We start from the raw sequence: 115,188 nt of genomic DNA on the forward strand, positions 1-115,188 counted from the left end.
TGGCCCCTCTCAGAAATGCAGGGGGGCTAAAGCCCACTTCAGCCCACCCTTAGCGCCGCTACTGATGTAGGGGGGCGCTTGGTTTGGAACTATGTTTTCTTCTACAAGTCGTAAGTTGGTTTTCCAAGGAGGACTTGATACAGCGCGAAAACTTATTCTCCTTGGTGAAGCCACGTGGCGCAATTTCGTTCTCATTCGCGAATTTTTCGACTTTCTTAGCTCACCACCAACGAACCCAGCATTTTAGGCTTAGCTTATTTTATTTATTATGTAGAAAAGAACTGAGTTAGTTTCCGAGAGTTTGACGTTGATATTTTTGATTTAACAATGTTTGGGAATAAAATTATTTAATAATTGAATTTTTTTAATTAAGGAGGTTGAAACATTAGGCCTTGGACGCGGTAAATCTCTGCCGCTAGCCTCACCTTAGATTAAGAAAATTCTTAATCCAAGGCCTCACACACTTGGTCCTATATCCCGTCTCCCTTAACAATTTCCCTATCATTATACCGCGACAGAATATGTATCTTTGTTTTATTGCACTTATTTTGCATGAAGGATCCGATTTGTCGGTAAGTTCGGAAACTTCACTTTCCTCGTCCATTTTCGCGACTAAAGAATGTATGGATTTTGCATAAAAACCGCGAGAGGCGCATTTATACAAAATAAATTCGGCAAATATGGTTCTGCTTTATTTACAGAGGGAAGGGCTATGGCGCCGGGAGTAGTGGCGTATCCCTGTAATCCCAAGCGTCTGGGAGGCAAAGTTTGTGGATGGCCGTGTGGTCGGAATACTTCCGCCACGGGTGTCCTCACCCCTGTTGCCACGTATCCCCCCGTTGGCGTGGCCGTTACCAGGGCCGTGCTTAGGGGGGGGGGGGGGCGAGCCGGGCTATCGCCCAGGGCCGCTAAAATTTAACCATAGGGATGTATATACCGAAGGGCCGCTACACTCACAATTGTCAGTTTCGCCCGGGGCCGCGAGACCTCTAAGCACGGCCCTGGCCGTTACACTTATCTCACCCTGATTAATCAGTTATTGTGTTCTGGTGTCTAAGGCCTTGGGTCGACACCGATGTGTGTATCTAAAAAAACAAGGGCTATGGCAGATAGCGCATGCGCAGTCGTTCTTTTTATCTATAAGATAATTTACCCCCTGCATGGTCACTTGCGTTGCCCTTTAACTATGGCATATGCAAGTGCTAACGTTTTTAGGCGCGTAACGAAAAATACATTATGACGACGTGTACTAGTGGAAACTATGCTTATTCCTTTTTTTGCATCGACGCTCGTCTTCACGATCTTCTTGCCCTTGCGAAAGCCCGACTTAACAATAAAATAGAAAGTTCTTAAACTCAAAACGCGATGCGATGCTCGGACGTGTATTAAATCTTTCGGATTATATTGAGCGCGTGTCAAAACATTGTAACGTTAATATATTTCAAATCTATTTATTTTAAGGTCTATCGCAGTACGCGACCTTTATGCCACAGTAAGTATGTCAAAACATTCGCTAATTATTTTAAAAATATAAAATAACATCTTACACAATTAGATAATAATAAGCTAAGCCAATTACCGGCGGCCGGGTTACAATGCGTAGGAGGTACTATACCGTTAACCTCAGCAAACTTTTATAGAAAGGGGAAACTGAAGAGCTCGAGGGAAAACCCCTTTAATCAGCAGTTAGAGAACCTACACTCAACGCGGAAGGAGTGGATACCGCGTTTTCATATATTTAGATATAAAGATATCATATAAACCAAACGACAAATATACCAAAAACTTGTAATGTAACATCTAGTATAAAAATTATAGTTTTACAAACGACAGCCTTTAAATTGGTTCCAAAAAGATGGAAGTTCAAAATTATTGAACTACTTTCACACCATAACCATTTGTACGAGGCAAGGGAAACTCACAACCATTCATAGAAATCCATTAGCGAGAAAAGTTGTTTAACTCGCAAGGAGAGTATACCGAGGTGTTTATTGTCGATTTTGTTCAAAGTCGGGCGTCAGGTAGACCTTTATAAGATATACAATATCCCAAAAGGAGACGTTGCACTATCCATTAGATTTGCCATGGCAACCGAAAATGTCTTTGATCACTTTAAACAAAAATAAGATTTTTTCCTTATTTTACCCAAACATTGTTACAAATTTACCCCAAAATTGTTCCAATTAACCCAAAAATGATGAAATTTCCCTAAATGTGGTACAAATTACCCATTTCGTGATTTTCAATTTTTAAAAATTTTTCGTAGCTAGGATATGTGAAACCGAGAAAATCCCATGCTTTTTAAATGGAGATTTTTTTGTTATAAGTGGTCAAAAACATTTTCGTTTGCCATGGCAAATCGAATGTTTAGTGCAACGTCTCCTTTGGGTCTACATCACGGCCAACTTTGAACAAAATCGGCAATAAACACCTCGGGTACTCTCCTTGTCAGAGATACCAACATTATCTTATTTGGAAAGAATTGGTTCAGATATGGTTGATTATCAATTATCCGTATTGTTTTTGGGGTGTGGGGGGTAAAGGTAAACTTGTTGTTTAAAACTTGTTTAAAAACTTGTTGAGGTTAACGGTATAATAGTTAGTGTAGGGAGCTGTTGGTTTTTTTCTAATTGATTTTCCAAGGATCCCAAAAGAATTTTAATATTCCAACCATATTCCATCATATTTCTACCAATTTACTTCTTTTATGGTTTATCCTAGTACTATTTCCTAATTACGAACTTTGTTTATATTTATAAAAATTAAAAAACACCGGTATCGCGATCTGGAATTGCTCCAATAATAATCTTTAATGTTCGATTTCTAAGCAATAAGTTTCATTAAAATGTATATAATTATCAAAAGACACTAGTTTGTACTGATAGAGAAAGCCCGACGTTACCCGGTTATTCGAAAGGTCACTTCAAATAAATTTAATGACTAATGATTTCATACCGAAGATATTTTGTGAAAATGTCATTAATATAAAGAGTTAAAATGCAGTCATAATGATTCTGGAAAATGGGGTCATACCTTTAAACTAATTGAATTAATTTGTGATAAAATATATTGCTGATAATTATGAATTAATGAGATACGCTGCTAAAATAAAAATCATTTACCTTATTCGTAATAGGTCGTTTTATAACATAATAAGACTTGTATTCGTGTATAAAAGTGTTACTTTTTAGTAGCGCCTAAAGGCATTTGGGCAGTTTTGCGTGGAATCGCCAAACACCTGTTATCCTATATTTTATTTCAATATTATTCCGTTTTCAAACACGCGTGCACACGGCAAATTGTAAAAACTAACTATTCCTACTGAAGAATCGAACTTGACCAGTATACGAATGACCTTCGTTCTTCTAAAGCGTTCAATCTCAATTTATAGTTATTTCTAAAATATTTTACTTTGTCACACGGGTAATTTAAGGCCTAACAATTTGTCACCGGCATGCTATCGCCAAAAATAAATGTCAGACACGAAATATTTGATTATCGCTTGGCTACTCAAGCAGATCATTGCGGGGCTTTTACCGGGTTTTTGAGTCGCGTTAAAATGGTTTGGAGTCAATTAGTTCTTCCGCTGATTTTCACACTTATAGAACTATCCGTTAAATTAGAGAAAACTTGTTCACATTTTCATAAGAAACATTCTAATTATGTGTGTGCAGTTTGTGTCTATTCAAAGGCAAAGGGGGTTTCCGTGTTCAAACAACCCCTTAAGGACTAGCTTTGATCCCTTCCTCGACCCCCTCTGAGCATTAATATAGTCTTGTTGACCTCGCAATTTTATGCCTAGGGACCATTATAAAATATCTCAGTAATGTAATTTTAGATTTGTTAAAGTTTTCGGAATTGCGAAATTTTTCAGATTCGATAGAATATTCAGAATTTCCAAAACAAAATTCAATATTATTAGACCTTTGAAATTTTAAGATTTCCGAATTGCTATTTTAAAAAAATAGACCTTTGAAAAAAATCAAATTAATTACGCTTTTGAAACATTACGAAGATTTCTGAATTTCTAAAAAATTTCTAAAAAATTTCTAAAAAATTTCTAAAAAATTTCTATAGTTTTAGTCCTTTGAAAGATTAATGTGAAAAATAGTAATTATTCATATACCTGTCAAAGAGCTTATCCGAACAGAAAATAAATGCACGAAATATGAAGTAATATTTCGTGTTTTCCAATACGGGTATTTAAAATTTATTTATAATTTAGTGACATATCGCTAATTGGGATACCGAGGCTGTGTTCTTAAGTATAGAAACTACACGCTTAAAATAAAATAAACTAACGCAGGTCGGTAAGCTTCTGAGGTGACCCTGGGTTAAGTCGAGCATTGGTATTACAGGTAGTGTATAATATTACTATAGTAATCTATACTTAAGGGAGAGGGCTACAGTGGCCATTGTCTATTTTCGCGCTATTTCAAGCTGAACTCTTAGAACTCTTATAATTTGGTATTTTAACTTATAAGATTAATATTTAAGTGTAGAACAGCCTCTTGTTTAATGATTAAAATAATTTTGAGAATTTTAAATTTAAAAGTAATTAAGTTATTACGTTTTAATTCGGACCCCCGAAGCTAAACAAGTTATGGGCAAGCGCCCAAACTACCCTTTAGTTAGGACCTTATATCTCGTTAACTATTAATATTAGAATTATCAAAATTATTTTAAGCGCTAGAGGAAAGTTCAGCCTAATAAGAAAAATATAATTCAATTATGTTATTGTTAAACAGCAAACGTTCAGCTTGAATCACTTGAAACAGCACTTCCTCAGGCAACCCCTGATTTTCCTAACTGCTTTTTGGAAGAAAACAGTGAAATTCATCATAGCGAGTTTTTAAAACTATTACAGAGGGACCATTATTAATTAAATAGTACCAATTAATATGCAGTTTAATATTAACATTTTACATGGTTACGGAAAGTAATATTATCTGTAAATTTTTATGGCCTAGATGGTAAGATATATATTATTAGGGCTTCTAACGATTATCTGAATAAGGCAAACTGATGACTATATCTCATATCAGATATATTCCGATAAACAACCTGATTTATCTGGCTACTTTCACCCTTTTTTATCTGACCCGCGGCTATCGGGTTTTTTTTATTTAATTCGGTATCCGACCAGACCACAGATATTGTAAGAAGTTTTTCTCTCAGATAAGCGCGTATAGATATCGGTCTTCATGTTGTCTACCTTTAGACATCTAGTTAAATGTTTTTTTATCCTTTAAAATTTTTGTATGGCAACAAAAAATTGGCTTAGTTCCACCAATTAAGCCAATGTAAAGATACACTAAAATATAGTATATCCGCAGTTATCGCGGATTAAAGATACAATTTAAGAAGCAGATCAACCCGTGAAAATCATTGTCAGACAATCGCAAATCGTATCCGTGTACTATCATTAGAGTAATAAAATATGTTATCCGCTAAAGGAATCGGATTAAAAGTAATGCGGTTAATCTTGGAAAGCAACAGATACCAGATCAGCGTTTGAAGCCCTATATATTATAAATTTCTGATATTACGAATACACTTAAGTTGGCCAAATATAATGAAATTATGAACTATGAACTAAGACAAATTTAAGCGTTATTTCTGATGAAGGGTATCTAACTACATCATATTATCAACTAATTGGCACAAGTTATTTAAGCGCTTTACTTGCACGCGAGTTTCAGATTCCAACGGCGACTGCAGCGCGTGCTCTCTACCTTCAAGAGCTACTGCTAAATGGCGTAGACAAAACATTGTCACATATTATATAGAAACACGTATTAAATCGCTTTTCTGAGATTTCTAATTTTTCATCTTATTTTCGATGTTAGGGTATAAAACCCTGTTATATATACTCACAATGTAAAGGTACTGTCACGCGCAAAAACGTCATTTTGAAATCGTTAAATTTTCTATTTCCGGTCCCACTACAGCCGCGTTCACACTAGAAACTTTGGAAACGTTTTAAAACGGTTTCGAAAGATAAAATTTAAAATTTTCGGTATCAACTGTATGAATAGGCATACGACAAATACATTTGACGGCAAAATTTTAGAATTTGATCTTTCGAAAATGTTTTAAAACGTTTCCAAAGTGTCTACTGTGAACGCGGCTATAGTGCCGCGTGAAACCAGGTTTCATTAAAATAGTTTCTATAGGAACGTTATACAGAGGAATACTATTCTGTGATTAATTTACGCATAGTAGCATCTAGGAGCAACAAACACAAGGAGAACGCAGCTAGCCTTTAAACAGGCTAACGCAGTGTTGTGTACAAATTTCAATTGACGAGCCTTTATGCTGAACGTTTTACGGAAAGGGGGAAGACATTTACTTTAACAAGCCTACGAGCACGTGTTAGAGTCGGCTGAATATTTTGTAGCGCGCGTGCCCATCGCTTGTGCGAAGACTAATAACCTTAGCAATAATTTTTCATTTCTACATCTCTCATTTTAGAATTATATTTTAAACGAATAACTAACATCCAAGGTGGCCATCTTTTCTAATAAAATCAATCGATTTTTTTAATCGAATAGAATTTTTAAAATTTAATTTATGGATTTTCAATTAATTGATCTGTTCCAATCAAACTAAAAGATACTTCGCTTCTATGAATAGTATACTCTAAAATTAAATAAAATCTTAATTACAATTTGATATTTAAGATAGTTAATATTTGCTTTGTATTGAAATTGTTTTAAAACATGTTTTTATTCCTTCATTGAACTACAGTATGTGATTTAGAACAATTATTTTTTCAAAATAAATTACTTGATTTAAATCTTGATTTAATTCAAATTGTTAGAAGCTTATACACGCCAACAAATCTCACTATAATGCAACGAGACTGACGAAAACGTTAAAACCGTCTGGACTAAACTAATCGAGAATTAAATAATTAACACTATTTTAAAATAAATATCAAAATGCACCAAGACCAACGAAGATATTAAAACCCTCTGGACTAAACCAATCGCGAATTAATTAATTAATACTATAATAAAAAAACATCAAAATGAAAACTTATCGTCATGATTTAAATCTGCATTTAATTCAAATTGTTAGCATCTTATACACGCCAACAAATCTCACTATAATATTTTATAATGCAACAAGACTGACGAAAACGTTAAAACCGTATGGACTAAACTAATCACGATTAAATAATTAAGACTATTTTAAAATAAATATCAAAATGCACTAAGAACGACGAAGATATTAAAACCCTCTGGACTAAACCAATCGCGAATTAATTAATTAATACTATAATAAAAAAACATCAAAATGAAAAGTTATCGGCAGGTGTAAGCCCTCGTTTGGAAACGTGTACGGGGAACGTGTAGGAATCCATACATCGGATTAACTTAAATTTGATTATTATCTTCAACGTACAGTGTCTACAGCACATTGTAACCCCGTTCATGGGAAAAACTACCACAGAATCAGGGCCGTAGCTAGCAAAAATTGCGCCCGGGGCGAGTGAAAATTTGGCGCCCCCAATATAATTGAAAAATATAAAATAAAATTGATGTTTTGTCGCCCCTAAACTCTAACGCTCCCGCCCCGCCTAGCGACGGCCCTGTGCAGCGTGACACTTTTTCAATGACAATTAATTTAAGAACATAAAACTAAATTGATTCGTAGAATCAGAAATTTATGATATATAACTTACTAGATAAATTTCCATCTAAGTATCACCATAAGTGTCTAATATTGTACATAAGTATGACACATGCGAAAGTTTTACTGAGAGCTATTTTCAAGACAGAATGCATTACGGGGTTCGGCGCCGTTTTGCGTCCGTTTGCTCCCGCGTCACACGTAGCCTTTGACAGCGCCACGCTAGGGGGATATTTTCTTCTTGTGATGACGTCACTCCTTTCTAGCTCTCAGTAAAATATTCCCCAAACTGACAAACTTATGGACAATATTATAGACTTATGGTGTCACACATACACGGCGCAAAATTTACCGCCTAACGATGTAAAATATAAAAATTGAATTTCGCTATATGATACATTTCCCACAATAATATTTTTTCTTCCAAAACGTTTGTTTTTAAATCAGTAGGAAGCCGGCGAATGTAGACGTTTTAACGTTATTAGTAGGGATATGGTTACTTCTCCCGTAAGAGGCGTACTATATACTTCTGATAGTGCCTAGTCATTACATTATTTTCCACCATTTAATTACTGATTTCTAAAGACTTAATATAGATTTTATAAGGCTGTTATAATATTTTAGTGTATCATATTGAATTTTCATATCTTGCAGCATTACATATTTTTACAAAAATTATTTTTTCCAATAAATGTACACGTATGTTAATTTACTGCAACAAGGATCATACGTCTGACCAGAAGTGTATAATATATATCATAAAATAGAAGTATCCATTTATAAAGGTCATTAAAATTAAACATGGTCCTTTTCACTACAATTCTTTTTATTCCGTAATTTTTTTTAAATATGAACGGGAGCCCGCGAAGAGACAAGTTTCTAGCGAATTTATGAGATTTTTAATATACTTCTGATATTACATATTGTGTAGCGGGTTAGAATGCGTAGGAGGGTACAACACTTACTATGGAACCTTAACCTAAGATCTCGGGGGAAACGCGAACCAACAGCTCCCTACACTTACTATTACCATAAGATTATGATATTGTTACATAAGTGTGACACTTCCTATTCTTCAAATGCAAAATTTTACTGATAGCTATTCGCAAGACAGATTGCATTACGGGCTTCGTCGCCGTTTCGCGTCACACGTAGCTTTTGACAGCGCCTCGCTAGGGGGATATTTTAAACTTAAGATGACGTCACTTCGTTACTAGCTCTCAGTAAAGTATTCCCCAAAGTGACAAACTTATGGAACAATATTATAGACTTATGCTATATATTACAGTTAACCTCGGCCTGTTTTTATGGAAAGGGGAAACCGAATATCTCGAGAGAAAACCCCTTTAAACAGTGGGGAGATAATTTGCACACTCAACGCGAAAGAAGTTTTCACCCAGTGCCACAAGCTGGGCTGCCCTACGTTTCAGAAACGCATTATCGACCATTTTTTACTTTTACTAATTTTAGGGCGCTGATTCTAAATTTCAAGTCCGTTTTTTGCTCTCTGGTCTAGTTTCCGAGATGTAAAAATGCAAAAACGCATTAAAATCGAAAGGTTTCGAAAATACTCCGCAGAAAATCATAAACGACATTCAGAAATTTGGAGAAACGCATTCTGTAGTTATTAACCAATAAGAGTCTTCATTTCGTATAATTTCGTCTGCTCTAATTTCTTCAGCCGCGTTCCCACGGTAACAGTCACAATGGCCATTACTCGGTGTTATTATACAGTAGTATCGCTCTGTAGCTTTGGGCTATGGCCGCCATTTTTAGGGCAGTTTTTTATCTATAGGAAAAAGCATAGGTGACGTCGACATCACGCCGATATTACTCTATACCACATAATGCGTTTCTGCAAAGAGTTTTAGCCAAATATAAACGTACAAAACGCGTTATGTCAAATTATTCTGAGATGTACTTAATTTTGGCGATAGTCGTTGTCATATTTAGATTGCGGACTAAAAGAAACCTCAAACAACTAGTTTTAAGTTACCTAAATACTGTAGTATTGTTATTTTTCATAGGAATTACAAAAACCGACAGGTTTGCCACAGTCTTTTCCGATTTTTCACATTAAAATTCCCTGACTTTTCCAGGTTTTCCGGAGATTTTCCCTGACTTATATTGTGCCAAGATTTTGAATTTTTTTACCTATATTTTAGTAAAAGTTTCCTATTGGCAACCGAAATTAAAATTCCCTGACATTTCCCTGATTTTTAGACTAATTTTTAAAATTCCCTGACTTTTCCCTGATTTTTAGACTAAATTTTAAAAATTCCCTGACTTTTCCCTAATTTTTAGACTAATTTTTAAAATTCCCTGACTTTTCCCTAATTTTTAAACCCATATTAAAATTCCCTGACTTTTCCCTAATTTTTATACCCATATTAAAATTCCCTGACTTTTCCCTGATTTTTATACCCATATTAAAATTCCCTGACTTTTCCCTGATTTTTAAACCCATATTAAAATTCCCTGACTTTTCCCTGATTTTTAAACCCATATTAAAATTCCCTGACTTTTCCCTAATTTTTATACCCATATTAAAATTCCCTGACTTTTCCCTGATTTTTATACCCATATTAAAATTCCCTGACTTTTCCCTAATTTTTAAACCCATATTAAAATTCCCTGACTTTTCCCTAATTTTTATACCCATATTAAAATTCCCTGACTTTTCCCTGATTTTTATACCCATATTAAAATTCCCTGACTTTTCCAGGAATTCCACGTTTTCCAGCTACCGTGGCAACCCTGATCGATTTATATCGAAATACCATTTTTGTAGATAACGCGTTTCTGAAACGTAGGGCAGTGGGATGCTGGGATCGAACCCGGCTTCTCTTGCTCCGATCTAAAACATCGAGATGCCATCATGTTAGATACTTATTTCGTGTCTTCTGTTCTAATAAATCGTCTCGAGAAAAAGGTAGGTCCGTAAATCGCGTGACAATATTATTTTGTTTCTGTTTGTATGAACTTTTTGTAAGTCGATTAAAAGACCTATCAAAAAGGCAAATAAAATGATAGGCTCGGTGGCCCGTTAATTAGAGCGAGGGGCCATAAATCAAGCGGGCGAACGGAGGTACAAAGGAGAGCCGAACACGAGAGGGAAAGTCTGGAGAGAAAAAGAGCTGACCTGTTGGACGATGAATCACTGTCTTCGTTATCGGCGTCATCTTCGCGCGGGGCGATTTCCGAGTCGGCAGCACCGCGGGTGGTGGCACCGCAGCGAAGCCTGGGGGACGGCGTCGGGGATGTCCTGGCTCTTTGGCCGCGGCTTGAGAGCAGCGAGTCCACCGAGAACGAAAAACAGCGCGAACCCGCGGCCGGCAAAGACGTTTTGCGTTCGGCGGCCGTCGCTCCGGAGATGGACGACGTTTTGAAACTCCTTCCGTCCGTCGCCGGACTTTCTCGCAGCAGACGACAAGGACCTTCGTCGTCCGCTTCTTGGAGGGAAGGGTACGGCGAACGGATTCCTCCGCTGTAGCAACTGGATCCGGCCGGCGAACAGCAAGGCTCCGTGCCGATTGAGGGCGAATCGGGTGACGTTGGGCGGCAGGAACCCGGTTTAATCGGAGACGCCGTCACCGAACGCGGAGCTAAATCCCGGGCCATATTATTATTGCTTTAATAAATTAACAAAGTCAGTTCCAATTAGCAGCATTAATGTCGGGGAATTGAGATATATTTCCCCGGCGTCGATATGGCAATCCCGCGGGAGATTCGGCGAAGGGTCGCGCTGGGAACGGTCGCTAATCGGTGTTGACGCGGCGAAGACACTCGTAAAGGCGCGCTGGACGGTGAAAATGTTGGAACGCTTTTCGCGTCGTCTAAGCCACTAATTCAACCATTACGGTCTTCTATTAGGGCCGGTTTTGTCAGTCAGGCGTCCCGCGCCGATGGAGGGCGGCGATTGCCGGGGGGCGGCGCAGGCGGCGGCAGAGGGAGACCGTTCATTGGCCCGCCCCGGCGCAAATCCGACCAAGGCCTCTCCTCCGTGTCTGCCAGAGGCGGGGATCCGTTGGCTGGCGGCGGCGGGGGCAGCTGATTTCCCCTTCCATTTATTTCGTTAGCCGTTTCGGAAATGATATGACACTAATCGAAACAAATGACGGCCTTGCAGACGCGAATATAGACTAGGTTTAATAAAACTAGCCTTGTTAATCACGTCTCTTTTTATTGTTTTCGCAGTGGCGTTGTACTTTTACGGAGGAATGGCTCAGTGGCGCTTCTGTTTTTGGTTTCAAATCAGGAAATTTATCTCCGACGTAATTAGTTATAACACACATCAGATAAATTCTCCTCGTAGAAACGGGAATAGGTTTTTTAAAAGTCGAGTGGTGCGACATCTGTTGTCAGTTTCTAGAAGCTTTGAAGGAGCTTCTTTAATTAGTATTTAAGTAAAATATTAAATATTTAATAAAGTTATCACGAATAAGAGTTTTTAAGGTTCTTATTAAATTATAATTTTGTTAAACTATTAAATATTTAAATAATAAGAGTTTTGAAGGTTATTATTAAATTATAATTTTGTTGAAATATTAAAAATGTAACGTATAAGCGTTGTGAAGTTTCTTTTTAACTAAAATTAGTTAAAATATTAAATATTTAAGAAATTGTTACGAAAAATGATATGTAAAAGGCCAAATTAATCCACTATCGTAAAATGACTAATATTTTCAAGGTTCTGTATTTACTAGGATTTAGTTGAATGTACTATGAAATTTTTGATGGTGATTGAATTTAAACAAACGGTTAAGAACCTTATTTATTGCTATTTTTTTACAAAAGATAATAAGAAATTATCTCTGAAAAAGCTTTATATTAAATTTGAAAAATAATTGTTTGTAAGAGATAATCTATTTTTTTTTATGCGACAAGATACTAAACTTTGATTTTACTCAAGTAATGAAGAAGTTTATTATTACATTTCAAAAACCTTGTTTTATACGAAGGCATCTATTCAATAGAAATTTAAAAACTTTAATATATTTTAGTTAAAGGGCCACACCGACGTTTGAAAAAATTTGGCCCGGATTATCGTGGATTTATATTCTGGAAAAAACGCGTGAAACTGGTTAAATTTTAACGCCGGTGTGTCATTCTAAGATTACCAAAAGGACGTGCCTTAACGAATTACACCTAAATCAACAAAGACCAGTATAAATCAATTGATCTCTACAATCTAAACTCTATCGTTAATAATTATTAATAAATTAATATTTATGAACATTAGGTTTTTTCCATGGTAATTATAGTTAAAACGATTATTTTAAAAATGGCGGCTACTTCAAGGCAATTGAACTTTTAATTAAAATTTTTTACTTAATATCCGTAATTGAAAGTTAAATTTCCATAGCTGTCGTTTTTAAATTAACCGAATTAAATTGATATATTTTCACGAGAGGGGGAGAAGAAACGTCGTTAGGGAACTAATGAGATACCGGGGTTTTTCAATGATTGACTGAGCTCGAAAATAATTACTCTCGAATCTGAATATCTTCGAAAGATTTGGGTTAAAAATGGAATAGTCTCGAACCTGAATAAGCTCGAAAATTATTTGTCTCGAATCTGAATTAGTTGCAAAATTATTTGTCTCGCATCTGAAAAAGGTCGAAAATTATTTGTCTCGAATCTGAATTAGTTGCAAAATTATTTGTCTCGCATCTGAAAAAGGTCGAAAATTATTTGTATCAAATCTGAATAAGCTTGAAAATTATTTGTCTCGAATCTTAATAAGCTCGGAAATTATTTGTCTCGAATCTTAATAAGCTCGGAAATTATTTGTCTCGAATCTGAATAAGCTGGAAATTATTTGTCTCGAATCTGAATAAGCTCGAAAATAATTACTCTCGAATCTGAATATCTTTGAAAGATTTGGGTTAAAAATGGAGTAGTCTGGAACCTGAATAAGATTGAAAGTAACAAAAATTGAATACGCTCGAAAATTATTCGTCTCGAATCTGAGTATCTTCGAAAGATTTGGGTCAATAATGGAATAGTCTCGAATCTGAATAAGCTCGAAAATTATTTGTCTCGAATCTGAATAAGCTCGAAAATTATTTGTCTCGAATCTGAATAAGCTCGAAAATTATTGGTCTCGAATCTGAATAAGCTCGGAAATTATTTGTCTCGAATCTGAATAAGCTCGAAAATTATTTGTCTCGAATCTGAATAAGCTCGAAAATTATTGGTCTCGAATGAGTCGAATCTGAATATCTGCGAAAGATTTTGGTCAATAATGGAATAGTCTCGAATCTGAATAAGCTCGAAAATTATTTGTCTCGAATATGAATATCTTAAAAAGATTTAGGCTAAAAATGGATTAGTCTCAAATCTGAATAAGATCGAAAGTAACCAAAATTGAATAAGTTCGAAAATAATTTGTCTCGAATCTGAATATCTTCGACAAATTTGGGTTAAAAAGGGAATAGTCTCGAGTCGTAGACCCCGACGCCGCGACTTTTATGTCGGCGGCGGCGTTGAACCAAAATTTAACGGCGGCGGCGGCGTGGCGCGGAGTTTATATGAAATTTCATGCGACAATTACGGCGTCAAACCTGAATAAAAGTGTAACCTGATCCAATCGGGCGACTACGAAACACGAAGCCCCAGACGGGATAAAGAAAGAACTACATTTTTGTTAAAGTTGGAAAGAGGCTGATATCAACGCGAAATCTGGTCGCCCTCTTAAAAAAAAAAATTATAAACCGTCGGCGGCGTGCCGTTCAAAATCGTTCGCCGACGGTGACTCTAACAAGACGGCCCAGGCCGTAATATTAGTTCCACATCGGTGTATTCCTATTGTTTTATATATAATTCACCATCCTATATTAAAGAGTGGGCACCGCCCACCCTCAGGATACGCGGGTTGTCAAACCAATTCAAAAGCTGTTGAGCCCATGTGATTTCCTATAGTAAGATGTACAATTTACCATCCTATGTTAAAAAGTGGCCACCGCCCACCCTCAGGATACCCGGGTGGGCAAACCAATGCAAAAGCTGTTGAGGCTATGTGATTTCCTATCGTTAGATAGACGGAAAGTATCAAGGTGAAATAGGTAAGCAAAACACGACAAACATAATTTTTTAAATTATTGAAATTAGTGGAAAAATGATTTAAAGAAATTCTTAAACTGGGATTTAAATGTGTTTATTTTAGGAAATTTATATCAAACATTTGGGTATGGTTCAAACACCAAAATTCCTATTATTGCACAAATTCAAAAAGATACCCTTGAATGTAATTAAGCTTAAGTCCGACTGCTTTGGATTTTTTGGTCTTCCATATTCTTAGTTCATAAATACATTCTTGATTAATGCATATCGGTTTTGACTTAACTTGCAAGGTAATTTGACAAAAAGCTATATTTTAAATTTCGATCTATTTGTGGTAGAGCTATAAACGGGTAGTCTTTACGTGAACTTGTAAGTTAATATACCTAAGTTTTGCGAATGGTATACAGCAAAGATTATCGTAATAAAAATTTACCTTCATAGATATAAAACTACATATGCCCGAATGCCCCTAGTTTTTGGATGAGTATGGGAGTCCAATAATTAATAATGGCGGTACGTAAGTGTGTGAAGGGAAATAGAGTCTTCAATGCTTTAACTTTTTAAGCGTACGCGTGTTCTTAATAGTTCTCCCGATAGTGACTTCAATTTATAATTGTTTCTTTATGGTTCTATTGCTTTTATTATCGAAAAGGAAGTTCGTCAGTGTGGATTGAACTCGTAGTTTGTCTTGAACCTTTTGTTTGGTGTAACGAGTGATGAAGTTTTTTAATGTCTCTTGTTGATTTATTTAAATAAGAAAATAAGTATCTGAGTGTGGGGCTTTTAGAGCATTTATAAGTACATATGGGGAAGAGGGCATTTAAAATTTTCGAGCTCGCTTATTCGAGTACTCACTTTCGAGCGAGGCCTCTTAAGCGAGTGTGCCCACCTACCACTGCTCACCACCCGAACATTTAAAATTTTCAAGCTCGTTTATTCGAGTACTCACTTTCGAGCGAGGCATCTTAAGCGAGTGTGCCCACCTACCACTGCTCACCACCCGAACATTTAAAATGTTCGAGCTCGTTTATTCGAGTACTTACTTTCGAGCGAGGCACCACCCACCACCCGACGCGAAGTTTGAGGTTCACTTGACCCGACGCGAAGTTTGAGGTTCACTTGACCTGACGCGAAGTTTGAGGTTCACTTGACATTAAACTCCGAAAATATACGTACAATAAGGCGAAAAAAGGGACGAGAATTTCGACAACTTAACTTGCCGTGTCGTCGCTTTTCCACAACAAACAAACAAACTACTACAACACTTAACGACAATCCATCCATAGCAATAGTCCCACTTCGATATATATATCTCTATGTGGAACTAAAAAACGATCGCCGCGGCGGCGCCTACATCGACGACGTCGGGGTCTAGTCTCGAGTCTGAATAAGATCGAAAGTGACCAAAATTGAATAAGTTCGAAAATTATTTGCATTGAATCTGAATGGCTTCGAAAGATTTCGAACCTGAATAAGATCGAAAATGTTCAATATTGAATAAGCTCGAAAATTATTTGCTTTGAATCTGAAAGGCTTCGAAAGATTTGGGTTAAAAATGGAATAGTCTCGAACCTGAATAAAATCGAAAATGACAAAAATTGAATAAGCTCGAAATGATTTGTCTCTAATCTGAATAAGATCATGGCCTTCTTGTTTCAATGTGGCTCTTAATACGTCACAGCTTGGATTAACAATATAGTAACTACCTGGATATATCACTTGGAAAAAACCTGACCAGCAAATGACTTTTGCAACAGCAGCGCCGCTTCGGCGAAGTTAACGGAGAATTTCCGAAACTCCCGTAAAACGTAGCCTTCTACAAGGCAAAATCCGTAACAAACGCTTAGAAAATGCACGCGGAAAGCTATTGTTAATCCAAGGTCACAGTCTCTCACTTTTACAAATCTAGGAGCGCGCGCTACACTCGCCAGAGGAATATAGGTTTTTCTAGCGCGCGTGCAAATCGTCCGTGCGAAGAATATAGTAATAAAGCCGGGGTTTGTGACGTAAGAGCAACGTTTTAACAAGTTGGGCAAGACCACTTTATATTTTATAAAATCAACTCTTTAAACATTTTATCAATTTCTTAATTATTTTTCTAGTTTTGTGTCTTGGCTGCCACCCAAATTTTTAAACCAATTTTTTTGGGATTCATTGTTTATTCAAAAAAAGGAATATCATATTTTGGATAATAATAAAACTTTGAGATGTCGTTATTTTACTGCACACAATGGTTTGAATTTTCCAATATCACCACCTGCTAACTAGATGGTGCAAAAGGCGGCACCCATGTTTTATATTATTTATATGAATCAAAGTGTTTTATATTATTTACATGAAACAAAGGCTTTTATATTATTTACATGAAACAATGTGTTTTATATTATTTATATGAAACAATGTGTTTTATATTATTTATATGAAACAATGTGTTTTATATTATTTATATGAAACAAAGTGTTTTATATTATGTACATTAACACTTTTATATTATTTACATAAATCACTATTTTATATTATTTACTAGAAACTATCTTTTATATTATTTACATTAAACTATGTGTTTTATATTATTTACATGAAACTCTGTGTTTTATATTATTTACAAGAAACAATGTGTTTTACATTATTTACATGAAACAATGTGTTTTACATTATTTACATGAAACAATGTGTTTTATATTATTTACATGAAACACTCTTTTATATTATTTACATAAAACACTATTTTATATTATTTACATGAAACTATGTGTTTTATATTATTTACATGAAACTATGTGTTTTATATTATTTACATGAAACTGTGTTTTATATTATTTACATGAAACTATGTGTTTTATATTATTTACATGAAACTATGTGTTTTATATTATTTACATGAAACTATGTGTTTTATATTATTTACATGAAACTATGTGTTTTATATTATTTACATGAAACTATGTGTTTTATATTATTTACATGAAACTATGTGTTTTATATTATTTACATGAAACTATGTGTTTTATATTATTTACATGAAACTATGTGTTTTATATTATTTGCTTAAGCGTACGTGCCAGTTCCCTATCTTCCACGTGTTAGATAATTCACTCAAAGCCGTTTCTAGAATGAACAGATATTTAAACATTAATTAGGTCATATAATTATTATAAAAATTTGTTTAAAATCAAATTGTTCTCGTTAAAGACTCTTATCTACCTTCAATTCTACTTCACACCACACATATAGCTGTCATTTAAAATTTCGACTAGCTGTCACACTTATTGAAGGTAATTATAGACTATGGTTGAGTTTAAAAAATCTTGTACCGTCCAGAAAAGTGCTTCCATGCAATGGCCAACTAAATAGGTTAATCAGGTATTAATTTTCAGATAGCTGAAAATAATCATAAAATCAGATATACTTATAATCTTGTGGAAAACAAATTAAAATAAACCGAAATTAAAATTTATTCGGGGGGTATGTAAAATTGATAACTGTAAGACATTTGAAATCTGCTAATATAGTATCTGCCGGCTTAAAATGATTTCAGATTAGTTATTCGGGTTTAAACTATCTGGTTTAAATTTTGACTCGTACAATTGATCTGATTAAATCTAATTTTCAATGCGGATAATCTGATATCGCATCTCTCGCGATTATTTCCTCGATTCGGATAACGCAAACATTCGGTTGAAAGCACTGGCCGAGAAGATCCAAGCTATATACATTAAAAGTACGTTTTTCCCAACCATTTTGTCATTTAGTTGTTAAACTATATTCAGGATTTAGTTGACGTATTCAATAAACTCCAAACATTTATGAATTTTGACAAATAGTTGGCTATTTTTATGGCGTTTTCTCCTCGTAAAATTGTATTCCGGGTCCCTCTCGATATTGTGCCATAGAATTCATTGTGCACGGTTTACACGAGTCATTGAACACGCCTAAGTGGGTCGGTCCGTAGCTTTGATAGTGGTTGTGTCCGCGGATAAAGTCGGGAAAGAAGCCACGCCAGAATGTGGCTTCCTTGAGCCCCGCACATGGATATTTATAATGCACCGGGGAAGAATTGTGTATCGGAATATAGCATATGCCATATCAATTCATTATTATCAATGACCGATGGCTACGCCGTTCCAAAATATAACTATCTTGTTATTTTTGAACTCTGTGACTCCGTCTATTCAAGGACCCCCCGTTGACTTATTTAATTTTTTATTTTCGGTTTTTAAACTTGGGCTTTCATGATACCATAAGTAACGTAATAAAATGTATGACCTTTCTTAGTCGGTTTTGCCAATGATAACATAAATCATTGCGGTAATAAAGATCGAGAACTCAAGCAGTTTCTAGTCTATGGAAGTGCCAGTTATCGGTGTTCTAAAAATCACCGAAAAGATTATTTTAATAGGATCAAACAAGGCTTATTGAAATTCAAGCGCCTTCAATCTTAAAATTAATGTTTACTTCGGCTAAATAGTGATATTTTATTTAATCGGATTAAGGGATTTTTTTCGGATTTATTTATTATCGCATTTATAACCTGGCACCAAAACGTCCCTATATCCATTGGTGCAAGATGGGACACTTGAATAACAATAGAAAATGTTTGCTGAAATTAGAAACATCGAAATCCCTTTCACGACCAGGTTAGTTTTTATCAATTCAATTGACAATTGGAAATTATAACTAATTTAGTTTATCACTCATCAAGCAATTGTTACGACAATTTGAGCTTGAAGCCAAGGATTATCCGACATATTGTTACGAAATTCAAGATAATGATTTCGCCAATACCGAAACAAACTTACAAACCAATGGTATCCATTTTGAGGTCAGTTTCTAAAACCAATTCCTCTTCCCCGCTTCTAAGAGCAGACATTGCACAGTGTTCCAAAAGCCCGATTTTTTGTCCAAAATTCCAGAGAGTGCGTATAATAATGGTTTTCAAAAACGATGAATGCTTAATCAATTTTTGCATTTATTTCGTCATTGTTATCTCTAGGAGGATTAACTCGTTAATTAATTAATCAACCAGCTTTATTTATTTTGGTCTTGACCAGCTTGTTTTTGAAATTTCGAAACATTAAATTTCAAATATCTTTCCTCTTGTTAGTTGGATTTTCTTCCACAATATCTCGAATGAAAGATATTTTTTATTTATATTTGTCAATGGACACAAATACTTTAATTTGTATGTGGGTTTTGAAAAATATTCAAAATTGTCAAAAGAAAAGTGGGTGGGTCAATTTAAAAAGCGTGGAATTTAAAAAATGGCTACAGATAGCTAATAGCATTATATCAAATGAAATATAGTGCATGGTTGTAGCTCTTAATTGATATATAATACGAATCCTTGTGACAATTAGAACCGACGTTATAGGCGATATAGTAAATCGCGCGTCGGCCATCTTGAATGGCCGCCATCTTGGAACGCAAGCGTCCTTCAGCTTGGGACTTTCAGTATATTTTTTTAATGGTAATTTCTATTTATATGCCAAAATCCAGCTTTTACCTAAAATTCCCCGTATAACACTTTAATTGCACTTACCTAATATCCGAAAGGAGTGTCAATTATCTAAACATAATTATAACACGTCTGTGGACAACACTGGGGGGGGGGGGGGGAGCCACTTTTTCGATTAAGCGTGATCTATCAAACTAGCTGGGAGACAAAGCCTCAATAAGTAGTGGACGTATTAGGGAAAAAACTAATCGAAGGTTCATATTCTTCGATTAAAAGTAAAGTCGAAAAATTTTGATCCCACCGCCGATTTTTTTAAAGATTTCTACGTAAACTTTATTTTTTTTCTTCAAGATAATTTTGGATTTTTTTTTAATAATTTTTCACAAGGGGAAGAAATTTCTGCCCCTTCGCGCCGCCGAAAAAATAAACGAGGATTTTTGAAAAATTGGCGCGCCACGCCGCTGCCGGGTGATTTTCGCGAAACGCCGCCCCCACCCCAAATCAAATCGGCGCTATGTTGTGCCTACTCGAGAAAAATCCTGGTGGCGATACTGGGAACGACTTAAAGGATCAGATTTCCCCCTTATTTTCTTAACATTACAGTTTACAGCTGTAAAACATTTTACTTTATCGTGATGCATTTTAGACGTTTCTCATTAGGTAAGGTTAGCCCCGATATTAATAAGCCCTTCGCTTGGTAAGATGTGGATAAGTGGCGTGCGATTCACTCGCATTCGTTCAAGGAAAGGCATTACTTTGATTTTCCAAATTGTTTGAAAATCACAGCATTGGTTTAATTAATTCAGTTTAATTTTAATTTTGCTTTACATAACCAACGAATACAAACACTTTTTAAGGCAAATTAAAAGTTAAAAATTAATTTAAATAAAAACCAATAAAATAAATTTAAGTAAAAAATCAATAAAATAAATTTTAATAAAAAAAATCGATAACAATTCATTACAATAATAAATCAGTAAAAATTTATAGAAATAAAAAAAAACTGAACGAAGAAGGAGTAGTTCCGAGTTGTTGTTTGAAATGTTCAAGAAAGACCAATAAAAATGAATATCGATTTCAATATTAACTAGAAAATAAAATCACGCTTTTTATATTTTCAACATACACAATAAACCTAATTTACCAAACCTCATTGACGTCATTTTTCAAAAATAATTAAAGACCAAATCTCGCTGTTGGCAGGAATCTAACCTGCGCGGGAAAAACCCATCAGATTTCGAGTCTGACGCCTAAACCACTCGGCCACGACTGCTCGAAAACTGATGGAAATCGCGAAAAATTTAATATAAATTAAATAATTTTGAATTTGGATACCATCACCAATGAAAGTAAAAAGTCGCAGTCGGCAGGATTCGAACCTGCGCGGGAAGATCCCATCAGATTTCGAGTCTGACGCCTTAACCACTCGCCCACGACTGCTTAAAAACTGAGGGAAATTGCGAATAATTGAATATAAATTAAATAATTTTGAATTTGGATACCATCACCAATGAAAGTAAAAAGTCGCAGTCGGCAGGATTCGAACCTGCGCGGGAAGATCCCATCAGATTTCGAGTCTGACGCCTTAACCACTCGGCATCGACTGCTTGAAAACTGGAGGAAATTGCGAATAATTGAATATAAAATAAATAATGTTGAATTTTGGTACCATCACCAATGAAAGTAAAAAGTCGCAGTCGGCAGGATTCGAACCTGCGCGGGAAGATCCCATCAGATTTCGAGTCTAACGCCTTAACCACTCGGCATCGACTGCTTGAAAACTGGAGGAAATTGCGAATAATTGAATATAAAATAAATAATGTTGAATTTTGGTACCATCACCAATGAAAGTAAAAAGTCGCAGTCGGCAGGATTCGAACCTGCGCGGGAAGATCCCATCAGATTTCGAGTCTGACGCCTTAACCACTCGGCATCGACTGCTTGAAAACTGGAGGAAATTGCGAATAATTGAATATAAAATAAATAATGTTGAATTTTGGTACCATCACCAATGAAAGTAAAAAGTCGCAGTCGGCAGGATTCGAACCTGCGCGGGAAGATCCCATCAGATTTCGAGTCTAACGCCTTAACCACTCGGCATCGACTGCTTGAAAACTGGAGGAAATTGCGAATAATTGAATATAAAATAAATAATGTTGAATTTTGGTACCATCACCAATGAAAGTAAAAAGTCGCAGTCGGCAGGATTCGAACCTGCGCGGGAAGATCCCATCAGATTTCGAGTCTAACGCCTTAACCACTCGGCATCGACTGCTTGAAAACTGGAGGAAATTGCGAATAATTGAATATAAAATAAATAATGTTGAATTTTGGTACCATCACCAATGAAAGTAAAAAGTCGCAGTCGGCAGGATTCGAACCTGCGCGGGAAGATCCCATCAGATTTCGAGTCTAACGCCTTAACCACTCGGCATCGACTGCTTGAAAACTGGAGGAAATTGCGAATAATTGAATATAAAATAAATAATGTTGAATTTTGGTACCATCACCAATGAAAGTAAAAAGTCGCAGTCGGCAGGATTCGAACCTGCGCGGGAAGATCCCATCAGATTTCGAGTCTAACGCCTTAACCACTCGGCATCGACTGCTTGAAAACTGGAGGAAATTGCGAATAATTGAATATAAAATAAATAATGTTGAATTTTGGTACCATCACCAATGAAAGTAAAAAGTCGCAGTCGGCAGGATTCGAACCTGCGCGGGAAGATCCCATCAGATTTCGAGTCTAACGCCTTAACCACTCGGCATCGACTGCTTGAAAACTGGAGGAAATTGCGAATAATTGAATATAAAATAAATAATGTTGAATTTTGGTACCATCACCAATGAAAGTAAAAAGTCGCAGTCGGCAGGATTCGAACCTGCGCGGGAAGATCCCATCAGATTTCGAGTCTAACGCCTTAACCACTCGGCATCGACTGCTTGAAAACTGGAGGAAATTGCGAATAATTGAATATAAAATAAATAATGTTGAATTTTGGTACCATCACCAATGAAAGTAAAAAGTCGCAGTCGGCAGGATTCGAACCTGCGCGGGAAGATCCCATCAGATTTCGAGTCTGACGCCTTAACCACTCGCCCACGACTGCTTAAAAACTGAGGGAAATTGCGAATAATTGAATATAAATTAAATAATTTTGAATTTGGATACCATCACCAATGAAAGTAAAAAGTCGCAGTCGGCAGGATTCGAACCTGCGCGGGAAGATCCCATCAGATTTCGAGTCTGACGCCTTAACCACTCGGCATCGACTGCTTGAAAACTGGAGGAAATTGCGAATAATTGAATATAAAATAAATAATGTTGAATTTTGGTACCATCACCAATGAAAGTAAAAAGTCGCAGTCGGCAGGATTCGAACCTGCGCGGGAAGATCCCATCAGATTTCGAGTCTAACGCCTTAACCACTCGGCATCGACTGCTTGAAAACTGGAGGAAATTGCGAATAATTGAATATAAAATAAATAATGTTGAATTTTGGTACCATCACCAATGAAAGTAAAAAGTCGCAGTCGGCAGGATTCGAACCTGCGCGGGAAGATCCCATCAGATTTCGAGTCTAACGCCTTAACCACTCGGCATCGACTGCTTGAAAACTGGAGGAAATTGCGAATAATTGAATATAAAATAAATAATGTTGAATTTTGGTACCATCACCAATGAAAGTAAAAAGTCGCAGTCGGCAGGATTCGAACCTGCGCGGGAAGATCCCATCAGATTTCGAGTCTAACGCCTTAACCACTCGGCATCGACTGCTTGAAAACTGGAGGAAATTGCGAATAATTGAATATAAAATAAATAATGTTGAATTTTGGTACCATCACCAATGAAAGTAAAAAGTCGCAGTCGGCAGGATTCGAACCTGCGCGGGAAGATCCCATCAGATTTCGAGTCTAACGCCTTAACCACTCGGCATCGACTGCTTGAAAACTGGAGGAAATTGCGAATAATTGAATATAAAATAAATAATGTTGAATTTTGGTACCATCACCAATGAAAGTAAAAAGTCGCAGTCGGCAGGATTCGAACCTGCGCGGGAAGATCCCATCAGATTTCGAGTCTGACGCCTTAACCACTCGCCCACGACTGCTTAAAAACTGGAGGAAATTGCGAATAATTGAATATAAAATAAATAATGTTGAATTTTGGTACCATCACCAATGAAAGTAAAAAGTCGCAGTCGGCAGGATTCGAACCTGCGCGGGAAGATCCCATCAGATTTCGAGTCTGACGCCTTAACCACTCGCCCACGACTGCTTAAAAACTGAGGGAAATTGCGAATAATTGAATATAAATTAAATAATTTTGAATTTGGATACCATCACCAATGAAAGTAAAAAGTCGCAGTCGGCAGGATTCGAACCTGCGCGGGAAGATCCCATCAGATTTCGAGTCTGACGCCTTAACCACTCGGCATCGACTGCTTGAAAACTGGAGGAAATTGCGAATAATTGAATATAAAATAAATAATGTTGAATTTTGGTACCATCACCAATGAAAGTAAAAAGTCGCAGTCGGCAGGATTCGAACCTGCGCGGGAAGATCCCATCAGATTTCGAGTCTGACGCCTTAACCACTCGGCATCGACTGCTTGAAAACTGGAGGAAATTGCGAATAATTGAATATAAATTAAATAATTTTGAATTTTGGTACCATCACCAATGAAAGTAAAAAGTCGCAGTCGGCAGGATTCGAACCTGCGCGGGAAGATCCCATCAGATTTCGAGTCTGACGCCTTAACCACTCGCCCACGACTGCTTAAAAACTGAGGGAAATTGCGAATAATTGAATATAAATTAAATAATTTTGAATTTGGATACCATCACCAATGAAAGTAAAAAGTCGCAGTCGGCAGGATTCGAACCTGCGCGGGAAGATCCCATCAGATTTCGAGTCTGACGCCTTAACCACTCGGCATCGACTGCTTGAAAACTGGAGGAAATTGCGAATAATTGAATATAAAATAAATAATGTTGAATTTTGGTACCATCACCAATGAAAGTAAAAAGTCGCAGTCGGCAGGATTCGAACCTGCGCGGGAAGATCCCATCAGATTTCGAGTCTAACGCCTTAACCACTCGGCATCGACTGCTTGAAAACTGGAGGAAATTGCGAATAATTGAATATAAAATAAATAATGTTGAATTTTGGTACCATCACCAATGAAAGTAAAAAGTCGCAGTCGGCAGGATTCGAACCTGCGCGGGAAGATCCCATCAGATTTCGAGTCTAACGCCTTAACCACTCGGCATCGACTGCTTGAAAACTGGAGGAAATTGCGAATAATTGAATATAAAATAAATAATGTTGAATTTTGGTACCATCACCAATGAAAGTAAAAAGTCGCAGTCGGCAGGATTCGAACCTGCGCGGGAAGATCCCATCAGATTTCGAGTCTAACGCCTTAACCACTCGGCATCGACTGCTTGAAAACTGGAGGAAATTGCGAATAATTGAATATAAAATAAATAATGTTGAATTTTGGTACCATCACCAATGAAAGTAAAAAGTCGCAGTCGGCAGGATTCGAACCTGCGCGGGAAGATCCCATCAGATTTCGAGTCTAACGCCTTAACCACTCGGCATCGACTGCTTGAAAACTGGAGGAAATTGCGAATAATTGAATATAAAATAAATAATGTTGAATTTTGGTACCATCACCAATGAAAGTAAAAAGTCGCAGTCGGCAGGATTCGAACCTGCGCGGGAAGATCCCATCAGATTTCGAGTCTAACGCCTTAACCACTCGGCATCGACTGCTTGAAAACTGGAGGAAATTGCGAATAATTGAATATAAAATAAATAATGTTGAATTTTGGTACCATCACCAATGAAAGTAAAAAGTCGCAGTCGGCAGGATTCGAACCTGCGCGGGAAGATCCCATCAGATTTCGAGTCTGACGCCTTAACCACTCGCCCACGACTGCTTAAAAACTGAGGGAAATTGCGAATAATTGAATATAAATTAAATAATTTTGAATTTGGATACCATCACCAATGAAAGTAAAAAGTCGCAGTCGGCAGGATTCGAACCTGCGCGGGAAGATCCCATCAGATTTCGAGTCTGACGCCTTAACCACTCGGCCACGACTGCTTAAAAACTGAGGGAAATTGCGAATAATTGAATATAAATTAAATAATTTTGAATTTGGATACCATCACCAATGAAAGTAAAAAGTCGCAGTCGGCAGGATTCGAACCTGCGCGGGAAGATCCCATCAGATTTCGAGTCTGACGCCTTAACCACTCGGCATCGACTGCTTGAAAACTGGAGGAAATTGCGAATAATTGAATATAAAATAAATAATGTTGAATTTTGGTACCATCACCAATGAAAGTAAAAAGTCGCAGTCGGCAGGATTCGAACCTGCGCGGGAAGATCCCATCAGATTTCGAGTCTAACGCCTTAACCACTCGGCATCGACTGCTTGAAAACTGGAGGAAATTGCGAATAATTGAATATAAAATAAATAATGTTGAATTTTGGTACCATCACCAATGAAAGTAAAAAGTCGCAGTCGGCAGGATTCGAACCTGCGCGGGAAGATCCCATCAGATTTCGAGTCTAACGCCTTAACCACTCGGCATCGACTGCTTGAAAACTGGAGGAAATTGCGAATAATTGAATATAAAATAAATAATGTTGAATTTTGGTACCATCACCAATGAAAGTAAAAAGTCGCAGTCGGCAGGATTCGAACCTGCGCGGGAAGATCCCATCAGATTTCGAGTCTAACGCCTTAACCACTCGGCATCGACTGCTTGAAAACTGGAGGAAATTGCGAATAATTGAATATAAAATAAATAATGTTGAATTTTGGTACCATCACCAATGAAAGTAAAAAGTCGCAGTCGGCAGGATTCGAACCTGCGCGGGAAGATCCCATCAGATTTCGAGTCTAACGCCTTAACCACTCGGCATCGACTGCTTGAAAACTGGAGGAAATTGCGAATAATTGAATATAAAATAAATAATGTTGAATTTTGGTACCATCACCAATGAAAGTAAAAAGTCGCAGTCGGCAGGATTCGAACCTGCGCGGGAAGATCCCATCAGATTTCGAGTCTGACGCCTTAACCACTCGCCCACGACTGCTTAAAAACTGAGGGAAATTGCGAATAATTGAATATAAATTAAATAATTTTGAATTTGGATACCATCACCAATGAAAGTAAAAAGTCGCAGTCGGCAGGATTCGAACCTGCGCGGGAAGATCCCATCAGATTTCGAGTCTGACGCCTTAACCACTCGGCCACGACTGCTTAAAAACTGAGGGAAATTGCGAATAATTGAATATAAATTAAATAATTTTGAATTTGGATACCATCACCAATGAAAGTAAAAAGTCGCAGTCGGCAGGATTCGAACCTGCGCGGGAAGATCCCATCAGATTTCGAGTCTGACGCCTTAACCACTCGGCATCGACTGCTTGAAAACTGGAGGAAATTGCGAATAATTGAATATAAAATAAATAATGTTGAATTTTGGTACCATCACCAATGAAAGTAAAAAGTCGCAGTCGGCAGGATTCGAACCTGCGCGGGAAGATCCCATCAGATTTCGAGTCTAACGCCTTAACCACTCGGCTGCGACTGCTTGAAAACTGGAGGAAATTGCGAATAATTGAATATAAAATAAATAATGTTGAATTTTGGTACCATCACCAATGAAAGTAAAAAGTCGCAGTCGGCAGGATTCGAACCTGCGCGGGAAGATCCCATCAGATTTCGAGTCTAACGCCTTAACCACTCGGCATCGACTGCTTGAAAACTGGAGGAAATTGCGAATAATTGAATATAAAATAAATAATGTTGAATTTTGGTACCATCACCAATGAAAGTAAAAAGTCGCAGTCGGCAGGATTCGAACCTGCGCGGGAAGATCCCATCAGATTTCGAGTCTAACGCCTTAACCACTCGGCATCGACTGCTTGAAAACTGGAGGAAATTGCGAATAATTGAATATAAAATAAATAATGTTGAATTTTGGTACCATCACCAATGAAAGTAAAAAGTCGCAGTCGGCAGGATTCGAACCTGCGCGGGAAGATCCCATCAGATTTCGAGTCTAACGCCTTAACCACTCGGCATCGACTGCTTGAAAACTGGAGGAAATTGCGAATAATTGAATATAAAATAAATAATGTTGAATTTTGGTACCATCACCAATGAAAGTAAAAAGTCGCAGTCGGCAGGATTCGAACCTGCGCGGGAAGATCCCATCAGATTTCGAGTCTAACGCCTTAACCACTCGGCATCGACTGCTTGAAAACTGGAGGAAATTGCGAATAATTGAATATAAAATAAATAATGTTGAATTTTGGTACCATCACCAATGAAAGTAAAAAGTCGCAGTCGGCAGGATTCGAACCTGCGCGGGAAGATCCCATCAGATTTCGAGTCTAACGCCTTAACCACTCGGCATCGACTGCTTGAAAACTGGAGGAAATTGCGAATAATTGAATATAAAATAAATAATGTTGAATTTTGGTACCATCACCAATGAAAGTAAAAAGTCGCAGTCGGCAGGATTCGAACCTGCGCGGGAAGATCCCATCAGATTTCGAGTCTAACGCCTTAACCACTCGGCATCGACTGCTTGAAAACTGGAGGAAATTGCGAATAATTGAATATAAAATAAATAATGTTGAATTTTGGTACCATCACCAATGAAAGTAAAAAGTCGCAGTCGGCAGGATTCGAACCTGCGCGGGAAGATCCCATCAGATTTCGAGTCTAACGCCTTAACCACTCGGCATCGACTGCTTGAAAACTGGAGGAAATTGCGAATAATTGAATATAAAATAAATAATGTTGAATTTTGGTACCATCACCAATGAAAGTAAAAAGTCGCAGTCGGCAGGATTCGAACCTGCGCGGGAAGATCCCATCAGATTTCGAGTCTGACGCCTAAACCACTCGGCCACGACTGCTCGAAAACTGATGGAAATCGCGAAAAATTTAATATAAATTAAATAATTTTGAATTTGGATACCATCACCAATGAAAGTAAAAAGTCGCAGTCGGCAGGATTCGAACCTGCGCGGGAAGATCCCAACAGATTTCGAGTCTAACGCCTTAACCACTCGGCATCGACTGCTTGAAAACTGGAGGAAATTGCGAATAATTGAATATAAAATAAATAATGTTGAATTTTGGTACCATCACCAATGAAAGTAAAAAGTCGCAGTCAGCAGGTTTCGAACCTGCGCGGGAAGATCCCATCAGATTTCGAGTCTGACGCCTAAACCACTCGGCCACGACTGCTCGAAAACTGATGGAAATCGCGAAAAATTTAATATAAATTAAATAATTTTGAATTTGGATACCATCACCAATGAAAGTAAAAAGTCGCAGTCGGCAGGATTCGAACCTGCGCGGGAAGATCCCATCAGATTTCGAGTCTGACGCCTTAACCACTCGGCCACGACTGCTTAAAAACTGAGGGAAATTGCGAATAATTGAATATAAATTAAATAATTTTGAATTTGGATACCATCACCAATGAAAGTAAAAAGTCGCAGTCGGCAGGATTCGAACCTGCGCGGGAAAATCCCATCAGATTTCGAGTCTGACGCCTTAACCACTCGGCCACGACTGCTTAAAAACTGAGGGAAATTGCGAATAATTGAATATAAATTAAATAATTTTGAATTTGGATACCATCACCAATGAAAGTAAAAAGTCGCAGTCGGCAGGATTCGAACCTGCTCGGGAAGATCCCATCAGATTTCGAGTCTGACGCCTTAACCACTCGGCCACGACTGCTTAAAAACTGAGGGAAATTGCGAATAATTGAATATAAATTAAATAATTTTGAATTTGGATACCATCACCAATGAAAGTAAAAAGTCGCAGTCGGCAGGATTCGAACCTGCGCGGGAAGATCCCATCAGATTTCGAGTCTGACGCCTTAACCACTCGGCCACGACTGCTTAAAAACTGAGGGAAATTGCGAATAATTGAATATAAATTAAATAATTTTGAATTTGGATACCATCACCAATGAAAGTAAAAAGTCGCAGTCGGCAGGATTCGAACCTGCGCGGGAAGATCCCATCAGATTTCGAGTCTGACGCCTTAACCACTCGGCCACGACTGCTCGAAAACTGATGGAAATCGCGAAAAATTTAATATAAATTAAATAATTTTGAATTTGGATACCATCACCAATGAAAGTAAAAAGTCGCAGTTGGCAGGATTCGAACCTGCGCGGGAAGATCCCATCAGATTTCGAGTCTGACGCCTTAACCACTCGGCCACGACTGCTTAAAAACTGAGGGAAATTGCGAATAATTGAATATAAATTAAATAATTTTGAATTTGGATACCATCACCAATGAAAGTAAAAAGTCGCAGTCGGCAGGATTCGAACCTGCGCGGGAAGATCCCAACAGATTTCGAGTCTGACGCCTTAACCACTCGGCCACGACTGCCTAGAAACTGAGGGAAATTGCGAATAATTGAATATAAAATAAATAATGTTGAATTTTGATACCATCACCAATGAAAGTAAAAAGGCGCAGTCGGCAGGATTCGAACCTGCGCGGGAACACCCCATCAGATTTCGAGTCTGACGCCTTAACCACTCGGCCACGACTGCCTGGTTATTGATGGAAATCGCGAATAATTGAATAGAAAATAAATCATGTTGAATTTTCCATTAACGTCAACAATGAAAATAAAAAGTTGCCGTCGGCATGATTCGAACCTGCGCGGGAAGATTCCATCAGATTTCGAGTCTGACGCCTTAACCACTCGGCCACGACTGCTCGAAAACCGATGGAAATCGCGAAAAATTTAATATAAATTAAATAATTTTGAATTTGGATACCATCACCAATGAAAGTAAAAAGTCGCAGTCGGCAGGATTCGAACCTGCGCGGGAAGATCCCATCAGATTTCGAGTCTGACGCCTTAACCACTCGGCCACGACTGCTTAAAAACTGAGGGAAATTGCGAATAATTGAATATAAATTAAATAATTTTGAATTTGGATACCATCAGCAATGAAAGTAAAAAGTCGCAGTCGGCAGGATTCGAACCTGCGCGGGAAGATCCAATCAGATTTCGAGTCTGACGCCTTAACCACTCGGCCACGACTGCCTAAAAATTGAGGGAAATTGCGAATAATTGAATATAAAATAAATAATGTTGAATTTTGATACCATCACCAATGAAAGTAAAAAGTCACAGCCGGCAGGATTCGAACCTGCGCGGGAAGATCCCAACAGATTTCGAGTCTGACGCCTTAACCACTCGGCATCGACTGCTTGAAAACTGGAGGAAATTGCGAATAATTGAATATAAAATAAATAATGTTGAATTTTGGTACCATCACCAATGAAAGTAAAAAGTCGCAGTCGGCAGGTTTCGAACCTTCGCGGGAACACCCCATCAGATTTCGAGTCTGACGCCTTAACCACTCGGCCACGACTGCCTGGTTATTGATGGAAATCGCGAATAATTGAATAGAAAATAAATCATGTTGAATTTTCCATTAACGTCAACAATGAAAATAAAAAGTTGCCGTCGGCATGATTCGAACCTGCGCGGGAAGATTCCATCAGATTCCGAGTCTGACGCCTTAACCACTCGGCCACGACTGCTTAAAAAAGTCGGAAATTGCGAATAATTGAATATAAATTAAATAATTTTGAATTTGGATACCATCACCAATGAAAGTAAAAAGTCGCAATCGGCAGGATTCGAACCTGCGCGGGGAGATCCCATCAGATTTCGAGTCTGACGCCTTAACCACTCGGCCACGACTGCCTAAAAACTGAGGGAAATTGCGAATAATTGAATATAAAATAAATAATGTTGAATTTTGATACTATCACCAATGAAAGTAAAAAGTCACAGCCGGCAGGATTCGAACCTGCGCGGGAAGACCCCAACAGATTTCGAATCTGATGCCTTAACCACTCGGCCACGACTTCTTGAATACTGAAGGAAATCGCGAATAATTGAATATAAAATAAATAATGTGGAATTTTGATACCATCACCAATGAAAGTGAAAAGTCGCAGTCGGCAGGATTCGAACCTAAGCGGAAACATCCCATCAGATTTCGAGTCTGACACCTTAACCACTCGGCCACGACTGTTTGAAAACTGAAGGAAATAGCGAATAATTGAATATAAAATAAATAATGTTGAATTTTGATACCATCTACAATGAAAGTAAAAAGTCGAAGTCGGCAGGATTCGAACCTGCGCGGGAAGATCCAATCAGATTTCGAGTCTGACGCCTTAACCACTCGGCCACGACTGCCTAAAAACTGAGGGAAATTGCGAATAATTGAATATAAAATAAATAATGTTGAATTTTGATACCATCACCAATTAAAGTAAAAAGTCGCAGTCGGCAGGTTTCGAACCTGCGCGGGAAGATCCCATCAGATTTTGAGTCTGACGCCTAAACCACTCGGCCACGACTGCTCGAAAACTGATGGAAATCGCGAAAAATTTAATATAAATTAAATAATTTTGAATTTGGATACCATCACCAATGAAAGTAAAAAGTCGCAGTCGGCAGGATTCGAACCTGCGCGGGAAGATCCCATCAGATTTCGAGTCTGACGCCTTAACCACTCGGCCACGACTGCTCGAAAACCGATGGAAATCGCGAAAAATTTAATATAAATTAAATAATTTTGAATTTGGATACCATCACCAATGAAAGTAAAAAGTCGCAGTTGGCAGGATTCGAACCTGCGCGGGAAGATCCCATCAGATTTCGAGTCTGACGCCTTAACCACTCGGCCACGACTGCTTAAAAACTGAGGGAAATTGCGAATAATTGAATATAAATTAAATAATTTTGAATTTGGATACCATCACCAATGAAAGTAAAAAGTCGCAGTCGGCAGGATTCGAACCTGCGCGGGAAGATCCCATCAGATTTCGAGTCTGACGCCTTAACCACTCGGCCACGACTGCTCGAAAACTGATGGAAATCGCGAAAAATTTAATATAAATTAAATAATTTTGAATTTGGATACCATCACCAATGAAAGTAAAAAGTCGCAGTCGGCAGGATTCGAACCTGCGCGGGAAGATCCCATCAGATTTCGAGTCTGACGCCTTAACCACTCGGCCACGACTGCTCGAAAACTGATGGAAATCGCGAAAAATTTAATATAAATTAAATAATTTTGAATTTGGATACCATCACCAATGAAAGTAAAAAGTCGCAGTCGGCAGGATTCGAACCTGCGCGGGAAGATCCCATCAGATTTCGAGTCTGACGCCTTAACCACTCGGCCACGACTGCTTAAAAACTGAGGGAAATTGCGAATAATTGAATATAAATTAAATAATTTTGAATTTGGATGCCATCACCAATGAAAGTAAAAAGTCGCAGTCGGCAGGATTCGAACCTGCGCGGGAAGATCCAATCAGATTTCGAGTCTGACGCCTTAACCACTCGGCCACGACTGCCTAAAAATTGAGGGAAATTGCGAATAATTGAATATAAAATAAATAATGTTGAATTTTGATACCATCACCAATGAAAGTAAAAAGTCACAGCCCGCAGGATTCGAACCTGCGCGGGAAGATCCCAACAGATTTCGAGTCTGACGCCTTAACCACTCGGCATCGACTGCTTGAAAACTGGAGGAAATTGCGAATAATTGAATATAAAATAAATAATGTTGAATTTTGGTACCATCACCAATGAAAGTAAAAAGTCGCAGTCGGCAGGTTTCGAACCTTCGCGGTAACACCCCATCAGATTTCGAGTCTGACGCCTTAACCACTCGGCCACGACTGCTCGAAAACTGACGGAAATCGCGAAAAATTTAATATAAAATAAATAATGTTGAATTTTGATACCATCACCAATGAAAGTAAAAAGTCGCAGTCGGCAGGATTCGAACCTGCGCGGGAAGATCCCAACAGATTTCGAGTCTGACGCCTTAACCACTCGGCCACGACTGCCTAAAAACTGAGGGAAATTGCGAATAATTGAATATAAAATAAATAATGTTGAATTTTGATACCATCACCAATGAAAGTAAAAAGGCGCAGTCGGCAGGATTCGAACCTGCGCGGGAACACCCCATCAGATTTCGAGTCTGACGCCTTAACCACTCGGCCACGACTGCCTGGTTATTGATGGAAATCGCGAATAATTGAATAGAAAATAAATCATGTTGAATTTTCCATTAACGTCAACAATGAAAATAAAAAGTTGCCGTCGGCATGATTCGAACCTGCGCGGGAAGATTCCATCAGATTCCGAGTCTGACGCCTTAACCACTCGGCCACGACTGCTTAAAAAAGTCGGAAATTGCGAATAATTGAATATAAATTAAATAATTTTGAATTTGGGTACCATCACCAATGAAAGTAAAAAGTCGCAATCGGCAGGATTCGAACCTGCGCGGGAAGATCCCATCAGATTTCGAGTCTGACGCCTTAACCACTCGGCCACGACTGCCTAAAAACTGATTGAAATTGCGAATAATTGAATATAAAATAAATAATGTTGAATTTTGATACCATCACCAATGAAAGTAAAAAGTCACAGCCGGCAGGATTCGAACCTGCGCGGGAAGACCCCAACAGATTTCGAATCTGATGCCTTAACCACTCGGCCACGACTTCTTGAATACTGAAGGAAATCGCGAATAATTGAATATAAAATAAATAATGTTGAATTTTGATACCATCACCAATGAAAGTGAAAAGTCGCAGTCGGCAGGATTCGAACCTAAGCGGGAACATCCCATCAGATTTCGAGTCTGACACCTTAACCACTCGGCCACGACTGTTTGAAAACTGAAGGAAATAGCGAATAATTGAATATAAAATAAATAATGTTGAATTTTGATACCATCTACAATGAAAGTAAAAAGTCGAAGTCGGCAGGATTCGAACCTGCGCGGGAAGATCCAATCAGATTTCGAGTCTGACGCCTTAACCACTCGGCCACGACTGCCTAAAAACTGAGGGAAATTGCGAATAATTGAATATAAAATAAATAATGTTGAATTTTGATACCATCACCAATGAAAGTAAAAAGTCGCAGTCGGCAGGATTCGAACCTGCGCGGGAAGATCCCATCAGATTTCGAGTCTGACGCCTTAACCACTCGGCCACGACTTCTTGAAAACTGAAGGAAATCGCGAATATTTGAATAGAAAAGAAATAATTTTGAATTTTGATAACATCACCAATGAAAGTACAAAGGCGCGGTCGGCAGGATTCGAACCTGCGCGGGAAGATCCCAACAGTTTTTGAATCTGACGCCTTAACCACTCGGCCACGACTTCTTGAAAACTGAAGGAAATCGCGAATATTTGAATAGAAAAGAAATAATTTTGAATTTTGATAACATCACCAATGAAAGTACAAAGGCGCGGTCGGCAGGATTCGAACCTGCGCGGGAAGATCCCAACAGATTTTGAATCTGACGCCTTAACCACTCGGCCACGACTTCTTGAAAACTGAAGGAAATCGCGAATATTTGAATATAAAAGAAATAATTTTGAATTTTGATAACATCACCAATGAAAGTACAAAGGCGCGGTCGGCAGGATTCGAACCTGCGCGGGAAGATCCTAACAGATTTCGAGTCTGACGCCTTAACCACTCGGCCACGACTTCTTGAATCTGAAGGAAATCGCGAATATTTGAATAGAAAAGAAGTAATTTTGAATTTTGATAACATCGCCAATGAAAGTACAAAGGCGCGGTCGGCAGGATTCGAACCTGCGCGGGAAGATCCCAACAGATTTCGAGTCTGACGCCTTAACCACTCGGCCACGACTTCTTGAAAACTGAAGGAAATCGCAAATATTTGAATAGAAAAGAAATAATTTTGAATTTTGATAACATCACCAATGAAATTACAAAGGCGCGGTCGGCAGGATTCGAACCTGCGCGGGAAGATCCCAACAGATTTTGAATCTGACGCCTTAACCACTCGGCCACGACTTCTTGAAGCCTGAAGGAAATCGCGAATATTTGAATAGAAAAGAAATAATTTTGAATTTTGATAACATCACCAATGAAAGTACAAAGGCGCGGTCGGCAGGATTCGAACCTGCGCGGGAAGATCCCAACAGATTTCGAGTCTGACGCCTTAACCACTGGGCCACGACTTCTTGAAAACTGAAGGAAATCGCGAATATTTGAATAGAAAAGAAATAATTTTGAATTTTGATAACATCACCAATGAAATTACAAAGGCGCGGTCGGCAGGATTCGAACCTGCGCGGGAAGATCCCAACAGATTTTGAATCTGACGCCTTAACCACTCGGCCACGACTTCTTGAAGCCTGAAGGAAATCGCGAATATTTGAATAGAAAAGAAATAATTTTGAATTTTGATAACATCACCAATGAAAGTACAAAGGCGCGGTCGGCAGGATTCGAACCTGCGCGGGAAGATCCCAACAGATTTTGAATCTGACGCCTTAACCACTCGGCCACGACTTCTTGAAGCCTGAAGGAAATCGCGAATATTTGAATAGAAAAGAAATAATTTTGAATTTTGATAACATCACCAATGAAAGTACAAAGGCGCGGTCGGCAGGATTCGAACCTGCGCGGGAAGATCCCAACAGATTTTGAATCTGACGCCTTAACCACTCGGCCACGACTTCTTGAAGCCTGAAGGAAATCGCGAATATTTGAATAGAAAAGAAATAATTTTGAATTTTGATAACATCACCAATGAAAGTACGAAGGTGCGGTCGGCAGGATTCGAACCTGCGCGGGAAGATCCCAACAGAATATGAATCTGACGCCTTAACCACTCGGCCACGACTTCTTGAAAACTGAAGGAAATCGCGAATATTTGAATAGAAAAGAAATAATTTTGAATTTTGATAACATCACCAATGAAATTACAAAGGCGCGGTCGGCAGGATTCGAACCTGCGCGGGAAGATCCCAACAGATTTTGAATCTGACGCCTTAACCACTCGGCCACGACTTCTTGAAGCCTGAAGGAAATCGCGAATATTTGAATAGAAAAGAAATAATTTTGAATTTTGATACCATCACCAATGAAAGTAAAAAGTCGCAGTCGGCAGGATTCGAACCTGCGCGGGAAGATCCCATCAGATTTCGAGTCTGACGCCTTAACCACTCGGCCACGACTGCTCGAAAACCGATGGAAATCGCGAAAAATTTAATATAAATTAAATAATTTTGAATTTGGATACCATCACCAATGAAAGTAAAAAGTCGCAGTTGGCAGGATTCGAACCTGCGCGGGAAGATCCCATCAGATTTCGAGTCTGACGCCTTAACCACTCGGCCACGACTGCTTAAAAACTGAGGGAAATTGCGAATAATTGAATATAAATTAAATAATTTTGAATTTGGATACCATCACCAATGAAAGTAAAAAGTCGCAGTCGGCAGGATTCGAACCTGCGCGGGAAGATCCCATCAGATTTCGAGTCTGACGCCTTAACCACTCGGCCACGACTGCTCGAAAACTGATGGAAATCGCGAAAAATTTAATATAAATTAAATAATTTTGAATTTGGATACCATCACCAATGAAAGTAAAAAGTCGCAGTCGGCAGGATTCGAACCTGCGCGGGAAGATCCCATCAGATTTCGAGTCTGACGCCTTAACCACTCGGCCACGACTGCTCGAAAACTGATGGAAATCGCGAAAAATTTAATATAAATTAAATAATTTTGAATTTGGATACCATCACCAATGAAAGTAAAAAGTCGCAGTCGGCAGGATTCGAACCTGCGCGGGAAGATCCCATCAGATTTCGAGTCTGACGCCTTAACCACTCGGCCACGACTGCTTAAAAACTGAGGGAAATTGCGAATAATTGAATATAAATTAAATAATTTTGAATTTGGATGCCATCACCAATGAAAGTAAAAAGTCGCAGTCGGCAGGATTCGAACCTGCGCGGGAAGATCCAATCAGATTTCGAGTCTGACGCCTTAAGCACTCGGCCACGACTGCTCTAAAACTGACGGAAATCGCGAAAAATTTAATATAAAATAAATAATGTTGAATTTTGATACCATCACCAATGAAAGTAAAAAGTCGCAGTCGGCAGGATTCGAACCTGCGCGGGAAGATCCCAACAGATTTCGAGTCTGACGCCTTAACCACTCGGCCACGACTGCCTAAAAACTGAGGGAAATTGCGAATAATTGAATATAAAATAAATAATGTTGAATTTTGATACCATCACCAATGAAAGTAAAAAGGCGCAGTCGGCAGGATTCGAACCTGCGCGGGAACACCCCATCAGATTTCGAGTCTGACGCCTTAACCACTCGGCCACGACTGCCTGGTTATTGATGGAAATCGCGAATAATTGAATAGAAAATAAATCATGTTGAATTTTCCATTAACGTCAACAATGAAAATAAAAAGTTGCCGTCGGCATGATTCGAACCTGCGCGGGAAGATTCCATCAGATTCCGAGTCTGACGCCTTAACCACTCGGCCACGACTGCTTAAAAAAGTCGGAAATTGCGAATAATTGAATATAAATTAAATAATTTTGAATTTGGGTACCATCACCAATGAAAGTAAAAAGTCGCAATCGGCAGGATTCGAACCTGCGCGGGAAGATCCCATCAGATTTCGAGTCTGACGCCTTAACCACTCGGCCACGACTGCCTAAAAACTGATTGAAATTGCGAATAATTGAATATAAAATAAATAATGTTGAATTTTGATACCATCACCAATGAAAGTAAAAAGTCACAGCCGGCAGGATTCGAACCTGCGCGGGAAGACCCCAACAGATTTCGAATCTGATGCCTTAACCACTCGGCCACGACTTCTTGAATACTGAAGGAAATCGCGAATAATTGAATATAAAATAAATAATGTTGAATTTTGATACCATCACCAATGAAAGTGAAAAGTCGCAGTCGGCAGGATTCGAACCTAAGCGGGAACATCCCATCAAATTTCGAGTCTGACACCTTAACCACTCGGCCACGACTGTTTGAAAACTGAAGGAAATAGCGAATAATTGAATATAAAATAAATAATGTTGAATTTTGATACCATCTACAATGAAAGTAAAAAGTCGAAGTCGGCAGGATTCGAACCTGCGCGGGAAGATCCAATCAGATTTCGAGTCTGACGCCTTAACCACTCGGCCACGACTGCCTAAAAACTGAGGGAAATTGCGAATAATTGAATATAAAATAAATAATGTTGAATTTTGATACCATCACCAATGAAAGTAAAAAGTCGCAGTCGGCAGGATTCGAACCTGCGCGGGAAGATCCCATCAGATTTCGAGTCTGACGCCTTAACCACTCGGCCACGACTTCTTGAAAACTGAAGGAAATCGCGAATATTTGAATAGAAAAGAAATAATTTTGAATTTTGATAACATCACCAATGAAAGTACAAAGGCGCGGTCGGCAGGATTCGAACCTGCGCGGGAAGATCCCAACAGTTTTTGAATCTGACGCCTTAACCACTCGGCCACGACTTCTTGAAAACTGAAGGAAATCGCGAATATTTGAATAGAAAAGAAATAATTTTGAATTTTGATAACATCACCAATGAAAGTACAAAGGCGCGGTCGGCAGGATTCGAACCTGCGCGGGAAGATCCCAACAGATTTTGAATCTGACGCCTTAACCACTCGGCCACGACTTCTTGAAAACTGAAGGAAATCGCGAATATTTGAATAGAAAAGAAATAATTTTGAATTTTGATAACATCACCAATGAAAGTACAAAGGCGCGGTCGGCAGGATTCGAACCTGCGCGGGAAGATCCTAACAGATTTCGAGTCTGACGCCTTAACCACTCGGCCACGACTTCTTGAATCTGAAGGAAATCGCGAATATTTGAATAGAAAAGAAGTAATTTTGAATTTTGATAACATCGCCAATGAAAGTACAAAGGCGCGGTCGGCAGGATTCGAACCTGCGCGGGAAGATCCCAACAGATTTCGAGTCTGACGCCTTAACCACTCGGCCACGACTTCTTGAAAACTGAAGGAAATCGCGAATATTTGAATAGAAAAGAAATAATTTTGAATTTTGATAACATCACCAATGAAATTACAAAGGCGCGGTCGGCAGGATTCGAACCTGCGCGGGAAGATCCCAACAGATTTTGAATCTGACGCCTTAACCACTCGGCCACGACTTCTTGAAGCCTGAAGGAAATCGCGAATATTTGAATAGAAAAGAAATAATTTTGAATTTTGATAACATCACCAATGAAAGTACAAAGGCGCGGTCGGCAGGATTCGAACCTGCGCGGGAAGATCCCAACAGATTTCGAGTCTGACGCCTTAACCACTGGGCCACGACTTCTTGAAAACTGAAGGAAATCGCGAATATTTGAATAGAAAAGAAATAATTTTGAATTTTGATAACATCACCAATGAAAGTACAAAGGCGCGGTCGGCAGGATTCGAACCTGCGCGGGAAGATCCCAACAGATTTTGAATCTGACGCCTTAACCACTCGGCCACGACTTCTTGAAGCCTGAAGGAAATCGCGAATATTTGAATAGAAAAGAAATAATTTTGAATTTTGATAACATCACCAATGAAAGTACGAAGGTGCGGTCGGCAGGATTCGAACCTGCGCGGGAAGATCCCAACAGAATATGAATCTGACGCCTTAACCACTCGGCCACGACTTCTTGAAGCCTGAAGGAAATCGCGAATATTTGAATAGAAAAGAAATAATTTTGAATTTTGATAACATCACCAATGAAAGTACAAAGGCGCGGTCGGCAGGATTCGAACCTGCGCGGGAAGATCCCAACAGATTTTGAATCTGACGCCTTAACCACTCGGCCACGACTTCTTGAAGCCTGAAGGAAATCGCGAATATTTGAATAGAAAAGAAATAATTTTGAATTTTGATAACATCACCAATGAAATTACAAAGGCGCGGTCGGCAGGATTCGAACCTGCGCGGGAAGATCCCAACAGATTTTGAATCTGACGCCTTAACCACTCGGCCACGACTTCTTGAAGCCTGAAGGAAATCGCGAATATTTGAATAGAAAAGAAATAATTTTGAATTTTGATAACATCACCAATGAAAGTACAAAGGCGCGGTCGGCAGGATTCGAACCTGCGCGGGAAGATCCCAACAGATTTCGAGTCTGACGCCTTAACCACTCGGCCACGACTTCTTGAAAACTGAAGGAAATCGCGAATATTTGAATAGAAAAGAAATAATTTTGAATTTTGATAACATCACCAATGAAAGTACAAAGGCGCGGTCGGCAGGATTCGAACCTGCGCGGGAAGATCCCAACAGATTTTGAATCTGACGCCTTAACCACTCGGCCACGACTTCTTGAAGCCTGAAGGAAATCGCGAATATTTGAATAGAAAAGAAATAATTTTGAATTTTGATAACATCACCAATGAAAGTACGAAGGTGCGGTCGGCAGGATTCGAACCTGCGCGGGAAGATCCCAACAGAATATGAATCTGACGCCTTAACCACTCGGCCACGACTTCTTGAAAACTGAAGGAAATCGCGAATATTTGAATAGAAAAGAAATAATTTTGAATTTTGATAACATCACCAATGAAATTACAAAGGCGCGGTCGGCAGGATTCGAACCTGCGCGGGAAGATCCCAACAGATTTTGAATCTGACGCCTTAACCACTCGGCCACGACTTCTTGAAGCCTGAAGGAAATCGCGAATATTTGAATAGAAAAGAAATAATTTTGAATTTTGATAACATCACCAATGAAAGTACAAAGGCGCGGTCGGCAGGATTCGAACCTGCGCGGGAAGATCCCAACAGATTTCGAGTCTGACGCCTTAACCACTCGGCCACTACTTCTTGAAAACTGAAGGAAATCGCGAATATTTGAATAGAAAAGAAATAATTTTGAATTTTGATAACATCACCAATGAAAGTACAAAGGCGCGGTCGGCAGGATTCGAACCTGCGCGGGAAGATCCCAACAGATTTTGAATCTGACGCCTTAACCACTCGGCCACGACTTCTTGAAGCCTGAAGGAAATCGCGAATATTTGAATAGAAAAGAAATAATTTTGAATTTTGATAACATCACCAATGAAAGTACGAAGGTGCGGTCGGCAGGATTCGAACCTGCGCGGGAAGATCCCAACAGAATATGAATCTGACGCCTTAACCACTCGGCCACGACTTCTTGAAAACTGAAGGAAATCGCGAATATTTGAATAGAAAAGAAATAATTTTGAATTTTGATAACATCACCAATGAAATTACAAAGGCGCGGTCGGCAGGATTCGAACCTGCGCGGGAAGATCCCAACAGATTTTGAATCTGACGCCTTAACCACTCGGCCACGACTTCTTGAAGCCTGAAGGAAATCGCGAATATTTGAGTAGAAAAGAAATAATTTTGAATTTTGATAACATCACCAATGAAAGTACAAAGGCGCGGTCGGCAGGATTCGAACCTGCGCGGGAAGATCCCAACAGATTTCGAGTCTGACGCCTTAACCACTCGGCCACGACTTCTTGAAAACTGAAGGAAATCGCGAATATTTGAATAGAAAAGAAATAATTTTGAATTTTGATAACATCACCAATGAAAGTACAAAGGCGCGGTCGGCAGGATTCGAACCTGCGCGGGAAGATCCCAACAGATTTTGAATCTGACGCCTTAACCACTCGGCCACGACTTCTTGAAGCCTGAAGGAAATCGCGAATATTTGAATAGAAAAGAAATAATTTTGAATTTTGATAACATCACCAATGAAAGTACGAAGGTGCGGTCGGCAGGATTCGAACCTGCGCGGGAAGATCCCAACAGAATATGAATCTGACGCCTTAACCACTCGGCCACGACTTCTTGAAAACTGTAGGAAATCGCGAATATTTGAATAGAAAAGAAATAATTTTGAATTTTGATAACATCACCAATGAAAGTACAAAGGCGCGGTCGGCAGGATTCGAACCTGCGCGGGAAGATCCCAACAGATTTTGAATCTGACGCCTTAACCACTCGGCCACGACTTCTTGAAAACTGAAGGAAATCGCGAATATTTGAATAGAAAATAAATAATTTTGAATTTTGATAACATCACCAATGAAAGTACAAAGTCGCGGTCGGCAGGATTCGAACCTGCGCGGGAAGATCCCAACAGATTTCGAGTCTGACGCCTTAACCACTCGGCCACGACTTCTTGAAAACTGAAGGAAATCGCGAATATTTGAATAGAAAAGAAATAATTTTGAATTTTGATAACATCACCAATGAAAGTACAAAGGCGCGGTCGGCAGGATTCGAACCTGCGCTGGAAGATCCCAACAGATTTTGAATCTGACGCCCTAACCACTCGGCCACGACTTCTTGAAAACTGAAGGAAATCGCGAATAATTGAATATAAAATAAATAATGTTGAATTTTGATACCATCACCAATGAAAGTAAAAAGTCGCAGTCGGCAGGATTCGAACCTGCGCGGGAAGATCCCATCAGATTTCGAGTCTGACGCCTTAACCACTCGGCCACGACTGCTTGGTGATTTGCGGAAATCGCGAATAATTAAATAGCAAATAAATCATGTTGAATTTCCCATAAACGTCAACAATGAAAGTAAAAAGTCGCAGTCGGCAGGATTCGAACCTGCGCGGGAAGACACCATCAGATTTCGAGTCTGATGCCTTAACAACTCGGCCACGACTGCTTCAACATTGATTGAAATCGCGAATAATTAAATAGCAAATAAATCATGTTGAATTTCCCATAAACGTCAACAATGAAAGTAAAAAGTCGCAGTCGGCAGGATTCGAACCTGCGCGGGAAGATCCCATCAGATTTCGAGTCTGACGCCTTAACCACTCGGCCACGACTGCTTGGTGATTTGCGGAAATCGCGAATAATTAAATAGCAAATAAATCATGTTGAATTTCCCATAAACGTCAACAATGAAAGTAAAAAGTCGCAGTTGGTAGGATTCGAACCTGCGCGGTATGATCCCATCAGATTTCAAGTCTGATGCCTTAACCACTCGGCCACGACTGCTTGGTGATTTGTGGAAATCGCGAATAATTAAATAGCAAATAAATCATGTTGAATTGCCCATTAACGTCAACAATGAATGTAAAAAGTCGCAGTCGGCAGGATTCGAACCTGCGCGGGAAGACACCATCAGATTTCGAGTCTGATGCCTTAACAACTCGGCCACGACTGCTTCAACATTGATTGAAATCGCGAATAATTAAATAGCAAATAAATCATGTTGAATTTCCCATAAACGTCAACAATGAAAGTAAAAAGTCGCAGTCGGCAGGATTCGAACCTGCGCGGGAAGATCCCATCAGATTTCGAGTCTGATGCCTTAACAACTCGGCCACGACTGCCTGGTTATTGATGGAAATCGCGAATAATTGAATAGAAAATAAATCATGTTGAATTTTCCATTAACGTCAACAATGAAAATAAAAAGTTGCCGTCGGCATGATTCGAACCTGCGCGGGAAGATCCCATCAGATTTCGAGTCTGACGCCTTAACCACTCGGCCACGACTGCTTGGTGATTTGCGGAAATCGCGAATAATTAAATAGCAAATAAATCATGTTGAATTTCCCATAAACGTCAACAATGAAAGTAAAAAGTCGCAGTTGGTAGGATTCGAACCTGCGCGGTATGATCCCATCAGATTTCAAGTCTGATGCCTTAACCACTCGGCCACGACTGCTTGGTGATCTGTGGAAATCGCGAATAATTAAATAGCAAATAAATCATGTTGAATTTCCCATAAACGTCAACAATGAAAGTAAAAAGTCGCAGTTGGTAGGATTCGAACCTGCGCGGTATGATCCCATCAGATTTCAAGTCTGATGCCTTAACCACTCGGCCACGACTGCTTGGTGATTTGTGGAAATCGCGAATAATTAAATAGCAAATAAATCATGTTGAATTGCCCATTAACGTCAACAATGAATGTAAAAAGTCGCAGTCGGCAGGATTCGAACCTGCGCGGGAAGACACCATCAGATTTCGAGTCTGATGCCTTAACAACTCGGCCACGACTGCTTCAACATTGATTGAAATCGCGAATAATTAAATAGCAAATAAATCATGTTGAATTTCCCATAAACGTCAACAATGAAAGTAAAAAGTCGCAGTCGGCAGGATTCGAACCTGCGCGGGAAGATCCCATCAGATTTCGAGTCTGACGCCTTAACCACTCGGCCACGACTGCTTGGTGATTCGCGGAAATCGCGAATAATTAAATAGCAAATAAATCATGTTGAATTTCCCATAAACCTCAACAATGAAAGTAAAAAGTCGCAGTTGGTAGGATTCGAACCTGCGCGGCATGATCCCATCAGATTTCAAGTCTGATGCCTTAACCACTCGGCCACGACTGCTTGGTGATTTGTGGAAATCGCGAATAATTAAATAGCAAATAAATCATGTTGAATTTCCCATAAACGTCAACAATGAAAGTAAAAAGTCGCAGTCGGCAGGATTCGAACCTGCGCGGGAAGATCCCATCAGATTTCGAGTCTGACGCCTTAACCACTCGGCCACGACTGCTTGGTGATTTGCGGAAATCGCGAATAATTAAATAGCAAATAAATCATGTTGAATTTCCCATAAACGTCAACAATGAAAGTAAAAAGTCGCAGTCGGCAGGATTCGAACCTGCGCGGGAAGATCCCATCAGATTTCGAGTCTGACGCCTTAACCACTCGGCCACGACTGCTTGGTGATTTGCGGAAATCGCGAATAATTAAATAGCAAATAAATCATGTTGAATTTCCCATAAACCTCAACAATGAAAGTAAAAAGTCGCAGTTGGTAGGATTCGAACCTGCGCGGTATGATCCCATCAGATTTCAAGTCTGATGCCTTAACCACTCGGCCACGACTGCTTGGTGATTTGTGGAAATCGCGAATAATTAAATAGGAAATAAATCTTGTTGAATTTCCCATTAACGTCAACAATGAATGTAAAAAGTCGCAGTCGGCAGGATTCGAACCTTCGCGGGAAGACACCATCAGATTTCGAGTCTGATGCCTTAACAACTCGGCCACGACTGCTTCAACATTGATTGAAATCGCGAATAATTAAATAGCAAATAAATCATGTTGAATTTCCCATTAACGTCAACAATGAAAGTAAAAAGTCGCAGTCGGCAGGATTCGAACCTTCGCGGGAAGATCCCATCAGATTTCGAGTCTGACCTCTTAACCACTCGTTATAGTTTATTCATCGATTTCCATCCTTAGAAATTTAAGTGTTATCTTACGTTTTCAGCTGATATTAGTTTATTTTTACAAAGATTGGATTTATATACTAAGATTAGAATAATATTTCAGTCTATTCGATCATAGTTAAATTTTTATTTATATAGATTTGTCCTTCACACAGTTAAAAAGCTTTAATTTTTGAAAAATGTTCGCAATTTTTATTTATTTCATGCCATGCATTGTATTCATTTATTTAATTTATTTTTAATCAGGTTAAATTTATTTTTTATATTATAATAAAAAATAAATGTAAGCTGATAAAATAAAATAAAATTATTTCCTATAAATACTGATCTTCTTTTCTTAACAATTATCAGTTTCATATTCCGCATCATTGAAGTAAAGTTTTTTTCTGAGTCTAAGATTTTGTGGAATTATCTATTTAAAAACGTAATATGTTGGGTGTGTCGGTTTTTATATTGCTGAGCTGTGTCGTATTTGGATCAACTACCACGAGGACTTGGCAATTCCTTAATGGTAGCTGGTAGCAATGACCAAGAAGGTTTTGTTTCATAGTGTTTTCTTCAAATTGTGATTGGAATTAACTTATATCCCCTGTTCAGACGCTCAACTTCTAGTTATTCAATTAACTTATGTTAATAGTTCCGGTCGATGTAAATATTCGCGAAGGGATAAAAAAAACCCTTTTTTTTCGTTTCTTCATTTATTGTGTATAATCTTTAACGTTTTACAATGTTTTTTTAACCATTGATTCATTTTCGGGCGATATGCTTTTAACGTTGAAATATGTTTTTTAGTCTACTCAAAGCTAACTTTATTTATGAAAAATAAAATATTGATCAGAGTTCATCCAGATCTGCTTTCGGTTACTTGTCTTTGCTGTTGCTGCTGCCTAGTTTAAGTCGCGCTAGTTCCAGGGTTTTGGGATGGCTGAATTCTACGACTAGACACGAACATTTTGGTCCGTCGAGCCGGATCTCTAAGCCGGTTGTTTTACGTGGATTCTAGTCGCTGGGTTCACACCTTCGGATCATTCGTCTTCTCGGATCGGAAGCAAATTTCGTTCGCAATGCCGGTCACTGCTTTGGACAAAGCCATCGCCGAAAGATCTAAGGGCGAATTGGGTCTGAACAATATGGGCAGAAGAGTTCAGAGTCATTCAAAGATATCGCTAAACCTGCAACAAGTGGAGTTCTTCATCAGCGAAGCAGATAAGTCTTGGCAAATGATTGATGACGCGCATCTCAAGATCATTCCGCTAGATTCCGACAAGGCTTTGGATCATAATACCGAATGGGACAGACTGTTCACTGTCTACACGGATGTCAGATGTGGATTGGAAGCCATCAAGGCAACGTTCGCTCCAACTCCTACTTCGCAGTTTTCGGTTCCGACGTCTCATTCGGAAATCAAGTTGCCGAAGATAAACCTCCCTACTTTTTCAGGGGAGGTGCACGAATGGATGTCGTTCCGGGATATGTTCCAAACAGCTATCCATTATAACAAGGACTTGTCGAATGCGCAGAAGCTTACGTACCTGAAGTCAAGTCTAACGGGAAATGCCGCCAAGTTAATCAAATCGCTCCCTATTTCGGACATCAACTACGGCATAGCGTGGGACACTGTTACGAAGAGGTACGAAAATAAAAGAGAACTTTATTCTTCCATAATGAAGCGTTTCATTGCACTCCCGGCAATTTCGAGCGGGAATTCAACGGCGCTGCGATCCATCGTGGACATGACAATGGAGTGTACGAGAGCTTTGGACACGCTCAGTATAGCGAATAAGTGGGATGCCATTCTGGTTTATCATCTGACGCAGAAGTTGGATCCTACTTCTAAGGAACAGTGGGAGCTAAGCCTAAAAGATACCGAGATACCCACGTCAAAGACGCTTCTGGAATTTATCGAACAGAGAGCACGATCGTTAGCCGCTTCGTCGTCAGGTCTAAGCCAACAACCTAGAGAGCATCTAAAGAAATCGGTCAATCTGCACGCCAGAACGGGAATAATGCCTGCAGACGGAAGTTGTTCATTTTGTTCCGGAGCGCATTGCAAATTCAAATGCCCAAAATTTTACGGTTTGAAAATCGCAGACCGGCAGTTCTCGGCACAGGAAGCGAAGGTCTGTTTCAACTGTCTTCGTTCCGGTCATCGAGTAAAAGATTGTCCACTTGAAAGGGGTTGTAAGACTTGTGGACAACGACATCACTCCCTTCTCCATTCGGATAGCCTAAATCAGAGATCCGGTAGTCGACAGTCCAGGGGAGGTCAATCGACTGGTGACCTTCAGCCTGGAAACCAGCAAACGATCCAAAGTCAACAGTCTGGTAACCACCAGATAAGTCAACTTCAAAATCAAAATTTCCATGTTCAAGAAGTCGTTCATTCTAAATACGACGCCATGCTAGCCACCGCCGTGATAAGGGTGAAGACGGTTTCCGGTGGATGTCTTCAATTCCGCGCGCTCCTAGACGGCGGATCGACAGTGTCATGCATCTCCGAAGCATGCATCGGACAACTGGGTTTAGGACGGGAGATGGTCGATACGGAGGTCGTTGGCCTAGGCTCAGCTCAACTCGGCAAAACGAGAGGCCTCACTCAAATACATTTCAAGTCGCATATCGATGCTAAGACGATAGAGAAATTTCATGTAAGCGCCTACGTTCTCCAGAAGATAACGTGTCAACTTCCGGTCAGAAGATATGACGCAACTAACTGGAATCATCTAAAGAATCTTCAGCTAGCGGATCCAGCATTTAATGTACCGGCCGACGTGGATATCCTTCTGGGTGCCGACATATTTTATAAACTTCTACTCGACGGCAACCGAAGATCAAATTCCGAGTCTCCGGATGCTATCAATTCTAAACTGGGATGGCTCGTCGCAGGTCCAATTGGAGTAGAGCAGCCCAAAATTCAAGTCCATCACGCCATCTCGTTGGACGAAACCCTAAATCGGTTTTGGGCGGTGGAGCAGGTTCCGAAAAAACCAATTCTTACCCATGCCGAGAAAGAATGCGAGGAAGATTTCCAGACAAACCACTACAGAGACGAATCTGGACGATTCGTGGTTCGAATGCCTATGAAGAAGCCCAAAGTCTCTCTCGGATTGTCTCGAGAAACGGCTCGGAGGAGATTGCTACAAATCGAGAGAAAACTCGAATCGAGTCCAGCTTTGAAGGTTTTATATCAAGGCTTCATGGAGCTGTACGAAGGGCTGGGGCACATGGTTAGGGTGGAACCCGTTCCTTCGTCGATCGAACGAGTATTCATTCCCCACCATTACGTGCTGAAGGACTGTAACCAGACTAACAAATTTCGAGTTGTATTTGATGCATCGTCGAAGACAAGTTCTGGTAATTCGCTGAACGACGCTCAGCTAGTTGGTCCGGTCGTTCAAGACACGCTGTACACTATCATCATGCGATTCAGACTTCATCAAGTCGCATTCAGCGCTGATATCAAGAAGATGTATCGGCAGATACTTATCGCACCCGACCAGTGCGACCTCCAATGTATTCTTTGGCGAACGTCTCCGAAATTACCTATTCAAGAATACCAGCTCAGAACGGTTACCTACGGTACGGCATCAGCACCGTTTCTCGCCACTCGAGTCCTCCAACAATTGGGTGACATTGGGTCAAAGGAATACCCGTTGGGGGGTGAGATTCTCAGGAGAGATTTCTACATGGATGACGTTATGAGCGGAAGAGGATCGATTGAAGATACAAGAATAGCTATATCGCAACTTCGTGAGCTGACAGACAGCGCTGGGCTCCCTCTCAGCAAATTCGCTTCGAACTACCAGGGATGTCTGGTGGATGTTGCAGTGGAGCTGCGGGAGACTAAGGAAGTCCTCGCCATGGAAGAAGAACCTCTCGTAAAAACTCTTGGTCTTTACTGGGATACCCGAAGAGATCAATTCCATTTCAAGGTGCAAGTTCCGGAGTCGGGGGAAGACGTCACGAAGAGAACGCTACTTTCGGAGATTTCGAAAATCTTCGACCCGATGGGGTGGCTCGCTCCTGTCGTGATACGATCTAAAATTATGATGCAAGACGTTTGGAGGGAGAGAGTTGGTTGGGACGAAACACCGACACCATCGATTCAGCAACAATGGCAAGAGTTTCGAGATTCGATCTTGAAGATTCAGGAAATTCGTATCGACCGTTGGGTTTACACCTCACCGGATATATCTGAGTTGGAATTCCATGGATTCTCGGATGCTTCGGAAAAAGCTTACGCTGGAGTGGTTTATCTGAGAATGGTAGACAAATTCGGAAAGATCAATGTTTCACTCCTTGCATCGAAGACAAGGGTGGCTCCAGCAAACCAAGCTATGTCCATTCCAAGACTGGAGCTATGTGGCGCATTGCTACTCGCTGACCTCTTAGAATCAGTACTAGAATCGCTGGGACTTGATGTCACTCGGGTCAAAGCATGGACAGATTCCACAATTGTCCTATGCTGGATATCGTCGTGTCCAAAACGATGGAAAACTTTCGTTGGCAATCGAGTTTCGAGAATTCAAGAAACTATCCCAGCGTCGCAGTGGGGTCACGTAGCTGGCACCGATAACCCAGCCGACGCAGCGTCGAGAGGAATCTCCGTTTCAGAACTCGTAAAGCATCAGCTCTGGTGGAAGGGACCGTTATGGTTAGCAGAGAGCACGCCCGCTCCAAAAACGTCGAAATGGGTAATGGACACCTCAAAGGTCAATCAAGTTTATGAGGAGGAGAAGATCGTAATCGTTGCCACGAAGGCCCACGTTGTTGGTAACTCAACATTCACGAGATTTTCGTCACTTTTACGGTTACGTCGTATCACCGCGTGGAGTCGAAGATTCGCTTATAACAGTCTACTCCGATACCGACTGAGAACCGATCCGCAATCAACGGCTTCTCGAATGGAAGGTCCATTAACGACTGAAGAATTGAAATCGGCGTTATTTGCTCTAATCAAGGTTATGCAAGCTGTAGAGTTTGCGGAAGAAATCGAGTCATTGAAGGAAGGAAATCCGTTGCCAAGGAAGAGCAAATTACTCTGTTTACGCCCTGAGTTGGATTCGGAAGGCATCCTTCGAGTGGGAGGTCGTTTAAAACATGGCGATTTCACCGACAACGTAAAACGCCCAATTCTGCTACCACGTCACCACAAATTTACGGAAATGGTGGAGCGCAGTTGGTTCATGGTATTCTATCTCTAAACTACTGGATTCTCCGAGGGAGGGATGCAATTCGACATCAAATTCGGAGATGCATAGTTTGCACAAGGTATCGAGCAGAAACGGCGAAACAGATGATGGGGGACTTACCTAAGTCTAGACTGCAATATTGTCGAGCCTTTAGAACGACCGGCGTCGATTACGCCGGGCCTTTCAATCTAGGACCAATTACGCCTAGAAGTAAAACGACTTACAAAGCTTATATATCGCTTTTTGTCTGCTTCGTCACTCGGGCGATACATTTGGAGCTCGTTTCATCCTTGTCTACAGAAGCGTTTATCGCAGCTTTACGAAGATTCACCTCAAGGAGAGGAAAGCCCAGCGACATTCATAGCGACTGTGGCACGAACTTCGTCGGCGCAGCGAAAGAATTGACGGAATTCATGAAATTAATCCAGTCCGATTCCCATAACGAAGCGGTCGCGGATCACCTTTCGTCACAAGGAATAGCGTGGCATTTCAACCCTGCCGGCGCCCCTCACTTTGGCGGATTATGGGAGGCTGGAATAAAATCCGTGAAATACCACATGCATAGAGTCATTGGGCCAACTCGTCTTACATTTGAAGAGTTTTCAACAGTTATCACTCAAATCGAGGGAAGCCTCAATTCTCGACCTTTAACTCCGATGTCGTCTGACCCGACGGATCTGCAAGTATTGACGCCAGGACACTTCCTCATCGGAGAGTCTCTGCAAGAGGTTCCCGACCCAGATCTTTCGCAACTTCCGATGACGAGACTCAATCGTTGGCAACTCCTTCAAAAGCTGAAACAGGACATCCACAAGCGCTGGCTCCGGGAGTATATAACGAGACTCCAGCAACGTCCGAAATGGAGGACTCCTCAACGAAATATCTCAGTCGGGGACATGGTACTCGTAAAATCGGACGCCTCTTTCGCTGCCAGCTGGCCTCTTGCTCGAGTCGTCCAGATACATCCAGGTCGAGACGGACAGACGAGGGTGGTCACTTTACGCACCAGCAGAGGGGAGCTTAAAAGACCGATCGTGAAGCTCTGCTTACTTCCGTTTGACCAGGAAGACGCTGTACCCGATTCTTGACGCTACTGCATCAAGGCCGGGAGTATGTTCAGACGCTCAACTTCTAGTTATTCAATTAACTTATGTTAATAGTTCCGGTCGATGTAAATATTCGCGAAGGGATAAAAAAAACCCTTTTTTTTCGTTTCTTCATTTATTGTGTATAATCTTTAACGTTTTACAATGTTTTTTTAACCATTGATTCATTTTCGGGCGATATGCTTTTAACGTTGAAATATGTTTTTTAGTCTACTCAAAGCTAACTTTATTTATGAAAAATTAAATATTGATCAGAGTTCATCCAGATCTGCTTTCGGTTACTTGTCTTTGCTGTTGCTGCTGCCTAGTTTAAGTCGCGCTAGTTCCAGGGTTTTGGGATGGCTGAATTCTACGACTAGACACGAACAATATATAAAACTTGTGAGAAATAAAGTAATTTAAATGTACATTTTTGTTTGTATGTTTAGGGGGCATCAACAAATGGTAAGAAATATTTATATGAATGTTACAAGATGGATTATAGATAATTTTGTGTAACCACAGAGGTAGAGAGACTTATGTTACGCAACAAGTATCCAACAAATGGGACCTGGACAAGAGGCGACTTTTTAGTCGGAATTACTAAACTTATCGGGAACCTCAGGCGGGCTAAGTCACTGTTATGAATTGCGCACCATGCTTCTAACTTTCCAAAAAAATATCGGGATCTACTGGTTTGCAAGCCAATTTATTTTCTCGACAAAACATACTACGGGTAACAAGTCATCTGGTAACAACAAAAACTATATTGATACTAGAATAAGAAACAGTTGCATAGCATAGTCTTAATAGGCGTTTGAATAAAATGTGGTAGTGATATGTCGGGAAGAACTACACGTAGCACCTTTGACAGACCAAAACCAGTCGTGGGAGCACAGACTAGCGATGACGCTCTCAGTTGTTATTAATTGAAGCACCTATTTTAAATGCAACTTAATCGTTAATCAATTGAGTGTCAGAAGAATATTTACGTATTTTGAAGGTTACGAGTGAAGAATTTCGAGGAAGTGTTGTTTTTGTGGTTTATATAAAATTTGTAAGGAGCCCCGTTATCTTAAAGAAAATGTAAACATGACACTACCTTATTTCCAAAACCGGCGAACTCGTCTTAAAGGAATTTCGTATTTAGACAAAAGCATTTAAAGCTACATTAAAGAATATTTGTATTTAAACTCTCGGGAGAATGCCTTTGTAAGACGATTTTAGGGTTGCATCCAATCCCCCGAACGCTCTATTAGTAAGCTTTTCCAATGAGTTATTTCTTAAGTAGCAACGAACCACTAAGCAGTGCTGAAAGTCATAGGCATTGCTTTTAAAGGTTGGTTTTCATTAAAGCGAAAACGCCACGACGTCGACGCCAAAATACTATATTAAAGTTAGTTTCCACTAGTGCAAATAATATTGTATTTTACTTAGGACGCGCAAACCTTTGTACGTGCTCAAATTGAATGACGCGTTACGCGCCCTGATGGACAGTAATCATTAGCCTGGGTTTCCACTAGCGCGCTTCGTAATGAGTGACGCTACGTTACGGGTGCTAGTGGAAACCAAGGGTTACGGCGATTTTTAGCGACGACGCAACCAAATTGTATTAGGCCTAACTGGGTTTTTTTTTACGTAGACGCTTACCGTCGTGGCTTGTTCACACTAGTGACAACTATCCTCTATAACCACTATATATATCTCTTTCAAAATCCACCACAAGAGGTGCCAAGTTTATGCAACTTTGTAGTACAAGAACTCTTGATTAAAGTTTCACGGAACTCTGAACAATTATCTAAAACATAACGGATAATCTTTTTAACCAAATTTCTGTGATATCAGTTCCATTTCATAAAACCACCAGGCAGAAGACAAAACCAAACAAGTCTTTCCAAATGTCTCCCGTGTTTCACCTTTGTGAAAATAACACACAAACCATCCGATCAATTATTTAAAATGTTTTTCTAATTTTTTTTTAGAAGTAAAGAAATGAAGTCATTTTACATTTTGTGAAGTAAAACCGCTAAGTACAAGTCGACCGACTTGCACTGGGCTCTTAGCCGTAACTCGCAGCGATTTCCAATAATGCTTCACGAAATAATTATGTAGGTAGGTGCGTAATTGGGTAATTTGTAGAAAACCCATCAACTCAAATTATGGCGATCATGCGTAAATACAAGTTTTCGGCCACTCTGGCAATGGTCGGACGTGTACAGGGTGCTTCGAGTATACTCGAGGATTATAAATAGGGTCCAATTTTGGTAAAATCAAGGGTTGCTGTTTTTGAAAAATTTGAAAACAGTACCAGATAGTTTTGGTTATTAATTTTAATTCTATTGAATTTTAAATGTTCGATGAAATTTTTCAGAATTATTTCGATATTTCAATTCATCTGGCTTACAAATTTAAATTTGGATTATGTTACGCTATTTTAAAACCTGTGATTTAAATCCACGGTGACCTTCAAAATGTAATCCAAATCGATTATCTTTGCCGTCGACGATGACAATCATTTCGTGATAAGCAATCATTAAATCATTGAAGAGATTTAAAAAAGGGTTGAACAGAAGAAAAACTCCCTGTACATAATGATATTAATTATACTACGTCCACTTCAACTCTCGGAACTTTAAATACATATAATGATCTTATGGTATAGTCACTTTAAAATTTCTTACAAATTTTCAGCGTACGTTTTGTTGAAAATTTCACGGCTTATTGATAAGCGGGCAATTTTTTCACATATCTGCCCAACAGATATTTATATTGCAATCATTATTTATCAACCCCCCCCCCCCTTCTGTCATTCTCGCTGTAGAGGGTTTTGAAAGGCCTTCCCAACTGAGAGTTAAAAAGGAGCCTTCAAAACCAATTTCTACGTGCTTGGCTGAATTCATTTCCTAAAAGCGTCTCTACTATTTATTATATTTTATTATTTTATTTATCGGAAATTCAAAGTTCATCGTAATGTTTAGACACGGAACAATTCAATCGAAGAACTTCGTTTCAACTTATTTTGACAGCTAACGCTAAAGGCTTCACTTATTTTGTTACGAAGTACCAAGTGGCATTGTAATTATGATCACACTGCTACCATAGCTTGCCGATATTTTGAAATTAATGCTAATACTTAGATGGTGTTACTACCACCATATCGAGATTTAAAAATACGCGATATAATACATTTTTGGAAATTTGATATTACAACTTCGCCGATAATAGAAAATGCGATTCTACAACTTCGCCAATACTTGGAAAATGTTACCCTCCAACTTCACCGATGATTGGAAAAATGAATACTCCAACTTCGCCGATACTTGGAAATGCTTTATGATCACTTACTTCGCACATATTTAGGAGGTTAATACTATGTAATTTCACCGATATTAGAAACTCGATACCATAAATCCGTCGATATTTGGAAAATGCGATATCATTACTTCGCCGATATTTGGAAAATGTTATATTTTTTCTCCTCCTATATTTGGAAAATGCGATATGATTTCTTCTCCGATATTTGTAAAATGTGATATGATTTCTTTGCCGATATTTGTAAAATGCGAAATGACTTCTTCGCCGATATTTGTAAAATGCGAAATGACTTCTTCGCCGATATTTGTAAAATGCGAAATGACTTCTTCGCCGATATTTGTAAAATGCGATACAATTTCTTCGCCGTTATTTGTAAAATGCGATATGATTACTTGGCCGATATATGGAATTTCAATATTATAATGTCAACGATATTTGGAAAACATATGGAATATACGCGCCAAAACAATCAACGATAAGTTTAGTCTCGAGAGCGTCATAGCGTATTCATACGGTTGAAACGGTTATACGAGAGCGATAAAGCGAATACTTTTGCGCAATTTTATCGTTGAACTGGCTAGTTGGAACTGCCAAGAGAAGGTGAGACGACGTGAGGGACTGGTTGGAGGGAGTGATTCCGAATGGCGCAGCCGATTATCCCATCCAGAAATGAAAAATGAATGAAGCACCAATTACTTTTAGCCTTACGCGCTTTTTCAAAGGCGCACAATACAGTCCGCATCGCCAATCATTCAACCCGCTCGCAACGAAGAGATAACTTAAATCTTAACTAACCGCATTAATAGTAATTACGCGGGCTACTGTTGAAAAACGCATTAATCTCGCTTCTAACAAGTTTTTTTCACGCGATGTTCCTCGAACAAATTATCCCCGTCTATCAATTAATCTTCGCTCAAATTATATTTTAAGAGCGGCGGAGGAGCCAGTGACCTATACGCGCCGCGATAATAAAATATTTCATTTCTCTCGGCCCATTGTCCCCGGTGACGCGGACAAGAAAAATAGTCTCATTCAATCTACACTCCGCCTTGGCTGCCCTTCAGCCGTCGCCTACTTAGCCAAATGTACGTCGCACCCTCGAACGTCGGAGGAACTCGCGATTGCTTCCCGACTTTCATTTTTTGACGATCCATATTACCAGAAGTATATTTTATAAAAGTACTAGAGAAATATCCATATATGCCTTTATTTACAATTTTATGTCAAATACTTATTCTTGAAAGCATTTACAATTTTATGTCAAATACTTATTCTTGAAAGCATTTACAATTTTATGTCAAATAGTTATTCTTGAAAGCATTTACAATTTTATGTCAAATACTTATTCTTGAAAGCATTTACAATTTTATGTCAAATACTTATTCTTGAAAGCATTTACAATTTTATGTCAAATAGTTATTCTTGAAAGCATTTACAATTTTATGTCAAATACTTATTCTTGAAAGCATTTACAATTTTATGTCAAATACTTATTCTTGAAAGCATTTACAATTTTATGTCAAATAGTTATTCTTGAAAGCATTTACAATTTTATGTCAAATACTTATTCTTGAAAGCATTTACAATTTTATGTCAAATAGTTATTCTTGAAAGCATTTACAATTTTATGTCAAATACTTATTCTTGATAGCATTTACAATTTTATGTCAAATACTTATTCTTGAAAGCATTTACAATTTTATATCAAATAGTTTTTCTTGAAATCATTTATTTCATGTTAAAAACCTTTAGTATTTTATGTTAAATACTTATTATTGAAAGCATTTATAATTTTATATTAAATCCTTTTTTTAAATCATTTACTATTTTATATTAAACACTTTTTTAATCATTTATTATTTTATGTTAAATACTTAAAAGCATTTAGTATTTTATGTTAAATAATTTTTCTTAAAAGCATTTATTATTTTATATTAAATACTTTTTCTTAAAATCATTTATTTTATGTTAAATACTCTTGAAATCATTTAGTATTTTATGTTAAATACTCTTAAAATCATTTATTATTTTATGTTAAATACTTTTTCTTAAAATCTTTAGAATCTTATGTTAGATACTTTTTCTTAAAATCTTTAGAATCTTATGTTAGATACTTTTTCTTAAAATAATATATTACATTATTTTATTTTAAAAACGTTCTCTTAAAATCATCCATTATTTTATGTCAAATACGTATTCTTAAAAGAATTTAGTATTTAAGAATTTCAATATTATGATAAGCAAAAATGTTCCGAAACTGAAATACCATTTGATAAAATAGCGTTTACATGGCTTTTCCATAGCATAGCAGTATTAATAAGTGCTACAGCACCCTCGTATTAATATCATGTTTCAATATGACCAAAATCATATTTGTACCAGTAGTTCAATGTACCGCTTTTGAAAACATCCCAAGCCAGACGCCTAACGCTCTTTATGAAAACATTGAACTTTTATTAGTAAGAGCCCAAAGCTAATATCATAAACATATAATTCTTTCAGTGTAATGAGTCTGTCTAGTAAGCAGGAGATCCTGCGTTCTTGGAGTTATTTTTGCTAACCTTTCGAAGTATCATTCCATAAACACAACAATTTGGCTGAAGAAGTCGACGGCGCCGTGGCTTAGTTGGTTAAAGCGCCTGTCTAGTAAACAGGAGATCCTGAGTTCGAATCTCGGCGATGCCTTTCTTGGAGTTACTTTTGCTAACCTTTCTAAGTATCATTCCATAAACACAACAATTCGGCTAAAGAAGTCGAGGGCGCCGTGGCTTAGTTGATTAAAGCGCCTGCCTAGTAAACAGGAGATCCTGAGTTCGAATCTCGGCGATGCCATTCTTGGAGTTACTTTTGCTAACCTTTCTAAGTATCATTCCATAAACACAACAATTTGGCTAAAGAAGTCGAGGGCGCCGTGGCTTAGTTGGTAAAAGCGCCTGTCTAGTATACAGGAAATCAATGAGTTCGAACCTCGGCGGTGCCTCTCTTTAAAATTATTTTTATTAACCTTTCCAAGTATCATTCTATACACACAACAATTTGAATTAAAAATTCGACGGCGCCGTGGCTTAGTAGGTTAAAGCGCCTTTCTTGTAAACAGGAGATCCTGAGTTCGAATCTCGGTGGTGCATTTCTATAAAATTATTTTAGTTAACCTTTCCAAGTATCATTCCATACGCTCAACAATTTGGCTAAGCAAGTCGAGGGCAACGTGGCTTCGTTGGTTAAAGCGGCTGTCTAGTAAACAAGAGATCCTGAGTTCGAATCTCGGCGGTGCCTTTCTTGGAGGTTTTTATGCTAACCTTTCCAAGTATCATTCCATACACACAACAATTCGAATGACTAAGTCGACGGCGCCGTGGCTTAGTTGGTTAATGCGCCTGTCTAGTAAACAGGAGATCCTGAGTTCGAATCTCGGCGGTGCCTTTCTTGAAGTTATTTTTGCTAACCTTTCCAAGTATCATTCCATACACAACAGTTTGTATAAACAGGTCGACGGCGCCGTGGCTTAGTTGGTTAAAGCGCCTGTCTAGTAAACAGGAGATCCTGAGTTCGAATCTCGGCGGTGCCTTTCTTGGAGGTTTTTTTGCTAACCTTTCCAAGTATCATTCCACACACACAACAATTCGAATGACTAAGTCGACGGCGCCGTGGCTTAGTTGGTTAATGCGCCTGTCTAGTAAACAGGAGATCCTGAGTTCGACTCTCGCTCGAGCTTTTGTAGAGTGCGGTTGCTGATTTTTCCGCTCCGTTTTTCTAGTCTCTTTTGGCGTTTAAGCCTAGGCTTAGTGTTTATTTTAATTATATTTGCTTTTCTATAATCCCAGTTCATTGAGTTGTTTATTAATTTTAATCTTTGACCCTGCATTGCAAGGTCTGTAACCCCTTTAACTTATTTTAATTTTGGAAGTTTTAGGACGTACGGTTTTCGTCGCTTCTGAAGCGACGGCCGTTACTTTGGTAGAAGATGATTTGAAAGAGCATTTTGGTTTGGATTCCTATTCGTCAGTGGTCGCTACTTTGGGTGGCTTTTTCGTTACATTTATAACATCGGAAGATGCGGATACTTGCGTTGAACATGGTATGGAGATTGGAGGCGTAGAATGTGTCGTTACGAAGGTTGGGAGCCGCGAAGTTATGATGACGTTATCTGGTCTACCGGAATTTGTCACTGATGAAGCGGTGAAAGATAAGTTTGTCAGCATGAAATGCGAGGTAAAGTCTGACGTGATGTGGGCGCGGGAAAATGGAAAATATTACGGTCAAAGGTCGCTAAAAGTGTCATTACCGGAAGGTGTGTCAAGTTTGCCTTATACTATTCGTATTCGTGATGTCTTGGGTCTTGAAACTAATTACCGTCTCCGCCACGACCGTCGGGCCAAGGTCTGTAACAAATGTTTTTCCACATCTCATTTATATCGCCAATGCCCCGATTTTCGTTGTCGAAAGTGCGACCTTCAAGATCACGGAATCCGTCAATGTCCGGAATGGGAGAAGTTCGCCCAAGGCCGGCCTCCACAAGTCAACGAAAAAGTGGGCCACGCTGTTGTTCATGACTTGCCGATGGATCAGGGGGAAGCGGTTAATCCTCAACTTCCACCTGACGTGGATGCGGGTACTCCTAAAGAAATGGCTGATAAAGATCCCTCTTCAAATTTATCGTTAAGCGCAGCTAAGAGACCGATTTCTACTTCCACTGGTAGTGATGATGGTGTCCGCCACACTGTTAATTTGTCTTTGTCCGCTTCGACTAGTAAATCGTCACATTCTAAAAGGCTCCGTTTCAATAAATATTTTGATAAGGCCATCGCTATCAGGCGGTTTGGATCGTGGGAAAAGCTTCGGATGGAGGCGCCAGAGAACGGGGATCAGTTGGCGGCGACGGAGAAAGTGGATGGCGGTGGGACCTAAGTTACAATGATGCGTTTGGCCAGTTGTAATATTCGTGGACTGCGGGATGATCAGAAGATTTTAGAGTTTTTGGAACTTAGTAAGCCGTATGACATTATTTGCCTTCAGGAGACGCATTGGTTAGCGGAGCACGCGCAAAGGTTTAAATCTCTTTGGCGTGGTGAAGTATTTTTTGACAATGATTCAACGACCGGTTTTCGTGGCGTGGCGACCCTAGTTCGTCCGGGCTTCAACGTTACCGTTTCCCGTGTTGTCGTCAGTAATGAAGGACGGTTCGTGATTGTTTCACTTACATTGGATGACGTGTCTTTCGATGTCGTCAACGTGTACTTACCAAACGACGCGAATGATCGGGTGCCGTTTTACGCGCGTCTCCGGGCGGAAATATCTCGTTTGCAGCGCCCCGTGGTTGCGGGGGATTTCAATGACGTTGTTCTTCGTAGTCAGGACCGTTGTCCTATTCCTTTGGTCACCACGCGCTTCCGCCATACTGATCTGTTTCGCTTCAAAAGTGCCTTAAGTCTGGTCGATGTCTGGAGGGACACACACCCCAATGTTTTCAACTGGTCATGGGCTGGTTATGTTTTTGGGAGCTATGTACAATCACGGATAGATTATATTTTCATACCGGCGTCGGAGCGTAAGAATGTAAAGCTTTGCCAAATTATACCATGTTCGCTTACGGATCCGCTTCAATTTGGACGGTGTAGCTATGGGCCCGGGCACATGGTCTTTCAACGCGAGCTTCCTCGACTTAGACTCGTATCGCGACGCGGTGGCTCGTATTATTCATCGCAGTCGTACGTGGCCGGAATATTCTACGTCGGTTATTGCCTGGTACGAAAAGTTCAAGTCTTCTTTGCGTGATCACGCGATGTTTTTTGGTAAAATACAAGCGGCGCGCTCGCGCGATCATCGTACGGCTTTACGGTTAGCGGTGGTCCGCGCTCAGGAGGACTTTACGAATGGACTAATTGACGTGGTGGAGTTAACTTCCAACGTGGACGATCTGAAAATGTTCGACCGGAATGTCCTTCGTGGAGCTGTAGCTCGTTCTAATCAACTGTGGCGCGCAGAAGGTGAACGGCCTACGGCGTATTTTTTACGCCTTGAGAAGTATCGCCAAAGTAAGAAAAATTTACGATACATTTATTCCGCGTCCCAGACTCTTCTCGAGGATCCGTTATGTGTCAGGCGCAGGGTTTTTGAACATTTTCGCGACATGTACCGCGGTAGACCTACTAATAACGCCCGTGCTGAAGAATACGTAACATTTATCCCGACCCGGTTGTCGGAGGCCGATTTCGCTATCTGCGAGAGTTCAGTGACTTGGGCAGATGTAACCTTAAGCCTCCGGAACCTTCCAAATGGTAAGAGTCCCGCAAAAGATGGCCTAACTAATGAGTTTTGGAAGTTTATTTTCCCGCAAATCAAGGACGAATTTTTAGCGTTAATTGCCTTTTGTCAAAGTGAGGGCCGTTAGCCTCCGAGTATGAAAGAAGGCATGATCGTTCTGATTCCGAAGACTGGCGACTTGCGGCACATATCTAATTGGCGTCTAATTACCCTCTTAAATGTGGATTATAAGATTTAAGCGGAAATCCAGGCAATGCGACTTTCAGTGGTCTTACCAACGATAATTTCTGATCGTCAAACGGGAGCCATCAAAGGTCGCGGGTCATTTAGTACCCCGCGCTTTTATTGGACACGATTGAGTATCTCAATCGCGTGAACACTAGCGGAATTCTTTCGAAGTTGGATTTAGCCAAAGCGTTTGATTGTGTTTCTTGGCCATATTTATTCGCTGTCTCGCGCGCTTTCAGTTTTGGTCCCACTTTTTGCGGCTGGATTCAAACTTTTCTTATCGGTAGTCGGTCGTGCTTGAAGATAAACGGTTATTTAACCGATTTTTTCCAACTCGGTCGTTCGGTTCGTCAAGGGTGTCCGCTGAGCCCACTTTTATACGTGCTGACGTCGGAAGCCTTGTGTTTCGCGTTAGAGAGTCGTCGAGTGATTGTCCGGGTCAATTGGCCTGGTCTTTATTCGGCCCCGTTATTGCGCATCCACGTCGATGACAACACTGTACTCGTTCGGAACCGGAACCCGGTTGAAGAAGTTCTGGCCGAGTATCACCGCTTTTCGGAAGGATCGGGCGTGGTTTTAAATCTGAGCAAGTGTCGCGGATTATGGCTTGGGTCGGAACGCGCTAATGTCCCCGAGGTCATTTCCGGAATTTCTATTTCTTCTGAACCACTCGAGGTTCTCGGCGTGTATATTGGTTCATAATATACCGATACGATTGATCTAAATTGGACTTCACGGTTAGAAAAATTCAAGAAAGTCTTACGGGTTTGGCAGGCGCGTCGTTTGACGGTCACCGGAAAGGTTATCTTAATTAATACTTTGGCTATGTCGCTTTTGTATCATACTCTTCGCTCGGTTCCGTTTCCTGATAGTATAGCCGTTCACTTTCGCAAAGTCGCTCTAGACTTCCTATGGGGGTCTCGGGCTCATCAAGTTTCGTATACCACTCTCACGCGCCCTACTCGTCTGGGTGGCTATGGACTGGTCGATCTAAAATGGAAGACTTACGCTTTCCGCTTCCGGGAGTTGCAGACTATTCTTTCTCCGGAAAGCCCTTCGGTTCAGCGAGATCTCGTGATTGCCCTTTTCAACCCATTTGACGGAACGGCAAGTCCCGGTATAAACATTCTGCGTTTTGTGTTACCTCAGTCGTGGCTCAGGCGGCTTTCTCCGAGAAATATGGATCGCGTGGCGGACGTTTATTGACTCGCAGAATATGCGACTCCAGCTATCTGAGAATCTGTTACAAGAACCGGTTTTCTACGGTAGGCACATTAACTTGCCCGACTTATCGTATCGACAGCACCTTCCTTTTCTGTCTCACGGTCTACTATGTCTTCACGAGTTTTGTTACGAGGTCATACCTGGCTTTTTACCGGAAGTCAGTATGTTAGAACTGTGCGATATTTCTAACTCAAAAGTGCCCGCGTCGGCAGTCTTGCGTTATTATTCAGTCATTAAAAGTGCGCTACCCCAGAATTTTTTAGCCCGGGTACACGCTATTTCGAATGTCCGGAGATTAAGATTGATGCTCCGAATGGAACTATCTACGACTATGTATCCCAGGATGGACGCATTCAAGAGATCGGTTTTTATTGATTTTAAACGAAATCTACCAAGTTTTGAAGTTGTGTCTACGGCGGTGATTGCGAACTTTGGTCTCGATTGTGCTTCTGCTTTAGTTGTCTGTGATGAGGGTGGTTACATTCTCACCTTGAAGACTTTGGCCGATGTCGAGGGCGTTATAGATTCGGGCTTGGATATTGATGGTGAGATATATGAAATTTCAAGCGTTTCTGCGAAGACTGTGACTGTCGCCTTTTCGGACTTACCTGAGTTTGTGACTGATGAAGCCGTTTTATCCAAATTAACGTCGCTTGGCTGTGAAATCAAGGGTCCGCTTGTTTGGCATAAGAAGGCATCATTCTATTGCGGACTTCGTACCGTTCGTGTTACCTTACCTGAGAGTCTGTCATCATTACCATATCGCTTACGAGTTGCCGATGCTGTTGGTCGGGAGAAGTTTTACGCTGTCCGACATGATTCTCAGTTGAAAATATGTAATAAGTGTTATTCTCCTGACCATATTTATCGCCATTGTCCTGATTTCAAGTGCTTTAAGTGCCAGAAGCAGGGACATGTTGTTCGGGAGTGTCCTCTATGGCCCCGGATGGCATCCCGTGATTTAGAAGCGGTGTCTGGCGGTGGTGGTGACGGTGAAGCGATGGTCGTCGATCCTGCCTCAGTCGCTATTCCTCAAGGTTCTCCGGTCCGGGCCGGTAGCGGTGAATCTTCCGTCGTCGATACCGGTGTCAAGTCTGATCCGCGTCGGAGTGCTAAGCATTCGATGTCGTCAAGTGAAGGCGATGTCGGTAAGGAGCTGTCTTCTTCTTCTGGCTCTGCTGCGAAAGTTCAAAGGGTTCCCGTTGCAATGCGTCTGTACCCTTTCGAGGGTCATCGCCGGCCTGAGTGGTGGCCTAAGGAGGTTGCTTGGCCGCCAGTCCTCTGTATAAGGACTTTGTGATCCCGGATGATTACGGTTTCAAAGTATAAGTTACAAATTAATGGTGATGTTTTGCGGCCTTTTCTGTGTTCTGTCGGTTCTAAGCCTTTGCTTCTCATTTTCAATAAGGATTTTTTTCATTAATTTATTTCTTCTTAATCGTCTTTAATGCTGTTTAAGATCTACTTTTGCCTATTTTTGTTCATGAATTCTTTCTACAACATGTACTGCCTAATAGTGTTTGATACGTTGCTTTAATTTTTACCTCTCCGAGGGGACAAAGTCCCCTAGGAGGGGTTATACAACGACCGTGTCTGTCTGTGGGTGGGTCTGTGGGTGGGTCTGTGGGTGTGTCTGTCTGTCAAGCCTGCGAACGCGTTCGCATTTTCGATGCAAAGTGTAATCACTGCGTACGCAGTTTCTCAAAGGGTTGGCAAAACCACCGTGTGACGGTGAGCGTTAACGGATACATTTGCGGTTTGGTTTGGATGGTGTTTTTTCGCTCATCGTCGTGACGGTTTGGTGTATTACGTTTTTGTAATGTTTATGCGTAGGTTGTGAGTGTTGAATTTGTTGTGTTTGTGTTCTGATGGATGTGCATGTTGAGTCTGTTGTGTTTATATGGGCGTTTTCTCTCCAACTTCTTCTTAATGACTTTGGGACGGACCGAGTGCTGAGTGTAATGCTACCTCTCAACGTCCAATGGCAGGGTTTCCACCAGTTGAACACGGTATTCGTCTTAGTATCAATTTGCGATCGCATCGAGCGGGATTTGAACCCGAGACCTCCTGATTGACAGGCGGACGTTCTACCACAGAACCACCGACACTTGTTACGCCTTATTGAAAATTAGACCTTCAGCTTTATCGGAAGCGTATTTAATAGAGTAGGAAATTTTGGTTTAATTGAAATAGAATTGAAATTGAAATTATTGCATCGAAGAAATTCTAATTTAGCGTTTCTCTATTGATTAAAAACAAATGCGCCACCCAGGTTTCGAACCCAGACCATTCGGCTTGGCAGTCGAGCGCTCTACCACAGAACCACCGATAGCTGCTTAGATTCACTGAAATTAAGACAGGCATCGTAAGCATAATAGGTAATAAAGTCTTTTTTTATTAAAGAATTTATGAAGGCCTAATCTGGTATTTTTTAAAGGTTAAATCTTGTTTTAGCGCAGTCAGCCGAGATTAGAGGGTTAAAGGGTAGACCCTGTGGGTGGTCCACTTTCTTAACGACCTATATATAGTTCTGTTAATTCAAAGGAGATAATTTAACGTTAATTGCTTTAAGAGCTGGCGGTTTGTCAAGTGGCTCTCTGTGCTTTGTTGATGGTAAGGTTTTTGCTTCTTGTAAATACATTTGGTGTGGATATTTGGATATCTACGATTTCTAACGCAGTCAATGATTTCTTGGGTGTGCGAGTCATTATATGATATTGGAAATTGGACGGCATTGGTCTTTTTCATGTGGTATGCGTCACAACGTCAACAGGAAGTGAACGAGTCGTCCACTACCAGATATCTACGGTATCTTCATCAAGGGCGAGTGTTGAAATAAAATGAGCGTTAAAGATGCGGCAAGTATTTCGTAAGCGAGTAATTCCAAAAAGCTTCTGTAGATATTTCTTTCATTAAAATTTGCTTCGTATTATATTTAACTGATAAACTTGTTCTGTAAAAGGGTTTAATTCAATTGTGCATTGTTATAGTACGTCTAACTTACTGTTGTAACTACTTAACTTATGATATTCTGAATAAATTAAAATTGGTCGTTTCGTCTCAATTATTTTAATTATAATTAAAATTTTATACCGGGCGGGATAGAAATGGGTTAATATTTTTAACAAATAACTCTAAATTGCGGAGATATATCTTTAAGGGTTATCTCGAGAAATTAATACCACTAGGGACAATTCTTCCGAGGAGAGGTATATTTTGGCTTGCCAACTTGTTCTTTCTTTATCGATGTTCATTTTCGCGACCGATTTATCAAATGTTGCTTCGTATTTTTTTCTAGTTCTATTATCTTGTTGCATTTCGCTTTTTGTACCATACCAGCGTCGTGTATTTTTTAATGATATAATAAAAAAAAGCGCCTGTCTAGTAAACAAGAGATATTGAGTTCGCTTCTCGGCGGTGCATTTCTTGGAGTTATTTTTGTTAACCTTTTCAAGTATCATTCCACACACACAACAATTCGAAGGACTGAATCGACGGCGCCGTGGCTTAGTTGGTTAAAGCGCCTGTCTAATAAACAGGAGATCCCGAGTTCGAATCTCGGCGATGCCTATCTTTAAAATCATTTTTATTAACCTTTCCAAGTATCATTCCATACGCTCAACAATTTGGCTAAATAGGTCGACGGAAACGTGGCTTAGTTGGTTAAAGCGCCGGTCTAGTTAACAGGTGATCCTGAGTTCGAATCTCGGCGGTGCCTTTCTTGAAGGTGTTTTTGCTAACATTTCCAAGTATCATTCCATTCGCTCAACAATTTGGAAAAACGAGTCGACGGCGTCGTGGCTTAGTTGGTTAAAGAGCCTGTCTAGTAAACAGGAGTTCCTGAGTTCGACTCTCGGCGGTGCCTTTCTTGGAGTTATTTTTGCTAACCTTTCCAAGTATCATTCCATACACACAACAATTTGGATGAAAAATTCAACCTCGACGTGACTTAGTTGGTAAAAGCACCTGTCTTGTAAACAGGAGATCCTGAGTTCGTATCTCGGCGGTGCTTTTCTTGGTGTTGTTGTTGTTAACATTTCCAATTATCATTCCACACACTACAATTTGGATAAACAAGTCGACGGCGCCGTGGCTTAGTTGGTTAAAGCGCCGGTCTAGTAAGCAGGAGATCCTGAATTCGAATCTCGGCGGTGCCTTCCTTTAAAATTATTTTTGCTAACCTTTCCAAGTATCATTCCATACACACAACAGTTTGGATAAACAAGTCGATGGTGCCGTGGCTTAGTTGGTAAAAGCTCCTGTCTAGTAAACAGGAGATCCTGAGTTCGAATCTCGGCGGTGCCTTTCTTGGAGTTACTTTTGCTAACCTTTCCAAGTATCATTCCATTCACTCAACAATTTGGAATGACGAGTCGACGGCGCCGTGGCGTAGTTGGTTAAAGCGCCTGTCTAGTAAACAGGAGATCCTGAGTTCGAATCTAGGCGGTGCCTTTCTTTAAAATTATTTTTATTAACCTTTCCAAGTATCATTCCATACGTTCAAAAATTTGGCTAAACAAGTTGACGGCGCCGTGGCTTAGTTGGTTAAAGCGCCTGTCTAGTTAACAGGAGATCTTGAGTTCGAATCTCGGCGGTGCCTTTCTTTAAAATTATTTTTATTAACCTTTCCAAGTATCATTCCATACGCTCAACAATTTGGCTACGCAGGTCGACGGCGCCGTGGCTTAGTTGGTTAAAGCGCCGGTCTAGTTAACAGGAGATCCTGAGTTCGAATCTCGGCGGTGCCTTTCTTGAAGTTGTTTTTGCTAACCTTTCCAAGTATCATTCCATTCACTCAACAATTTGGAAGAACGAGTCGACGGCGTCGTGGCTTAGTTGGTTAAAGCGCCTGTCTTGTAAACAGGAGATCCTGAGTTCGAATCTCGGCGGTGCCTTTCTTGGAGTTATTTTTGCTAACCTTTCCAAGTATCATTCCATACACACAACAATTTGGAAGAACGAGTCGACGGCGCCATGGCTTAGTTGGTAAAAGCGCCTGTCTAGTAAACAGGAGATCCTGAGTTCGAATCTAGGCGGTGCCTTTCTTTAAAATTATTTTTATTAACCTTTCCAAGTATCATTCCATACGTTCAACAATTTGGCTAAACAAGTTGGCGGCGCCGTGGCTTAGTTGGTTAAAGCGCCTGTCTAGTAAACAGGAGATCCTGAGTTCGATACTCGGCGGTGCCTTTCTTGGAGTTATTTTTGCTAACCTTTCCAAGTATCATTCCATACACACAACAATTTGGAAGAACGAGTCGGCGGCGCCGTGGCATAGTTGGTAAAAGCGCCTGTCTAGTAAACAGGAGATCCTGAGTTCGAATCTAGGCGGTGCCTTTCTTTAAAATTATTTTTATTAACCTTTCCAAGTATCATTCCATACGTTCAACAATTTGGCTAAACAAGTTGACGGCGCCGTGGCTTAGTTGGTTAAAGCGCCTGTCTAGTAAACAGGAGATCTTGAGTTCGAATCTCGGCGGTGCCTTTCTTTAAAATTATTTTTATTAACCTTTCCAAGTATCATTCCATACGCTCAACAATTTGGCTACGCAGGTCGACGGCGCCGTGGCTTAGTTGGTTAAAGCGCCTGTCTTGTAAACAGGAGATCCTGAGTTCGAATCTCGGCGGTGCCTTTCTTGGAGTTATTTTTGCTAACCTTTCCAAGTATCATTCCATACACACAACAATTTGGAAGAATGAGTCGACGGCGCCATGGCTTAGTTGGTAAAAGCGCCTGTCTAGTAAACAGGAGATCCTGAGTTCGAATCTAGGCGGTGCCTTTCTTTAAAATTATTTTTATTAACCTTTCCAAGTATCATTCCATACGCTCAACAATTTGGCTATGCAGGTCGACGGCGCCGTGGCTTAGTTGGTTAAAGCGCCGGTCTAGTTAACAGGAGATCCTGAGTTCGAATCTCGGCGGTGCCTTTCTTGAAGTTGTTTTTGCTAAACCTTTCCAAGTATCATTCCATTCGCTCAACAATTTGGAAGAACGAGTCGACGGCGTCGTGGCTTAGTTGGTTAAAGCGCCTGTCTTGTAAACAGGAGATCCTGAGTTCGAATCTCGGCGGTGCCTTTCTTGGAGTTAGTTTTGCTAACCTTTCCAAGTATCATTCCATAGACACAACAGTTTGGATAAACAAGTCGACGGCGCCGTGGCTTAGTTGGTTAAAGCGCCTGTCTAGTAAACAGGAGATCCTGAGTTCGAATCTCGGCGGTGCCTTTCTTGGAGTTATTTTTGCTAACCTTTCCAAGTATCATTCCATACACACAACAATTTGGATGAAAAATTCAACCGCGACGTGACTTGGTTGGTAAAAGCGCCCGTCTTGTAAACAGGAGATCCTAAGTTCGTATCTCTGCGGTGCTTTTCTTGGAGTTGTTGTTGTTAACATCTCCAATTATCATTCCACACACTACAATTTGGATAAACAAGTCGACGGCGCCGTGGCTTAGTTGGTTAAAAAGCCTGTCTAGTAGACAGGAGATCCTGAGTTCGAATCTCGGCGGTGCCTTTCTTGGAGTTATTTTTGCTAACCTTTCCAAGTATCATTCCATACACACAACAGTTTGAATAAACAAGTTGACGGCGCCGTGGCTTAGTTGGTTAAAGCGCATGTCTAGTAAACAGGAGACCCTGAGAGGGAGTTCGGCTTGAGTTTTTGGAGAGTGCGCTTCGTTCTTGTTTTGCTCTCTGTGTTTCTCTAGCTAAGCCTTAGCTGCATTTTCAGTGCAGTTTTTTTCTAGTAGTTTTGTTAATTATCTTGAATTGGTTAGTAGTTATAGTTACTCGTGTTTCCTCGTGGTTCTCTCTTTTTTGAGGTACTGGGATGGATGTTTTAAAGCGGTCTACCTTTTTGGACTGCGATGAAAAAGTATTTTCGAAGCTTCAAGTTCTCGAAACATTGAAAGTTGATTTCGGGCCTCACGCCGTTTCGTCTGTAGTTCCGGCCGATGGGGGCTTTTTCGTCACATTTTTTCGGGGAGAGGACGCTAGGATTTGCGCTGATGCTGGTGTGGATTTGAATGGTCAGCGCTATGGCGTGTCTGGAGTGTCGAACAAAACAGTCGTCGTAAGTCTTTTGGATTTACCTGAATTTGTGGCGGATGACGCAATTAAGGAGAAGCTCCATTCGCTTAAGTGCGAATTAAAAGGCGAAATTTTATGGCGTAGAAGAGATGGGGTTTACTTTGGTACTAGATCTATACGGGTTACATTGCCGGAGGGAGTCAATTCCCTACCTTATGTGTTGAAGTTGGAGGATATGCTCGGACGGGAGCGATTTTATAAAGTCCGTCATGATCTGCAAACCAAGGTTTGTAATGGCTGCCTCTCCTCTGACCACCTCTACATTTCTTGCCCTGAGTTCGTTTGTTACAAATGTAAGCGCCAAGGCCACATTGCTCGCGTTTGCCCAAACAAGAAAGATAAGACTGGCGATGAATCAGCAGCGTCGGCAGGTCTTCCTCCTGTCGGTGCTAATGATCCAATGGATGTTACGGTTGCTGTTATAGATGGAGTAGAGACCCCCAAAGGTCAGGTTTCAGTTGTTATGGGAAATAAACACACGCTTTCATCTGGTCACTCTGAGTCGGATGGTTTGGAACCACCACGAAAGAAACTGGACTCCGTGCTTTTGGACCGGCCTATTCCACCTGAACCTGGCGACGCTCTATTATCACGGTCTACGGGGGAAAAGTCTCACTTGTCTCTAACTGATGACTCTTCGAACCATCTCGCTTAATGTTAACGGACTTCGGAATGACGATAAGATGCTGGAACTTGTAACTTGGATAAAGGACTATGATATTGTATTTTTACAGGAAACTCATTGGACTGGTTTTCACGTAAGCCGTTTTAAAGATTTCTATCGCGGCCGCGTTTTTATTGACAATGACCCTGACACAACGTTTCGCGGTGTCGCCATTTGTTTTCGCGCAGGTCTCGAGGTCATCCCGCATCGGGTTTTCCGGAGTGGCTATGGTCGTTTTCTACTTGTTTCCGCTGACATTGACGATTTCGCTGTTGATTTTTTGAATATTTACGCACCCAATGATGCTCCGTCGCGTGCCGGGTTTATGTCCTCTGTTTCTCAGTGGTGTATTAATCTGCACCGTCCGATTATCGTTGGCGATTTTAATGATGTCTTAGATTTTCGGCTCGATCGGCGTCCTTTTGCCGATTCGCGTCACACTCTTCGGCCTTCGCCTCTAAAGCTCTGGACTTCGGAGCTTAATTTGCGAGACCCTTGGAGGGCTACCCATAAAGATCATTTTTCACCCACTCGTTCTGGTTTCGTCTACGGTAATTATGTCATGTCGCGTATTGACTACGTTTTTGTTCGTCCACCAGACCTTCATAATATTTCTCGGTGCACCATCTCACCGGTGCCATTTTCGGACCACAAAGCCGTGTCTTTCGTGTTTGACCTGAGCGGCGTTCAGAGAGGTCCAGGAGTTTGGTCATTTAACGCCGCGCTTCTCGAAGAGGAACGTTTTTGTACCGCGATTCAACGAATTGTTGACCGCAGTCGGCATTCGTTGGAATGGCGGGACGATATCTTTCTTTGGTATGAAAACTTGAAAGTCACGGTTAAGGACTATTCAATGTTTTACGCGAAATACCGCGCTCAGCAACGCCGAATTCATCGCGCCGCTCTTCTATCGAATATCGCTACCTTTGAAGGTCAGTATCCGTCAATCAACACCATTCTTCCTGAGGTGTTGGCTGCTCGTAACGCATTACTGGAATTGGACTTGGAAGTTCTTCGAGGACAAATTCTTCGCTCGAAGACTGAATATCGGGACTTAGGTGAGAAGCCTACTAGTTATTTTCTTCGCCTAGAAAAATACCGCCAGACTGTCAAAGCTATTGGTACATTAACTTCTTCGTCCGGTGACCAATTACGCGATGGCCACGAAATGCGCCAGGAAATCTTTGATTTCTACCGTACTTTATATGCCGCTGAAGATTTGTCTCCTGCGGCGACCGATTCCTTTACAGGACTGGTCCGCAATCGTGTGATAGCCGCTGATAAAGACGAGCTTGATTTGCCCGTTTCCTGGGCTGCCATAGTAGACGCACTGCATCGCATGAAAAAGAACAAAAGTCCTGGACTTGATGGACTTACCGTTGAATTTTGGATATTTTTCTTACCTCTAATTAAGGACGAATTTCTCCGGCTGGTGTCAATAATTGACGACACTGGAATACTCCCTGGAAGTATGAAAATTGGTCTAGTTATTTTATTGCCCAAAACTGGGGATTTGTCACTGCTGACGAACTGGCGACCAATTACTCTTTTGAACGTTGATTACAAGCTTCTCTCTAAGATATTCGCCACCCGCCTAAGTCGTCTCTTACCGTTGATTATTTCCCCCACTCAAACGGGAGCCGTTCGTGGAAGAGATATTTCGACCTCGACTAGGACTTTTTCTGACGTAATCGAATTATTGAAATTACGCCAGCAGGAAGGCATCTTGCTCCAAATTGACCTAATGAAAGCCTTTGATCGAGTATCGTGGAACTATCTTTTCGGCCTCCTTGCTGCAATGGGTTTCGGACCCCGTTTCTGTCGCTGGTTGCAAGCGTTCATTGTTGGATCTAAGGCTTGCGTCAAGGTAAATGGATATTTGACGGACATATTCACGCTAGGTCGGTCGGTTCGTCAGGGATGTCTGCTTAGTCCCCTGTTGTATATACTTTCCACGGAGCCCTTGTTTGTGGCAATTAACGGTCATGGAAAAATACCGCCAATAATACTCGTGAATTCTTGTCCGCTGCCGAAGCTCTTTCAACACATGGACGACACAACGATTCTTACATCTTCGGTTTCAGCCGTGTCGTGGGTCATTTCGGTTTTCCGGGAATTCGGCGAGGCCTCGGGAGCTCTAATCAATCCGGCTAAATGTCGCGGCAAGTGGCTCGGTTGCTCTCATGGTCGTGTCGCTGTCTCGGAATGTGGCATCGAAATTACTAGTGCTCCTTTAAAGATTCTCGGTGTTTATATTGGGTACGATGTCGCTACGATCTCTTCGTTGCAATGGGATGAACGGTTACGCAAATTCGGCGGAGTTTTACGAACTTGGAAGGGTCGTTCTTTGTCGCTTCTTGGTAAGGTACTCGTGGTTAATACACTCGCGGCTTCTTTGCTTTGGCATGGATTGAAAACTCTAGTTATTGCTCCGTCCTGGGTTGCCAAGTTTCGCGCATCGGTGATGGACTTTTTCTGGGGTTCCGGCCCACACCACGTCGCTTACAACACTCTGGTCAGAACTCGGCAGACGGGTGGTTTCGGTCTTGTCGACATCGTCACAAAAGAACGGGCGTTTCGGGTCCACGAGGCCCTCTCGTGGTTTTCGGATGCCTCGCCGACTTACGCGCAATATCTTTCCTCCGAGATTCTTGACTATTACGGTGGCGGTACAAAAGTCGGGCTACAAGTTCTACGCCTCACTATCACGGGGAACTACGCTATAGGTCTTCCACCTCGATACCAATCCTTGCTTCTGTCTTGGAAGGAGAACTGTGCCGTCAACGTCTGGTCCTTCCCGGCGCTCAGAAACTTTATGGACGAACCTATTTTCCTTAATCCTCGGGTCTCGCTACCGTCGTTCGGTCGATTGGAGCGTAACATTTTTTGTCGCGCGGGAATGTGACGCGTCCGTGATATTTCGTATGAATTTGTGCCGGGCTTTCTTCCACTGCAGGCCATTGTTGACAACATTGCTGATATTTCAAGTACATTATCGCGGCACCGCATATCAATTTTGTTCAATGAGATAAAGTGCTCGATGCCGGTTTCGTGGCACAATTCCATAACAACGCGTAGCACCGAAGTTGATGTAAAAAGTCCTGTATGTAGTTACCCAATTCTGACTGCATCGGGTGAAAAAGTCTCAAGTAGTTCTGTTAAGCTCGATTATATTAGTCTCACGCTTAAATTTGATGTGGAATCTAATGGGGAAGAACGTTGGCGTCAATATTTTGGCGGTCCGTTGTTGGCTGCTCGTTGGTCTTTATTGCGGTCTGGGTTTCTTGGCCCCCAATTGTCTGCCATTAATTTGCGTGTTGTTCACCAGGCATTTCCGGTCCGTTCCCGTCTTATTCACGCCAACGTTGTTCAAACCACCGAGTGCTTATTTTGTGGGGACAACCCGGAGACAGTTGAACATTTATATTTAAACTGTATAGTCACTCAGCAGTGGTGGCGATGGTTATTTTACGAATTGTTTGATTTGTCAATTAGCAGTTTTGGTAAAGAAAAGTCGTTGTTAGAAATATTTATAATTTTTGGAGTTTATCCAACGAAGTCGCTTAAGCCTAAAATGTTTTGGTTAGTTGTTAATTATTTATGTTCCGTTGTAAAACGTGAAATTTGGAAAACCCGATGTAATTTAAGTCTAAATGGCGACCTGTTTAATCAGAATGTCGCCTTTAAACAAGTTGGTAAGCCAAAATATACCTCTCCTCGGAAGAATTGTCCCTAGTGGTATTAATTTCTCGAGATAACCCTTAAAGATATATCTCCGCAATTTAGAGTTATTTGTTAAAAATATTAACCCATTTCTATCCCGCCCGGTATAAAATTTTAATTATAATTAAAATAATTGAGACGAAACGACCAATTTTAATTTATTCAGAATATCATAAGTTAAGTAGTTACAACAGTAAGTTAGACGTACTATAACAATGCACAATTGAATTAAACCCTTTTACAGAACAAGTTTATCAGTTAAATATAATACGAAGCAAATTTTAATGAAATATCTACAGAGGCTTTTTGGAATTACTCGCTTACGAAATACTTGCCGCATCTTTAACGCTCATTTTATTTCAACACTCGCCCTTGATGAAGATACCGTAGATATCTGGTAGTGGACGACTCGTTCACTTCCTGTTGACGTTGTGACGCATACCACATGAAAAAGACCAATGCCGTCCAATTTCCTATATCATATAATGACTCGCACACCCAAGAAATCATTGACTGCGTTAGAAATCGTAGATATCCAAATATCCACACCAAATGTATTTACAAGAAGCAAAAACCTTACCATCAACAAAGCACAGAGAGCCACTTGACTAACCGCCAGCTTTTAAAGCAATTAACGTTAAATTATCTCCTTTGAATTAACAGAACTATATATAGGTCGTTAAGAAAGTGGACCACCCACAGGGTCTACCCTTTAACCCTCTAATCTCGGCTGACTGCGCTAAAACAAGATTTAACCTTTAAAAAATACCAGATTAGGCCTTCATAAATTCATTAATAAAAAAAGACTTTATTACCTATTATGCTTACGATGCCTGTCTTAATTTCAGTGAATCTAAGCAGCTATCGGTGGTTCTGTGGTAGAGCGCTCGACTGCCAAGCCGAATGGTCTGGGTTCAAAACCTGGGTGGCGCATTTGTTTTTAATCAATAGAGAAACGCTAAATTAGAATTTCTTCGATGCAATAATTTCAATTTCAATTCTATTTCAATTAAACCAAAATTTCCTACCCTATTAAATACGCTTCCGATAAAGCTGAAGGTCTAATTTTCAATAAGGCGTAGCAAGTGTCGGTGGTTCTGTGGTAGAACGTCCGCCTGTCAATAAGGAGGTCTTGGGTTCAAATCCCGCCCGATGCGATCGCAAATTGATACTAAGACGAATACCGTGTACAACTGGTGGAAACCCTGCCATTGGACGTTGAGAGGTAGCATTACACTCAGCACTCGGTCCGTCCCAAAGTCATTAAGAAGAAGTTGGAGAGAAAACGCCCATATAAACACAACAGACTCAACATGCACAACCATCAGAACACAAACACAACAAATTCAACACTCACAACCTACGCATAAACATTACAAAAACGTAATACACCAAACCGTCACGACGGTGAGCGAAAAAACACCATCCAAACCAAACCGCAAATGCATCCGTTAACGCTCACCGTCACACGGTGGTTTTGCCAACCCTTTGAGAAACTGCGTACGCAGTGATTACACTTTGCACCGAAAATGCGAACGCGTTCGCAGTCCTGACAGACAGACAGACCCACCCACAGACCCACCCACAGACCCACAGACAGACACGGTCGTTGTATAACCCCTCCTAGGGGACTTTGTCCCCTCGGAGAGGTAATTATCATTAAGGTCCCGCCTGATAAAGTGGTGTACCACCTTTTTGATTTAATATTCTAAAAAACAATATGCCTATAATTATGGATTAGACCGCACATTCTAGTAGTACATGGGTTTGAAGGGAAAAATAACTTTTTATACCTTGTACATACTTTACTTTGTGTTTTAATAAATTGAAAAAAAAAGTAAAAAAAAAGCGCCTGTCTAGTAAACAGGAGATCCTGAGTTCGAATCTCGGCGGTGCCTTTCTTGGAGTTATTTTTGCTAACCTTTCCAAGTATCATTCCATACACACAACAATTTGGATGGAAAATTCAACCGCGCCGTGACTTCGTTGGTAAAAGCACCTGTCTAGTAAACAGGAGATCCTGAGTTCATATCTCGACGGTGCCTTTCTTGGTGTTGTTTTTGTTAACATTTCCAATTATCAATCCACACACTACAATTTGGAGAACCAGGCCCATGGCGCCGTGGCTTAGTAGGTTTAAGCACCTGTCTTGTAAACAGGAGGTCCTAAGTTCGAATCTCGGCGGTGCCTTTCTTGGAGTTATTTTTGCTAACCTTTCCAAGTATCATTCCATACACACAACAATTTGGATGGAAAATTCAACCACGCCGTGACTTCGTTGGTAAAAGCACCTGTCTAGTAAACAGGAGATCCTGAGTTCATATCTCGACGGTGCCTTTCTTGGTGTTGTTTTTGTTAACATTTCCAATTATCAATCCACACACTACAATTTGGAGAACCAGGCCCATGGCGCCGTGGCTTAGTAGGTTTAAGCACCTGTCTTGTAAACAGGAGGTCCTGAGTTCGAATCTCGGCGGTGCCTTTCTTGGAGTTATTTTTGCTAACCTTTCCAAGTATCATTCCATACACACAACAGTTTGGATAAACAAGTTGACGGCGCCGTGGCTTAGTTGGTTAAAGCACCTGTCTAGTAGACAGGAGGTCCTGAGTTCGAATCTCGGCGGTGCCTTTCTTGGAGTTATTTTGGCTAACCTTTCCAAGTATCATTCCATACACACAACAATTTGGAAGAACGAGTCGACGGCGTCGTGGCTTAGTTGGTTAAAGCGCCTGTCTAGTAAACAGGAGATTCTGAGTTCGAATCTCGGCGGTGCCTTTCTTGAAGTTATTTTTGCTAACCTTTCCAAGTATCATTCCATACGCTCAATAATTTGGAGGTACGATTCGACTGCGCCGTGGCTTAGTTGGTTAAAGCGCCTGGAATACGGTTTGCTTTTTCGTCGGGAACGGTTGTCTTTTTTACGCTCTCGTTCTCGGTGTTTTCTTGCGGCGGTACGTACCACTTTAGCGGTTTTATACCGTGTTTTCTTTTTCCCTTTCTCGTTGTTTTTCATTTTTCGTGTTTGGATTTTATTTTTCTTCTTACGGTTGTCCCCGATTTCGGGAGGCCGCCACTATGGAGGCGCTAAAGCGTAGCGTCTTTGTGGTTGTCGAGTCATTGACTCCGGGTATTACTAAGGAGATTATTGCAGTATCGGTTAAAATGGTTTTCGGAACTGATGCTATTTCATCGGTTGTCCCTGGTGTAGGTGGTTTTTTTGTTTGTTTTTTTACTGAAGCGGACGCGGAAGAATGTATTAAGTCGGGGTTGATGGTCGGCGGCGTTTTACGGGCGGTCGAAAGTGTATCGGCGCGATCTGTTATTTTGAAGTTTCTCGAAGTGCCGGAGTTTGTCACGGACGACGCTATTCGCGTTAAACTAGAAGCTTACGGGTGTGAACTTAAAGGCGCTTTCGTGTGGGTAAAGTCTGATGGCTTGTACTACGGGGAGCGTAACGTTCGCGTCACGTTGCCTCAAGGTGTATCTTCGCTGCCTTACAGTTTAAAGGTGTTGGATGTTATGGGTCGTGAAAACGTTTATCGCGTTCGCCACGAAGCACAGACCCGGGTTTGCAACGGTTGTCTCCATTCTGGACACCTCTATCAAGATTGTCCCAACAATATCTGTCGTCGCTGTGGTCATGGTGGTCATTTGGCCAGGTCATGCCCTGGGCCGCCTCAAAGATGGAAGAGCGTCGACGCGATATTTCCGGTTCCCGCAATGAAGTCGCCGACAAAGTACAAAGGACAGAGGATCCCGCAAATGTACGACCTGCTGGGTCTGATATGTCAAAGCGGAAACCAGAAGGTGACATCGACATGGCTGATGCTGATTTAGACGACTCGCTTTTTGCCAACCGCCTTTCCAAGGTTGCGGTGGGCAGTGGGAAGCATTCCCTCCCCACTTCGAGTTCAGATTTGGATCCCGCCAAACGTCAACTACCTTTCAACCAACCTGGGTTCCAGTTTCCGTCGCTCGAGGCAGCTCGGAACGCGAGTCTTCCTCCGTCTACTACTGCACCGTCTCCGGGAGCTGCTTTGTCGTCGTCTTTCTTCCAACCTCCAAACGCTCATGGTTCTCCGGGTAATTTCTGTTAATATCAATGGTCTACGTGATGTCAATAAGATGAAAGAACTAGTGGAATATGTAAAAACATTTGACATTATTTTTTTACAAGAAACTCATTGGGATTCGTCTCATGTTGCGCTTTTTAAAAATATGTATTTCGGTAAATGTTTTTTATCTAACGATGACGCTACGGGGTTTTGTGGGGTATCAATTTTAATTAATCCGAAACTCGATTTTAAAACTGCAACTGTTTTTCATATTGTTCGGGGTCGTAGTTTATTAGTTTCGGCTGAAATATCCGGTGATCTATTTCATTTTTTAAATGTGTACGCGCCTAATTCGGCGACTGACCGTGAGTTGTTCTTTACAGTCATCGCATCTAACTGTCCTACCGGCCGTTTAATTTTAGGCGGCGATTTTAACGATATTTGTCATAGCCTATGGGACCGCCTTCCTGCTAGTTGTAGACCTAACAAGTCACAATTTACGGCCCTTCATAGACTTGCCGCCAAATTACATGTTACTGACACTTTTCGACTCAAAAACAATGACAAAAGGGACTTTACGCGTTCTGGCTACGTTTTTGGCCGGTTTATCCGCTCTCGCATTGATTACATTTTCGTAAAAAAATTTGATTCTTTGAATATTCAAAATGCTTTTATTCGTGACTGTCCGATTTCCGATCATCGCGCCGCGATCGCTCATTTTGATTTTGGAGGAGTTCCTAGGGGCCCTGGAACCTGGTCCTTTAACGATTCGCTACTTGAGGATGAGGTTTTCTGTTCGTGCGTCAGGCGAATTATCACTAGGAGTCGCTCACGCGAACACTATTCTACGGATATTTTTGACTGGTACGAAACCCTCAAACGTACAATTCGTGATTACGCAATATTTTACGGGAAAGCCGCCGCTTCCGAACGTCGGCACACCAGGACGCTCTTGGCTTGTCAGTTGGAAGAGTTGTCACGTCGTTTATCGATGCAAGACCCGGTTTGTGGCGAAATCGTCAAAGTTCAAAATTTGATCAAGGAACATGACCACTATCTATTGCGGGGCGCTGTAATTCGCTCCAATACCGAGTGGCGTGATTTGGGGGAGCAACCTTCGGGCTATTTCTTGAGTCTCGAAAAACATCGGCAAACCCGGCGGTCAATTAAAAACTTGACTTTAGCAGACGGCTCATCAATTCACGATGGCGCTTCCGTTCGTCAGGAAATATTTTCTTATTATGAAAACATGTATCGCGCGTCGGACAGTGATGACTCTCAAGCTGCACGTTTTGCCTCCTTTGTTGCCGGAAAGTTACCACCGGATTTGTCTGCCGCTTGCGAAAGTCCCGTTTCTTGGGAAGACATCCACAAATCTTTGAACGCTATGGCAATAGGCCGTAGCCCAGGTCTCGATGGCTTCACAGTCCATTTTTGGCGTTTCGTACTCCCGTTGATAGCCAAGGATTTCGTAAGGCTTGTTGAAGTCATGTTTGCCACGGGACAAATGCCTCTCTCTATGACTCAAGGCATGATCATTCTTTTACCGAAAGACGGCGACTTAACGTTATTGTCTAATTGGCGTCCCATCACGTTGCTCAACGTCGACCGTAAAGTTATTGGTAAAGTCTTGGCTACTCGCATGGCATTGGTGGCGCCTACAGTCATTTCGCCCTGCCAAACTGGAGCTATTCGTGGCCGTGATGTCGCGTCCACAACACGATACCTTGGCGACGTTGCCTCGTATCTGGCACTCCACAGACAGCCGGGACTTTTCTTGAAAATTGACTTACGGAAAGCGTACGATTTCGTGAACTGGTCATTTCTATTCCGGGTACAGCAAGCTTTCGGGTTCGGTCCCCATTTTCTCCGATGGATTCAACTACTCCTGGTGGGTGGTCGTACAACGATCAAGGTCAATGGTTTTTTGACGAACTTTTTTCGTCTTGGAAGATCTGTCCGTCAGGGCTGTCCTTTAAGCCCTTTATTATACACTTTTTCGACCGAGCCACTTTGCCTCGCGTTATCGCAGTCTTCGAGTATCCCGCGTCTGCGTATTTGCAACAGCGACTCCCCGGTACTCTTTCAACATGTAGACGACAACACTTTGTCTTTAGCGGCTGAAACTTCGGTACGCGTCGTGGTATCGATTTATCATGACTACGGCAGCGCTTCTGGGGCGGTTATAAATCTGGACAAAAGTAGCGGGCAATGGCTCGGGTCTTGGACAAACCGACCAGACAAACGGATTGAAGGAATTATGGTATCCAAGGAGCCATTAAAGGTCTTAGGGGTAGTACTTACTTCGAACCACGCTCTCTCTGACTCTCTCAACTGGGAACCGGCTATTTTACGTATTATGGCTGTCTTGCGCGCGTGGAAACGGCGCCCGCTTTCACTCTTCGGGAAAATAATAATAATAAATTGTCTGGCCACTTCCAAGCTTTGGCACCTCACTCGTGTATTGCCTTTGTCGAATAAACTTGCTGCCTAAATAAAAGCTGCTTTTCTGGATTTTATTTGGGGTTCTGGCTATCACGCTCTCGCTTATTCAACGCTGATCAGACCAAAGGTAGTCGGCGGTTTTGGCTTAGTGGATGTCGTCCAGAAACTACACTTTATGCGTATCCAAGAGTGCCAAACACTCATCCTGCGTGAGTTACCCGTTCATGACGAATCCATACACAACAACTTACTGTTGGAATACGGCAGTGGGTTGACAAGACAAGAAGAAACTTTCCGTCCGCCATTTAATCGGGCTCTGCTTGGGCGTATGCCGCCTCGGTACGTCGAACTCCTCACAAGTTGGCACTCGCATCTTACGACTATAGGCTCTACCGTGATGCCTCGGTCAGATCCACTTTCCGAACCACTGTTTCTGAATCCTCGAATTTCTTTACCACAGCGCTATCACAAAGAATCCCGTATTATGGCTCAGGCTGGCTTCAAAACACTGCGCGACATCCATTACGAAGTCATCCCCGGTTTTATACGACCTCATGCCTTGATTGAACAGTGCCAGATCGAACTCCCTTATAGCGAATTACCTCTCGATCGACTTTTCGAATTGTACACCTTGATCCGGTCTGCACTGCCAGCTGACTGGGCTGTTCTCTTTCATGTTTCAGCGCCTCCGGTGCTCTCGTCGTCGGATCGGTCAATTCCTTACCTCGAAATCCGCCGTAACGCTAGTGAAATTTTAAATACGCCGCAAAGTTTAAAATCTATTGCCTTCGATCGTTTTGCGGGCACATTCCCTGAATCTTCCGGCGAAGAACGGTGGCGGTCTTTCTTTGGGGGTCCCCTCCCTCGAGTGAAGTTTAAAACTTTGGCCAACACTACCCTTGGAGCCACTTTATCCTCTACCAATTTAAAAATTATTCATCAAGCTCTCGCAGTGAAGAGTCGACTTTTCAAAGCTGGTCTTGTGACAACGGATCGTTGTCCATTATGTGACAATGCCCCCGAAACGGTTGCACATTTGTTCCTGTCTTGCTCGGTAACGCGAAACACCTGGCACCAAGTATTCACAATGTTGTCTGTCTATTTGCAACAACCAGGCTTTCAATTCGGTAGCGAACATTACGAACTTATTATTTATCACCGCGTTGATCGGAAATTGGGACAGTGTAACGACTTTTGGCATTGCCTTTTTCTATTAATTAGTGTAATTAAGCATGAACTTTGGAAGTATCGATGTAAAATAGTTTTTGAGCAGGAACTAAACAAACCTAGTGTGTGGTGCTCTCAACTATTTCTGGCCAACATACGGCGCGAAATTAGACTTCTCACCCTGGTATACTTGAAACATCCCTCTAAAATTGATCTTGTAAAGGTTTTAAACAATTTTCTTAAATTATTCCCCTAACATTTTATCTGTTATGTGTTAAGTAGTAACAATTCTAAAAGTATTTATTTCTCTATTGACTTTTGATGTATGGCATTGTTGTATATGACGAATATGTATAGTTTTCTTGATGGTTGAATAAAAAAAAAAAAAAAAAAAAAGCGCCTGTCTAGTGAACAGGAGATCCTGAGTTCGAATCTTGGCGGTGCCTTTCTTGGAGTTATTTTTGCTAACCTTTCCAAGTATCATTCCATGCGCTCAACAATTTGGATGTATAATTCAACCGCGACGTGACTTAGTTGGTAAAAGTGCCTGTCTTGTAAACAGGAGATCCTAAGTTCGTATCTCTGCGGTGCCTTTCTTGGTGTTGTTGTTGTTAACATCTCCAATTATCATTCCACACACTATAATTTGGATAAAAATGTCGACGGCGCCACTGCGAGGCGAAAGTGCTAACCATTTTGAGTTTTCTTGGTGATAGAAGAGAGGGTAAGGATATGGGTGAAGTGCGGTCGTAGAGGCGCTGACGCGAGCAGACGGAGAAAGTAAAAAAAAAAAAAAAAAAAAGCAAAAAAGCGTCTGTCTTGTAAACAGGAGATCCTGAGTTCGAATCTCGGCGGTGCCTTTCTTGGAGTTAAATTTGCTAACCTTTCCAAGTATCATTCCATACACACAACAATTTGGATGTATGATTCAACCGCGACGTGACTTAGTTGGTAAAAATGCCTGTCTTGTAAACAGGAGATCCTAAGTTCGTATCTCTGCGGTGCCTTTCTTGGTGTTGTTGTTGTTAACATCTCCAATTATCATTCCACACACTACAATTTGGATAAACAAGTCGACGGCGCCGTGGCTTAGTTGGTTAAAGCGTCTGTCTTGTAAACAGGAGATCCTGATTTCGAATCTCGGCGGTGCCTTTCTTGGAGTTATTTTTGCTAACCTTTCCAAGTATCATTCCATACGCTCAACAATTTGGAATGACGAGTCGACGACGCCGTGGCTTAGGTGGTTAAAGCGCCTGTCTAGTAAACAGGAGATCCTGAGTTCGAATCTCGGCGGTGCCTTTCTTGGAGTTATTTTTGCTAACCTTTCCAAGTATCATTCCATAGACACAATAATTTGGAAGAACGAGCCAACGGCGCCGTGGCTTAGTTGGTAAAAGTGCCTGTGTTGTAAACAGGAGATCCTAAGTTCGTATCTCTGCGGTGCCATTCTTGGTGTTGTTGTTGTTAACATCTCCAATTATCATTCCACACACTACAATTTGGAAAAACAAGTCGACGGCGCCGTGGCTTAGTTGGTTAAAGCGTCTGTCTAGTAAACAGGAGATCCTGAGTTCGAATCTCGGTGGTGCATTTCTTGGAGTTTTTCTTTGCTAACCTTTCCAAGTATCATTCCATACGCTCAACAATTTGGAAGAACGAGTGGACGGCGCCGTGGCTTAGTTGGTTAAAGCGCTTGTCTAGTAAACAGGAGATCCTGAGTTCGAATCTCGGTGGTGCATTTCTGTAAGATTGTTTAAGTTAACCTTTCCAAGTATCAATCCATACACAACAATTTGGATGAACCAGCCGACCGCAAAGTGGCTTAGTTTGTTAAAGCGCCTGTCTAGTAAACAGGAGATCCTGAGTTCGAATCTCGGCGGTGCCTTTCTTGGAGTTATTTTTGATAACCTTTCCAAGTATCATTCCATAGACACAATAATTTGGAAGAACGAGTCGACGGCGCCGTGGCGTAGTTAGTTATAGCGCCTATCTAGTAAACAGCAGATCCTGAGTTCGAATCTCGGTGGTGCCTTTCTTGGAGTTATTTTTGCTAACCTTTCCAAGTATCATTCCATACGCTCAACAATTTGAATGTATAATTCAACCACGACGTGACTTAGTTGGTAAAAGTGCCTGTCTTGTAAACAGGAGATCCGAAGTTCGTATCTCTGCGGTGCCTTTCTTGGTGTTGTTGTTGTTAACATCTCCAATTATCATTCCACACACTACAATTTGGATAAACAAGTCGACGGCGCCATGGCTTAATTGGTTAAAGTGCCTGTCTAGTAAACAGGAAATCCTGAGTTCGAATCTCGGCGGTGCCTTTCTTGGAGTTAAATTTGCTAACCTTTCCAAGTATCATTCCATACGCTCAACAATTTGGATGTATAATTCAACCGCGACGTGACTTAGTTGGTAAAAGTGCCTGTCTTGTAAACAGGAGATCCTAAGTTCGTATCTCTGCGGTGCCTTTCTTAGTGTTGTTGTTGTTAACATCTCCAATTATCATTCCACACACAATAATTTGGAAGAACGAGTCGACGGCGCCGTGGCTTAGTTGGTTAAAGCGTCTGTCTTGTAAACAGGAGATCCTGAGTTCGAATCTCGGCGGTGCCTTTCTTGGAGTTATTTTTGCTAACCTTTCCAAGTATCATTCCATAGACACAATAATTTGGAAGAACGAGTCGACGGCGCCGTGGCGTAGTTAGTTAAAGCGCCTATCTAGTAAACAGCAGATCCTGAGTTCGAATCTCGGTGGTGCCTTTCTTGGAGTTATTTTTGCTAACCTTTCCAAGTATCATTCCATACGCTCAACAATTTGGATGTATAATTCAACCACGACGTGACTTAGTTGGTAAAAGTGCCTGTCTTGTAAACGGGAGATCCTAAGTTCGTATCTCTGCGGTGCCTTTCTTGGTGTTGTTGTTGTTAACATCTCCAATTATCATTCCACACACTACAAGTTGGATAAACAAGTCGACGGCGCCATGGCTTAATTGGTTAAAGTGCCTGTCTAGTAAACAGCAGATCCTGAGTTCGAATCTCGGCGGTGCCTTTCTTGGAGTTAAATTTGCTAACCTTTCCAAGTATCATTCCATACGCTCAACAATTTGGATGTATAATTCAACCGCGACGTGACTTAGTTGGTTAAAGTGCCTGTCTTGTAAACAGGAGATCCTAAGTTCGTATCTCTGCGGTGCCTTTCTTAGTGTTGTTGTTGTTAACATCTCCAATTATCATTCCACACACAATAATTTGGAAGAACGAGTCGACGGCGCCGTGGCTTAGTTGGTTAAAGCGTCTGCCTTGTAAACAGGAGATCCTGAGTTCGAATCTCGGCGGTGCCTTTCTTGGAGTTATTTTTGCTAACCTTTCCAAGTATCATTCCATACGCTCAACAATTTGGAATGACGAGTCGACGACGCCGTGGCTTAGGTGGTTAAAGCGCCTGTCTTGTGAACAGGAGATCCTGAGTTCGAATCTTGGCGGTGCCTTTCTTGGAGTTATTTTTGCTAACCTTTCCAAGTATCATTCCATACGCTCAACAATTTGGATGTATAATTCAACCGCGACGTGACTTAGTTGGTAAAAGTGCCGGTCTTGTAAACAGGAGATCCTAAGTTCGTATCTCTGCGGTGCCTTTCTTGGTGTTGTTGTTGTTAACATCTCCAATTATCATTCCACACACTATAAATTGGATAAAAAAGTCGACGGCGCCACTGCGAGGCGAAAGTGCTAACCATTTTGAGTTTTCTTGGTGATAGAAGAGAGGGTAAGGATATGGGTGAAGTGCGGTCGTAGAGGCGCTGACGCGAGTAGACGGAGAAAGAAAAAAAAAAAAAAAGCGTCTGTCTTGTAAACAGGAGATCCTGAGTTCGAATCTCGGCGGTGCCTTTCTTGAAGTTGTTTTTGCTAACCTTTCCAAGTATCATTCCATACGCTCAACAATTTGGCTAAACAAGTTGACGGCGCCGTGGCTTAGTTGGTTAAAGCGCCTGTCTAGTAAACAGAAAATCCTGAGTTCGAATCTCGGCGGTGCCTTTCTTGGAGTTAAATTTGCTAACCTTTCCAAGTATCATTCCATACACACAACAATTTGGATGTATGATTCAACCGCGACGTGACTTAGTTGGTAAAAATGCCTGTCTTGTAAACAGGAGATCCTAAGTTCGTATCTCTGCGGTGCCTTTCTTGGTGTTGTTGTTGTTAACATCTCCAATTATCATTCCACACACTACAATTTGGATAAACAAGTCGACGGCGCCGTGGCTTAGTTGGTTAAAGCGTCTGTCTTGTAAACAGGACATCCTGAGTTCGAATCTCGGCGGTGCCTTTCTTGGAGTTATTTTTGCTAACCTTTCCAAGTATCATTCCATACACACAATAATTTGGAAGAACGAGTCGACGGCGCGGTGGCGTAGTTGGTTAAAGCGCCTGTCTAGGGAGTTGCGTTCGAGCTTTTGGAGAGTGCAGGTCGTTCGATTTTGCACTCCGTGTTTTCGTCGCGCTAAGCCTAAGCGGGGTATTTTGCCAATTTATTTTTCTTTCGGTTATTATTCGTGCATTTAATTCAATAGTTGTTAATTTATTAATTTGGTAATCCCTCCTGGGTGTTTCTACCCAGGATGGACGCATTCAAAAGATCGGTTTTTATTGATTTTAAACGAAATCTACCAAGTTTTGAAGTTGTGTCTACGGCGGTGATTGCGAACTTTGGTCTGGATTGTGCTTCTGCTTTAGTTGTCTGTGATGAGGGTGGTTACATTCTCACCTTGAAGACTTTGGCCGATGTCGAGGGCGTTATAGATTCGGGCTTGGATATTGATGGTGAGATATATGAAATTTCAAGCGTTTCTGCGAAGACTGTGACTGTCGCCTTTTCGGACTTACCTGAGTTTGTGACTGATGAAGCCGTTTTATCCAAATTAACGTCGCTTGGCTGTGAAATCAAGGGTCCGCTTGTTTGGCATAAAAAGGCATCATTCTATTGCGGACTTCGTACCGTTCGTGTTACCTTACCTGAGAGTCTGTCATCATTACCATATCGCTTACGAGTTGCCGATGCTGTTGGTCGAGAGAAGTTTTACGCTGTCCGACATGATTCTCAGTTGAAAATTTGTAATAAGTGTTATTCTCCTGACCATATTTATCGCCATTGTCCTGATTTCAAGTGCTTTAAGTGCCAGAAGCAGGGACATGTTGTTCGGGAGTGTCCTCTATGGCCCCGGATGGCATCCCGCGATTTAGAAGCGGCGTCGGGCGGTGGTGGTGACGGTGAAGCGATGGTCGTCGATCCTGCCTCAGTCGCTATTCCTCAAGGTTCTCCAGTCCGGGCCGGTAGTGGTGAATCTTCCATCGTCGATGCCGGTGTCAAGTCTGATCCGCGTCGGAGTGCTAAGCATTCGATGTCGTCAAGCGATGGCGATGTCGGTAAGAAGCTGTCTTCTTCTTCTGGCTCTGCTACGAAAGTTCAAAGGGTTCCCGTTGCTATGCGTCTGCACCCTTTCAAGGGTCATCGCCGGCCTGAGTGGTGGCCTAAGGAGGTTGCTTGGCCGCCATCTTCAGAGAACGAATATTTTGCTCGGGTGTGTCGGTATCAGGGTCAGCCTGTTACCAGTCCTCTGGATAAGGACTTTGTGATCCCGGATGATTACGGTTTCAACGTATAAGTTACAAATTAATGGTGATGGATTTTCTTAATGTTTTGCGGCCTTTTCTGTGTTCTGTCGGTTCTAAGCCTTTGCTTCTCATTTTCAATAAGGAGTTTTTTTTTCGTTAATTTATTTCTTCTTAATCGTCTTTAATGCTGTTTATTATCTAATTTAGCCTATTTTTGTTCATGAATTCTTTCTACAACATGTACTGCCTAATAGTGTTTGATACGTTGCTTAATTTTTTTATTTCTCACTATTGTTTAATCAATATTATCTAATCGTTTTTCTTTCTTTATCGCTGTTCATTTTCGCGACCGATTTTTCAAATGTTACTTCGTATTTTTTTCTTGTTCTATTATCTTGTTGCGTCGTGTATTTTTTTAATGATATAATTAAAAAAAAAAAAAGCGCCTGTCTAGTAAACACGAGATCCTGAGTACGAATCTCGGTGGTGCATTTCTTGAAGTTTTTTTTGCTTACCTTTCCAAGTATCATTCCATACACTCAACAATTTGGAAGAACAATTGGACGGCGCCGTGGCTTAGTTGGTTAAAGCGCTTGTCTAGTAAACAGGAGATCCTGAGTTCGAATCTCGGTGGTGCATTTCTGTAAGATAATTTAAGTTAACCTTTCCAAGTATCATTCCATACGCTCAACAATTTGGCTAAACGAGTCGACGGCGCCGTGGCTTAGTTGATTAAAGCGCCTGTCTAGTAAACAGGAGATCCTGAGTTCGAATCTCGGCGGTGCCTTTCTTGGAGTTATTTTTGCTAACCTTTCCAAGTATCATTCCATACACACAACAATTTGGATGTATAATTCAACCGCGACGTGACTTAGTTGGTAAAAGTGCCTGTCTTGTAAACAGGAGATCCTAAGTTCGTATCTCTGCGGTGCCTTTCTTGGTGTTGTTGTTGTTAACATCTCCAATTATCATTCCACACACTACAATTTGGATAAACAAGTCGTCGGCGCCGTGGCTTAGTCGGTTAAAGCGCCTGTCTTGTAAACAGGAGATCCTGAGTTCGAATCTTGGCGGTGCTTTTCTTGGAGTTATTTTTGCTAACCTTTCCAAGTATCATTCCATACACACAACAGTTTGGATAAACAAGTTGACGGCGCCGTGGCTTAGTTGGTTAAAGCGCCTGTCTAGTAAACAGGAGATCCTGAGTTCGAATCTCGGCGGTGCCTTTCTTGGAGTTAATTTTGCTAACCTTTCCAAGTATCATTCCATACACACAATAATTTGGAAGAACGAGTCGACGGCGCCGTGGCGTAGTTGGTTAAAGCGCCTGTCTAGTAAACACGAGATCCTGAGTTCGAATCTCGGTGGTGCATTTCTTGAAGTTTTTTTTGCTAACCTTTCCAAGTATCATTCCATACGCTCAACAATTTGGAAAAACGATTGGACGGCGCCGTGGCTTAGTTGGTTAAAGCGCGAATATTCAAACTACCATCCTTCGCAATTTGAATATTCGCGGGCTGGATTTGTTTTTGGGCGATATTTATTCTCCCGAATAGACTACTTTTTCGTTCGGCGGCCCGAACTAGCTCTTTTATCTCGTTGCACTTACATGGTTTTTCCTTTTTCTGATCATAAAGCCCTCATAGTGCAAATTTATCTGTCTGGTTCTCCGAGAGGGCCGGGAACTTGGGCTTTTAATTCCTCTTTGTTGGAGAATGATAACTTTCTCACTGGTTGTACTCGTATAGTGGAACGAAGCCAAACCTCACTTGACTACCGGGAAGATATTTTTCGGTGGTATGAAGATTTGAAAATATCTTTGCGTGATTACGCTATTTTTTACTCCAAACATTTGGCCTCGCATCGTCGCGCGCATAAAACCAAATTGCAAATAGAGATTAATGCTTACCTTGCTCGTCGGAATTTGTCAGTTGATGAAGAAACCAAACTTATTGCTTTGACGGAATCCCTTTCTCAAGTTACCGCCCATGAGTTCGTTGGTGCCGCAGTTCGTGCGAAAGCCCAGCACCTTTTAGCCGACGAAAATCCTACTTCTTTTTTTCTGCGCCTCGAAAATTTTCGGCAAAGGAAAAAAACGATTCAGTCGCTTACATTGTCCAGTGGCGAGATCACCCGCGACGGTACCACTATTCGTCAGAATATTTTTGAATACTATGCGAGGCTCTATGCTAAGGCACCGGTAGATCCCGTAGCTGGCGGGATTTTTTCTTCCTTGGTACAGGGAAGAGTATCAGAGGACAAACGGCGGAGCCTGGACAATACCATTGTCTGGTCGGAGATTGTTACGGCCTTAAAATCAATGAAGCGGGGGAAAAGCCCTGGCCGCGATGGCTTCACAGTCGAGTTTTGGTCATTTCTCTTGCCTTTAGTCAAGGAAGGTTTTCTTCGGGTTTTGGCCACGATTGCTCGGGATGGTGTACTGCCCCGTACAATGACTGAGGGTCTGATTTTGCTTGTCCCTAAGTCCGGCGATCTAACTTTTTTGGCGTCTTGGCGTCCTATATCGCTGCTCAATGTAGACTATAAAATACTCGCGAAGGTCTTTGCTAATAGGCTGGCACCTCTTTTGCCGGATATAATTTCTCCATGCCAGACGGGAGCGGTGAGAGGCCGGGACATATCGCAGACGCCTCGCTTCTTGCTGGAGGCGTCTGACCTTGTATCGGCAACAAACGCACCAGGAGTTTTGTTACAACTGGATTTGGAGAAGGCATTTGATCAAGTGGACTGGTCCTTTTTGATTGAAGTGCTTCGCAGTATGGGCTTTGGTGCTTTTTTCCTCAAATGGATTCAAGCCTTTCTAGTCCACGCCAAGTCATGTGTCCGGGTCAATGGCTTTTTGACGGATTTTTTTCCCCTGCGCCGTTCAGTTCGCCAGGGTTGCCCGCTTAGTCCCCTCCTCTATATCCTTTCGACAGAACCGCTTTTCGCTGCGCTGTTGCGCAATCCGGCTATTCCACGGCTCCCGATGTTTGGTACCGGCCACTTACCTTTGCTGTTTGCGCACATGGACGATAATACGATTCTAACCAGTTCAACTGATGGTATGGTCGAGGCTATTCATGAATACGAGCGGTATGGTCGAGCGTCCGGAGCCAAATTAAACGTAAAGAAATGTCAGGCGCAGTGGCTTGGGTCGTATCGCAATCGCCTTCCGATGGTGATCTCTGGGGTGTCCATAAGTGGCGACCCACTGAAGATTTTGGGGATTTATTTAACGAACGATGGTCAAGAATTGCTCCGTCTTAACTGGAACCCCCGAATGGACAAGTTCTCCGGTACTTTACGTTCGTGGAAACAACGTCGTCTTACGTTAACGGGCAAAATTGTCGTCATTAACGTGCTGGCGGCGTCCACGCTTTGGCATACTCTGAGCTCGGTAGATTTGCCATTAGCCTGGGCACAAAGATTTAAAACGGCGGTGATGGATTTTATTTGGGGTCCTGGCATGCGTCACGTGGATTACCAAACATTAATTCGTCCGAAATCTGAAGGGGGTACGGCCTCGTCGATTTCCAGCTGAAAAACCTCGCGTTCCGTTTAAAAGAAATTACAGGCTTTATCGGCGACTCCTCTGATTCCGCGATGAAGGACGTCTCACGGTTTTTGCTCTCCTTTTATGGCGGTTATGAGGGCATTGGCTTTAAAGTCTTTCGGCTTCAGTTCGACCAGAAACTATTACCAGGGATGGTTCCCCGGTATCGCAGTATTGTTAGCGCGTGGAACAGATTACTTGTCGCCAATGAATGGACTGTTTTACCGCACGCGAATCCTGTCTTTGAGCCGATTTTTCTGAACCCGCGAGTTACCGGTTTTTCCGCGTCGGCGCAAGAGAGAGCTACTTTCGCGCGCGCGGGGCTCGTTCTTGTGAGAGATATAACGTATGAGGTCATCCCAGGTTTCCTCCCTCATACCGTCATCTTGGACATGGTTTCATCGGTTCGACCGCTTTTACTGGACCGGTCAATACTTTCGCTCTATCATAAGATGTTGCGGCTCATTCCACCGGCCTGGGCTCATTTTGTGGACTCTTTGGATATTCTGGTTCATGAGCCACCGGTTTCCGAATTGGTTCGGGTCATCAACTCTAAAGAAGAGGCTGTCGTTTTCAGCGAGCTCAAATCATCCGACTTTTACCGTTCTTTGGTAAAGCAAGCGTGTTCCATGGAGTCTCGAGGCGAAGAACGTTGGAGAGGTTTTTTCTCCGCGCCACTTGTGCAAGTGCATTGGGGAAAAGTGTCCTGCCCTCTAATGGCCACGCGGTACGCGGACATTAACTTTCGTCTCATCCACCAAGCATTTCCGGTCAAAGAACGGTTACTCCATGCTGGTCTTGTCGCGGACAATATGTGTTTATTTTGTAATTCTCGGTGCGAAACAGTCAGTCATCTTTTTGTAACGTGTCCCGTAGTTCAGGAGTGGTGGACCTGGCTTTTTATCACAATTTTAAAGCTCCCAGTTTCAATTTTCGGATTTATATCTGAGCCTCGTGCCCAGTTTATCGTTTTTTCGATTGTTCCGTCCACTATTAAGAGATCTCCAATTTTCTGGTCGGTGGCGAAATTGCTTTCCGCGGTCCTTAAAGACGAAATATGGCGGAGTCGTAATTTGAAAAGTGTCGGGAAAATAACACGGGTTCCGGTGCTAACAAGTCGTATTAAAGCATGTGTTCGCAAAGAAACTATTAACCAATTGAAACTTTTAAAGCCGGATACCTCTCAGAATTGTACTGTGTTAAAAAATATTTTATTGGGACTTTTTAAGTGAATTTATTCAATGCTAATGTTATGACTGCTTGATTATTTGGTGTCAAAAGTTTTATTGTGTTTCGATTTTTCATAACTGCTTGAGTTTTGTTTTATTTAAAAGTTTTTTAAATGTAAATAATACTTTTGGTCTTAATAAAAAAAATAAAAACAAAAAGCGCTTGTCTAGTAAACAGGAGATACTGAGTTCGAATCTCGGTGGTGCATTTCTTGAAGTTTTTTTTGCTAACCTTTCCAAGTATCATTCCATACGCTCAACAATTTGGAAGAACGATTGGACGGCGCCGTGGCTTAGTTGGTTAAAGCGCCTGTCTAGTAAACAGGAGATCCTGAGTTCGAATCTCGGCGGTGCCTTTCTTGGAGTTATTTTTGCTAACCTTTCCAAGTATCATTCCATACACACAACAGTTTGGATAAACAAGTCGACGGCGCCATGGCTTAGTTGGTTAAAGCGCCTGTCTAGTAAACAGGAGATCCTGAGTTCGAATCTCGGCGGTGCCTTTCTTGGAGTTATTTTTGCTAACCTTTCCAAGTATCATTCCATACACACAACAGTTTGGATAAACAAGTCAACGGCGCCGTGGCTTAGTTGGTTAAAGCGCCTGTCTAGTAAACAGGAGATCCTGAGTTCGAATCTCGGCGGTGCCTTTCTTGGAGTTATTTTTGCTAACCTTTCCAAGTATCATTCCATACACACAACAGTTTGGATAAACAAGTCGACGGCGCCATGGCTTAGTTGGTTAGAGCGCCTGTCATGTAAACAGGAGATCCTGAGTTCGAATATCGGCGGTGCCTTTCTTGAAGTTGATTTGCTAACCTTTCCAAGTATCATTCCATACGCTCAACAATTTGGAAGAACGAGTTGACGGCGCCGTGGCTTAGTTGGTTAAAGCGCCTGTCAAGTAAACAGGAGATCCTGAGTTCGAATCTCGGCGGTGCCTTTCTTGGAGTTATTTTTTCTAACCTTTCGAAGTATCATTTCATACCCTCAACAATTTGGAAAAACAAGTCGACGGCGCTGTGGCTTAGGTGGTTAAAGCGCCTGTCTAGTAAACAGGAGATCCTGAGTTCGAATCTCGGCGGTGCCTTTCTTGAAGTTGTTTTTGCTTAGCTTTCGAAGTATCATTCCATACCCTCAACAATTTGGAATGACAAGTCGACGGCGCGGTGGCTTAGTTGGTTAAAGCGCCTGTCAAGTAAACAGGAGATCCTGAGTTCGAATCTCGGCGGTGCCTTTCTTGAAGTTGTTTTTGCTGACCTTTCCAAGTATCATTACATACGCTCAACAATTTGGAAGAACGAGTTGACGGCGCCGTGGCTTAGTTGGTTATAGCGCTTGTCAAGTAAACAGGAGATCCTGAGTTCGAATCTCGGCGGTGCCTTTCTTGAAGTTGTTTTTGCTAACCTATCCAAGTATCATTCCATACGCTCAACAATTTGGAGGAACGAGTTGACGGCGCCGTGGCTTAGATGGTTAAAGCGCCTGTCTAGTAAACAAGAGATCCTGAGTTCGAATCTCGGCGGTGCCTTTCTAGAAGTTGTTTTTGCTAACCTTTCCAAGTATCATTCCATACGCTCAACAATTTGGAAGAACGAGTTGACGGCGTCGTGGCTTAGTTGGTTAAAGCGCCTGTCTAGTAAACAGGAGATCCTGAGTTCGAATCTCGGCGGTGCCTTTCTTGAAGTTGTTTTTGCTAACCTTTCCAAGTATCATTCCATACGCTCAACAATTAGGAAGGACGAGTGGACGGCGCCGTGGCTTAGTTGGTTAAAGCGCCTGTCTAGTAAACAGGAGATCCTGAGTTCGAATCTCGGCGGTGCCTTTCTTGAAGTTTTTTTTGCTAACCTTTCCAAGTATCATTCCATACGCTCAACAATTTGGAAGGACGGGTTGACGGCGCCGTGGCTTAGTTGGTTAAAGCGCCTGTCTAGTAAACAGGAGATCCTGAGTTCGAATCTCGGCGGTGCCTTTCTTGAAGTTTTCTTTGCTAACCTTTCCAAGTATTATTCCATACGCTCAACAATTTGGAAGGACGAGTGGACGGCGCCCTGGCTTAGTTGGTTAAAGCGCTTGTCTAGTAAACAGGAGATCCTGAGTTCGAATCTCGGTATTGCATTTCTGTAAGATTATGTTAGTTAACCTTTCCAAGTATCATTCCATACACAACAATTTGGATAAACCAGTCGACGGTGCCGTGGCTTAGTTGGTTAAAGCGCCTGTCTAGTAAACAGGAGATCCTGAGTTCGAATCTCGGCGGTGTCTTCCTTGGATTTATTTTTGTTAACCTTTCCAACTATCATTCCATACACACAACAATGGTGTGTTCGATTCTAGGTCTTGGCACCGGGTCAAAACTTGGAACAACTCTTGCGTTGAGTTTGCAAGTTTTCTAACCAATGTTTAAAGGGGTTTTCCTTCGATCTCTTCGGTTTCCCCTTCCAAATAAACTTGTTTAGTTTAACGGTAATAGTTAGTGTGGGGAGCTGCTGGCTCGTCTGGCGTGAAGGGCTTTCCACCAGCCTCCTACGCATTATAACCCGGCCACCTGAATTAAAGGCTTCAAAAGTCACTTGATGCGCCCCCCCCTCCCTTGACGCTTAAGCTTTGCATGTGACTTGATGATTGGTTATTACACCCATGGCTCAAGATGCCCCCCCCCCCTCGTGTTTTTTCTGTAGCGGGCTACTGGCCGTTAGAACAACTAACTACCGGAAAATGACACCTTTCGCGTAGTATGGTAGCGCAACATGTGGACTTGCTTTGTAGTAGAGCATTCCAGAGTTGAACTCTTTCTCGATTGTCACGGCGCAGTTCGAGCAGATTCTACCATCTAGTTTTCCCTTTTTAAAGAATTTTGTTTCGCGAACGTCTAGGTCCATCCGATGTTGTTGTCTTAACTTCTAGAGAGCTCTTTATACCCTTTCTATTATATCTGGAAAAAGGTCCTACAAAACGCATGGAAATTATTATAGAGCGGCAATACAATAATCATATGTATCTGCGGAAAATAACTTAATTTTTATTGTTGGCCAGGGTATTTCTATATAATGTGCAAAACGATCACTGCAATGTTTCTTTTTATTCGATGTCAACGACGCGTGACGAGTTGACGACATGGCGAGCGCAATATTGTAAAGACAGCGTCAACTCGACAAGAACCGCCATCAGTCACGCTCGCGCTGCGGTACCGACCGTCAGGCCTGCACGCGTTAATCGAACGGCCTGTCATTTCTACTATCTTCTTCGTTTACTTTCATAATTGAGAAAATTGGGCCGTTTCGTGTATCCAACTGCAGAGCGGACTCTTGAGCTAAAATCGGTACGATTACGAAGACACTCTCAAGTCTCACGTTGTTCTTTGTTTGGTCGATTTGTTTCACGAACACGCGATTATAAATTGGAATAAACACGTTAAACCGGGTGTTAACCGAAGCGGTATGTTTTCCATTTGACAATAATTTCGTCGGGACGATTACGGCTGCAAACATTACTTTCTTCTCATTACGAGTGCAGCCGGACCCGCGGGTATCCAAACAAAACATTAAAGTTCACTTTAGACAGAAAATAACATTTCGGACTATTTAATATCTTATTTGATCTAGGGGTTTTTAAAAAGAGAAAAGGCCTAATTCTATTTTATCTATTCTATTAAAAGTAGTCGAGAAAGAGGGCCGTCACTAATGACAGACTATAAAGCTGGTCAGAAATTGGTCACGAAAATACGCAATTTCGCAATTACCTTGGGAGCGCGTATCTTGCGGACTAATACCAATCCATTTTATCTTCTTATTTGTTCGGGGCTTTGATCGATGTTTCATTAGGGTTTTTTAAATTATTTGTTGATTTCTACCAAGCGTAAAGTCTAAGGCTTAGGGCTTTTCAACGCGTGCTTCATGAATCCAGTCTGCCCCTAATCGACTTTACCATTAGCCTGATATAGAGGTTTCTATTATTATTATAAGCATATCTCGTACATTTGGAGCAAATTTTCTAATTAGTTATTAGAAACATAGATAAATAGTTTCATTACGTTGCTTTGAAAATGGCCGCCAATTGGGATGCAAGAAGAAATTTTAGCCACCCTTGGTAGTCTTGACGAAGAATATTTTTATTAATATTAAAAGTGGAGAAAGTTTCTTCTAACATACTCATTTGTGCGCGCTTTATCTAAAGACGGCCAAAAGCTAGAAATAAGACCGTATTTAGCTCGTTAAGAACTAATGGATTGCTGGAGTCAGATTATACTTGTCAGAACATTGCATATTAGTTAGGAATGTGTAGGCCAAGGAAGTAATTAAGCAGGGGGGTGTACCCCCCCAAATGGATCAAGGGGTGATACACGTAATATTACTTTTAAATAACAAGGAAGGGGGTACAAATTGTAAGTTAGTTTTAGGTTCAAAAAGGGGCGAAAGTTAGATACCCCCAATAATGTTGCCATTAATCAGAATGCTATTCTGCATGAGATCTAACGATCCAATTAGTAATGGAGTTGTGTGATAAAAAGTTGGAATTTTTTACATCATTTAAAAAATAATCGTTATGTGTTGTTTAAACCAGGTTTCTTTTGTTTAATCCAGATTTATTTAAAACAATGGTTTATATTACTTCTAAACAATTTTTTCGCTTGTGTAAATTCTTTATAACTGTAAATACTGTACCAAAATTATATGCCGAAGGTTTGTTTGTTACGAGTAATCATACATTTCAATTTCGCATCAGATTCGCGAAAAAATTCAAATGCAATATAGTTGCCACCACTAGAGACAGATGCCGCCACGATATAAGGTTAAAGTTGATAAAGTCTCCTTATGGAACGAAATTGGTCCCGCGCCAGCCAGATTTAGTTGTACCTCTATTTATTCCCAACTCAATGGTATCCTGTGAGGGTATACAATAGCGAACAAAATTAACAAAGAGAGGTAGAATGCTTCTCCCGTAAGAGAGATATTATATACTTCTTATTACACTAATAAAAATTTAAAGGAAAGAAGTTGGATAAAAGTCGAGGGGCTAACCATTTCCTTAAATTCTGTACATCGATTACAGCTTACAGCGAATAGAGCCTTTGATAGTGCTAATTCTGTAATCGATTACGTAATCGCTTTAGTAGAGTCAAAGCTACGGGCTTGTACACCGATAACGGATTGTGGTCAGCCCTCGTAAAAAGTATTATTTCCGTAGATATATTTTCGAATTTGAAATTCAAGAATTGTAATATTTATTGAAAGGAAGTACACATGGGAGTTTTCGTAGTCTCTTGATAACCGTTAAATCATTTTAATCAGATTTAATCATTTAATCATTATATAATTAGATTTAAAAATTCTAATCATGATTAATCGTGATTTAATCAACATAATCATCACTAAACTTGATTTAATCAACATAATCGTGATTAAATTGAATTTCATCAAAATAAACGTGATTAAATTGAATTTAATCAAAACAATCATTTTATCATAATAATCGTGATTAAATTGAATTTAATCAAAATATTCGTGATTAAATTGAATTTAATCAAAATATTCGTGATTAAATTGAATTTAATCAAAATATTCGTGATTAAATTGAATTTAATCAAAATATTCGTGATTAAATTGAATTTAATCAAAATATTCGTGATTAAATTGAATTTAATCAAAATATTCGTGATTAAATTGAATTTAATCAAGATAATCACAATTAAATCGGATTTAATCTTTCGAGGGGTGCGTCGTCAATCAAGGAAGTGATCTGCCCCTCGGTTTATTTATAATAAATGCCGAAGGCCTTAGTAACCTCGATTAACACTGATTTCGAGTATAGATTGAAATGATTATAAGTTCTAAGAAATTTATTTTTATGGCAAAAACTGCTGCTTATTCATAAGAAATCACTGGTTTAGGACAAATTGACAGGTCAGTTTGGAGTCTATACAAATACGAAGTATGTATTAATTTACATTTTCGGAAAATGACTCTGTTGAGAAGATTTTTAGCATTTCATACAATCCACCTCACGGTATAACAGTAAGTCCATTCCCTTCAAGTCAATCAAATCAATTGGGTACCTCATTGGGACCTTAAAACTGACGTCTTGGGACGAGACTCAAACAAACGCGCATGACATGTGCCCCCTCCCGTCATGTGGAAAACTAGACCATGGTTCCTTTCCAAGAATGAATTTATTTATACTTAGATAGAACTTCGATCCAAGGGCATCATGGTCGAGTTTATCCGGTGTGAGCTTCAGTGACGTCCGAAGAAGTCAGTTTTAGGGAACCAATGAGAAACAGGTCTGATTTGATTGATAATTGGGGGAAGGAGCTTACTCTGTGAGCTTTCGGGGGAACAACGCTAAAAATCATCTCATCATAATCATTCTGCCTAAGTATAAATATATTCAGACTTGGTTATTCTGCCTAAGTATATAAATATATACAGATTTGGTTATTCTGCCTAAGTATATAAATATATTCAGATTTGGTTATTCTGCCTAAGAATAAATAAATAAATATATTCAGACTTGGTTATTCTGCCTAAGAATAAATAAATATATTCAGACTTGGTTATTCTGCCTAAGAATAAATAAATAAATACATTCAGACTTGGTTATTTTGCCTAAGAATAAATAAATAAATAAATATATTCAGACTTGGTTATTCTGCCTACGAATAAATAAATAAATACATTCAGACTTGGTTATTCTGCCTAAGAATAAATAAATAAATATATTCAGACTTGGTTATTCTGCCTAAGAATAAATAAATAAATACATTCAGACTTGGTTATTCTGCCTAAGGATAAATAAATAAATACATTCAGACTTGGTTATTCTGCCTAAGGATAAATAAATAAATACATTCTTGTTACTACATAAACGGAAGGTGTTTTGTAAGTTTACAAGGCCTAGTACGTATGTAAAAGAAAGAAAAAAGAGACTTGATAATAAGAGTGAAGTACGGCATCAGGGTCGTGTTGTAACAAGAGCAACTGGTGTTCGCACGGGCCAGCGATAAGGAGAGGGAAAATGGGTTCGTAAATATGAGCGACTTTTAAAAGCTTTTCGGGAAAATAAACTGCTCGGATTCTCGGTAAGGAACGCCGTGAAGTTGTCAAATAAGTGTCCGCTTCCTGCTGATAGAAAGTGCAGCGTTTCCGCGGGTTCCGGTCCCAGTCCACCCGGAAAAACCAACAAGACGGCCAGACGCGTTAGACCGCTTTCACTCGCTAGACCGCTTTCACTCGCTAACCAATCTAGCACATCGCCATCCAGTATGCTCCTCCATTTAAATGCCGATCAAATCAGTATTCACCTGTCCATTTATTGTTTTCTTAATATCACCGATTAGAGCTAGGTTTCTCATTCATATTTAAAATCTGGTCAAACCTACACCCTTACATACTGAAATAGTACTAAGTGGTGGACATGGCGAGATATAATTTCGCCAGCGGCGGCCCTAGGCGGTGCGTACAGTGCGACCGCACCGGGCGCTGTCATACGACAATTTTCAAAACAGCAGTATTTCCCATTATTTAACTCTCATAAAAACACACTCTACTTAAACTATCTAAACACTCATATTGAATTTGTTTCCACTATTAAAATCAGTTCGGGGTTCGTTCGCGACTAAAATCCGTTACTGCCTGCGAAATTCAAAATTCCAAAGTTTGAAACAACTAGCAGACGAAATTTAAAAAAAGTAGTTTTTCTGGCTGTCATGGGATGGCGCTAAAAGTCGTGTGTCTAAAGGTTTGAGACACCTTAGAGAGCTCGGGGAGTCCGTATTGGGGGTATACAATTTTCTATTCCAGGATGCGTAGTCTTCATCTTCCTAGGTTAAAATCTACAAAAACCCACGGTGGTTACTTAAAGCGCCGACAGTGACGGGATATCTGTTCCGATTGTAGTAGCTTCATAGAAAATCCTTTTAGAGGCTCGACCTTAAGCGCAACACCGGTAGCGCGAACGAGAGCGAGGATTTATTATCTGAAGCGTCAATTCGCGTCAGGCCTTCCGTTTTTATCTCTGTAAAACGTTGTCCATTTTCCCAAAAATGTTACTTGACGGTATTAGGTAATTGAAGAGGAAAAACCACTTTCAATTAAAAGCTATATTCACAAATGAGGAACGCGATGTTGGGATCATAAAGGAGCTCTCATGTGTCGCGACAACTCGCGGACGAGGACAAAGAACTTGTCGATTTAGTCGCGTTTTCAACTATACCCCGCGTCACGATGAGTCTTAGCGAGAGTACTCGAAAGAAGTACTTGTCTTTTTCAATCGATGACATTCTCCGTAAAAAGAGCACGAGAAAACAAATTCCCAAATTCGAATGGCCAACTCCAGCTTCGTCGTCAGCCTTCCAGCCTTTGTCGTTCAAAGAAAAGGCGGACGACGCCTTCTCGTCGGTACAAGTGACGCCGGTGACGCCCGTCACGCCAGATTCGACCACTTCCCCGTCGCAACTCCACTGGAACCCGCTGCCCAAGTTTTATTTCAAGAAAGCCGCCAGTCCGAGCACTTCCCCCTTGATCACCCCAACTAGTCCTCAGAGTTTGTTCTTCGCGGAAAGCCCATTAATGAGTCCATCCAGTATCCCCTTTCCAAAAACATTTACGTTTCTACCAAACGAAAATGCCGCCAGATTCGATTTTCGACTGGGACAGGGTCAACCACTCTGTAAGTTAGTGACGCCAAGCTCTCTGCTCAATAATGGTAAGAATATATATGTTTAAATGATATTTAAAGTTTGTATTGTCAAGAATGTATTGAAGTTACTAAGAATATTGGACTACAGGATTATGATTCCCATCCTCGCCGCCTTTGTAGCTTAAATTCGTCCGCTTTCCCATTCGAGTTTGCTATATGGTATGAGTCGTATGACCTTGAATGCCCCATAAATACAGACGAACTTTCTCCACAAAAGCTGTGAGGATGGTACCAGGGGTTAATGCTATCTTAGTAACTTCAATACATTCTGGGTATTGTGGAAAGGATACTATGGCTTTGGCTTCTTTAGTTTTGGTACCAGTTGAACGCTTTTATTTCATTCACCTCAGTCTTCCAGAAAATTGATAAATTATGATTCGTCGTGTACCCTACCTCATCGTAAAATGTATCTTTGTTACCTTTCTGATTTCTGGGAAATTGACTCTAGTTTGCATTTTAGTATTTACAGTTGTAAAATCAAGGAGGATAGGAAGGGAGGCGAAGTAGGAGGGATGAACGCGCCAGCATCCTTGTAAGAAGCTTAGCGCGTGCTCGGCGGGAAAATTTCGGAAAAATGGCGGCAAGATTGCGGCCGCTACGCTACGTGTTGCCGCCATTTTTCCGAAATTTTGCCGCCGAGCGCGCGCTAAACTTCTTACAAGGATGCTGGCGCGTTCATTCCTCCTACTTCGCCTCCCTTCCTATCCTCCTAGGTAAAATGATATGCCACCCTCTTCCCTAAAGTATCGTGTTCAAAATAGTTTTGCTATTTTAAAATTCAGTTGTTAATTAGCAAGTTCGAATAATGTGCGTTGCAGTTTGATGAAAAGCAGACGAAGAAGGTACTTCGAAGTCATACCTCAGCTAAGCCATAATTTTTAAAAAAAAAACTACCTGTCTGAACAAAAACACTTGTTGCATAACGTACAGGCGACGAGTTTCCATTATTTCCACAAACACTATATAAACAATAACTTGCAGGTCCTGGTTATCGGAAATATTACTCCTTTGCAAAAGTTACATAATTACCAAAAGTGTATCACGGTACGTGACGTTTACACCCCGCCGGCTCGACCCCAGGCTTTTCGACCTCCGACGTTAAGACCCCTAGGATGATTGAACCCCAGCCAGTTTGACCCCATCCCCAATTAATAAATACTTAATTAAAAAATAAATACGTTTATTCATATATATAAAATATGTTTAGTCCATTTAAAAAACTATGGGCTAGGCCTCTCAAATACTCCAAGTTCGTGCGATTTTTATAATCGACCACAATTTGCATTCACAACTACATCGCTTGTCACACCTCCTAAATTTAATAGATCTGTCACTACTAAAATAGATGTCCGTCGTGCGGCAACTTAACTTCAGCCCGCTTAGACTTAATTACCTCCATTTCACACTGTCTAATTCGAAATAATTTCAACTATTTATATGCCAAAAAATTTTAAAAAATACCTAAAAAATAATATCCCCGAAAATGAAAAAACCTAAAATAAGAAGATAAGAAAATTAAAGCTTGGGTCAAAGTGGTCGGGGTCAAAACATCCGGGTCCGAGTGTCGGTATGTAATCGTTTTTCAAATGAATGTTACGTGCGAAGGAGAGGAGGGAGGGAATGAAGTTCAACAGTAGAAATAGTGTCGCCTGGTGGGAGCTTCGAGAACTAAGGAAGCACTGCGGAAGGTTAGCAGGCTTGTTTATTATTTCCCATTCGACGGCAACGCTACTGCCATCTATTAAAGTGTTGGTTGCACGAAAAATCGATAGTAATAAAAACGGATGAATGCGGGCTTGTTTTGAAGCCCAAGACGTTCTCTTTTTAAAAATGTCATTGTCGAAACAAATTTCCAAGCCTAAGTGTATTAACTTTGAGTCCGAAACTGACCTTTTTCGCTCCCCAAAATCCTGAAATTTTCAGCGAATTTCTCTCCTCCGTAGCACGAGCAATTTGGGGAAAATCAAAGCTGTAGTTTTATTCCTAAAATAGAAGGAACTGAAGTGGAGAGATTCTGTTTACTTGTAGAAGTTTTCAAATCCGAGGTTTTTAATCATAATATTAGGCTTATTATCGAAATAAAATAAAAAAATTACGCGCGCGCTACGCGGCACGCGCGACCCGACGTTTTAAGAAGAATTTACAAGGAGCCTTCGGTTTCATATCGTTTTTCTACCTTCTAGGAATAAAACAAGTATACAGGAGTTGCGGAGAGCTGCGAAATCGGTTTCGTCAGTGACCGTGAACTCGCGCGAGACGGAGGGGTTCAAACGCGACTAGCGCCAACTGCATACGGAATTTTGCAACTATTCTCATTTTATAGCATTGTTTTCGCGTCGTCTGGTTTGTTTTGAAACATTTCTAAATTCTTTGCACCTTTTTCCTAAATGACTCGTATTTGTTTGGAGGAATAAAACAAACCAGACGACGCGAAAACCATGCTATAAAATGAGAATAGTTACAAAATCCCGAATGCAGCTGGCGCTAGTCGCGTTTGAACCCCTCCGAATCGCGTGGATCACGATCACTGACGAAACCGATTTCGCAGCTCTCCGCAACTCCTGTATACTTGTTTTATTCTTCCAAGTTTCTACTACGTAGGCTTGTGTATGCCTATTTCAATTACTACTGCATAGGACTTTTTCCTGGGTGTTAAATCAACCCGCTTTTAATCCCAGATGTAAAGAAATGTATTACAGACAATTAGCCAATGATACGCTTCGCATTTTCTGACGTCATGGGTGCCGAGAAGAATTTTAGAAGTCTGGAAATTCGCCGAAAAACTCGATTTCCACCATTTCGACCTCTTTTTATAATAATTCAAAGACCACTTAACCGATTTTGATGAAATTTCCTGTACTTGCTTTAAAATGTTTGCTCTTTCTAATGAATCATTAACTAGCCATAGCTAAAATTTCGTGCAACCAACACTTTAACGTTTTAATACAAATCACGAAAGAACCAACCAGAAAGGGTGCGCATCGTCCATCCTAGCCTTCCATGTGGTCTATCTCGGTAGCAGCATTCATTAAATATTTAGTATTGGAAAGTATAGGAACTAACACACGTTTAGTAATTATGTCACTTTTGCTCCTTGGCGATTTCCTTGAAGATGTTTTATTTAAGCGCCTATTATGGTTACTGTAGCACCGTAGTCTGGAACAAGTAATTTGTATTACATAAAAGTGGTAATTATTTTCAGGCAGAGGGCTGAGTATTTGGAGTCAAGTGATTCACCGAAGTCAGTCCAAACGCAAAGGGGGCCAAATCCGCTTTACCACCAACCAAACCGGTGAACTTGAAAAAACCTTCAGGTTGCACAAATATCTGTCGCCTTCGGAGAGACGGAAATTAGCGCACGCCTTGAGACTCTCGGAACGACAAGTGAGATAAACATATCATTATTTCGTACCTATAGCACTATATAATCAAACTACCTTCATAAAATGATTATTCCCTTTGCTTAAAACATTCGTTCTAGCTTCTCAAAATAGGTCCTAATGATTGGATTTTAAAAACCGATAATATCTTCAATTTACGGATGATAAATAAAATTACTATTGGAAAACAAATGGCGGTTAATTTGAATTTTTGGTATTATACCATTTGTTCAAATTTAAAATGTCCGAATAGTGTTAAGCGCTTAAGTTCTAGTTAAACGAGCATTTGACCAGCTTTTTCCCCGAAATTAAACAGTCAGTGAGCCAAGAATTTGATGGCATGCTCCGTGATTTACGGATATCATAGATATTAGAGAGGTAATCCAGCTCCAGAATACGTGTAGGGGGAACCAGTAGCGGCGCCAGCAACAGGCCTTGGTAGGCCTGGGCCCACTTGAAATTTTAGTTGGGGCCTACAAAAGTCTCCTTAAAGGCCTAGGTTTTCTTCTGCCTGCCCCCCTTTAATTTAGGCAAACATGTTCAACGGTTGGCCTACCACCAGGGAATTTGTGCTCCACTAAGTTAATTTAAAGGGGGACAGGCAGAAAAAAAACTAGTTCTTTAAGAGGCCTCCAAAATTTAATATATGGGCCTCCAAATTATTTAATATCAGAAAATTCTGTAATTTGTTTGCGAAATAATTTATTTATTTACTAATTTTTCAATATCAATGCGAGTGATTCGCTTAACGACACTGCTGTTTTTATTCCTTTCAAAGGCACGAGTAACTTTTCTTTGACAGTAGTTTATTTTTTAGTTTTAATTTTTGGCGAGCGCTACTATATCCAAATTGTATCTTTAATTTTATCTTTACAAATAAATGGTTCTTAAACTTACATTACTTACAAGGAGACTACCCGAGGTGTAACTCATCGATTTTGTTTAAATTCAGGGATTAAGTAGACCTTCATGTAAATTAAAAAACCCCAAAGGGAAAAATGTGATGGGCTTTAGTTTTACCATGGCAACCGAAAACGTTTTTGACAACTAAAATAATAAATTTACGCAAAATTAGATATTTACCCAAAATAAGATATTTACCCAAAATTGGATATTTACCCAAAATTGGATATTTACCGAAAATTGGATATTTACCGAAAATTGGATATTTACCGAAAATTGGATATTTACCCAAAATGGGATATTTACCCAAAATTAGATATTTACCCAAAATTAGATATTTACCCAAAATTAGATATTTACCCAAAATTGGATATTTACCCAAAATTAGATATTTACCCAAAATTGGATATTTACCCAAAATTAGATAATTACCCAAAATTAGATATTTACCCAAAATTAGATATTTACCCAAAATTAGATATTTACCCAAAATTAAATATTTACCCAAAATTGGATAGTTACAGAAAATTGGATATTTACCCTTTAACCACCTTTGTTTAAATTTTTTTGAATATTTGATTTTGCCATGTTAATTTACATAGAGAAATATATTATTTTAGTTGTCAAAACCAAAGCCCATCGCATTTTTTTTTCTTTGGGGTTTTTTAAGTTCATGAAGGTCTACTTAATCCTTGAATTTAAACAAAATCGATGAGTTACACCTCGGGTAGTCTCCTTGTTAGTGTACCTATGTACATTCATTTTCATGAAGTTGTAAGTTCTGATGTAAGGGATGTACATGCGAAGTAAAAAAGGAATGAATGTAAATTTATAGACTTGAATTCAGTCGTAGAAATAAGTAAATAACCAAGGGTTATTAGTTATAATTTTTTCGTCGCGTACCTATTTTACCCAAAAAATGCACCACTTGCTTTAAAAAAAATTAAATAATCCACGTGGACGGATTTGAAACAATTGTGGTGGGGGGGGGCTCCAAATGGTGTCCTGAAATATTTACGTTTTACTTAATATTAGAATAGCGTAATTATATTAAAACCAGACCAACCTAAACCTAACCCAACCTAAAGCTAACCTTTATAAAAAAAAAACTATTAAAGCAAGTGGCAGTAGCACCTGAATGTTTTATGGTTGAGATTTCCAAAGCTTGAGCAATGGGGTAGAATAAATAGAGATCCAAATCCGCCTTCCAGGACCTACCGTTTCGCGGGACAGTATTTGTTGAGTAACTTGAGTTGGAGACTTAGACCTAGGGAATTCAAATCGTGTTAGCGCCATCTATCGTGTTATTGGAAAACTAAACCCTAACATATTTTGCAAAAGTGTCTGCATCCAACTGATTTTAAACTATTTTTTTTTTTGGAAAAAGGTCAATTGAACGTCTATTTGACTAAACGACAAAATAAACTCGGATATTTTCAACATTATTAGGGCAAATGCGAGAATATAAAATTATTACACCTGCAAACGGAGTACCATATCCATTAGATTTTGAACCGTAATTCAAGCCACGTTCACACTTACCCCTTAAATCGCTTCGTTTAGATAACTAGTTTTTGAAACCAGCGTGAGAAATCGCTTCGTGTTGGTTCGGGAAACAACTTGTCCAAGTCCGCTCGCTTAGAATCGCTTTCAAAACGACAAGGTGGGGAAGTCAAATTGCTCGTATTTGCCAAAATAATGGGAATAAAATTCTAAATAATGTCCAATAATATTACTGTATGTATAGTAAACATGATTAACTAACTGTTTTGGGATACATTTTAGTATTTTCAAAATTCTAGTCATAATTTGAAATGGCGTTAAGCCTTGGCTATAAGCGAACCGGGCTGAATATATTAATTTCGCACGTGTGAACCAAGAATTATCGTCGGCGGTCAAAACTGGCATACAAACTGACCTAAACTGGGTTTTAGGCTCTAGTGTGAACGTGGCTTAAGGGTCCTTTCAACGTTTCCTGTATGGATTATATATATATATTCCCACTGTCCCTATCTAGTGGTGTGATGGGGTCACTGGAGCCTGTGGGGGGCTCCATACCCGGCTCTCAAGGTCATGTGATCGGGGCGCTGGGTCACTGGAACCTCATGGGTGTTCCACACTCGTCATTCTGTGACCTACTAAGGAGGGTAGTTTGCAGTGGAAGAGGAAGCCACTCTAGTCCTCAGCTGTGCGAGGGTGGGTCTCGGGCAGCCCATGGTGTCGCCTTTTGTTGGGCCGTGATGAGGGCGTTTGTTTGCTATATGTGAGGCGGTCAAAATGGCTGTCTCACTGGCCGAACGTTGTTTCGCAAAGCGCACTTTTGTCCGGGGCTGGTTGTTTTGGTGGCCGCTGTAGTGCTTAAGGCGGAGCAGCGGGGTACAAATACATATACTTATGTATGGATTATATACTCCTGTTTTACAAAATTCGTAGCTAATTTGCCGAACAATGGAAGCTCTTAATTTATATCTGTTTAATATTTTTTATTTCTTTCAATAGGTAAAGACTTGGTTTCAAAATCGGAGAGCAAAATGGCGAAGATTAAAACAAGTAAGTTGATTACGCACTTGATAGTTGAGATAAATATTTCGCATTGCCCATTGAGTTCGGAATAGTATAACTACAATAGTTCCAAATGGCTCGAGAGACAAATATTTTGCTCAACTTTATCATACGTCGGTGGCGCTTTCTCTTAGCCTTGTAAAATCGAATAACCTTCAGTTATTATTATTTTAATTAGATATTTTATTAATTTTACACACTTGTAAGGGCACAGGTGTAACCATAGATATAGGAAACGTATATAAAGGTCTAGATAAAATACGGAGGTGACAGCTAGCAGAAACGCGTAATTTCTGCAGGCTATCCTTATAAGGCGCTATCTATCGGTAAGAAAGCTCGTGCTATCGTTTCCTACTTAAAAATTATACTAAAAGTCACCAACAGATAGTGTCCAAAGACTACGGCCTGCGGAAAGGTCAAGCACTTAGTACTAAAATGCTAAGATAGCTCGCGCTCTTGGTCACGTGCCTTCATCGGTGTCTGCTAGGTATCAATTCCGTATTTTATGTTAGGCTTAGACGCCCCGAAATTTATCTAGACCTTATTTATACATTTCTTATATCTATGCTGTTGTAATAAGATAAATAAATGGCGCCGCCGCCTAAAGATATATACTGTCTGCTAGAAATTTGTCCCGCAAAACACTAATTTTATATATGTAACTCTAGTTATACTTTAAATCGAAATTGTGTGAGGGAACTAAAATTGAGTTTTTTAATTTTTGCAGGACATGAACAATCCGTCCAGCTCCTGCCTCACCAGCGAGGTGAATACGTCCATAATTATTGATGATTAACACTATGAAGACATTAAAAAACTACTTTTTTTACCACACGTGTCGAAGAATCATTGCCACGATTGATTTACTCGTATGTTTGCACAAATGCTCTGCGCGGCTTAGTAAACTGTACTTACCAAGTAAATGAATAAATAAACTATTGTGATAATTCATTTATAAAATACCAACTGTCAGGTTGGCGGGTTATTGTTGTAAAATTTAAAGCAATGATAGAGCCGACAGTTGCTTTAATAGTCAACAACAGAAAAAGATTACAGTATCCCGAGTTTAAAGAACCAATTTTCTTTTCCTTTACTGATCTCTCAATTTTCAACATTAGGTTTCCCATTCTGGATAATACCATAAAAAACATGACGCTTCCGACTTAATGTTTATTTTCTTAGTGATCCCTTTTTCGACACTGACACCCAGCTCTGACGTTTATTTGCAAGCAAGCTGAGTATTACCAAAGATAATTTAAACTCGTACCCTAGATTCGAAATCACTCTCTCGCGCGTTGCCTATAGCGTTTACCCACTTCCCGCCGGAACTCAGAAAAAATTCGCTCCATGGATTGCACCTTACCGCAACCACGACCAACTTCGATCACGCGCTGCAGCGAGCGCGGCAGCGCGTGATCGAAGTTGGCCGTGCCGCAACCGATGGAGCCCGATTTTTCTGAGGTCACGTGCCGGAAAAGGGTAAACGCTTCGTAACAAAACCGTCAATGGGAAAGCTCTCAGTATTCGAATCTAGGGTACGAGTTTAAATTATCTTTGGTATTACATGCTATATTTCACTTTAGACTTATCTATACACTAGGGGATTCTGTGCTGAAATAAATCTTGATTGGGCAATAACTGAAAATAATTTCGGTTATATGTTTGCTAATTGTCATACTTATATTATTATGTTACTTATGATAATATTTATCATTGGCAAACCTGTATACAGTTCTCCGATGTGTTACTTATAGGCTTCGAGCTTAGGAAATATAGCGCCATCTGCCTTAATATCCGTAAACTAAATATGTGAAGAAATAGCAGACGACGTTTGAATTTCAATGTTTTTCGGTTGAAACTTTCAGCTGTTGTGAAAATAATTTTGGACGAAGCTTATATCTTATTAAAGTTAAATATTGATAAAGTTTTCAATCACCCTGTACATAAACAATTCCGGTACAGGGGTATACAAATAAAGATAACGAATGTACATAAACGTTATTAGAGCACTAAACATTAACAACTAAAAAGTTATGGAAAACTGGCTAAGCCTTGTACATACAACTAAGTTTTAAAATAAAATTGGCAAAATTAAACTACAGCGGCCTCATTCATGGTTTTTTGTTTGCTTTTTTGGCGGATAATGTAGAACCAGAGATACTGGAAATATAGAGATATGAAACTCCGCCTGAAAAGCGACCCCCGGAATTTAAAAAAAAAGCCTGAGCGGAGCGACGTCTAACGGCCGGAAGAAAGCGCATTTTTCGAAATCCCAAACAGCGGATTTCAGACGCAAAAATATATCTACGCGTTTCGTCTCAGAAATTATTATCTTGAGTGTTTGTAGCAATAAGGAAATAAGCCGGGAAGTAATTGTTCTGCAAAATTATGTAATAGTTCTAAAGAAAAGCCAAGGATCTCCTTAAGTTTCCAAAAGAGAAAGAACGGTGGGAAAATTTAATTAAAGCTTTTTTAGGCCTATCTTTAATATGTGGTTTTTCAAGAAACTTACCTCTGAGAAATGGCTGATAAATGTCGGAAGAAGCGATCTTTATTTGAAAGATGCTATACAATTACATCATAATAAAATATGCACCCTACATTTTGAGGATTCTTGTTGTATGAATAGTAAAACAAAAAACAGATTGACGCCAAACGCTATTCCAACAATATTTTTAAATGAATTATGGCCAACAAGTAAAAATTGAGTTTTAAGTATTGTTTATTTATAAGTTAATTTAAATGAAACATATTTCCAAAGGGAATGATAATTTAGCTAGTTGCTCAAACGTAAAGGTTCCGGAGAACTTAGTAGAAAATGATATCAAGGACTGTCATAAAATAACTGGTACGATGAAATTTATATATTAGTAACGGCAGGAGCTGGTAATTGGGTCATAAGTTAAAACTCAAATTTCAAATAGAATCTAGTGAACGGTCTGTAGAAATGGTGGAAGAGCGCAACAATAGACCTACAAAAAGGAGCAAGTTCTAGCAAAAATATATCTACAGAACTTGACTGTAAACAGTTTAAAATTGAGCTAAATTTGATTTATATTTAACAATTTTGTTCAAGTTTGACAAAATAGACCAAAATAAATAAATTTCTTTATTAATCCAATTTTACAGAACTAATAAATTTCAATTAATTCCTTTAAATTTTGATCAAAACTTCTGCTTTTGATCAAATTGCTACGCATTTCTTCAATTTCATCAATTTTGAAAAAAGATATTTTATTTCAAACTTTTGAGATTTTTTGTAAAATTTAGTCTTTTTTAAAATTTAAAATTTAGCAGCCATACACGTACAAAATGAAATTATGGTCCCGTCAGGTTTTGAAACGAACCAGGCATGATGGTCTTTCTTTGTTAACTTTTGAGATTGGGTCACATCTCCTTTTACCACTACTAAATAGTCAGCAAATTTCACCGGCATCAATTTTCAAACCCGCCCACTTTCCAAGTAGTTACTACAGCAGCATATTTCACGTATATTGTGGTCCTACTGGCGCCATTACCACTCCCAACAAATAAAGAAAGGCCGATTTCTGAAAGGGCAAAAACGGCGCGACGGCGAGCTCTCTTCGCCGCGGAGTGAATTCTACGCCCCGAACCGTTCGGTTCGTACATCTTTAAAATTAGTATAACTTTAAAATTAATTATTTGCGGCTAATAATTTTTGCACCATTAGGTTCCCCTTAATAAGTACATTGGTAAGGTGCAACTAAAAAGTGGAAAACATGTGGCGGGGCTATTGTTCCAAATAGCCAAATTCATAATTAAACATATGGTGAGTGAGGGTAAGAATGGACATGGCGAAGTTTGGGCACTTTTGAAAAATATTTAATTGAAAATTTATTCTTTGATGCCAAAGCGCAAATTGGTCCCATTTTGAAGCCTTAAACATACCATAAAACATGCAATTTATTACTAAATATTTACACCGCGACAGATTATACAGCAAGTCTTGAAATAAAACAACTAAAATTATCGAAAAAAATGTCTTGAAATTTCATTGGAAATTTCGTTTTGTGGCTTAGGAAATAAGATATAGCATACAAACATGATGTGGTGAGATAAAAATAAATTGTTTAAGAATTATTTTAAGCAATTTGGCGTTTTTCTAGTACACGAAATTTATAATTTAATGAATGTTTTGCCTTTTTTATAAGCATTTAAATTAACTAGTGCAAAGTTTAAGATTGGACAGCCTACTTTGTGATCAATCACATGTCGATTGTATTCAATTTTAAACGAGGTAGGATTTAGTTTAAAGTCTTTCCTTGAAAGGAAACTTTAAAAACCAGTTTTCATATTCAAATTTCCCGGGAAAGCAGACGGCTGACTGCGTACGGCTGTGAGGTTGGAGCTCTACGAAACACGTAGCTATGAGGCTGCCTCGCTTACATTGCTAGTGAAGGAGAGTCGAGGGGTACGACACTTTTCAAATTTCGTACACGCCAGTGATTTGAAAAATTCCAAATTTCAAATTACGTATTAAATTTTAGAAAATCTTTTCACATTTCTCAAATGTTTTGGAAAATTTTAATTTTTTTTATCGATTCCAACAAATTTCTCAAATTTAATAAATCTTATGAAATTTGATGGTTTTCCGCAAATTTTTATGAAATTTGAATTGAAATTTTAGCAAATCTTGAGAAAATTCATAAATTTCTACGGGAAATTTAAGAAATCTTCAAAATTTACAAATTTACAAAAGAAAACCCCGAAGGAGAAATTTCCAAAGATACCGTAAACTATTTCTGTGATAACTGGACATCAGAAGTATAATATGTAATATATTAATATTTTTATATATTAATATTGTAATATTACAATATCTACCCTTCTTGTCCATAGTTTTCCTAATAGTGTCCAGAGTTAGCACCCCCCAGGCTAATTCAAAACTATTTTGTCCAATGTTTGACTTACTCACTTCATTTCTTAAAATGATTATTGTTTTAAAAATTCACAAATTTAAATACCAAAAAGCAGAATATATTAAAAATGAACATTCATTATTTGTATTTCAATTTTAATAAACTTTGCCATGTGGTTTCCACTTAAGCCTTGACGCCGCAAATAACGGGCAAAAATTGGTCACGACTCGCGGGCTACGCTATGAACGAAAGGAGCGCGAAGTGAACGCGTTTCTTCAGCCCGAATTCCCTTGTGGACGAGAGTTGCCTCTAAATAACGATGGTGGCGTTGGGGTAGCGGCGACACTAGCCTAACAACACCGCCTACCTTCATTGAAGCATGGGCCCATGATTGAAGTCCAGGTGTAAATGGTCTTAGCTTATTAGAATTAGACATTCTAATCTTAAAATGTAGAAGGAAAATTTAACCACAGGTAATGTTTACTCTTTTAAATTATTATTTTATTAAGAATACTAAGACTCTGTACATTTTATAGGAGATTTCTCATTTAAAAACCTAGAAGTTATTTCAAAAGAAGAATGTTTTTGCCCTTTCAGAAATCGGCCTTTCTTTATTTGTTGGGAGTGGTAATGGCGCCAGTAGGACCACAATATACGTGAAATATGCTGCTGTAGTAACTACTTGGAAAGTGGGCGGGTTTGAAAATTGATGCCGGTGAAAGTTTCTGACTATTTAGTAGTGTTAAAAGGAGATGTGACCCAATCTCAAAAGTTAACAAAGAAAGACCATCATGCCTGGTTCGTTTCAAAACCTGACGGGACCATAATAACAGCATTTTGTACGTGTATGGCTGGTAAAGCCTGAGTCTGCAGCCACGTAACTGCACTGATATTTAAAGTACAATTTTGGAATTCTGAGGTATCAAAAGGTCAATCATGCACTGACAGTCAGAACCAGTTGAACTTAATTAGGTACAAAAAGGTAGATCGAACGTGATAACTTTGTAGAAATTGAATTTTCAAAATACCAAAAGAGATAGTTAAAGAGCACAAGATGCCAAACGATCGAAAAGAAAACCTTCCTTTCATACAAATCTGTAAAGAACTACGAGTCGCTTCCTCCCTCGATCAGGTTAGTACCGCGATGTAGTATGCCTACAAATTAAGGCTATGCACAGGTGGTCGCAAGGAATGTTCCAGGGTGAGTTAACTTTCCTGCGTCCGTCGGTGTTCGTAAGCAGGAAAGTAAACTCACGAACTGTACTTTGTAGAAAATAATATTATTATTCTTGTATATTTGGTACAGTAGTTGACATTATATGATGTATGGAATAGGTACAAGGAAATAGGAAGCAGTATCAATGTTGCCGTTCCTGGGTCTTTTCAGTCAAGACGTTCAATATTTAAAAGTAAGCTCGAAGAAAAGGTCGGAGATGTGTTCCAGTTTTTCCAGCCTCTTAACCGCGGAGTCAGTGAACGCCAGATGCTGTTGATTCCAATTGGCAGAAGTAAGAGACTTTCTGCTGATGACTTCTATGACGATGACATCAAAC

At 40.4% G+C, this 115,188-nt stretch overlaps 2 protein-coding genes and 173 non-coding genes across 175 annotated transcripts; 40 read left to right on the forward strand and 135 right to left on the reverse strand.

The window, feature by feature from the left end:
• Positions 1-21,349: 21,349 nt before the first annotated feature.
• Positions 21,350-21,431, reverse strand: TRNAS-CGA (transfer RNA serine (anticodon CGA)). The gene has a single exon. It is a non-coding gene; the product is annotated as a tRNA-Ser (tRNA).
• An 85-nt stretch (positions 21,432-21,516) lies between these two features.
• On the reverse strand, positions 21,517-21,598 carry TRNAS-CGA (transfer RNA serine (anticodon CGA)). The gene has a single exon. It is a non-coding gene; the product is annotated as a tRNA-Ser (tRNA).
• An 85-nt stretch (positions 21,599-21,683) lies between these two features.
• Positions 21,684-21,765, reverse strand: TRNAS-CGA (transfer RNA serine (anticodon CGA)). The gene has a single exon. It is a non-coding gene; the product is annotated as a tRNA-Ser (tRNA).
• Positions 21,766-21,850: 85 nt separating this feature from the next.
• On the reverse strand, positions 21,851-21,932 carry TRNAS-CGA (transfer RNA serine (anticodon CGA)). Its single transcript has one exon. It is a non-coding gene; the product is annotated as a tRNA-Ser (tRNA).
• An 85-nt stretch (positions 21,933-22,017) lies between these two features.
• On the reverse strand, positions 22,018-22,099 carry TRNAS-CGA (transfer RNA serine (anticodon CGA)). The gene has a single exon. It is a non-coding gene; the product is annotated as a tRNA-Ser (tRNA).
• Positions 22,100-22,184: 85 nt separating this feature from the next.
• Positions 22,185-22,266, reverse strand: TRNAS-CGA (transfer RNA serine (anticodon CGA)). Its single transcript has one exon. It is a non-coding gene; the product is annotated as a tRNA-Ser (tRNA).
• Positions 22,267-22,351: 85 nt separating this feature from the next.
• On the reverse strand, positions 22,352-22,433 carry TRNAS-CGA (transfer RNA serine (anticodon CGA)). Its single transcript has one exon. It is a non-coding gene; the product is annotated as a tRNA-Ser (tRNA).
• Positions 22,434-22,518: 85 nt separating this feature from the next.
• Positions 22,519-22,600, reverse strand: TRNAS-CGA (transfer RNA serine (anticodon CGA)). Its single transcript has one exon. It is a non-coding gene; the product is annotated as a tRNA-Ser (tRNA).
• Positions 22,601-22,685: 85 nt separating this feature from the next.
• Positions 22,686-22,767, reverse strand: TRNAS-CGA (transfer RNA serine (anticodon CGA)). Its single transcript has one exon. It is a non-coding gene; the product is annotated as a tRNA-Ser (tRNA).
• Positions 22,768-22,852: 85 nt separating this feature from the next.
• Positions 22,853-22,934, reverse strand: TRNAS-CGA (transfer RNA serine (anticodon CGA)). The gene has a single exon. It is a non-coding gene; the product is annotated as a tRNA-Ser (tRNA).
• An 85-nt stretch (positions 22,935-23,019) lies between these two features.
• TRNAS-CGA (transfer RNA serine (anticodon CGA)) lies at positions 23,020-23,101 on the reverse strand. The gene has a single exon. It is a non-coding gene; the product is annotated as a tRNA-Ser (tRNA).
• An 85-nt stretch (positions 23,102-23,186) lies between these two features.
• TRNAS-CGA (transfer RNA serine (anticodon CGA)) lies at positions 23,187-23,268 on the reverse strand. Its single transcript has one exon. It is a non-coding gene; the product is annotated as a tRNA-Ser (tRNA).
• An 85-nt stretch (positions 23,269-23,353) lies between these two features.
• TRNAS-CGA (transfer RNA serine (anticodon CGA)) lies at positions 23,354-23,435 on the reverse strand. Its single transcript has one exon. It is a non-coding gene; the product is annotated as a tRNA-Ser (tRNA).
• Positions 23,436-23,520: 85 nt separating this feature from the next.
• Positions 23,521-23,602, reverse strand: TRNAS-CGA (transfer RNA serine (anticodon CGA)). Its single transcript has one exon. It is a non-coding gene; the product is annotated as a tRNA-Ser (tRNA).
• An 85-nt stretch (positions 23,603-23,687) lies between these two features.
• TRNAS-CGA (transfer RNA serine (anticodon CGA)) lies at positions 23,688-23,769 on the reverse strand. The gene has a single exon. It is a non-coding gene; the product is annotated as a tRNA-Ser (tRNA).
• Positions 23,770-23,854: 85 nt separating this feature from the next.
• TRNAS-CGA (transfer RNA serine (anticodon CGA)) lies at positions 23,855-23,936 on the reverse strand. Its single transcript has one exon. It is a non-coding gene; the product is annotated as a tRNA-Ser (tRNA).
• An 85-nt stretch (positions 23,937-24,021) lies between these two features.
• On the reverse strand, positions 24,022-24,103 carry TRNAS-CGA (transfer RNA serine (anticodon CGA)). Its single transcript has one exon. It is a non-coding gene; the product is annotated as a tRNA-Ser (tRNA).
• Positions 24,104-24,188: 85 nt separating this feature from the next.
• TRNAS-CGA (transfer RNA serine (anticodon CGA)) lies at positions 24,189-24,270 on the reverse strand. Its single transcript has one exon. It is a non-coding gene; the product is annotated as a tRNA-Ser (tRNA).
• An 85-nt stretch (positions 24,271-24,355) lies between these two features.
• Positions 24,356-24,437, reverse strand: TRNAS-CGA (transfer RNA serine (anticodon CGA)). The gene has a single exon. It is a non-coding gene; the product is annotated as a tRNA-Ser (tRNA).
• Positions 24,438-24,522: 85 nt separating this feature from the next.
• Positions 24,523-24,604, reverse strand: TRNAS-CGA (transfer RNA serine (anticodon CGA)). The gene has a single exon. It is a non-coding gene; the product is annotated as a tRNA-Ser (tRNA).
• An 85-nt stretch (positions 24,605-24,689) lies between these two features.
• TRNAS-CGA (transfer RNA serine (anticodon CGA)) lies at positions 24,690-24,771 on the reverse strand. Its single transcript has one exon. It is a non-coding gene; the product is annotated as a tRNA-Ser (tRNA).
• An 85-nt stretch (positions 24,772-24,856) lies between these two features.
• Positions 24,857-24,938, reverse strand: TRNAS-CGA (transfer RNA serine (anticodon CGA)). The gene has a single exon. It is a non-coding gene; the product is annotated as a tRNA-Ser (tRNA).
• An 85-nt stretch (positions 24,939-25,023) lies between these two features.
• On the reverse strand, positions 25,024-25,105 carry TRNAS-CGA (transfer RNA serine (anticodon CGA)). The gene has a single exon. It is a non-coding gene; the product is annotated as a tRNA-Ser (tRNA).
• Positions 25,106-25,190: 85 nt separating this feature from the next.
• Positions 25,191-25,272, reverse strand: TRNAS-CGA (transfer RNA serine (anticodon CGA)). The gene has a single exon. It is a non-coding gene; the product is annotated as a tRNA-Ser (tRNA).
• An 85-nt stretch (positions 25,273-25,357) lies between these two features.
• TRNAS-CGA (transfer RNA serine (anticodon CGA)) lies at positions 25,358-25,439 on the reverse strand. Its single transcript has one exon. It is a non-coding gene; the product is annotated as a tRNA-Ser (tRNA).
• Positions 25,440-25,524: 85 nt separating this feature from the next.
• On the reverse strand, positions 25,525-25,606 carry TRNAS-CGA (transfer RNA serine (anticodon CGA)). Its single transcript has one exon. It is a non-coding gene; the product is annotated as a tRNA-Ser (tRNA).
• Positions 25,607-25,691: 85 nt separating this feature from the next.
• TRNAS-CGA (transfer RNA serine (anticodon CGA)) lies at positions 25,692-25,773 on the reverse strand. The gene has a single exon. It is a non-coding gene; the product is annotated as a tRNA-Ser (tRNA).
• Positions 25,774-25,858: 85 nt separating this feature from the next.
• TRNAS-CGA (transfer RNA serine (anticodon CGA)) lies at positions 25,859-25,940 on the reverse strand. Its single transcript has one exon. It is a non-coding gene; the product is annotated as a tRNA-Ser (tRNA).
• An 85-nt stretch (positions 25,941-26,025) lies between these two features.
• TRNAS-CGA (transfer RNA serine (anticodon CGA)) lies at positions 26,026-26,107 on the reverse strand. The gene has a single exon. It is a non-coding gene; the product is annotated as a tRNA-Ser (tRNA).
• Positions 26,108-26,192: 85 nt separating this feature from the next.
• On the reverse strand, positions 26,193-26,274 carry TRNAS-CGA (transfer RNA serine (anticodon CGA)). The gene has a single exon. It is a non-coding gene; the product is annotated as a tRNA-Ser (tRNA).
• Positions 26,275-26,359: 85 nt separating this feature from the next.
• TRNAS-CGA (transfer RNA serine (anticodon CGA)) lies at positions 26,360-26,441 on the reverse strand. Its single transcript has one exon. It is a non-coding gene; the product is annotated as a tRNA-Ser (tRNA).
• An 85-nt stretch (positions 26,442-26,526) lies between these two features.
• On the reverse strand, positions 26,527-26,608 carry TRNAS-CGA (transfer RNA serine (anticodon CGA)). The gene has a single exon. It is a non-coding gene; the product is annotated as a tRNA-Ser (tRNA).
• An 85-nt stretch (positions 26,609-26,693) lies between these two features.
• Positions 26,694-26,775, reverse strand: TRNAS-CGA (transfer RNA serine (anticodon CGA)). Its single transcript has one exon. It is a non-coding gene; the product is annotated as a tRNA-Ser (tRNA).
• An 85-nt stretch (positions 26,776-26,860) lies between these two features.
• On the reverse strand, positions 26,861-26,942 carry TRNAS-CGA (transfer RNA serine (anticodon CGA)). Its single transcript has one exon. It is a non-coding gene; the product is annotated as a tRNA-Ser (tRNA).
• An 85-nt stretch (positions 26,943-27,027) lies between these two features.
• Positions 27,028-27,109, reverse strand: TRNAS-CGA (transfer RNA serine (anticodon CGA)). Its single transcript has one exon. It is a non-coding gene; the product is annotated as a tRNA-Ser (tRNA).
• Positions 27,110-27,194: 85 nt separating this feature from the next.
• TRNAS-CGA (transfer RNA serine (anticodon CGA)) lies at positions 27,195-27,276 on the reverse strand. Its single transcript has one exon. It is a non-coding gene; the product is annotated as a tRNA-Ser (tRNA).
• An 85-nt stretch (positions 27,277-27,361) lies between these two features.
• TRNAS-CGA (transfer RNA serine (anticodon CGA)) lies at positions 27,362-27,443 on the reverse strand. The gene has a single exon. It is a non-coding gene; the product is annotated as a tRNA-Ser (tRNA).
• Positions 27,444-27,528: 85 nt separating this feature from the next.
• On the reverse strand, positions 27,529-27,610 carry TRNAS-CGA (transfer RNA serine (anticodon CGA)). Its single transcript has one exon. It is a non-coding gene; the product is annotated as a tRNA-Ser (tRNA).
• An 85-nt stretch (positions 27,611-27,695) lies between these two features.
• Positions 27,696-27,777, reverse strand: TRNAS-CGA (transfer RNA serine (anticodon CGA)). Its single transcript has one exon. It is a non-coding gene; the product is annotated as a tRNA-Ser (tRNA).
• An 85-nt stretch (positions 27,778-27,862) lies between these two features.
• TRNAS-CGA (transfer RNA serine (anticodon CGA)) lies at positions 27,863-27,944 on the reverse strand. The gene has a single exon. It is a non-coding gene; the product is annotated as a tRNA-Ser (tRNA).
• Positions 27,945-28,029: 85 nt separating this feature from the next.
• On the reverse strand, positions 28,030-28,111 carry TRNAS-CGA (transfer RNA serine (anticodon CGA)). Its single transcript has one exon. It is a non-coding gene; the product is annotated as a tRNA-Ser (tRNA).
• Positions 28,112-28,196: 85 nt separating this feature from the next.
• On the reverse strand, positions 28,197-28,278 carry TRNAS-CGA (transfer RNA serine (anticodon CGA)). Its single transcript has one exon. It is a non-coding gene; the product is annotated as a tRNA-Ser (tRNA).
• Positions 28,279-28,363: 85 nt separating this feature from the next.
• On the reverse strand, positions 28,364-28,445 carry TRNAS-CGA (transfer RNA serine (anticodon CGA)). Its single transcript has one exon. It is a non-coding gene; the product is annotated as a tRNA-Ser (tRNA).
• An 85-nt stretch (positions 28,446-28,530) lies between these two features.
• TRNAS-CGA (transfer RNA serine (anticodon CGA)) lies at positions 28,531-28,612 on the reverse strand. The gene has a single exon. It is a non-coding gene; the product is annotated as a tRNA-Ser (tRNA).
• An 85-nt stretch (positions 28,613-28,697) lies between these two features.
• On the reverse strand, positions 28,698-28,779 carry TRNAS-CGA (transfer RNA serine (anticodon CGA)). The gene has a single exon. It is a non-coding gene; the product is annotated as a tRNA-Ser (tRNA).
• Positions 28,780-28,864: 85 nt separating this feature from the next.
• On the reverse strand, positions 28,865-28,946 carry TRNAS-CGA (transfer RNA serine (anticodon CGA)). Its single transcript has one exon. It is a non-coding gene; the product is annotated as a tRNA-Ser (tRNA).
• Positions 28,947-29,031: 85 nt separating this feature from the next.
• On the reverse strand, positions 29,032-29,113 carry TRNAS-CGA (transfer RNA serine (anticodon CGA)). The gene has a single exon. It is a non-coding gene; the product is annotated as a tRNA-Ser (tRNA).
• Positions 29,114-29,198: 85 nt separating this feature from the next.
• TRNAS-CGA (transfer RNA serine (anticodon CGA)) lies at positions 29,199-29,280 on the reverse strand. Its single transcript has one exon. It is a non-coding gene; the product is annotated as a tRNA-Ser (tRNA).
• An 85-nt stretch (positions 29,281-29,365) lies between these two features.
• On the reverse strand, positions 29,366-29,447 carry TRNAS-CGA (transfer RNA serine (anticodon CGA)). Its single transcript has one exon. It is a non-coding gene; the product is annotated as a tRNA-Ser (tRNA).
• An 85-nt stretch (positions 29,448-29,532) lies between these two features.
• Positions 29,533-29,614, reverse strand: TRNAS-CGA (transfer RNA serine (anticodon CGA)). The gene has a single exon. It is a non-coding gene; the product is annotated as a tRNA-Ser (tRNA).
• An 85-nt stretch (positions 29,615-29,699) lies between these two features.
• TRNAS-CGA (transfer RNA serine (anticodon CGA)) lies at positions 29,700-29,781 on the reverse strand. Its single transcript has one exon. It is a non-coding gene; the product is annotated as a tRNA-Ser (tRNA).
• An 85-nt stretch (positions 29,782-29,866) lies between these two features.
• Positions 29,867-29,948, reverse strand: TRNAS-CGA (transfer RNA serine (anticodon CGA)). Its single transcript has one exon. It is a non-coding gene; the product is annotated as a tRNA-Ser (tRNA).
• Positions 29,949-30,033: 85 nt separating this feature from the next.
• TRNAS-CGA (transfer RNA serine (anticodon CGA)) lies at positions 30,034-30,115 on the reverse strand. Its single transcript has one exon. It is a non-coding gene; the product is annotated as a tRNA-Ser (tRNA).
• An 85-nt stretch (positions 30,116-30,200) lies between these two features.
• TRNAS-CGA (transfer RNA serine (anticodon CGA)) lies at positions 30,201-30,282 on the reverse strand. The gene has a single exon. It is a non-coding gene; the product is annotated as a tRNA-Ser (tRNA).
• An 85-nt stretch (positions 30,283-30,367) lies between these two features.
• Positions 30,368-30,449, reverse strand: TRNAS-CGA (transfer RNA serine (anticodon CGA)). Its single transcript has one exon. It is a non-coding gene; the product is annotated as a tRNA-Ser (tRNA).
• Positions 30,450-30,534: 85 nt separating this feature from the next.
• Positions 30,535-30,616, reverse strand: TRNAS-CGA (transfer RNA serine (anticodon CGA)). Its single transcript has one exon. It is a non-coding gene; the product is annotated as a tRNA-Ser (tRNA).
• Positions 30,617-30,701: 85 nt separating this feature from the next.
• TRNAS-CGA (transfer RNA serine (anticodon CGA)) lies at positions 30,702-30,783 on the reverse strand. The gene has a single exon. It is a non-coding gene; the product is annotated as a tRNA-Ser (tRNA).
• Positions 30,784-30,870: 87 nt separating this feature from the next.
• On the reverse strand, positions 30,871-30,952 carry TRNAS-CGA (transfer RNA serine (anticodon CGA)). The gene has a single exon. It is a non-coding gene; the product is annotated as a tRNA-Ser (tRNA).
• An 85-nt stretch (positions 30,953-31,037) lies between these two features.
• TRNAS-CGA (transfer RNA serine (anticodon CGA)) lies at positions 31,038-31,119 on the reverse strand. Its single transcript has one exon. It is a non-coding gene; the product is annotated as a tRNA-Ser (tRNA).
• An 85-nt stretch (positions 31,120-31,204) lies between these two features.
• TRNAS-CGA (transfer RNA serine (anticodon CGA)) lies at positions 31,205-31,286 on the reverse strand. The gene has a single exon. It is a non-coding gene; the product is annotated as a tRNA-Ser (tRNA).
• An 85-nt stretch (positions 31,287-31,371) lies between these two features.
• On the reverse strand, positions 31,372-31,453 carry TRNAS-CGA (transfer RNA serine (anticodon CGA)). Its single transcript has one exon. It is a non-coding gene; the product is annotated as a tRNA-Ser (tRNA).
• An 85-nt stretch (positions 31,454-31,538) lies between these two features.
• On the reverse strand, positions 31,539-31,620 carry TRNAS-CGA (transfer RNA serine (anticodon CGA)). Its single transcript has one exon. It is a non-coding gene; the product is annotated as a tRNA-Ser (tRNA).
• An 87-nt stretch (positions 31,621-31,707) lies between these two features.
• Positions 31,708-31,789, reverse strand: TRNAP-CGG (transfer RNA proline (anticodon CGG)). Its single transcript has one exon. It is a non-coding gene; the product is annotated as a tRNA-Pro (tRNA).
• Positions 31,790-31,873: 84 nt separating this feature from the next.
• On the reverse strand, positions 31,874-31,955 carry TRNAS-CGA (transfer RNA serine (anticodon CGA)). The gene has a single exon. It is a non-coding gene; the product is annotated as a tRNA-Ser (tRNA).
• An 82-nt stretch (positions 31,956-32,037) lies between these two features.
• On the reverse strand, positions 32,038-32,122 carry TRNAS-CGA (transfer RNA serine (anticodon CGA)). The gene has a single exon. It is a non-coding gene; the product is annotated as a tRNA-Ser (tRNA).
• An 85-nt stretch (positions 32,123-32,207) lies between these two features.
• On the reverse strand, positions 32,208-32,289 carry TRNAS-CGA (transfer RNA serine (anticodon CGA)). The gene has a single exon. It is a non-coding gene; the product is annotated as a tRNA-Ser (tRNA).
• An 85-nt stretch (positions 32,290-32,374) lies between these two features.
• Positions 32,375-32,456, reverse strand: TRNAS-CGA (transfer RNA serine (anticodon CGA)). Its single transcript has one exon. It is a non-coding gene; the product is annotated as a tRNA-Ser (tRNA).
• Positions 32,457-32,541: 85 nt separating this feature from the next.
• TRNAL-CAA (transfer RNA leucine (anticodon CAA)) lies at positions 32,542-32,623 on the reverse strand. The gene has a single exon. It is a non-coding gene; the product is annotated as a tRNA-Leu (tRNA).
• An 85-nt stretch (positions 32,624-32,708) lies between these two features.
• On the reverse strand, positions 32,709-32,790 carry TRNAS-CGA (transfer RNA serine (anticodon CGA)). The gene has a single exon. It is a non-coding gene; the product is annotated as a tRNA-Ser (tRNA).
• Positions 32,791-32,875: 85 nt separating this feature from the next.
• TRNAS-CGA (transfer RNA serine (anticodon CGA)) lies at positions 32,876-32,957 on the reverse strand. Its single transcript has one exon. It is a non-coding gene; the product is annotated as a tRNA-Ser (tRNA).
• Positions 32,958-33,042: 85 nt separating this feature from the next.
• On the reverse strand, positions 33,043-33,124 carry TRNAS-CGA (transfer RNA serine (anticodon CGA)). The gene has a single exon. It is a non-coding gene; the product is annotated as a tRNA-Ser (tRNA).
• Positions 33,125-33,209: 85 nt separating this feature from the next.
• Positions 33,210-33,291, reverse strand: TRNAS-CGA (transfer RNA serine (anticodon CGA)). The gene has a single exon. It is a non-coding gene; the product is annotated as a tRNA-Ser (tRNA).
• Positions 33,292-33,376: 85 nt separating this feature from the next.
• Positions 33,377-33,458, reverse strand: TRNAS-CGA (transfer RNA serine (anticodon CGA)). Its single transcript has one exon. It is a non-coding gene; the product is annotated as a tRNA-Ser (tRNA).
• An 85-nt stretch (positions 33,459-33,543) lies between these two features.
• TRNAS-CGA (transfer RNA serine (anticodon CGA)) lies at positions 33,544-33,625 on the reverse strand. Its single transcript has one exon. It is a non-coding gene; the product is annotated as a tRNA-Ser (tRNA).
• Positions 33,626-33,877: 252 nt separating this feature from the next.
• TRNAS-CGA (transfer RNA serine (anticodon CGA)) lies at positions 33,878-33,959 on the reverse strand. The gene has a single exon. It is a non-coding gene; the product is annotated as a tRNA-Ser (tRNA).
• An 85-nt stretch (positions 33,960-34,044) lies between these two features.
• TRNAS-CGA (transfer RNA serine (anticodon CGA)) lies at positions 34,045-34,126 on the reverse strand. Its single transcript has one exon. It is a non-coding gene; the product is annotated as a tRNA-Ser (tRNA).
• Positions 34,127-34,211: 85 nt separating this feature from the next.
• On the reverse strand, positions 34,212-34,293 carry TRNAS-CGA (transfer RNA serine (anticodon CGA)). Its single transcript has one exon. It is a non-coding gene; the product is annotated as a tRNA-Ser (tRNA).
• An 87-nt stretch (positions 34,294-34,380) lies between these two features.
• On the reverse strand, positions 34,381-34,462 carry TRNAP-CGG (transfer RNA proline (anticodon CGG)). Its single transcript has one exon. It is a non-coding gene; the product is annotated as a tRNA-Pro (tRNA).
• An 84-nt stretch (positions 34,463-34,546) lies between these two features.
• TRNAS-CGA (transfer RNA serine (anticodon CGA)) lies at positions 34,547-34,628 on the reverse strand. The gene has a single exon. It is a non-coding gene; the product is annotated as a tRNA-Ser (tRNA).
• Positions 34,629-34,710: 82 nt separating this feature from the next.
• On the reverse strand, positions 34,711-34,795 carry TRNAS-CGA (transfer RNA serine (anticodon CGA)). Its single transcript has one exon. It is a non-coding gene; the product is annotated as a tRNA-Ser (tRNA).
• Positions 34,796-34,880: 85 nt separating this feature from the next.
• TRNAS-CGA (transfer RNA serine (anticodon CGA)) lies at positions 34,881-34,962 on the reverse strand. The gene has a single exon. It is a non-coding gene; the product is annotated as a tRNA-Ser (tRNA).
• Positions 34,963-35,047: 85 nt separating this feature from the next.
• Positions 35,048-35,129, reverse strand: TRNAS-CGA (transfer RNA serine (anticodon CGA)). Its single transcript has one exon. It is a non-coding gene; the product is annotated as a tRNA-Ser (tRNA).
• Positions 35,130-35,214: 85 nt separating this feature from the next.
• On the reverse strand, positions 35,215-35,296 carry TRNAS-CGA (transfer RNA serine (anticodon CGA)). Its single transcript has one exon. It is a non-coding gene; the product is annotated as a tRNA-Ser (tRNA).
• A 252-nt stretch (positions 35,297-35,548) lies between these two features.
• Positions 35,549-35,630, reverse strand: TRNAL-CAA (transfer RNA leucine (anticodon CAA)). The gene has a single exon. It is a non-coding gene; the product is annotated as a tRNA-Leu (tRNA).
• Positions 35,631-35,715: 85 nt separating this feature from the next.
• TRNAS-CGA (transfer RNA serine (anticodon CGA)) lies at positions 35,716-35,797 on the reverse strand. Its single transcript has one exon. It is a non-coding gene; the product is annotated as a tRNA-Ser (tRNA).
• An 84-nt stretch (positions 35,798-35,881) lies between these two features.
• TRNAS-CGA (transfer RNA serine (anticodon CGA)) lies at positions 35,882-35,963 on the reverse strand. Its single transcript has one exon. It is a non-coding gene; the product is annotated as a tRNA-Ser (tRNA).
• Positions 35,964-36,048: 85 nt separating this feature from the next.
• Positions 36,049-36,130, reverse strand: TRNAL-CAA (transfer RNA leucine (anticodon CAA)). Its single transcript has one exon. It is a non-coding gene; the product is annotated as a tRNA-Leu (tRNA).
• Positions 36,131-36,215: 85 nt separating this feature from the next.
• On the reverse strand, positions 36,216-36,297 carry TRNAS-CGA (transfer RNA serine (anticodon CGA)). Its single transcript has one exon. It is a non-coding gene; the product is annotated as a tRNA-Ser (tRNA).
• An 85-nt stretch (positions 36,298-36,382) lies between these two features.
• On the reverse strand, positions 36,383-36,464 carry TRNAL-CAA (transfer RNA leucine (anticodon CAA)). Its single transcript has one exon. It is a non-coding gene; the product is annotated as a tRNA-Leu (tRNA).
• Positions 36,465-36,549: 85 nt separating this feature from the next.
• On the reverse strand, positions 36,550-36,631 carry TRNAL-CAA (transfer RNA leucine (anticodon CAA)). The gene has a single exon. It is a non-coding gene; the product is annotated as a tRNA-Leu (tRNA).
• Positions 36,632-36,716: 85 nt separating this feature from the next.
• On the reverse strand, positions 36,717-36,798 carry TRNAL-CAA (transfer RNA leucine (anticodon CAA)). The gene has a single exon. It is a non-coding gene; the product is annotated as a tRNA-Leu (tRNA).
• Positions 36,799-37,050: 252 nt separating this feature from the next.
• Positions 37,051-37,132, reverse strand: TRNAL-CAA (transfer RNA leucine (anticodon CAA)). Its single transcript has one exon. It is a non-coding gene; the product is annotated as a tRNA-Leu (tRNA).
• An 85-nt stretch (positions 37,133-37,217) lies between these two features.
• TRNAS-CGA (transfer RNA serine (anticodon CGA)) lies at positions 37,218-37,299 on the reverse strand. Its single transcript has one exon. It is a non-coding gene; the product is annotated as a tRNA-Ser (tRNA).
• An 85-nt stretch (positions 37,300-37,384) lies between these two features.
• Positions 37,385-37,466, reverse strand: TRNAS-CGA (transfer RNA serine (anticodon CGA)). The gene has a single exon. It is a non-coding gene; the product is annotated as a tRNA-Ser (tRNA).
• An 85-nt stretch (positions 37,467-37,551) lies between these two features.
• Positions 37,552-37,633, reverse strand: TRNAS-CGA (transfer RNA serine (anticodon CGA)). The gene has a single exon. It is a non-coding gene; the product is annotated as a tRNA-Ser (tRNA).
• Positions 37,634-37,718: 85 nt separating this feature from the next.
• Positions 37,719-37,800, reverse strand: TRNAS-CGA (transfer RNA serine (anticodon CGA)). The gene has a single exon. It is a non-coding gene; the product is annotated as a tRNA-Ser (tRNA).
• Positions 37,801-37,885: 85 nt separating this feature from the next.
• Positions 37,886-37,967, reverse strand: TRNAS-CGA (transfer RNA serine (anticodon CGA)). Its single transcript has one exon. It is a non-coding gene; the product is annotated as a tRNA-Ser (tRNA).
• Positions 37,968-38,052: 85 nt separating this feature from the next.
• Positions 38,053-38,134, reverse strand: TRNAS-CGA (transfer RNA serine (anticodon CGA)). The gene has a single exon. It is a non-coding gene; the product is annotated as a tRNA-Ser (tRNA).
• Positions 38,135-38,219: 85 nt separating this feature from the next.
• TRNAS-CGA (transfer RNA serine (anticodon CGA)) lies at positions 38,220-38,301 on the reverse strand. The gene has a single exon. It is a non-coding gene; the product is annotated as a tRNA-Ser (tRNA).
• An 85-nt stretch (positions 38,302-38,386) lies between these two features.
• On the reverse strand, positions 38,387-38,468 carry TRNAS-CGA (transfer RNA serine (anticodon CGA)). The gene has a single exon. It is a non-coding gene; the product is annotated as a tRNA-Ser (tRNA).
• An 87-nt stretch (positions 38,469-38,555) lies between these two features.
• Positions 38,556-38,637, reverse strand: TRNAP-CGG (transfer RNA proline (anticodon CGG)). Its single transcript has one exon. It is a non-coding gene; the product is annotated as a tRNA-Pro (tRNA).
• An 84-nt stretch (positions 38,638-38,721) lies between these two features.
• Positions 38,722-38,803, reverse strand: TRNAS-CGA (transfer RNA serine (anticodon CGA)). Its single transcript has one exon. It is a non-coding gene; the product is annotated as a tRNA-Ser (tRNA).
• Positions 38,804-38,885: 82 nt separating this feature from the next.
• Positions 38,886-38,970, reverse strand: TRNAS-CGA (transfer RNA serine (anticodon CGA)). The gene has a single exon. It is a non-coding gene; the product is annotated as a tRNA-Ser (tRNA).
• Positions 38,971-39,055: 85 nt separating this feature from the next.
• On the reverse strand, positions 39,056-39,137 carry TRNAS-CGA (transfer RNA serine (anticodon CGA)). The gene has a single exon. It is a non-coding gene; the product is annotated as a tRNA-Ser (tRNA).
• Positions 39,138-39,222: 85 nt separating this feature from the next.
• TRNAS-CGA (transfer RNA serine (anticodon CGA)) lies at positions 39,223-39,304 on the reverse strand. The gene has a single exon. It is a non-coding gene; the product is annotated as a tRNA-Ser (tRNA).
• Positions 39,305-39,389: 85 nt separating this feature from the next.
• TRNAS-CGA (transfer RNA serine (anticodon CGA)) lies at positions 39,390-39,471 on the reverse strand. Its single transcript has one exon. It is a non-coding gene; the product is annotated as a tRNA-Ser (tRNA).
• Positions 39,472-39,723: 252 nt separating this feature from the next.
• TRNAL-CAA (transfer RNA leucine (anticodon CAA)) lies at positions 39,724-39,805 on the reverse strand. The gene has a single exon. It is a non-coding gene; the product is annotated as a tRNA-Leu (tRNA).
• An 85-nt stretch (positions 39,806-39,890) lies between these two features.
• Positions 39,891-39,972, reverse strand: TRNAS-CGA (transfer RNA serine (anticodon CGA)). Its single transcript has one exon. It is a non-coding gene; the product is annotated as a tRNA-Ser (tRNA).
• An 84-nt stretch (positions 39,973-40,056) lies between these two features.
• On the reverse strand, positions 40,057-40,138 carry TRNAS-CGA (transfer RNA serine (anticodon CGA)). Its single transcript has one exon. It is a non-coding gene; the product is annotated as a tRNA-Ser (tRNA).
• Positions 40,139-40,223: 85 nt separating this feature from the next.
• On the reverse strand, positions 40,224-40,305 carry TRNAL-CAA (transfer RNA leucine (anticodon CAA)). Its single transcript has one exon. It is a non-coding gene; the product is annotated as a tRNA-Leu (tRNA).
• An 85-nt stretch (positions 40,306-40,390) lies between these two features.
• On the reverse strand, positions 40,391-40,472 carry TRNAS-CGA (transfer RNA serine (anticodon CGA)). Its single transcript has one exon. It is a non-coding gene; the product is annotated as a tRNA-Ser (tRNA).
• Positions 40,473-40,557: 85 nt separating this feature from the next.
• On the reverse strand, positions 40,558-40,639 carry TRNAL-CAA (transfer RNA leucine (anticodon CAA)). The gene has a single exon. It is a non-coding gene; the product is annotated as a tRNA-Leu (tRNA).
• A 252-nt stretch (positions 40,640-40,891) lies between these two features.
• On the reverse strand, positions 40,892-40,973 carry TRNAL-CAA (transfer RNA leucine (anticodon CAA)). Its single transcript has one exon. It is a non-coding gene; the product is annotated as a tRNA-Leu (tRNA).
• Positions 40,974-41,058: 85 nt separating this feature from the next.
• Positions 41,059-41,140, reverse strand: TRNAL-CAA (transfer RNA leucine (anticodon CAA)). Its single transcript has one exon. It is a non-coding gene; the product is annotated as a tRNA-Leu (tRNA).
• Positions 41,141-41,225: 85 nt separating this feature from the next.
• Positions 41,226-41,307, reverse strand: TRNAS-CGA (transfer RNA serine (anticodon CGA)). The gene has a single exon. It is a non-coding gene; the product is annotated as a tRNA-Ser (tRNA).
• Positions 41,308-41,392: 85 nt separating this feature from the next.
• On the reverse strand, positions 41,393-41,474 carry TRNAL-CAA (transfer RNA leucine (anticodon CAA)). The gene has a single exon. It is a non-coding gene; the product is annotated as a tRNA-Leu (tRNA).
• Positions 41,475-41,726: 252 nt separating this feature from the next.
• On the reverse strand, positions 41,727-41,808 carry TRNAL-CAA (transfer RNA leucine (anticodon CAA)). The gene has a single exon. It is a non-coding gene; the product is annotated as a tRNA-Leu (tRNA).
• An 85-nt stretch (positions 41,809-41,893) lies between these two features.
• On the reverse strand, positions 41,894-41,975 carry TRNAS-CGA (transfer RNA serine (anticodon CGA)). The gene has a single exon. It is a non-coding gene; the product is annotated as a tRNA-Ser (tRNA).
• An 85-nt stretch (positions 41,976-42,060) lies between these two features.
• TRNAL-CAA (transfer RNA leucine (anticodon CAA)) lies at positions 42,061-42,142 on the reverse strand. Its single transcript has one exon. It is a non-coding gene; the product is annotated as a tRNA-Leu (tRNA).
• A 252-nt stretch (positions 42,143-42,394) lies between these two features.
• Positions 42,395-42,476, reverse strand: TRNAL-CAA (transfer RNA leucine (anticodon CAA)). The gene has a single exon. It is a non-coding gene; the product is annotated as a tRNA-Leu (tRNA).
• Positions 42,477-42,561: 85 nt separating this feature from the next.
• Positions 42,562-42,643, reverse strand: TRNAS-CGA (transfer RNA serine (anticodon CGA)). Its single transcript has one exon. It is a non-coding gene; the product is annotated as a tRNA-Ser (tRNA).
• Positions 42,644-42,728: 85 nt separating this feature from the next.
• TRNAL-CAA (transfer RNA leucine (anticodon CAA)) lies at positions 42,729-42,810 on the reverse strand. Its single transcript has one exon. It is a non-coding gene; the product is annotated as a tRNA-Leu (tRNA).
• Positions 42,811-43,062: 252 nt separating this feature from the next.
• Positions 43,063-43,144, reverse strand: TRNAL-CAA (transfer RNA leucine (anticodon CAA)). Its single transcript has one exon. It is a non-coding gene; the product is annotated as a tRNA-Leu (tRNA).
• Positions 43,145-43,229: 85 nt separating this feature from the next.
• TRNAS-CGA (transfer RNA serine (anticodon CGA)) lies at positions 43,230-43,311 on the reverse strand. The gene has a single exon. It is a non-coding gene; the product is annotated as a tRNA-Ser (tRNA).
• Positions 43,312-43,563: 252 nt separating this feature from the next.
• TRNAS-CGA (transfer RNA serine (anticodon CGA)) lies at positions 43,564-43,645 on the reverse strand. Its single transcript has one exon. It is a non-coding gene; the product is annotated as a tRNA-Ser (tRNA).
• Positions 43,646-43,732: 87 nt separating this feature from the next.
• Positions 43,733-43,814, reverse strand: TRNAS-CGA (transfer RNA serine (anticodon CGA)). The gene has a single exon. It is a non-coding gene; the product is annotated as a tRNA-Ser (tRNA).
• An 87-nt stretch (positions 43,815-43,901) lies between these two features.
• Positions 43,902-43,983, reverse strand: TRNAS-CGA (transfer RNA serine (anticodon CGA)). Its single transcript has one exon. It is a non-coding gene; the product is annotated as a tRNA-Ser (tRNA).
• Positions 43,984-44,239: 256 nt separating this feature from the next.
• Positions 44,240-44,321, reverse strand: TRNAS-CGA (transfer RNA serine (anticodon CGA)). The gene has a single exon. It is a non-coding gene; the product is annotated as a tRNA-Ser (tRNA).
• Positions 44,322-44,408: 87 nt separating this feature from the next.
• Positions 44,409-44,490, reverse strand: TRNAS-CGA (transfer RNA serine (anticodon CGA)). Its single transcript has one exon. It is a non-coding gene; the product is annotated as a tRNA-Ser (tRNA).
• An 87-nt stretch (positions 44,491-44,577) lies between these two features.
• On the reverse strand, positions 44,578-44,659 carry TRNAS-CGA (transfer RNA serine (anticodon CGA)). Its single transcript has one exon. It is a non-coding gene; the product is annotated as a tRNA-Ser (tRNA).
• A 425-nt stretch (positions 44,660-45,084) lies between these two features.
• TRNAS-CGA (transfer RNA serine (anticodon CGA)) lies at positions 45,085-45,166 on the reverse strand. Its single transcript has one exon. It is a non-coding gene; the product is annotated as a tRNA-Ser (tRNA).
• An 87-nt stretch (positions 45,167-45,253) lies between these two features.
• TRNAS-CGA (transfer RNA serine (anticodon CGA)) lies at positions 45,254-45,335 on the reverse strand. The gene has a single exon. It is a non-coding gene; the product is annotated as a tRNA-Ser (tRNA).
• Positions 45,336-45,591: 256 nt separating this feature from the next.
• TRNAS-CGA (transfer RNA serine (anticodon CGA)) lies at positions 45,592-45,673 on the reverse strand. Its single transcript has one exon. It is a non-coding gene; the product is annotated as a tRNA-Ser (tRNA).
• An 87-nt stretch (positions 45,674-45,760) lies between these two features.
• Positions 45,761-45,842, reverse strand: TRNAS-CGA (transfer RNA serine (anticodon CGA)). Its single transcript has one exon. It is a non-coding gene; the product is annotated as a tRNA-Ser (tRNA).
• Positions 45,843-46,098: 256 nt separating this feature from the next.
• On the reverse strand, positions 46,099-46,180 carry TRNAS-CGA (transfer RNA serine (anticodon CGA)). The gene has a single exon. It is a non-coding gene; the product is annotated as a tRNA-Ser (tRNA).
• A 1,240-nt stretch (positions 46,181-47,420) lies between these two features.
• On the forward strand, positions 47,421-51,560 carry LOC149937166 (uncharacterized). Its single transcript, XM_090153745.1, has one exon. It carries the CDS (start codon positions 47,421-47,423, stop codon positions 51,558-51,560), a length of 4,140 nt encoding a protein of 1,379 aa, XP_090009871.1.
• Positions 51,561-51,655: 95 nt separating this feature from the next.
• LOC149937167 (uncharacterized) lies at positions 51,656-52,636 on the forward strand. The gene has a single exon (XM_090153747.1). It carries the CDS (start codon positions 51,656-51,658, stop codon positions 52,634-52,636), a length of 981 nt encoding a protein of 326 aa, XP_090009873.1.
• A 5,923-nt stretch (positions 52,637-58,559) lies between these two features.
• TRNAT-AGU (transfer RNA threonine (anticodon AGU)) lies at positions 58,560-58,633 on the forward strand. The gene has a single exon. It is a non-coding gene; the product is annotated as a tRNA-Thr (tRNA).
• Positions 58,634-59,297: 664 nt separating this feature from the next.
• TRNAT-AGU (transfer RNA threonine (anticodon AGU)) lies at positions 59,298-59,371 on the forward strand. Its single transcript has one exon. It is a non-coding gene; the product is annotated as a tRNA-Thr (tRNA).
• Positions 59,372-59,442: 71 nt separating this feature from the next.
• TRNAT-AGU (transfer RNA threonine (anticodon AGU)) lies at positions 59,443-59,516 on the forward strand. The gene has a single exon. It is a non-coding gene; the product is annotated as a tRNA-Thr (tRNA).
• Positions 59,517-67,895: 8,379 nt separating this feature from the next.
• On the forward strand, positions 67,896-67,969 carry TRNAT-AGU (transfer RNA threonine (anticodon AGU)). Its single transcript has one exon. It is a non-coding gene; the product is annotated as a tRNA-Thr (tRNA).
• Positions 67,970-68,190: 221 nt separating this feature from the next.
• TRNAT-AGU (transfer RNA threonine (anticodon AGU)) lies at positions 68,191-68,264 on the forward strand. Its single transcript has one exon. It is a non-coding gene; the product is annotated as a tRNA-Thr (tRNA).
• Positions 68,265-68,338: 74 nt separating this feature from the next.
• TRNAT-AGU (transfer RNA threonine (anticodon AGU)) lies at positions 68,339-68,412 on the forward strand. The gene has a single exon. It is a non-coding gene; the product is annotated as a tRNA-Thr (tRNA).
• Positions 68,413-68,485: 73 nt separating this feature from the next.
• TRNAT-UGU (transfer RNA threonine (anticodon UGU)) lies at positions 68,486-68,559 on the forward strand. The gene has a single exon. It is a non-coding gene; the product is annotated as a tRNA-Thr (tRNA).
• Positions 68,560-68,780: 221 nt separating this feature from the next.
• TRNAT-AGU (transfer RNA threonine (anticodon AGU)) lies at positions 68,781-68,854 on the forward strand. Its single transcript has one exon. It is a non-coding gene; the product is annotated as a tRNA-Thr (tRNA).
• A 221-nt stretch (positions 68,855-69,075) lies between these two features.
• On the forward strand, positions 69,076-69,149 carry TRNAT-AGU (transfer RNA threonine (anticodon AGU)). The gene has a single exon. It is a non-coding gene; the product is annotated as a tRNA-Thr (tRNA).
• Positions 69,150-69,223: 74 nt separating this feature from the next.
• On the forward strand, positions 69,224-69,297 carry TRNAT-UGU (transfer RNA threonine (anticodon UGU)). The gene has a single exon. It is a non-coding gene; the product is annotated as a tRNA-Thr (tRNA).
• Positions 69,298-69,518: 221 nt separating this feature from the next.
• TRNAT-AGU (transfer RNA threonine (anticodon AGU)) lies at positions 69,519-69,592 on the forward strand. Its single transcript has one exon. It is a non-coding gene; the product is annotated as a tRNA-Thr (tRNA).
• Positions 69,593-69,666: 74 nt separating this feature from the next.
• On the forward strand, positions 69,667-69,740 carry TRNAT-UGU (transfer RNA threonine (anticodon UGU)). The gene has a single exon. It is a non-coding gene; the product is annotated as a tRNA-Thr (tRNA).
• A 73-nt stretch (positions 69,741-69,813) lies between these two features.
• TRNAT-AGU (transfer RNA threonine (anticodon AGU)) lies at positions 69,814-69,887 on the forward strand. The gene has a single exon. It is a non-coding gene; the product is annotated as a tRNA-Thr (tRNA).
• A 7,370-nt stretch (positions 69,888-77,257) lies between these two features.
• On the forward strand, positions 77,258-77,331 carry TRNAT-UGU (transfer RNA threonine (anticodon UGU)). The gene has a single exon. It is a non-coding gene; the product is annotated as a tRNA-Thr (tRNA).
• Positions 77,332-77,549: 218 nt separating this feature from the next.
• Positions 77,550-77,623, forward strand: TRNAT-UGU (transfer RNA threonine (anticodon UGU)). The gene has a single exon. It is a non-coding gene; the product is annotated as a tRNA-Thr (tRNA).
• Positions 77,624-77,696: 73 nt separating this feature from the next.
• On the forward strand, positions 77,697-77,770 carry TRNAT-AGU (transfer RNA threonine (anticodon AGU)). Its single transcript has one exon. It is a non-coding gene; the product is annotated as a tRNA-Thr (tRNA).
• Positions 77,771-77,843: 73 nt separating this feature from the next.
• On the forward strand, positions 77,844-77,917 carry TRNAT-AGU (transfer RNA threonine (anticodon AGU)). Its single transcript has one exon. It is a non-coding gene; the product is annotated as a tRNA-Thr (tRNA).
• A 5,970-nt stretch (positions 77,918-83,887) lies between these two features.
• TRNAT-UGU (transfer RNA threonine (anticodon UGU)) lies at positions 83,888-83,961 on the forward strand. The gene has a single exon. It is a non-coding gene; the product is annotated as a tRNA-Thr (tRNA).
• Positions 83,962-84,034: 73 nt separating this feature from the next.
• On the forward strand, positions 84,035-84,108 carry TRNAT-AGU (transfer RNA threonine (anticodon AGU)). Its single transcript has one exon. It is a non-coding gene; the product is annotated as a tRNA-Thr (tRNA).
• A 218-nt stretch (positions 84,109-84,326) lies between these two features.
• TRNAT-AGU (transfer RNA threonine (anticodon AGU)) lies at positions 84,327-84,400 on the forward strand. The gene has a single exon. It is a non-coding gene; the product is annotated as a tRNA-Thr (tRNA).
• Positions 84,401-85,351: 951 nt separating this feature from the next.
• TRNAT-UGU (transfer RNA threonine (anticodon UGU)) lies at positions 85,352-85,425 on the forward strand. Its single transcript has one exon. It is a non-coding gene; the product is annotated as a tRNA-Thr (tRNA).
• Positions 85,426-86,082: 657 nt separating this feature from the next.
• On the forward strand, positions 86,083-86,156 carry TRNAT-UGU (transfer RNA threonine (anticodon UGU)). The gene has a single exon. It is a non-coding gene; the product is annotated as a tRNA-Thr (tRNA).
• A 620-nt stretch (positions 86,157-86,776) lies between these two features.
• On the forward strand, positions 86,777-86,850 carry TRNAT-AGU (transfer RNA threonine (anticodon AGU)). Its single transcript has one exon. It is a non-coding gene; the product is annotated as a tRNA-Thr (tRNA).
• Positions 86,851-87,068: 218 nt separating this feature from the next.
• Positions 87,069-87,142, forward strand: TRNAT-UGU (transfer RNA threonine (anticodon UGU)). Its single transcript has one exon. It is a non-coding gene; the product is annotated as a tRNA-Thr (tRNA).
• Positions 87,143-89,141: 1,999 nt separating this feature from the next.
• TRNAT-AGU (transfer RNA threonine (anticodon AGU)) lies at positions 89,142-89,215 on the forward strand. Its single transcript has one exon. It is a non-coding gene; the product is annotated as a tRNA-Thr (tRNA).
• A 218-nt stretch (positions 89,216-89,433) lies between these two features.
• On the forward strand, positions 89,434-89,507 carry TRNAT-UGU (transfer RNA threonine (anticodon UGU)). The gene has a single exon. It is a non-coding gene; the product is annotated as a tRNA-Thr (tRNA).
• A 73-nt stretch (positions 89,508-89,580) lies between these two features.
• Positions 89,581-89,654, forward strand: TRNAT-AGU (transfer RNA threonine (anticodon AGU)). The gene has a single exon. It is a non-coding gene; the product is annotated as a tRNA-Thr (tRNA).
• Positions 89,655-93,495: 3,841 nt separating this feature from the next.
• TRNAT-AGU (transfer RNA threonine (anticodon AGU)) lies at positions 93,496-93,569 on the forward strand. Its single transcript has one exon. It is a non-coding gene; the product is annotated as a tRNA-Thr (tRNA).
• A 73-nt stretch (positions 93,570-93,642) lies between these two features.
• On the forward strand, positions 93,643-93,716 carry TRNAT-AGU (transfer RNA threonine (anticodon AGU)). The gene has a single exon. It is a non-coding gene; the product is annotated as a tRNA-Thr (tRNA).
• A 73-nt stretch (positions 93,717-93,789) lies between these two features.
• Positions 93,790-93,863, forward strand: TRNAT-AGU (transfer RNA threonine (anticodon AGU)). The gene has a single exon. It is a non-coding gene; the product is annotated as a tRNA-Thr (tRNA).
• A 219-nt stretch (positions 93,864-94,082) lies between these two features.
• On the forward strand, positions 94,083-94,156 carry TRNAT-AGU (transfer RNA threonine (anticodon AGU)). Its single transcript has one exon. It is a non-coding gene; the product is annotated as a tRNA-Thr (tRNA).
• A 73-nt stretch (positions 94,157-94,229) lies between these two features.
• TRNAT-AGU (transfer RNA threonine (anticodon AGU)) lies at positions 94,230-94,303 on the forward strand. Its single transcript has one exon. It is a non-coding gene; the product is annotated as a tRNA-Thr (tRNA).
• A 220-nt stretch (positions 94,304-94,523) lies between these two features.
• On the forward strand, positions 94,524-94,597 carry TRNAT-AGU (transfer RNA threonine (anticodon AGU)). The gene has a single exon. It is a non-coding gene; the product is annotated as a tRNA-Thr (tRNA).
• A 73-nt stretch (positions 94,598-94,670) lies between these two features.
• On the forward strand, positions 94,671-94,744 carry TRNAT-AGU (transfer RNA threonine (anticodon AGU)). The gene has a single exon. It is a non-coding gene; the product is annotated as a tRNA-Thr (tRNA).
• Positions 94,745-94,817: 73 nt separating this feature from the next.
• Positions 94,818-94,891, forward strand: TRNAT-AGU (transfer RNA threonine (anticodon AGU)). The gene has a single exon. It is a non-coding gene; the product is annotated as a tRNA-Thr (tRNA).
• A 73-nt stretch (positions 94,892-94,964) lies between these two features.
• On the forward strand, positions 94,965-95,038 carry TRNAT-AGU (transfer RNA threonine (anticodon AGU)). The gene has a single exon. It is a non-coding gene; the product is annotated as a tRNA-Thr (tRNA).
• Positions 95,039-95,111: 73 nt separating this feature from the next.
• On the forward strand, positions 95,112-95,185 carry TRNAT-AGU (transfer RNA threonine (anticodon AGU)). Its single transcript has one exon. It is a non-coding gene; the product is annotated as a tRNA-Thr (tRNA).
• Positions 95,186-95,404: 219 nt separating this feature from the next.
• Positions 95,405-95,478, forward strand: TRNAT-AGU (transfer RNA threonine (anticodon AGU)). Its single transcript has one exon. It is a non-coding gene; the product is annotated as a tRNA-Thr (tRNA).
• Positions 95,479-115,188: the final 19,710 nt, after the last annotated feature.

Source organism: Leiobunum rupestre, chromosome 7 (genome assembly GCF_980474605.1).
Source record: "Leiobunum rupestre chromosome 7, qqLeiRupe1.1.hap1, whole genome shotgun sequence".
Classification (NCBI taxonomy): domain Eukaryota; kingdom Metazoa; phylum Arthropoda; class Arachnida; order Opiliones; family Sclerosomatidae; genus Leiobunum; species Leiobunum rupestre.

What these genes read in the sequence shown, in the direction of transcription:
- LOC149937166 (XM_090153745.1), top strand. Translation starts at nt 47,421, where the DNA reads ATGCCGGTCACTGCTTTGGACAAAGCCATCGCCGAAAGATCTAAGGGC.
- LOC149937167 (XM_090153747.1), top strand. Translation starts at nt 51,656, where the DNA reads ATGGGGGACTTACCTAAGTCTAGACTGCAATATTGTCGAGCCTTTAGA.